The 144,179-nt window shown below is 41.7% G+C and overlaps 1 protein-coding gene and 1 non-coding gene across 2 annotated transcripts; one reads left to right on the forward strand and one right to left on the reverse strand.

Moving 5' to 3' along the window:
• Window positions 1-58,337: 58,337 nt before the first annotated feature.
• On the reverse strand, window positions 58,338-118,185 carry USP46 (ubiquitin specific peptidase 46). Its single transcript, XM_033106315.1, has 9 exons — window positions 117,979-118,185; window positions 94,303-94,383; window positions 90,631-90,844; window positions 88,986-89,215; window positions 76,679-76,755; window positions 68,166-68,249; window positions 65,808-66,005; window positions 62,530-62,608; window positions 58,338-61,709 (listed from the first exon to the last, which is right to left on the reverse strand). The coding sequence occupies exons 1-9, from the start codon at window positions 118,012-118,014 to the stop codon at window positions 61,608-61,610; spliced, it is 1,101 nt and encodes a 366-aa protein (XP_032962206.1). The 5' UTR covers window positions 118,015-118,185; the 3' UTR covers window positions 58,338-61,607.
• A 17,971-nt stretch (window positions 118,186-136,156) lies between these two features.
• LOC117022665 (small nucleolar RNA SNORA26) lies at window positions 136,157-136,282 on the forward strand. The gene has a single exon (XR_004423077.1). It is a non-coding gene; the product is annotated as a small nucleolar RNA SNORA26 (small nucleolar RNA).
• The last annotated feature ends 7,897 nt before the right edge of the window (window positions 136,283-144,179 follow it).

Genomic DNA, 144,179 nt, shown 5'->3' on the forward strand with positions numbered 1-144,179 from the left:
ACATAAATGTCTATGTAACTGGCTGTCAAAAACTAAACTAGGAAAAAATTTTTTTTTTCTCAATACCATGCAGTAATTGGTCTTGAACCAGCCCTTCTGTTGAAAGCAATTATAAAACTGAAAAAGATAAATGAAACAATCAATTTCTTTGACTATAGGAAGTACAGAACTGTGATCCTTGAGTGAAGGGAAGCAAATGAGGTGAGCACCACCATGGGCCCAGCACTTCCTGGACTGTGGCACAGAGGGCAGAACACTAAAGGAGACTGGCCATCTCAGAGGGCTGAGGGACACAGATTAGTATTCCGATACCGAGTAGAGGAGGATTGATGGGGCCCACTGAGCTGCCGAGTATCGCCCCACCCATCGCTATGGCCTTCTTGAAGGAACATGCAAGGCAAGGTATAAAGGCTAGACCTGAAACATTAATGAGCAATACTGGCTCCAGAGCTCCCGGCCTGCCAGGTTAGCCAAGGATTGTTAGGCCTTCACTGAAATTTGACTTCTGCCTTTAACCAATACTCTTCCCTCTCCCAATATAGGTGTTAATCAGTAATAGACATCTTTTACCCTCAAACTCCATCTCAGCATTTGCTTATAGAGAATGCAACCTGCCACACTCGTGAGTTCTAACACGAGTTAAGGGGGAAATAATGCACACACTCAGAAAACAGAGAAGAGAACACTCCTAATCCATATTATGTGGCCAGTATAATCTGATACCAAAATCTGACAAGGATATTATAAGAAAAGTATGGATCAATATCCCTCATAAATATGTATGTAAAAATTCTTACCAAAATATTATAAAATAAATCCAACAATTTATGAAAAGAAATATACATCATGATAAATGGGATTTATACTTAGAATGCAAGATAGAATTAACATCTGAAATCAAAATTAACTTACTACATTAACAAAAGAGTTAAATTATATGACCAGATTAATAAATACAGAAAAAGCTTTTGACAAATTTCAACATGACTGCATGATTAAAAATGCTCAACAAAATATACATAGAAAGGAATATTCTCATTTTGATATAGAGTACTTATGACAAATCTACAGATAACATGATATTTAATATTTAATGTAACATGATATTTAATGGTGAAAGAGTGAATTCTTTCCTGCTAAGATCAGGAATTTAAAAAGGATGCCTAATTTCATTACCTCTAGTCAACATCATTTTAGAAGTTCAAGCCAGTGCAATAAGGCAACAAAAGGAAATAAAGGACAAAAAGTCTGGAAAGAAAGAAACTATCTTTACAGACAACAAAATCCTAATACATATATTGAAAATGTTAAAGCAATTACGGTTATAGGATCCAAGGTCAATATACTAAAATCAAATGTGTTTATTTGTAATCGCAACAAAAAACTGGAAAATGCATTCAAAAACAATACTACTTATAATAATAAAAAATACTAAAATACTTGAGAATAAATGTAATGAAAACATACACACTATCTCTATACTGAAAACTGAGAATTTAAAGACTGAAGTAACTGAAGAGGAATCCTAGATGCGTTGATTGGAAGAGTTGATATTATTAAAATCTTATTTCTGTCCAACTTGAAATCTATCCAGATTGAAAGCAATCCCAATCAGAATCCCAACAGGCTTTTTTTGTAGAATTTAATAAGATAATTCTAAAATTTATATATAAATTCTAAGACAGAATAGCCAGAGTAATCTTGCAAAGAAGATAATAGTTTGAGGGCTTACTCTACTTAATTTCATGACGTGTCAAGCTATAAAAACTAAAACAGTATGGTACTATGAAAGGCTAGACACATAGATCGGTAATGATCAATCGGTACAGAGTTTCCAGAAATAGAAATATATAGCAATTGATTTCAACTACGTTGTCAAGGAAATTCAGTGAGGAAATAATAACAGGTGGTGTTATAACAACTAGATACCAGATTGGTGGAGGGGATATCTGAACTTTAAATTCATACCATATAGAAAAATTAACTTCAAATGCATAATGCATTCAAACCTATGCATACAAGCAAGGCATCCAAAACTTCTGAAAAAAATAAGTAAAGTTTTCACAACCTTAGAATACGAAAAGATTACATAAACAGGATACCAAAAACACAAACCATAACAGAAAAAAAATTGATAAATTAGAGACTTTCATCGAAACAAAAATTTTTCTCCTCTTTAAAAGACAACATTAAGAAAATAAAAAAGCAAGTTACACACTGGGAAATTGCTTCCTATCCATGCTCATGGATAGGAAGAATTAATATAGTTAAAATGTACATTCTACCCAAGGCAATATATAGATTCAATGCAATCTCTATCAAAATACCAATGGCAATTTTCACAGAACTAGAACAAATAATCCTAAAATTTATATGGAATCATAAAAAAATCCAAATAGGCATGGCAATCCTGAGAAAGAAGAACAAAGCTGGAGGGATCATGCTACTTGATATCAAATTATACTAGAAAGCCATAATAATCGAAACAGCATAGTACTGGCATAAAAACAGACAAATACATCAATGGAAAAAATTAAAGAGCCCCAAAATAAGTCAATTCATATATGGCTAATTTATCTATGACAAAAGAATCAAGAATTTACATAAACACAGTCTATTCAAGGAGATCCAAGATGGTGGAGTAGATAAACACTGCTTTCATCCTTCCATAAACATATTAAAAATACAACTAAATTATACAACAATCAACCTGAAGAACCATCTGAAGTCTAGCCAAACAGAATTCCTGTAACTAAAAATATAAAGAAGCCACGTCGAAACTGATAGGAGGGGTGAAAACTCAGAACCAGCCCGAGACCTCCCTGCGTCGGTTGAGAATCAGGATGGCTAACTCAGCCATGGAGGTTTCCCCTGGAGGAGCAAGGGACCCCTGCCCCCACATCAGGCTCCCTAGCCTGGATTACTGGTGCCGGGAAAAGGAACTCTCACAGCATCTGGCTGTGAAAAACAGTGAGGATTCCAACCATTCGGATGGGACCGAAGGCTGCAGGAAATCCAGACATTCACTCAAATGACCGTCGCACTGAGGCACTTGCTCACAGGCACTCACCTTGGACTCCAGTGGAGGGACAGTGACTTGGGGGGCTTCGGAGGCAGACGCGGGTTAGGCTGAGGAGTGTACCTTCAGGAGGAGAACTGGAGAACACTTGGCATTTTCCCAGAGAGGAGTCCCCCTCCCACGCATAGGACGCCATCTTTTCTATGTTGAGCCCGCCCCACAGGCCAAATCTGAATCAGATTGGCTTGGTGAGCTTCATTGCTCCACCCTGTTGACTCAGCTGGAACCCCGCCCTACCCAATTCACACACCAGCTGGAGGCACTTTAGCCCCTCACTCATTGCATTCTTTCTTGGAAAACTATCAGAGTCCACAGGCCCCAGGTGGGTGGCGACTTGCCTTGGTGAGTTGTGAGACTTGCTGAGTCGCTCCAGGCTCAGCATTGGCACCAAACCAGAGTCTATATTAAACTGGTGACCTCAATTCTTTCCACTCTAGTGACTTCCTGAGACCCTGCCTCACCCAACTCACATGCCCCATGAGGCTTTATCAGTAGCTGAACCATAAGGGAGATGTCAGGTGGCAGCAGGTTTCCAAGTGTCCAGGCTTTAGGTGGAGTTATCCCAGGCCTGGTATTGGTACCATCTGTCCTCAGTTCACAGTGTGGCCTCTCCCATGTGCCTCTAAGTTTAGCACAGACAGCAAAAACCAGCTCCTACCCCGTAGCCTGTGGCCAGTCACAGGCAGTGGCTGACCTGGGCTTGTACCAGATCCTCTCCCAAGAGGCCCCAGAACCAATATACTTGGTGGTTGGCTTCAGACCATAGCAGAACACCCCCCCAACTAGCCCCACAAGTGGCACACGCAAAGGATGTTTTCAAAAGGCACCAGAGTCTGCTGGGGCAAATCTCATTCAGTGGGGTAAGACTCCCACGCAGCAGCCCATAAGCTGTGGGCATGGCCAAACCCCATAGTCAGTCAGCCTGAGGATCAATCACAACTACTGACAAGCCAATAACATCAAGGCTCAACTATAACAGAAGGGCACACACAAGGGACACTCCTGGAGCACCCGGCTCAGGTGACCAGGGAGACTGTGCCACTGAGCCCCACAGGACATCCACTACATAAGACCACCCAGCCAAGACTGGGAGACATAAAAGATCTATCTAATACATAGAAACAAACATAGAGAGGCAGCCAAAATGAGGAAAGAAAGAAATACATCAAATGAAAAACAGAAGGAAAATTCAGAACAAGAACTAAACAAAATGAAGGCAAGCAACCTACAGAGACAGAGCTCAAAACAATTGTTACAAGGATGCTCAAGGAACTTAGTGATAACTTCAACAAAGAGATAGCAAGTATAAAAAGGGACATAGAAACCATAGAAAAGAACCAATCGGAAGTGAGGAATACAATAACTGAAATGAAGAATGCACTAGAAGGAATCACGAGCAGACTAGATAAAGCAGAGGATCAAATCAATGATTTGGAAAAGGTAGCAGAAAACACCCAATCAAAACATCAAAAAGGAAAAAGAATTTTTTTAAAATGAGGATAGTTTAAGAGACCTCTGGGACAACATCAAGTGTAACAACATTCACATCACAGGGGTACCAGAAGGAGAAGAGAGAAACAAGAGATTGAGAACCTATTTGAAGAAATAATGACTGTAAACTTTCCTACCCTGGCAAAGGAAATAGACATACAAGTCCAGGAAGCACAGAGTCACAAACAAGACGAACCTAAATAGGCCCACACCAAGACACATTATAATTAGAATTGCAAAGTTTAAAGACAAAGAGAGAATCCTAAAAGCAGCAAGAGAAAGGCAGCTAGTAGTTTAAAAGGGAGCTCCCATAAGACTTTCAGCTGATTTCTCAACAGAAACTTTGCAGGCCAGAAAGGAGTGCAGAAAATACTCAACGTGATAAAAGGCAAGGACATACAACCAAGACTACAAAGGTCAGACAATTAAGTTGCAAACTCATTCTAGAAAAAGTGCTACATACCTCATTGCTGAATATCACTATGGTTACCTTCAAAGTACTCCCCTTGGGAAGCTATGACCATCGTCAGGGCCTAGTCCACCCTTCAAAGCAATTTTGGAACTCTTTTTCTAGAATGGCCATCAGAGCTGTTGTCATATTACCCTTGACGTCCTGAATGTAATCAGAATGTCTTCTTTTCAATATTTCCTTTATCTTCATGTAAAGAAAGAAGTCATTGGAGGCCAGATCAGGTGAGTAGGGAGGGTGTTCCAATACAGTTATTTGTTTACTGGCTAAAAACTCCCAGACAGTGCCGTGTGAGCTGGTGTATTGTCATGATGCAAGAGCCATGAATTGCTGGCCAAAAGCTCAGGTCGTCTAACTTTTTCACGCAGTATTTTCAGCACTTCCAAATAGTAAACTTGGTTAACTGTTTGTCCAGCTGTTACAAATTCATAGTGAATATTCCTTCTGATATCAAAAAAGATTAACAACATCATTGCAACAAGTTCGCAAACTTAATTGTCAGACCTTGTAGGTACACACTGAAGAGAATAGAAAACATACATCCACACAAAAACTTTTACTAATATTCATAGCAGCATTATTCATAATAGCTAAAAAGTGGAAACAACCCAAATGTTCCTCGATTGATTCATGGATAAATAAAATATGGTATACCCATATAATGTACTATTATTTGGCCATAAAAAAAAATGAAAGGTGGGTGAACATTTCATTCATCAATGCTACAGTGTGGATGAACCTTGAAAACGTGCTAATTGATAGAAGCCAGATACAAAAGGTCACATATTGTAAGATTCCATTTCTATGAAATGTTCAGCATAGGCAAGTCCTTATAAACAGAAAGTAGATTGGTGCTTTCCAGAGACTGGGGAGAATAGGGAGTCACTGCTAATAGGTAAGAGGCCACTTTTTAGGGTGATGCAAGTGTTCCAGAATTAGTGGTGATAACTATGTGACATTGTAAATATACTAAAAACCACTGAATTATACATTTTAAATGAACTTTATCTTATGTGGATTATCTCTCAAAAAAAGATGGGCTTTTTAGCAGTATAGAAATATAATTGGTACAAATTCCCAGAATTCCTCAGACATTATCAAATCTGAGTTTTCATTATCTCTATCTGAAAAGCCATTGCTGACATAACCTATTTTGGGGTATAGAAAATATTGTCATTTTTTGCATAGAAATTATGATTCCTCTCAATGTCTGTTCTAAAGAGACTAACCATGTTCTCCTTTCACCCACCTACAAGGGAGAATGGGGCCTGGCGTTACTCATATGAACTCTGCCACAGCAAGAGGTTAATTTATTTTTGAGCTTTGACAAACCAAATCTGGAGTCTAGTCTCCTTAATGAAGAGTGTTTCTCTAACACTTGTGTTTTTACTTTGGTGATTTTGGCATTTGCTTGTGGAATTAAATCACCAATTCAGCTACCAGACAGTTTTTAAAGGATGTTCTGTTGCAGCGCTGGCCATTAAAATACCAAAATATGTTTGTTTTCCACATTTTCCCATCATTTTAGCCTAGGAAAACCTTCATGTGAAAAGTGAATTTTTATTTTACAGTTTCTATGGAGATTGTTCAAATAATAGGAAGCCCAAGATCAACTGTATTTGAGAAGCAGTATGTGGATGTCTTTTAGTAAAACACAGTGTATTTTTATCTGTAATGTGACCTGAAAAACAAGGAAAGACTCTATGGAGGGTTAGGCTGACTGTTAGAAGATGAGATCTAGTCCTTGATTTTGGGGAGCCACTTAATGGTTTTGGGCCCCAATTCCCCCATCTGTTACATACAGGAACTAAATCAATGGCTTCCAGTGTTTTGTTTTTTTAAGTGGTATATTGAGATTCTCCAGAGAAACAGAACAAATAGGATATAAATATGGAGAGAGAGAGAGAGATTGAGATTCAGATTTATTTTAAGGAATTGGCTCATGCAATTATGGAGGCTGTGAAATCCCAAGATCTTCATTATGCAACCTGGAGATTCAGGTGATCCGATGATATAAGTTCCAGTCTGAAAGCCAGCAGGCTCGAGACCCAATAAGAGCCAATGTTTCCATTCAAGTTTGAAGGTAGGAAAAGACTGATGTCTCAGCTCAAGGCAGTCAGACAGGAAGTGTTCTGTCTTGCTCATGGAGGGTCAGCCTTTTTGTTTTGTATATGCCTTCAACTGATTAGCTAAGACCCACTCACATTTGAGAGAGCAATCTGCTTTACTCAGTCTACTGATTCTAGTGTTAATCATATCCAGGAACACTCTCGCAAACACAATCAGAATAATGTTTGATCAAAGCTCTGGGCACCTCATGGTTCAAGCAAGTTGACACACAAATTAACCATCACAGCTAGGTAACCCTTTCTTCAAATATTATCTCATGCAAAAGTCAAATATGTGACACAACTGAAGGAAATGCTGCACCTATTAAACATTTATTGTAGGAAAAGCCTTACACCGCCTCCTTATCCTTGCAGCAATCCCAAGAGCAGATGCAGAATAAGAGGCAGGCCAGCCACTCGCCCCAGTGCTAATCTCTAAGGGAGCTCTCGAGGCCTGAAACATCATAGAATATAGGAAAAGCAGAGACTGCTGGTTTTCTGTCAGTATACATTTTCCTGTCTCCCACAGTGATTCTTTTAGCTGAGCATAATGTCACTCTGAACAAAGACTATATACATACTCTAGGTATTCTTGTGTCTGGGTGTAGCTAAGTGCTGGCCAAAAAGATAAAAATAAAGTGATGCATGCTACACTAGGTCCTGCCCTTAAAAGGAATGGACACACCTACTCCCACCTCTTTTCCATACCTGATGGTGAGTTATCTTGGACCACATATATGAGAACAATACCACCCAGTCGGTGGATCAACAAAAGGCAGGGAGTCTAGGCTCCCAATGATCACGCAGAGAAAAGCTGCTGTACCTGCACAGCGTTCGTTGTGTGTGAGAAACAAAGTACTATTTCATGAATAGCCATTGCTATTTTGTGTTTCTGTTACATGGAGTTGAATTGATATCCTAACAGAAAGTATGAATCTATCAGCATTTTCCTCAGGAAAAATACTATGTTATGTTTAGAAGGAATACTTGAAGTAGAGAAGTGAGGTCCCTAACACAGAGCGTGCTTAATGGAGACACTTCATACCTGCGAGGCAGGAACATCGGGTCAGCGCTAGACTGCTTGGTTCAAAAGAGAAAAGGTTGATAATGACCGTTAGTCCTCTACCCTTCCCCACACAGCATGGGGCTCAGTTTCTTCTCCAGATAAATTTAAACAGATATTTTTAAAATATCAATATGAAAAGGAGCTACAGTACGAGCATACCCAAAGTGACAGTGAACCCATCCAATCCTATCTTGAGGGGCAGCTCTAAGGATTCTGTTAGAGCTCCTCCTAAAAATCACTAGAGGATATGGTTCCTAAATCCCCTTCGGACATTGTCATTCTGTAGTATATCCTCCCTGAATAACAGCATCTAAGACCCACAGTAATTGTTCAACTATAAGAAGCAGTTACATCATCTCATCTGAGCAACATAGAAACACATGGGGAAGTTTTCTATACTGACTGTCTCCTCCTATAGTCTTAACCCATTCGAATCAGGCTGGCATTCTACCATTCCTATGTATCTTCTCTTTGAAAACTACCAATGGCTTCCACCTTGGAAAAGTTGATGGGCAGTTATTAGCTCTCATCTTACCGTCTCTCTCAACAGAATTCAACGGGATCATCTGTCCTCTTTGAAACACTTCCTAAATTTGACTTCTGTACCCTCCTGACTGTGCTCGTATCTCACTAGTTGATTATTTTCAATGTCTTTGATGGTTTCCACTTATTGCCCCAAATTCTGAGGGCTGACATGTCTCTCAAGCCTTGGTCCTCAGATGTCTTTTCTATTTTCAGTATCTAAGTGATTTCATTCAGTCTTGTGGATTTAAATGTCATCTATATACAATGACTCAAATGGGTGCCTCCAGTACCAATTTGCACTTCAGACTCACGTATGCAACTTACATGTCACTTTTTTTACATATCCCTTTGAGATCTTCACCTTGATGTCTAATAGGAATCTCAGCCAGTGCTGCGTGTTGATGTTTTTCACCAAATTTGGGTCATTTTTTGTTAATGTTGTAGCCACCCTGACCTCATGATTATTCCTCAAATAAGCCAAGCTCTTTCATTGTGTTTTGAAGTTCTCTTTGGTGTAAATGTCACCTCTTCAAGGAAATCATCCCTGGTAGCCCTGACACTCTTTAACCTTTTGTTCTACACTATTTTTTCATAAGATTTTTCACCATTTAACATTATATATTTATTTGTTTGTTTGTTTTCTTTTGTCTTCCTCACTAGAACTCAAGCCCCATATGAGAAAGGACTCTAGCTTATTCATCATTGTGTCATCTATAACAAAGCCTGGCAAGTGTAAGTATTCAGTAAATATCTGTGGTCTATTGATTAATACCTCAGAGCAAACCAGTTCTCTTAGTGATCTAGTACATGGTTTCCTTCTAAATTAGGTATCTGAGGAGATAAATTCCTTTGTGCTCCAGAATTGTGAGGGACTTTTCATGGTGAAACATGGCATTGTAAATACTGATGGGTTTTTTGTCTGTGGTCTTTAAAAGTTTTTTGTGCTCCTGTAAAAAAAAAATTGCCAATGAAATCTAGGAAATCTAGGAAAATCTACTCAGAAATTTTTTGAAGTTACTATATTCATACCTGCTTTCACTAATACACTCATGAGTCTCTGAATCTGCAGGCAATCAAATAAAGAGAGAAAATATTTCCAGAAGCTCCTGTATCCATGTCCAGAGGCTGGCTCACTTGTGACTACTATTCTAATGCAGAGACAGACATGATGAAATGGATTTCAAGAATGAATGTGCCACCAGGTGAGAAATGTGGCCACAAATTCCCCTCTTCTCTAGTGAAATAAAGAGAATTTTTGGATAACTGAAACTAGCTCAACTCAATGCAACATTAAAAAAAAAAAAAAAAAAAAAAAAACTTCTTCTTGAGCACTCACTGTATAATGTGAGCCATGAAAAAGGAGGGAAAAATGAATCTCTATCTCATAGTTCCCAACTAGGTTAGCATTGCAGTCAGATGACCCTAGGCTAGCCTAGTTTAAATGGAAAGTACATTAATTTTCAACTCTCCTGAACTTCTCATTATTTTGGATAGAGAATAGACTCTTTCCCCAATATGGTGATATTTTGCTACATTTGAAAACAAGCCTAAATGAAATGCATTTCTTTCCACATTGGCGCAATATATCACAATAGCATTTTTGGAGTTATTATCTTCTACTATCCTCTTTTACTTGCTCTGTGAAAACATGCTAAACCTTTACTGAGGACATGCAAGAAAAACCTACGGAAATTCAGGGCACTCATCTAGCTGTCAACTTCAATAGAGTGTGTTGTCTTAGTCACAGTAATTATGGAACAATAGCTTTCAACAACCCCTATAGAGGAGGTCTCTTGCTTTGACCTTCTTGTTTCTGCCTGTTTCTTCACTGACAAGAAAAACAAATTAGGTTTACAGTTAAGCCAGACCTCTGCTTCATTTAGAAAGGTTACATATCCTAGTCAAACCAAGGGCCTGATGTTTAAATGCAAGCTAAGAAGCCAAAGGGCTTGCCATTCTAGTTTGCATCCTTCCTGTTCTCTCACCCTGCCCCCCAACAATAAACCAAGTGTCATCAAACCCTGAAACCTTGCCCTCTCCCTGAAATTGGTCAGCTCACAGAAGCAAGCACAGGCCTTCTCCTTTCAAATTGTACAATTGCTTATAAACATCCTATGTACAAAATGTCAAACTGAGAAAGCTTCAATATTTATTCCAAACAAACAAAAACAAAAAGAGGGGAAGGAGAGAAAGACAGAAGAAGAAAGAGGAAAAAGAGGAGAATGAGGAGAATGAAGTGCCCATCCCAAATCATCAGCAGAGTGCCCGCCACACACAGATACTTGGTGTGAGGGCACAACCACGGCAGCATTGGTATCCAGGACGTAGAGGAAGCCAGAAGAGCCTGGCATTTGATGGAAATCCCTGGGAGACCTTTGGACTGTCACATAAATGGAATCAGGCGTTCAAATAAATCTCTAGATCTCCAGGAATAGGGAGTTCCTGGCTGACATCTGCAATAGGTTAAATAAATGGAATAATTGAAGAATGAATGAATAAGGGAATGAATAAATAAGTGTAAGAGTTGGAGGTATCAGGTACTGCAAAGCTAGACTGGAGGATTTTAGCATTTTATACACTTCAGTACTCATAGAGTAGTGTAGGAGAATGATGTCTGAGTATTAGATACTCCAAAGTCCAGCAACTAGAAATACCTCCTGATAATACTTCTAGTTACTTTAGACCTAGATTTCTATCTATTATGAGCCTAAAACTTTGAGGTCAACCTTGTCTCCTCTCTTCCTCTCATAACCCACATCCAAGCTGTCAGTAGATCCTAATGAGTCTACCTTCAAGACATACCTGAAATCCATCCACTTCTCACCAGTCTACTGCTACCCCCGTGGTCCAAGCCACCAGTGTCTCTTGCCTGAATTATTGCAGTAGCTTCTTCACTGGTTTCCCTGATCCCATGCTTGCCTCCCTTGGAATTGTTCTCAAGTGTTTAAAAAGTCATTAGTTCATGCCACACCTGCTCAAAACCCTCACTGGTTGTTTCCATACCTTGTGAATAATGCTGCTGTGAGCACAAGAGTGCAGATATCTCTTCGAGGTAATGACTTTGTTTCCTTTGGATATATATCTCGAAGTGCGATTGCTGGTAGTTCTTTTTTTTAATTTCTTGAAGCACGTCCATGCTGTTTTCCATAGTGGCTATACTGGTTGACATTGATGGATGTGTTAATTAACTCGATGGGAGAAATCTTTTCACAATATATACATATATCAAATCATGACTTTGTACATTTTAAATATCTTATCATTTTATTTGCCATTTATACCTCAATAAAGCTAGAGGGGAAAAAAGCCTCTCGCCCGCTTCTCATTTCTCTCAAAGTAAAAGTTACAGTGCTTTGGGGCTTACAAAACCCTAAATGCTTTGCCTTCCCTGCCAACTCCCCACTCACCTTATCTCCTCCTATCTGTCCCTCTGCTCTCTCTGCTTCATCTGCACAGGCTTCCTTGCTTTTCCCACATGCATCATCTCAGGGCACGGCACTAGGCATTCCCTTTATCTGGATCGTTCTTCCCCCAGATACCTACAAGGCTTGCTCCTTCACTTTCTTCAAGACTCTGCTCCACTGCACTTTCTCTGTGAAGCCGTCTCTGGTCACCCTTTACAACTGCGAAGTTGCCCACCATCTCTGGGACATTTCCCCTTTCCTGCTTCATTTTTCTCTACATATGTATCACCATCTGACACAAGATGTATTTCACTTAATGCTTTTATTTAATGTCTGTGTCTGGTTAATAGAGTGAAAGCCCTTTGGAAGCAGGGATTTTTGTCTATTTTATCAGAAGTGTTTCCCTAGCTCCACTAACAATAACTGACCCTGTAGTAGATGCTCAACAAATAAATGAATAAACACATGGGTCATTCTAATTGACTTGAGGTCATTGATCTTTGCAAACCTCAATTTATTTATAACATTCTTAATACCAGCCCTATCCTGGCCACTGACAGTGACAAGTATGTAGTGCCTGGAAAAACAGTTCATCGTCAGAAGCCCTAGAGGCATTGCTAGGGCAACAGAGATTATTTTTTAGCTAATTTGGACTGAACTATTTCCTCTCATCATTCATAAATCTGGCACAGAGATTGGCAGGGAACAAGTTGGCTCAGGCTGCACAGCAGTTAGAAGGGGACCTGTGACAGTCCCCCCTGAGAAGTCCAATGACCCTGTCCGAGAACCAGCTGGACGCTGGCAAAATTCCCAGAATTCTGGGAAGCTCTGCCCCAGCACAGGAAGCACTAATTCTCCTCTTCTGGGCCTGATGACTGGTCGTTCCGCACAGAAAACATTTTCTCCATAAAACAACCACCATTCTGCCAAAACCAGACCAATGTCCCTTTGTTGCTCTGGATATTTATGTTTATCACCTATCCATTGGTTTTGAGATTAAAACCATCATATTTTAGATTGGCTCTGCCTCTGTCCAGAAAACACCATAATTATAAGTAGCCTTTTCATAAAGCTTGCTGTAAGAATGGTCTCTGTGGAGGGACATTGTACAATGGTTAAGCTAACTTGCCTGCCCAGTCTGTGTAATGACATTGGGTGGGCCAACCCAATCCCCAGAGACTCTTCTTTCCTCAACTCACCAAAACAATATAGAAGGATTAGTCAAGAAGGCTTTCTGCCTTGACAAGACAGATTTCACCACCTGTTATGGACTGAATTGTAACCCCTCAAAAGTCATATGTTTTAAGTCCCAACCCCACTATCTCAGAATGTAACTGTATTTGAAAATAGAGTCTTTAAAGAGGTGATTAAGTTAAAAGGTAGCCATTAGGGTAGAGCTCTAATTCAGCTGAATGGTGCCCTTATAAGAAGAGCAAGGGGCAAGTGCACAGAGGGACGACCATGTGACGACACAGTGAGAAGGCGGACATCTGCTAGACAAGGAGAGAGGTCTCAGAGGAAACCCACCCTGCCGGCACCTTAATCTTGGACTTCCAGCCTCTAGAACTGTGAGAAAATAAACTTTTGTTGTTGAAGCCACTCAGTCTGTGATATTTTATTATGGCAGCCCTAGCAAACAAATATACAATCTTACTTCTCATGCTCTATTTCTGTTCCTATCTGCTGTATCATAAATCATGAAATGCTGCAAATTCTAAAGAGGCATGCGCCTTCCAAGGCAAATGAATTTCTTAAGATCAGCCATAAAGTTCTTGTAACTGCCTTTAAAAATTACAGCCCACAGGGCAATTCCTATGACAATGATGAGACAATTTTTAAAATAAACTTCCATGTGGGGTTGGAGTCAATTTCCCAAGATAAAAACCATGAAGACATCCACAAGCCCTCGTACTTCCTCACCTAGCTCTGCGATTCACCACCGTCTCCTGGCTCCAGCCCTGCCCCAGCCCCGGCCTGCCACTACCTTACTGATCCTCCGTATTGCACACTGGATGCTGCCTGTCATCCTCTAGTCACCGTTCAATTTATCTTCTTCAAAAATGAACCAAGGATGACAAAGATGCTCTCCAAATGTGAGAGAAACGGAACATCTTAACAAATATTTAACAGTGAAATATTGGGAGCATAGACATTGAGTTCAAGAAGCAAAAAAGATGCCTAATAATAATATTACTATTATTTAACACGGTTCCGGTTTTTATTATCTAACATGGTTAAACTATCACCCCTAGATAGAATCCGTTGCCCTGTCCTCTAGGCCCCCACAGGCAGTTCTCCATGCTCCACAGAGACCTCGAAAGCCTCACATTGAAGAGGAAAAAATCTAGGTCTTCAAATTTCTACTTGGATGAGGCACCCACTCATCAGCGATACCCACTGGGAACTTCATGTGAGGGAGAAATAAACTTTGAATGTTTGAGCTGTTGTACATTCTTGAGTTTGTTTGTTACACATTCTAGAATTACCTTACCAAATATACCGGTCTTAATCATTAGGAAACCATGGTTCCTATAGCACTGCCTGCTGTATAGCAGGAATTTGTGCCCTCGGAATCCTGAATTCTACTGGGAAATAGAGCCTGGTGTTTAAACAGAGAAGGGTCATTATTAACAGGCAGGAGACGCACTCCAGAACCTTTCAGAGGAGCATAGCTGTCTCCTTACTGGAACATGAGAACACTACTAGGAAGAAGAAAAATGTAAGAAAATGTATTCTTTCCCAATTTCAGTTCTCAGATTTCACGAATCAATCATCCAGATCCAGAATTACCTGAAGTTATTTCATTCAGAGACGATAGAAACCAGGGCATCTGAGGACAAGGAGAGCAGTTACACCCTATGATTTATCTCGTTGCACAATCTCTGACAGCTAGTTAAGGAGAACAGAAGATTGAGACTGCATAGGTGGGTAAGGGAAAATCTTAGGTTTGCACTAAAGGACTAAATAAAAAGGCTGACCAAGTCATGTGGCCTCGGAGCTGACACTGTCCCAGGGTGTGAGGCTGCTTGACTAAATAAAAAGGCTGACCAAGTCATGTGGCCTCGGAGCTGACACTGTCCCAGGGTGTGAGGCCTGAAGCAGCAACGGTCACTGGAAAAGTGTGCTGGGATAGATGCCCAAGATTACTTTCCAAATACCTCCCACTCCACTCCATTTCTCCTTGTTTCCCCAAAAATTCATCTTAATGGAAGAGTCCTAAAGTACTACATTTGCACAAGATATGTGTGTTGTTACATATCACCATGAAACAATTCCTTCTTTCTCAAGGTCCTTTTTGATTAAAGAAGGAAAATTATACCAGCTCTCCCCTACCCCATCTTTTACTCTCAATTAAAGAGAAAAGTAAGACTAGTCTCCTGTCCAAGTTAGGCAGGTGGGAATCTACAAAATGTCATCTTGGACCACGAAAATGAGCAGTAGACAGGAAAACATCATTGTACGTGGAGCTGGAGGCAGTCTGCACGTGTATATGGGTTAGAAGTCTCAGGACTCACCACGCCCATCAACCCTTCATAAAGGGCTATACTCAGGGTTATTCATTTCATTAAACTTCTGGTCCATGAGCATAAATGGCTATGTTCTATGCCACGTGACACCACCCCCAGGGCCACAGCTGATTAAACCAGAGATGGACATCCAACCCAACAGTAGCCAATTTAGGGTTGACCAGCAGCCTGTGAGATAGCCTGGTGAGAAATCTCTGCCCTACAGAGATGATGGTGATTAAGGCATCAAATTCTCTTTCTCAAGAAGGCAAAATGGAGATGTGGAGAGAGTCCAGTTTTTGGCAGCAAGAAAGAAAAATAAAATTAAAACCACAGAAAAAGCACAGGCAGGATGAAAGGAAAAATATTGAAAAGTCAAGAGAAAGCAGAAATTATGAAATTCAAGTAAGTTGGAGCTATGAGGCAGCGGAAGTCAAAATACATGCCAACTAGAGAATGGAGTAGTCATTTAATGTGTTAGAGATACAGACAGAAAGGACATGTGTCCCATAACAGTTGACCACTTGATGATCAACACATTCCAGTGTCTGGGAAGGGGGAAAACAGGAGATGGGATAGACAACAAGATAGCTGTTTCTAGAACAGTGTGGGGACTAAATGACCTCCATATGCCATAATTCATTCTGGGCCTTGTGACGCTCTGCTGTCCTGTGGTTCTTATTCTTCTCTGAAAGTTGTGTGGCTTTCCCTCAATTCCAAAGAAGCCTGTCAACAACCTTGAAATTTCTGTTTTCCTTATTTCCATGTATATGCTAGCAATATGTGCCTTACTTGAAGTAACACAGGTACTTGCTTTCTACTGAGGTGTGTGTGTGTGTGTGTGTGTGTGTGTGTACAGTGTGTGTGTATGTATTTGTATAGGGTGTTGTGTAAAATATGTAGAGGGCATCATGGCAGTGATAAGTTTGGGATGACAGGGAGATAACAGGGAAGAAAAGTCTGGCTAGGAGTAACAGAAATGGACAAACTCAATGGGGCTTCTGCATACCTTAGTCTGCTGTGGCTTCCTGTGTCACTCAGATTCCCTTCCTTTTAAATAATCACATATAGAGAAAAGGGTATGTGTCCCTTCTAGTTACTGATCAATCGTTGTTTTGATTCAGAAAGTCAGCTCACCTTCTTCTAACGAACTGCTTTATGGACTGTTTTGGTCAGGACTCTTGGTAGAATGAGACAGAAGCCCAGTTTGGGCTAATCTCTAAAGTCAGCTTCTCCTGGCTTGTCATGAACCTTCTCTCAGGCCTGCTATCTCCAGCTTAGAGGGAGCACTGTAATCAGAAGGGGCTCTGAACTCTTGTTTGCCTCAAACGTTAGTCCCTTGCTGCAGTAGTTGTTAGGAGACACACACACACACACACAACACCCCGCTGTGTCTGCTGCCTGAGCTATTGGCCTCTGCTGACCAGCAGCCCACTGCAGACCTGTGACTCCCCTCCAGCCCAGTAGGAGGCAGTATTGCCCCTCTTTGCCTGCTCCGCATTGGCTTTTCCACAGGCTCTGATTCCAGGCTTCTGTTTCAGCAGGAATAGAATTGAAAAAAAAAAAAAAATTATCTTTGGAAAACTTTATCACACCTCAAATGTCAAGACACTCCAAGATTAATCTAGATTTTCCTCCTCCTTTTACAAGGCCTCAAATTTTAAAACAGAATCATAAAATACTGAAACCAGAAGGAGCCTTACTTAGGGGATTACATCACTTCCAGCTCTCCGGTTTGGAGATGATCAAAATACCTCTGAATGAGGTATTGATTATCAGCTTCTGGAAGGCAGGACTAAACTTTTAATAGGAAAACAACTTATAAAAAATACAAATAACCATTATAAGAAACACTGTACCAATGATTTAGACAAGCACTGTGCAATAGAAATGCAATATGATCCACAAATATAAAAGTCTTAAATGGTTACTAGAAAAATTTTAAAAGATAAAAAGAAGCAGGTAAAATTTATTTTAATAATACTTTGATATTTAACCCATATATCAAAAATATTTGACCATGTAATTGATTAAAAAATTATGAATGAGATGTTTCACATTCTTTTTCTGTACTAATTCCAATATCTGGTGTGTATTTTACTCTTAGAGCACATCTCAGTTCCAACTAGCCAGATTTCAAGGACCATAATAATCACATCATTATTCTTCTTAAATAGTGAGCTAAAGTGGACAGAGCACGGTCAGTGCCTTTAAGGAGAACAGAAGGTTGGGAGTTTGATGGAAGTTTGATGGAAGAGGCTGCCCTGCTCTCTCCCAGAGGGACCTCACATTCCATGACCTGGGAGGGTTTCATAAGACATTAGCAAGCCTGCTGAGAACAAACGGATGTTTTTTCCCCAGTGCTGTAAACAACATGGCAATTTTCACATACCCACCCTTCTTTGTTATAGGAGATAGTGGGAGAAGCAGGCTGTAATCACAGTGTGTTAACTGAGGGCAAAGAGAGCACACCAGGCAGATGGCTCCTTCTGCCTGTAACAGCGGCCAAAAACAGCAATATAACTTGCAGGATTCATAGTCACTTTTAAATGGTCAGGAAAAGATAGCAGTTTCAAACTCAGCATCAAAGTGGAGGGCAGTCAAGGCCAACGTAGCCTCAGCAAGGAGTGCATTGAGAGCGCCCCAAGCCCCTCCTTTCCAGTAAAGACAGAGGCCCACCAGTGTACCTTTTGTTCTAAAAATAATGATTGACATTCACTGACCACTTAATTTATGCCCCACTGGTTCCCTATAGTAATTCATTTGATGCCTTTTCTAGTAATAGTAATTCCAACCCTGTTCTGGGTGCTTTACTTACTGTATCAGTTTCCTAGGGTTGCTGTAATAAAGTACCACAGTCTGGGTGGATGACACAACAGAGATTTATTCTCTCACAGTTCTGGAGGCTAGAAGTCTGTGATCAAAGTTTTGGCAGGGTTGGTCCCTTCGAAGGGTTTTGAGAGAGAATCTGTTCCATGCCTCTCCCTTGGCTTCTGGCAGTTTGCTGGCCATCTTTGGCATTCCTTAGCTTGTAGACGCATTAGCCCAATCTCGGCCTTCATCTACAGGTAGTGTTCTCACTATGTATGTCTATGTCCAAACTACTTATTTTTAAAAAGACACCAGTCATATTAGAATACAGCCCACCCTAATGACCTCATCTTAATTAATTACATCTGCAATGACCCTATTTCCAAATAACATTCTAAGGTACTGGGGGTTAGGACTGCAACATACCTTATTTGGAGGACATAGTCCAACTCATAACACATACATTAATTCATGTAGTCTTCTCAACAGCACTCTGAGAGGAGTTCTTTGATAATTTATCCCAGGTTTACCAAGGAGGATGCCTGGCACAGAGAGAGGAAATGACTTGCCAAGGTCATATGGCTGGCAAGTGGTGGAGCCACCCTGACTGGCCAGCTCCAGAAACTGAAGGGCAAGTCTATACAACCTTATGAGACAAGTATTATTATTACTATACTGAACTTACACCTGAGGAAACAGAAGCACACCTGGGGCTACACAGCTAGTCATTTACAGAGCTGAAATTTGAACCCACTGCTATCTGATACCAGGATCCAAGATAGTTAACCACTAAGCTAGACAACTTCTCTAAAATAAAATAATTCTTCCCAGAATTCAGGAAAGGCTAGGAAAATTTTAATTTTCCAGCTAAATTTTTAAGTCTATTTTGCCACGTGGATTCCTTGTATCTTCCTATCAAGCGAAGTGGGAGTATCTATGTACTAAAGGCACTTAAATGTGTAGGGGGTTTACCTTAAAAAATAAGGTAAACTAAAAAATAAATTATACTAATTTTTTTTAATGTTGAAGTGATTAAAACAATGAGTTACCACTGCACACCTATTAGAATGGCCAAAATCTAGAACACTAAGACCAAATGCTGGCAAATATATGGCGTAATCATTCATTACTTATGGGAATGCAAAATGGTACAGACACTTTGGAATATGATTTGGCAGTTTCTTATAAAATTAAATACACTCTTACCATACAATCCAGCAATCATGCTCCTTGGTTCTTACCCAAAAAAGTTGAAAACTTATGTCCATACCAAAACCTGCACACAGATGTTCATAGCAGCTTTATTCATAATTGCCAAAACTTGAAAGCAACCAAGATGTCCCTCAGGAGGTGATGGATAAACAAACTGTGGCACATCCAGACAATGGAATATTATTTAACACAAAAATGAAATGAGCTAGGGAGTCATTAAAGACATGGAAGAAATTTAAAGGCATGCCCTAAGTGAAAAAAGCCAATCTAAAAAGGCTACATATTGTATGATTCCAACTATATAACATTCTGGAAAAGACACAACTATGGAGACAATAAAAGGATCAGTGATTGCCAGAGGTTGTGGGGGTTGGGGTGGGTGGGAGGATGAAGAGGCAGAGCACAAAGGATTTTTATGGCGATGAAGCTACTCTGCACGATATTATAATGGTGGATACGTGTCTTTCTACATTTGTCCAAACCCACAGAATGTGCAATTATGGACTTAGGATGACTGTGATGTGTCCATGTAGGCTCATTGATTCTAACAAATGCTCCCCTCTGGTGGGGGGTGTTGATAATGGAGGAGGCTGGGCATGTGTGTGAGGGGAGGGGGCACATGGGAAATCTCTGCTCCTTCCACTCGCTTTTGCTACGAACTTAAAGCTGCTGTAAAAAGTAAAATCTATTTTTAAAAATCAATTCATTTCAATTTTTTAAAAATGAGATAGCCTTTAAAAATGACATAGCCTTTAGAATACCCTTGGGGTTTAACATAATAAGCTATTTATAAAATCATCTCGGTGACTTGTTTCTGATGCCTGCCCATCCATCCTCTTCGTGACATAGGGCCAAATTTTTCTATGGGCACTGACATCTTGGTTGCTTCTAAATGTTGGCAATTACTGCATTGTAGGGTAAAAAGTGAGATGTAGGCAGAAGTCTTGGAATCCAGAAGTTGTAACAGTGTGAGATGAATGGGTCATTAGAAATCAAAGAGGACCATTTATTGGGGGTGATTCTTATCATAAACTTTAGTTTCTTCAGAGCATTTACATCACCCTCTGAAATTATCATGTTTATTAGTTTGCTTACATATTCTCCATCTCCTCCTATTGGCTTGTAGGCTTCATGAGAGCAGAACCGTAATCTGTCTTGTTCACAACTACTCTATCTCCAGTGCCTAAAATAGTTTCCAGCATGTGGTAAATGCTCAACAGTTATTTGTTGAATACATGAATAAATAAAAGAGAAGGAGGAAGGTGACTTTTGGCTGCATATCTTTCCTGGTGCTTAGGATTCATTCTTTTTGGAAATCTTTCTGGAAATTACCTAAGAAAGCTTTTTTGATACAAACAAAAGGGTCATTGAGAAAGAAACCGCTATCTGGGGTTTAGTAGAAAATTTTCTCTTAAAATGTAAAGTGACAACCCGATGTCAGTGAGGCTCTACGTCAGGTGTCTCCAGTATTCTTTAGGCTTTCACAGCACTCTTTTCAAAATCCTTCTGTCCAGCACCCCGTTTCAAAATCATACCTATGTATCAGGATTTTGTCATGGTGGCACCTCTCTTCCAGATACCAACATCTGGATGAGTTATCAATTATTGAGGAAAATATTCCCTCAGAGTTTATTCCGGCTTAAAATAAGCTCCTAAACCCTTTGAATCTCCAATATGATAAGAGTGTCTTTTATATACTAATGAGATGACTGATGGCTGGGATTCTGGGATGAATGAGATTCTGGATGGGGCTGGTTGCCCATCCATCCAGAGGATTGGAAATTTCCAGAGGATTGGAAATTTCAGACGCCCCTGGTCTCATTTCCCCCGTTCACTTCCTACCCCATACCCTGGCCTCTGGGGAAAGGAGTGGGGCTGGAGGTTCAGTTCAATCAATCATGCCTACTTAGTGAAACCTGGGTAAAAACCCTGAACAATGGGGTGGAGAAAGCTTCTGAGTTGGTGAACACAACAAGGTGCTAGGAGGGTGGTATGCCCAGAGGGAGCATGGGAGCTCTGCACACCACCATCACCCCATAACTTTCTCTGTGCACCTCTTCCCTTTGGCTCTTCCTGAGCTGGATTCTTTACAATAAACTGATAAAGTGTTTCCTGGGTTCTGGGGGCCATTCTAGCAAATTACCAAACCTGAGGAGGGTGTCATGGGAATCTCTGATTTATAGGCAATCGCCTATAAATACAGAAATACAGAATATAAATACATTCAGAAATACAGAAGGCCTAGGACTTGTAACTGGCACCTGAAATGGGGGCAGTCTTGTGGGACTGACCTGTGGAGTCTGCACCAACTCCACGTAGTATCAGAATTGAATTGAGGGGCAGTCGGTTAGCTCAGTTGGTAGAGCGCGGTACTCTTAACAACAAGGTTGCCAGTTCGATCCCCACATGGGCCACTGTGAGCTGCGCCTTCCGCAAGTAGATTGAAACAATTACTTGACTTGGACTTGGTGGGTCCTAGAAAAACACACTTAAAATAAATTTAAAAAAATTAAAAATGGTAAGAATATAGAATATTCACTTTGAGTCTTTAAAAAAAAAAGAATTAAATTGAGTTATTAAACACCCAGTTGGTATCCAGAGAATCAGAAAACAGGCTGTAGGTGTGGAAAACCCACATACATTTGGTGTCAGAAGTGTTGTGAGTAACAGCTCAACAATAAACATTTATCATCTCATAGTTTCTGTGAGTAAGGAATTTGGGAGCAGCTTACCTGGATGGTTCTGGATTGTAGACTTTCCGTGAGGTTGTAATCAAGATGACAACCCAGGCTGCAGGCACCTGAAGGCTTGACTGGGCCTGAAAAATTTGCTTCCAAAATGGGTCACTCACATGGCTGCTAAGCTGGTACTGGCTGTTGGCAAGAGGCCTCAGTTCCTCGCTACTTGGGCCTCTCCAGGGGCTCAGGATATGATGGCTTCTCCCAAAGCAAGCGCCCCAAGAAAGTAAGATCAAAGTTAGAATGTGTTTTATGTCTTTGCCTCATGAGTCACACACCCTGTGGTTTCCACAATGTCCTGTTGGTAACCCAGATCAGTCCCAGTGACCGCAGAAGGGAACTACCACACAAGGACGTGCATAACAGGAGGCGAGTGTCTTTGGCATCTTCTCGGAGGCTCAAACAGAGTGTTCAAATATATTTTTCAAATAAATGAATGAATGATTTAATCAACCCTACGTCCTCTAAACTCAGTCCATCTGGAGCTAGTATTCAGCATGAGAGTTTAGGCTTCTGGCAACATGAAACTTTTTATTGGCTTTGGTGTTTTCGCTCTGGAGGAACTCAGACAAATGGTGTTTTCATTGTGCCTCAAGTCTTAAAATGGGAGTTGTAAAATCACCATGAAATTAAATAATGTTAGAGCCATGCAGCATGTCCATTACTAGTACTCTCCCACAGGGCCAGCCTCTGGCAAAATTGTGATGCTTTTCTACCCGAATTGTGCAAATTTCCACAACCGTCCCCCCCACACACCGTCACCTAACATCTGCAGTATTCAGTTCAATGGCCAGACATGTATTTCTCACATACCTTGAGAAAGTACCAGTTGGAGATAATAATACTGTATAAATGCACATTTTAGTAAATTCAATAAGGCCCATTTTTCCTCTAGCTTTGAAACACATCACTGAATCTCAGTTGAACAACCAATGAAATTGTTGGCTTACAACTAGGGGGCGAGGTGTATGAAAATCCTTAACAGGGACATTTGTTGTGGAGAGATAATTGAGCATCTTAAACTGACCGGGGACCAGCAGGTTCCCACACTTCTTCTCAAGCTCACCTGGAGAACACACAAATTGAGTGGAAGGATAGACAAAGTTTACTTATTTGTTCATCTAACAACTATTTTCTGCGCCAGGCCTTGTCCTGGGTAACAATCTACCCTTACGTCAGGTCTTCGCTCAAATAGCATTTCAATATCACCTAGCCTGGCCACTATATTTAAAATTGCAGTTTACATCGCAGCCTTCCCATATCCCTAACTCTGCTCTATGTTTTCTTGTTTCATAGCACGTCACCTACTAACATACTATTCTTTGCTTCTTTATTGCTTTTCATTTGTGTCCTCCTCCTCCTCTCCCACTGCATACAGAAGTTCAGCTCCACCATGATACACATCTGACTCTGTTTTGCTGGTTAATGAATTGAATGGGTGCTGGGGTACAAGAGTGAATAAAACAGACAAAACTCTATCTTCAACAAATCTCTCTCTCTCTCTCTCTCTCTCTCTCTCTCTCTCTCTCTCTCTCTCTCTCCCCCCCTCGCCATCCATGCATACAGTTGCCATTCACTGGGTTAAATCCAGCCATCATGTTATTAGGACACTGTCCTGAAATTCCAGTTGTTTCCTGAGATGCCCCAGGTAATCTGTGGCTTCTTTCCAGAGCAGCCCAAGTGCCTTTGCTGCAAAACTTAGATTCCCCAGGTCACTCCGGATTCTAATTTCACACTTGTTCTTATGAAAATAAAGTTTGCCCCTCCAAGTTAATATTCTAGAGCCCCAGTCATGCTTCTAAACTCTCTACATGGCAGTACCTCAGGGCTTAGGAAGAAATCCTGTTTGTTTTCACTCCCAAATCATTCAAAACAGGATTCCAAAGTTACACACTTTGGTCAATAAAGACTGTGAAAAAGACAATGCTCGTAACTTCCAAAAGCCACATTAAAAGCAAGACCATCCCAATGACAGTTTAATAAAAAAACAGGACATGCCAAAAAGAAGCATATAGAGAATGACAATTCGAATTAAACAAGGAGGCAGGAGAGGCCAGATTAAAGATTCTTAGTGAACACAATAAAAAAAAAATGTTTAAAGGTGGGTTTAATTAAAGTGCAGGAAAGCAGTAACTGGCTTAAGTAAAACCAACAAGCATTTAACACGATAATTACATTAGTGTACATACAGACAAGATACACATTAGACATGAGGAAGCATTTTTTCCAGGTAGAAAACAAAATGTGAACAAAGAGCATTTATAATGTTGAGATCAACTGGGCAAAAGACTTGGAAAATAAAGAGAGAATGTGAGTAGAAGGGGGAAGTTGCTGAAACCAGCAACTAAGAGCTGTCTGAGGAATTTAAAGGAGTGTTGAGTGGGAGGGTAAGATCAGAGAAGGCCACACAAAAAAACCCTTTGTGGCTTTTGTGTCTATTGCTGAAGAAAGACAGGCCAGTAGTGTTTACAATAGCGAAGCTCTGTGTCCACCGACAGATGAATGGATAAAGAAAATGTGATATATATAGATATATATATAGAGATAGATAGATAGATATGAATATTATTTAGCCATAAAAATATCTTGCAATTTGTGACAACGTGGATGGATTTTGAGGGCATTATGCTAAGTGAAATAAGTCAGACAGAGAAGACAAATACTATATTATCTCACGTATACGTGAAATCTAAAAAAAAAATTTTTTTTTAAGCTAATAGATACAGAGAACACATTGGTGATTGCCAGAGGCAGGGGTTGAGGGGGTGGGTGAAATGGGTGAAGGAGTCAAAAGGTACAAACTTCCAGTTATAAAATAAATAAGTCCTGGGGATGTAATGTACAGTATGGCAACTCTAGTTAATAACACTGTATTTGAAAGTTGCTAAGAGAGTAAATGTTAAAAGTTCTCAACAAGAAAAAATATTCTGTATGCATGGTGATGGATGTTAACTACACTTATTGTAGTGATCATTTTTCAATATATACAAATATTGAATCATTTGGTTGTACACCTGAAACTAATATAATGTTGTATGTCAATTATACCTCAATTTTTAAAAATTAAAAAAAGAAAAAACATCAGTAGTATTTATTCCTGCAAAATAGGTACAGAATGGGTAAACCTGATCTAGAACTAAGCTGTTTAATAAGATAACCATTAGCCGAATGTGCTGTTTAGAATGAAATTAAATTTAATCAAAATTAAAATTCAGTTTCTTAGACACACTAGTCACATTTTAAGTTCTCAATAGCCACAGATGACATAGCAGACAGAGCAGATACTGAACGTTGTCATCATTCCAGAAAGTTCTATAAGGCAGCACTGCTATAGAGCTTGACAGGTGGAAAAGCAATTACTGCTTAATATCTAGACCAGTTCAACCTGCTATTCTCTTAATCCCCTAAAGAAAGGCAACTCACAGTGTTATAGCTGGCATGGATCTTGGCCTCCTAGGTCAAAATTCTTACTGTTTCTGATGCTTTCTTTTCCTTCCTTCCTTCCTTCCTTCCTTCCTTCCTTCCTTCCTTCCTTCCTTCCTTCCTCCCTCCCTCCCTTTCTTCCTTCCTTCCTTCCTTTCCTTCTCTCTCTCTCTCTCTCCCTCCCTCCTTTCCTCCTTCCTTCCTTCTTTCTTTCTTTCGTTTTAATGAGGCTCAGATAGGTTACTTTAAGCCATTTATTGAACATATATTTATAAAGGTACCAAAGACACTAAAGTGAATAAAACATAATCCAAAACCCCAGGTGCTCACATTTTTGTCAGAGGGACAGACACAAAAGAAACTAATTATATCAAGATGGCAAATATTATAACAGAGATATGTATAAGCATTGTAGCAGATTGGATTTTTCAGAAATTACCATGGCAGTATTTTCAGGTCCACATGCTTTTCTAGAATATTCTACTCACCATCAGGTGGAAACTATTTCCCTTCCCCTTCAACTTGGGTGGGATCAATGATGCTATGTGACTTCTGAGGCTAGATCAGATGAAGGATACAGTTTCCTCCTGGTGTGCTCTCCCCACTCCCACCCTCCATCTCTTGGTGTGCACCTTTGGAGCCCTGAACCACCTTGTTAAAAGCCCAGCTACCTTGAAGTTGCAGTGGTAGAGAAACCATGTGGGGAAACAACAGAGACATATAGAGAAATGCCCGAGGAGCTCCAGCTATCCAGCCCCCAGATGTTTGGCCCTTCCCAGCAACATCCACCAGCCAAGTGAGTGAACAAGTCATCAGATGATCCCAGCCCAGTCTTCAAGTCTTCCAGCTGATGCAGACACCAGCCCTCCCTGCTGTGCCATGTTCAAATTCCAGAGCCACAGAATTCATGAACATAACAAATGGTTATTTTTGCCACTAAATTTTGGAATAGAGTATTACACAGACACAGTAACTGGAACAGCCACTCAGGGAACATAAAATTCTTCACCCTACTTAGGGAAGTTAAATAAGGTGCAAGTCAGCACTGGACATCTGTCACAGCTCCCCTTCAATTACCTATGCTGCCAGCCCCACCATCCCCACTTAATTGTTCAAGGAGAGGAGAGAAGGTTTTGGGAGTAGGAGGTGTTGATAGTTAATAGTCTAACTGGGTGACAGGGAGAGTAAGAGGGTACATGCAACCCTCTGTGAATTTCTATTTTTAATTTGCATATAGTTACTACGCCACATGATATAGCTAATTACAATTTTAAAGTATGCCTAATATTCATGCTCTTATTTTTTTCCTGCTCCAGATAAAAAGGGAAACATAGACTTTTTTTAAAAAAGTATATTGGCCAATACATTTGCATGGAGTATTACAAGAAATCTCCTGTGATTCCTCCTTTACCCCTGCCACTACCTTGACCTGGCTATATTCTTGTCCTTTGGATCTCAGCTTAAAGGTAACCTCTTCTGTGAAGGTTTCCATAATCCCTTCCAGTACATTAATTCTACTGCCATGCATCATGATATATACACTGCCTATGTACCTGTCTGTTTCCTAGAGGGTAAGATCTATGACTTACTCATTAAATGCCTAGAGCCTGGCAGAATGCTGAGCATATGATAGATAATTCTTGAATAAATGAATCTGGTCCAACTGTTTGTAATACCTGAATATCATTTTATCATCTTTGCTTTACTTGGTGAGAACAAGGCACTCACCACCCCAAAAAACAGCTTGTTCCAGGTTTAGAGAGTTCTAGATATCAGAAAAGTAACTCTTGCTTGAAATGGGCTCACATTTGCCTTTATGTAATTTCCACCTATTGTCCCCAGTTTTGCTTTCCTGAGCTACAAAAAATAAGCCCAATATCTGTTCAATCAATTACTCCCTGAGTGTTTAGAATCATAGTCTCCCTATCTAGACTGGGAAGGCAAATCATGTCCTCATTAGTCTTTAGATCAAGATACTTATCAAAATATATGAAGTGTGTATTATATTTTCCTAGTGACTAATGTTTATAGGGATCCAGTAGATTTCAGACACACAAGAAGTAAGACATGAGTGATCCAAGATGGTGAAGTAGATAAACACTGTGCCTGCATATTTGGTGAACACATTAAAATTATAACTAAATTGGACAACAATCAACCTGGCGAACCATCTGAAGTCTAGCCAAACAGAAGTCCTATAATTAAAAATATAAAGAAGAAACCATGTTGAGACTAATAGGAGCGTTGGAGATGCTGAACAGGGCCCAAACCTCCCTGTCGTGGTTGAGAATCAGGAGGGATATCTTGGCCTTGGAGGTCCCCCCTGGAGGAGTGAGGGACCCCAGCCCCTCACACCAGGTTCCCCAGCCCAGAGTACTGGTGCCAGAAACAGGAGTCCCCACAACACCTGGCTGTGAAAAACAGTGGGGATTCTGACCATTTAGGTAGGACAGAAGGCTGCAGGAAACCCAGACATCCTCGTAAACAGCCAACGCACAGACTCACTCATTCCCAGGCACTCACCTTGGATTCCAGTGGAGAGATGGTGACTCAGGGGCCCTTGGACACATATGGGTGGGTGCAAATTGAGGTGTGTGGCTGCAGGGGAAGAACTGAAGGGCAGTCAGCATTTTCCCAGTGAGGGGTACTTCTCCCATGCAGCTGGAAGGTGGGCGCCATCTTTTCTGTGTTGAGCCCACCCTCTCATGGCCAAATCTGAATCCGACTGGCCTGGTGAACTCTGCTGCTCTGCCCTGCTGACTCAACTAGGATCCCACCCCAACCAACTCACACACCACCTGGACGCACTTCCTCATGCAAGCAGCCAGCTCCACTGGCAAATTCTTCACCCACTCTTTCTTGGAAAACTCCACATGCCCTAAGTGGGTGGCGATTGGCCTCAGTGTGATCTGAGACTTATGCTGAATCATTCCAGGCTCAGCACTGGCACCAAACCAGAGTCTACATCAACTGGGTGACCACAACTCTTCCCACTCTAGTGACTCCCTGAAACTCTGCCTGACCCAACTCATGTACCCCATGAGGCTTTATCAGTGGCTGAACCTTAAGAGAGCCAGCAGGTAGTAGCAGGCCTCCAGGTTTCATGGCTTCTTGAGGACTTACCCTAGGCCTGGTTCTGGTAGCAGCTATGCTTGGTTCTCAGTGTGGCCTCTCCCACCTGCCTCCAGGTTTAGCACAGGCAGCGAACAAGTATGGACCACTTTGTAGTTCCTAACAGGTAGCCCCCAGCCAGTCACAGGCAGTGGCTAATATTGGCCTGCACTGGAGCCTTTCCAAAGAAGCAACATACTTAAAGGTTGGTTTCAGACCATAGCAGAGCACCACCCAATTAGCCCCACAAGTGGCATGCACAAAGGATGGTCTCGACAGGCTCCAGAGCCCACTAGGGTAAATGCCACTCAGTGGGGTAAGCCTCCCGCACGGTAGCCCATAAGCTGTGGATGTGGCTAAATCCCACAGCCAGTCAGTCTGAGGGTCAGTCCCACCCACTGAAGTATCAATAGCAATCAAGGCTCAACTACAACAGGATAGTACACACAACCCATACAAGAGACACGGCTGGAATTCCTGCCTCAGGTGATCAGAAAGACTGTGCCACTGGACCCCACAGGACACCTACAACGTAAGACCACCCAGCCAAGACTGGGAGACATAGCAGACCTACCTAATACACAGAAATAAACACAAAGAGGCAGCCCAAATGAGGAAACTAAGAACTGAACAAAATGGAGGCAAGCAACCTACCAGAATATAGAGGTCAAAACAATAGTTATAAGGATACTCAAAGGAACTTAGTGAGAACCTCATCAAAGAGATTGCAAGCATAAAAAGAGACATAGAAACCATAGAAAACAACCAGTCAGAAGTGAAGAATGCAATAACTGAAATGAAGAATGCATTAATAGGAATCACCAGTAGACTAGATGAATCAAATGATCAAATTAGCAATTTGAAGAAAAAGTAGCAGAAAACACCCAATCGGAAAAGCAAGAAGGAAAAAGAATCCAAAAAATGAGAATAGTTTAAGAGACCTCTGAGACAACATCAAGTATAACAATATTTGCATCATAGGGGTACCAGAAGGAGAGAGAAAGAGCAAGAGATTGAGAATCTATTTGAAGAAATAATGACTGAAAACTTTCCTAACCTGGTGAAGGAAATAGACACATAAATCCAGGAAGCTCAGAGTCCCAAACAGGATGAACCCAAACAGGCCCACACCAAGACACATTATAATTAGAATGGCAAAGGTTAAAGACAAAGAGAGAATCCTAAAAGCAGCAAGAGAAAGGCAAGCAGTAACATATAAGGGAGCTCCCATAAGACTGTCAACTGATTTCTCAACAGAAACTTTGCAGGCCAGAAAAGGGATTGGCAGGAAATATTCAACCTGATGAAAATTAAGGACATACAACCAAGACTACTCTACCTAGCAAGGCGATCATGTAAAATCGAAGGAGAGATAAAGAGCTTCTCAGACAAGAAAAAGCTAAAGGAATTCATCATCACCAAACCAGCATTACAAAGAATGTCAGAGAGACTTCTTCAAGACTGAAAAAATAAATAAATAAAAATAATGAACAATAAAATGGCAATAGCTACATATATATCAACAGTTACTTTCAATGTAAATGGATTAAATGCTCCAATCCAAAGACATAGGAGGGTGAATGGATAAGAAAACAAAACCCATATCCTGCCTTCAAGAGACTCACTTCACACTGAAAGACACATAGAAGAAAGTAAAGGAATATAAAAAGATATTTCATGAAAATGGAAACAAAATTTAAAAAAACAGAGAAAAGGCTAGTGTAGCAATACTTATACCAAACAAAATAGACTTTAAAACAAAGGCTTTAAGAAGAGACAATGGAGGACCCAGTAATACCACTTCAGTGTATTTATCTGAAGAAACCCAAACACTACTTCGAGGGACATGTGCATCCATATGTTCATTGCAGCACTGTTTACAATGGCCAAGATGTGGAGGCAGCCTGGGTGTGCATTAATGGAAGAATGATAAAGAGGAGGTGGTACATATATATGATAGAATACTGCTCGGCCATGGAAGGGAATGGGTTCTTGCCATCTGCAGCGACATGTGTGGACCTTGAGGATGTTGTGCTGAGTGAAGTATGTCAGACAGAGAAAGATAGATGCAATGTGATTTCACGTATATGTGAATTCTAAAGAACAAAATAAAGAAACACAAAGAAACAGACTCATAGATACAGAGAACATTTTGATGGTTGCCAGATGGGAGGGGGGTTGGCAGTGTGGATGAAAGAAGGGGAAGGAATTAAGAAGTACAAATTGGTTGTTACAAAGCAGTCATGGGGATGTAAGATATAGCATATGGGATATAGTCAATAATATTGTAATAACTACCGTGTTTCCTCAAAAATAAGACCTAGTCAGACCATCAGCTCTAATACGTCTTTTGGAGCAAAAATTAATATAAGACCCAGTATTATATTATTTTATATTATATTATTATATTATATTAAAGACCCAGGCTTATATTATAGTAAAATAAGACTGGGTCTTATATTCATTTTTGCTCCAAAAGATGCATTAGAGCTGATGGTCCAGCTAGGTCTTATTTTTGGGGAAACATGGTATGGTGTCAGATGGGTATTAGGTTTGTTGGGGTTGATAGATGGGCAGGTTTGGGGGCCAAAATGAAAAAGGTGAAGGGATTACAAAGTACAAATTGGTAGTTACAAAATAGTCACAGGGATATAAAGCATAGGGAATACCATCAATAATATGGTAATAACTATGCATAGCGCCAGGTGGGTACTAGACAAGTCAGGGGCATCACTATTTAAATTGTATAAATGTCTAACCACTACGCTGTGCACCTGATATTAATATAAAATAACATTGAATGTCAATTGTAATTGATAAATTTAAAAAGGGGGGGGAAGGGAAGGGAAAGAAGAAGTCCAAATTTCCAAGTATAAAACAAATAAGTCATGGGGATGTAATGTACAGCATGGGGAATATAGTTAATAACATTGTGATGGCATAGTACAGTATCAGATGGTTGCTGGATTCATCATGGTGATCACTTCTTTAGGTATATAAATGTTGAATTACTATGGTGTACACCTGAAACTAATATTGTATGTTAGCTGTATTTTTAATAAAAACCTTTTAAAAAATGAAGACATTTCTCAAGGCCAAGAATTGCATGTTATTTTTCTTTATATCCACGGTCCAGCATTCAATAGATGTTTAAATTAAACTACTTTGGCTATTAGTTTTCTTTTATCCTATAAATGTGAAAAGATAAGCACGACTCCAAAAAGATCACTCTTCCTCATTCTTAACCCCTGCCCTTTGGTAAAGAGTTCATTGGTCCTTCATGTACTTCCACGCTTCGTACAAACATATTTCAAAGTGCTGATCACAAGGTATTCTAGTGAAGTTTCTGTAGGTACCTATTTCCACCACTAGATGAACCTCTTGAGGAGGGCAGGGTCTTATTTGTCATTGTATCACAACACCTAGCTCAGTGCCTGGCATATAATAGATATTCAATATATGTTGCAAATAGGAGCAATATAATATCTAAACTAAAAATAACTTGTCTGTACAAAGGATTCTGTCATATTCATTTTTAATAAAGGGATAAAGTTCTGCTTTGCTGTGCTGTTTTGGGACTAGATAAGATGACTGTATTTATATTGCACTGTTCAGATATTTTGGGGACATCACAAGGGAATCCTCCCATGCTTTCAGAATAAAAGGTGTATGCTTTATGCTTCCACGTAGTCAATTTGCAGAGCACAGGGTATGCCCTGGGTTGAGTTCAATCGCATGACTGCTTCATTGAGGGCACTTCAAAGTTCCAAAACAGGATCCTAGAGAGCGAATAACCCTTCCTCCTTCACCAGTTTTCTTCACAAAAATTTTTTTTATTTTTAAAAAAATTAAACCCCATCGTCACTTTCATCTTCTTTAGCAACCTAACGGATTGGTGGCTTTGATGTCGAAAGCCATAACAGAATTATCCCAAGAGGTGTCTTCATCAGCCGTTATGAGAATGGAAATGTGTGTGCTAGGTACGGGAGTGACACACATATCATGGTGACTTCAGTTCAAATAGAGCCAAGGTTATGGAATTTTGCTGAGATCCCCCCCGAGGACAGACACTAAATCTACAGAAGTGAAGTCCAGATGAAGATTCCATGGCAACCGTAACTAGGGGAATATGGGTATAGGAAGTGAGAAGAAAGTTGAGAGCAACTGCTTGGCTTTTATCTTGTGGATATTGCGAAGCGTTGAACCGTCAATTTTCCTTTTGGAGTTGGCTGTGGAGAGAGCGAGCCTGCCCTTAGCAAGTGTGAGTTCACATTTTAGGCACAGCCTCTTTACTGACACCATTTTATGTCTCTAGAAGTCATACATTAGTTTAGGGGAAAAGTGAGAAATAATAGAAACTCTACGTGCACAGGGCTTGTTGACCGGCGGGACATCAGACTAGATATGATTAATTCTTCGTATGATTGCACTAAATACCATTAATTCTTTTCTCTAGGGCTGATTGATTTTGCCAAAGAGGACTCCTCTGAGTCCCTGCTAGGATGGAGAGAGATATAAAACTTCTTCCCCTGTCTGCATGTGTTTTCAGAACCCAGTGGGGAAAGGGAACTAGGAAAGAGGGTACTCACTGTTCAGTTGGTGTCCTCTGTGATTTCACCTTTGGTTGTCCCTTTACTAGATACTGGTGATGGAGGTGGGGCAGTGGGCTGAGGTAAACATTGCTTTCAACTTCCCAGGGTTAACTGCAAGTCCTCCTAGGGACATCAGCAAGGGGTGGGCGCCTGGAAGTGACTGCACGAGCAGGAACATAACACCAAGTGGCCATGTGGCCTGGGGAGCGCTCAGCTGAATGTTCTGTACTGGAACTAAGCTGTTATTCTTCAGCTTACCTGTGGTTCCTTGGACCATATTGATCTAGTCGTTTCCTATAGGACTTAAAGGATCCATCATTGCCAGTTCCAGAAAAGGGCTATACCTGTGTCTGCCATTTAGGTTCTAAGCCACCCCCAATCACTAGGGACTCCACAGTCTTTGAAACCACTGTTGAGAGAGGATTGGGTACTCTCCAGGACAGCCCTCCAGGTGACCCCCAAGCAGATTCAAACCCAGGAAGTTTTGGGGAGCTCATGGGAGCTCATGGGAGCCTGCCCATTTTGTGCTAGGCACTATTTTACATACTAGGGATAAAAACAGAGGAAAACATAGGGAAAGGAAAAACCCGTGCCCTCATGCAGTTGACAGTTTAGTGGAAGTGAAATGGAGCTTACATTTAAAGGCAGCAAGAGCCGTTTTAGGAAAAACCTACCCACTCTTTCTAATTTGGTAAGAAAAAGAAATACAAGTGACGCATTTAGGGTTCTAAATCTTAAGAAACACTCAAAAACAGTGAACACAATGGCCACACAAGAGCAGAATAGCAGGTTAGTGGGTCAGCAATGAGTCGGCCACGTTCCCTCACCTGCAGTGAGGTCTGCACTGCATGTCCCTGCTCCATCCAGTGAGCAGCTGGTGACCGAACATCCTAAGTTTTCATGTGTTTTCCTTATTGGACACAGAAGCACATGTAAAGTGCTGAGCACAAGGCTTGGAGGCTAAGTACTAATACACAGTCCTCCTTTCTACCCCTTACTGTGCACGGCTGACCACGTCCCCATACGTTCCCAGAAACAACCCTTGTGTCTGAAACTTTGTTCCCTCAAGCACATGGATTTACCCTCTAGATAAAATTTCTAATGCAATCTTGGCCAAAAACGTTGGGGAAATGGAGGTGTCCTTTCACTCTTTAGGAAATTAAAGCCTTCTTTTGTTATCTTACTGCAGACTACAGGTTTAGGCAGGAGTGGTAATGGAGATTTGTTGATTTGGGGTCATCCAGTGTCACCTTACTTCCACTAACAGGCTCTGTTCTTTATTTCTTTTCTTATACCAAGAGGTTCAGATGCACACTGCCCCTCAACTTCTCCCTACACTGTCACACAACCAAAGCTCAAGGGATCAAGCATGTGACCTCAGCCAAGCAGCTCATTCAAACTCCCCACCCACAGTGGTTGGTCTGAGGTACCAACACATGTTCTAATCAGAGCCAGGGAAACACAATGACACCATGTGTGGGAATGCTAGGATAGAAGCAAATGCTCTTTCCTGATGACCTTGAACCTCAGACATTGGAAGATCTAGGGCTATAGCCATCTTTGAACCAAGGAGTCACTGAATAAAGAGCTGAACTTGAGGGAATACAGTTGAAAGAGTGAGAGCTAAAAGGAGGGACAAAGGATATAAAAGGAAAGAGGGAAGAGAGATCTTGGTGACAGTATTTGAACTCTGGCTCCAACTATGCTTGTAGCTGGAGATACGGCCCTAGCCTTTTCAATTACATGAAGAAAGAATTCTCCCATTTCTACGTAAGCCAGTTTGCATTACACTTATTGTCAACTGCAAAGAAAGAAGGCTAACGATAAGCTGTGGAGCAACCAGCACAGAGTAAAGGGGAAAGGATGCCTCGCTGATGTGACTGGAAGGAAAACAGGCCCAGAACTGGCAGACTTGATGGGAGAGACATGCAAGCAACTGCGGGGATTGGGAATGCTGAGAGCTCGGAAAGAAGACAGCACCGTGTGCCGTGTAATAGTGTAACTATGCTTATACATTTGAGAAGGACATGTGATCTGAGTGATTGCAATTAGAATAACAAACTGCCTCGTTTTAGGGTAGATTTCTGAGGTCTCTCAGAATTCAGACAGGAAGTGATTCTGATAGGTTTCTAATATGGATTCATTAAAAGATCACTGGATCGAGGGAAGGAACCCAGTCCCTGTATTCTAAACCCCAGGAATTCTTTTTAAACTGAAGTACAAAGTAAACCACTGTCTTAGCTCCAGCTGCCAGAACAAAACACCAGAGACTGGTGGCTTAAACAGTTTCTTTCTGAGAGTTCTACAGGCTAGGAAGTCTGAGATCAGGGTGTGTCATGCAGGGTGTCACGCAGGGTCTCTGGTCCTGTTCCCTACATAAGAACGCAGTACATGGTAAAGCTAAAAAGGAACACCCACAGAGCCACGGATAGGGGAGTCATACCACTATAGTCTCGCTGGCGGCTGAGTTAGAGACACAGGAAGCACACGATCCGCAACCTGCCGTCCTCTTCTCTCTGCCAACCAACCTCACATGCTAACTGCAATCCGTTCTTGCTAGCACAGCCACCATCTTCTTGCTAGCCCCCATTTGCTGCTAGCATAGCCATGGCACTTATACTAGTGGCCAGTGGCTCACTGGTTACAGCTGACAGCCAACTAGCCACAGCTGATGGCCATCCAATCACAGTTGATGGCCATTTACTACCTGAGCCAGCACCTTTCCACGTGAGGCTCAGAACCTGGAAACTGCACTCCTGGCTCTGTTCCCACACTCCACCCATACAGGGTCTCGCCTCACAATCTATGCGACAAGCGTCTTCCGCAAGGGGCCCTGTGCGGTGAATGCAATATCCTAGACACAGCCAGGGTTTCTCAGGGCACCACCAGTCCTTCTGGGCACAGCCAGACTTCCTGGGCTTCTTAGGGTACCACCAGTCTCCCCGGATACAGCCAGGGTTTCTCAAGGCACTGCCACTCTCTCTGGGCACAGCCAGACCTCCTGGACTCAGCCAGGGCTCTCAGGGCACTGCCACTCTCTCTGGGCCTCTCAGGGTACCGTGCCAGAACAACAGCGACTCACAGTCAAGGTGCTTACATATTCTTGATGGTGGCCAATCAAGACACAAAAGCAAACATCCGCCAGTTCCACTACATAGTGGTATGTTCCCAAACAAACAGTCAAGCGGTCCATTAAATTAGGGATAGAAGGCAATTCCCCATAGTTCCATAGTCATTCGCCAGGGCTGTCCTGGGGGTGAGGGATGACCTTGACCTCACCCTCAGCTCCCAAGGAGGACTCAGCAAGCGTTTCCTCCTGGGACTACAAGTCCTGCATCCGGGCTGCCTCAGCAAGCACTTTCCAGCCCACACAGCCGCAAGGACCTTTGCTTTCTCAGGCCTATGCTGGTTGGGGAACCGTCCACATCTTCCCACCCCTCCACGGGGGTCCAGCTTTCCGGCAGCTGCTCCTCCTGGTCTTCCTGAGACTGAGTGTTCATACGCACAAACTGCTCCACTGCCCTTTGGGGAGCTTTGGCTGACACCATACCCTGCTCACTGCGCCATGTGTCATGCAGGGTGTCACTGGTCCCACTCCCCACATAAGAACGCAGAACATGGTGAGGCCAAAAAGGAACACCCACGGAGCCATAGATAGGGGAGTCATACCACTATAGTCTTGCTGGCGGCTGGGTTAGAGACACAGGAAGCAGGAGCCACACTGTCTGCAAACTGGTGTCCACTTCTCTCTGCCAACCAACCTCACTCGCTAACTGCAATCCGCTCTTGCTAGCTTAGCCACCATCTTCTTGCTAGCCCCCATTTGCTGCTAGCATAGCCACGGCAGTTCTATTAGTGGCCAGTGGCTCACTGGTTACAGCTGATGGCCATCCAATCGCAGTTGATAGCCATTTACTACCTGAGCCAGCATCTTTCCATCTGAGGCCGAAAGCCTGGAAACTGCACTCCTGGCTCTGTCCCCACAGGGTGCCAGCAGTGGGGGTTCTGGCCAGGACCCGCTTCCTGGCTTGCAGATCGCTGCATGCTTGCTGTGTCCTCACTTGGCAATGAGAGAGGAAGCTCTGGTACCTCTTCTTCTTCTTCTTAGGACACTAATCCCAATATGAGGGCCCCGCCCTCATGACCTCATTTGATCCTAATTACCTCCCAAAGGCTCTAGTTCCTAAGATGAGCCCGTCAAGCATTAAGGCTTCAACATATGCATTTGGAGGTGGGGGCCTCAGGGCACATGAACATTCCATCCATAACAATCATTGCAAAGCCACAGACATTCAGAGGACACCTGACATGTTGCAGCTATTTGAGCTTCATGCTCTAACAACCCCTTCTGCTGTGGTGATTTTGATAGCTGAGATTCCTGACCCTCATTTCTGGCCTAGCACCCAAACCAATGTGCCCCTGATCTTGTGGAGTAGGCAGGTTTTATTGTATGCTTTCCTTTAATTCCAAGTTTGGGACTTGTTTCTTAAATATATATGCTGCCCTTGGCTGCTGAGATCACGGTGACCTTCTAAAGGGGCTAAACCAAGAGAGTAATCTTCATTCATATGAAAGACCCCTGCTGCCAAAGCTTAACTTAAACCACATTCCACAAATCCCGCACCCCCAGGAGAAACCTCTGTTCTAAGGAGATGATTGCACATTTTGGCTTTTAAGTAGAGCTCAAGCTCCTGTAAATTTTGTCAGGGATTCTCCATGGGATAATGAGATTTGGGAATAGGATTAATACCAGAGAATGTATCCCCAAAGTTTCAAAGAATTACTATTCTTTAAATCCTGTTTTTCATTTCGTTAGAAAATGAAGTTAAAGGGATGGCAAATTACTTGTTGGCTTGTTTGCTAATTAGAACAATATGGAACAAGAATTCCATCTTTGGACTCCTTGAACAAAGCATTCTCTACCCACTGATGTACCTTTACATTCCAGGGTGTGATTACTATCTGGTTTCAGCAAAAAGTGAAATAAAAGAGAAGAAAACTAGGCAAATAGTCTCATCTTCTCTACTAGGGCACACTAACTTTTGCAACAAATAAGCCCAATCTTAGTGACTTAAGATGAGACAATTTTACGTCTTGCTCACGCAAAGCTCTGTTGACTGTTAAGCAGGCAGTGGCTATCTTCTGAACCTTCGGCTGTCACTTGACCCTCTGCACCGGGCCAACAGCGAAGGCAGAAAGGGGGAACAAGGAGAAGCATGCATGAAGATTGAGGGGGAATCCCTACGAATTACAAGGGAGGCTGAGAAATGTAGTCCTCTGTCGCCAGGAAGAGGAGAGCATGGGTTTAGTGAGTCTCTAGCTGGTCTCTGCCACCTCTGCTTTGCCCGTCACTCTGTCAGCACACAGGCTTCTCATCCCTCCTCTCCCACCTCCTACCGTACCCCTGCAGTGTGCCCAGGGGAGAACTCACATCAGACAGAATCTTGTGCCCTTCTTTGGTCCCAGCGAATGCTACTGTGAATGCTCAGATAGCTATCATGAACCCCAAAGCCAGAAAACACACCACTGTTCCACTGACAGCCATAATGACAATGCTGAGACTCCACAGAGCAATTCACTCATGCCACAAAGCTTCACTGAGCAACTATTGTGTAGCAGGCACTGTACCCAGCTCTGGGGAATACAGGGGTGGATGAGGTAGAGGCTGTCCCTTCCTCATGGAACTTGAAGTCTAGTGGGAGAGGCAGGGAGTAAACAAGAAATCACGGAACAGATATATAATTATAGAGTTGTGGGGACAGAGCCCTAGAGAGCAGTTTCCAGGCTCTCGGCCTCACATGGAAAGGTGCTGGCTCAGGTAATAAATGGCCTTCAACTGTGATTGGATGGCCATCAGCTGTGGCTAGTTGGCCATCAGCTGTAACCAGTGAGCCATTGGCCATAAATATAACTGCTGTGGCTACACTAACAAAAAATGGGGGCTAGCAAGAAGATGGTGGCTGAGCCTGCAAGCGTGGATTGCAGTTAGCACGGCGGAGTGCAGGTTGTGGATTGCAGAGTAGTGGACGGGCAGGTTGCAGATCGTGTGGCTCCTGCTTCCCGTGTCTCCAAACCAGCCACCAGCGAGACTATAGTTGTATGACTCCCCTATCTATGGCTCTTTGGGTGTTCCTTTTTGGCCTCACCATGTCCTGTGTTCTTATGTGGGGAGCGGGACCAGAGACCCTGCAGGCCGCCCCGCATGACAGGAGTCATATGCAAAAGGGGGAGGAAATATATAGTCTTATGAGAGCCTATAACAGGGAGATGACACCTCACCTGGGAAGTTTCACTGAGGAAGTAGCATTTGGTGTGCAGATGCTCACTAAAGGGAAGAGGTATGAGGAGGAGGAGGAAACTGCCTGGCAAAAACCCTGGAGAAATTAAGAAACTGAATATATGCAAAGACCTGAGAAGCCCAGTGTGGCTAATGCATAGTGAGCAAGGAGGAATGGGACCCCAGGGAAAACTGAGAATGTTACTGATTTTCCCACAGTCACACAGCCAGAACTTTGGGGACCTGACTATATCCTGAGCTAGATTATGCAGAGCCTTGTAGGTTTAAGTGATTCATTTCATGGACATTTATTGAGCACCTACTGTGTGCCATGCACTGTTTTGGGCATTGACATAGAGAAGAAACAAAGTCTCTCCTCTCAAGGAGTCTGACCTTCGTCCTGGAGAGCCTTGGCCTCGTGGAAGGATTTTAGGTAGGAGATAACATAATCAATCAGACTTGTATTGTTAAAGACGGGTTTGCTGCCACGTGGTGAATGGGTATGCAGACACCAACGGGGCGGCCGCTGCAGCATGGGAGCGACTGGCAGCTCGGACTAGAGAGTGACAGAGGAGATAGAAAGAAGTGGATAAACACAAGAGCTATTTAGAAGGTAACGTTTATAATGCTTAGTGATTAATTGGATGTCAGATAGCTTCCAGGTCCCTGACGATACACAGTGCGTCTGTATCATCTAAGAATGAAGAGTTGTGCAATGTGGTTTAAATATTTGGATTCCTTAAAAACATGGATATTGGTGTGGGACAGGGTAGTTAACCAGAACTTGCCCTTTTCCCAACTATGTTTAGTTTAGGATAAATACAAGGTGCGGGTATGAGAAGGGGGTGTTATTCGCACTGGCAGAAGCAGAACGTCTAGGTTCTGCTGAAAAAATTTTCAGAATTTCTTTTATCATGAGGGTTCTATTAGTTTCCCAGGGTGGCCATCACAAATTATCACAAATGTGGCAGCTTCAAAAATGTATTCTCTCTCAGTTACAGAAGTCTGAAATCAAGGTGTTGGCAGAGTTCTTTCTAGAAGCTCTGAGAGAGAATTCATTCCCCACGCCCTCCACCTAGTTTCCGGTGGTTGCCGGCAACCATGGTATTTCCTGTCTTGCAGACACATCACTCCAATCTCTACCTTGGTCTTCACTGGCTTTCCCCGTGTCTGTCTCTCTTTTTATGTCTCTTATATGCATCAGTCATTGGACCTAGAGCCCACCCTACATGCAGGATGATTACATCTCGAGATCCTTAACTTAATTGTATCTCTAAGACTCAAATAAATTCACACTCACAGATACCAGTGGATTAGGACTTAGACATATCCTTTTGGGAGACACAATTTAACCCACTACAAAGGAATAACCACCTATAGTAATAAATATGATTGAAGGAAAAAGACTTATTAGAGATTTCTGGGTTTTAAGAATGTACATAGAAACCACTAGTTTTCTCTTTGTTGCTAAACATTAATTACTATAGTCTGTTTTTTCTACTCCAAATACCATAGAGGAGAGCTGAGGTTTCAGTAGTAACATCCCACAGTTTATGTATAAACAGAGGAAACAAAGGATTTGTTTCATTGTGCATGTCCTTGGAGATGTATACAAATTCTTTCAAGCTAGGACTAATTGTTTAGTTTAAAGGTTAATAATTTATTTGCCAGAATCAGAAAATAACCAGAGATTAAAGAACAGCTGTGGATGTATTCATTTTATACCCCATCACACGAATGAGAGCTGGAAATGTACCAGGAGGAAAAGCCAATAAATGAATTGAAAATCCTAGCTATGTACATCAGACTTAAGCTGATCATTTTCAATCTAAACTCCACTGCAAAGAATAACAGTAACAGCTTAAAATATTGAGCGTTTACTTTCTGCTTGCCAACCATTGTTCAAAGCCCTCTGTGTGTATTATTTCACGTGATGCTATGTCAATTATCACCACTACATAGCAGAAGAGAATATTGAGGCAACAAGAAGTTAAGTAACTTGCTCAAGGTCACAAAGCCATGAGGAAGTAGAGAGGTCAGGATTTGAACTCAGGCAGACATCAGAGCACAATTAATCAGTACGTAATTTCTAAAGTCTTCTTCATTTCAAAACTGTATCTATGGCGGTTATTTTTCTGCTAAAGGCAAAAATGTTGGGTAAAATTTTGCTAGACTCCCCCAGGCACCCACACCTCTATTTGGCTTTCATCTTTCTGCCTTCCAAAAGGATCATTTGACTGCATGTCAAGTCTCCAAACAATGACAGGTGTAAGAATGTTTGGAGGCAGGCAGTCTCTATTCGCATATCTAGCCAGTCTGTAAGGGACTCCAGGCATTGGGCAAACTCACATAAAAGACACCCTCCAAGATTATACCTAAGAAAATCCAGATTGTGGATTTTGTAAGAAAAAAAAAAGGATGAGAAGAAATTTATAGATTAAGAGAGACTTAAAGGACATACCAATTTTTTTAATGATCAAAACTAAACAAACTACAGTGTCCAAGAATGCACACTGAGTAATAGAACTATTTTTAAAACCATAAGAGAATGATAGCAATAAAAGTCAGCAGAGTGGTTACTTCTGAGGGTGGGGTGGTTAAAATGGGGCACATGGGAGGCTTCTGGGGAGTCTCACAAAGTTCTGCTTCTTGTCTTGGGTGGTGGTGACAAGCTGTTTGGCTCCCACTATCTCATTAAACCATTCATTGGCTTTGTGTGGTGCTCTGTATCTGTTTTATTTTACCTTAAACATATTCACTTTTAAGTTAAGAATAATTTGAGCACATCATTTACAAATACAGAGTTAAACACCGAGAGAAATTGCTAGAAAAGGCAAGGGGAATTACTTCTGGGGGGTTGCATGGCTTATGGGTGATGAACTCATATATTTCACAGTAAATCTCTTGATGCTGAGTTTTTCTGATTAAAAACAATTTTTTAAAGTAAAATAAAATAAAGGTAGCAAAAACTTCCTTGCGGTCAAGAGGATTAATGATGAATAGAGAGCGCCAAGCCCAGTGCCTCGCTCGTCATAGGCACTTCCCCAGAGGCTGCAATGAGATTTCTTCTCCCACACCAAACTTCCAGATGGACGAACGTGTCCGTGGATTCCCAGCACTGCCTGGCACATAGTATGCACTCCAAAAACAGCTACTTATTAGATGAGTAAGTGAATAGAGGCGATTTGAATACCGGATTCAAAGTATTTTCGTACTTCTTTTTATTTTTGTGTATTTTGCAAAAAAATTTTAAATTAAATTTATTGGGGTGACAATGGTTAGTAAAATTACATAGTTTCAGGTGTACAATTCTGTAATACATCATCTATATATCACATGGTGTGTTCCCCACCGAGTCAGTTCTCTTTCCATCACCATATATTTGACCCCCTTTACTTTCAACATAATACTTCCTAACAAATCTTTGCTAGTTCTGGCTACGAACCAGCTAGGAAATGTCGCATCGTATTAAGACATTTGCAATTAGTGCTCGGGAGGTATTGAAGTGGGGTCTAAGACATTTAAAAATATAGCCCCTCTGCCCCCAGAAGTAGTTGGAAAGAAAAACAAATATTAAAGTCTAAATTGCAAATCTAACATGTATACTAAAATTTTTAAAGCTGACTTTCACTCTGTATCACCACCACCCCCCACCCCCAAACGTGGCTTGATTTACTGACTTTGTTTCCAAAGAATAAAGTGTGGAATGGGAAAAATAATGCTACAGCGGCAAAGGCTGCAGGTAGCACCTTAACCAGGGGAACAAGATTGACATCCACAGTGCTAGGTTCTGTTGATGGCATGTACCCGCTGACTGGTTGCAATGAGAAGGCACTTCTCCCCTGTGGAGTTCTTTCAAAAAAGAATAAGCCGGATTTAATCATGAGAAAAGCATCAAACAAACAAATTGAAGGACATTGTATAAAATATCTGACCAGTACCCCTCAAAACTATCCAGATCATGAAAACCATGGTCATTAATTTGATTGTGATAATCATTTCACAGGGTATATACATATTAAATCATCACATTGTACATTTTAACAAATAAAAGTTTTTTGGATGAAAACAAATCGTGAAAAACCAGAAAAGAATGCAAAACTGCCCCAGACCAGAGTAGACTATGGAGACATGAGAACTAAATGTGATGTAGCATCCTGGACTGGGTCCTGGGACAGGCAGAGAACAGTAATGGAAAAACTGGGGAAATCTGAATCGAATCTGGAGATTAGTTAATAACAAGGTACCGTGGGGGTAAAGGGGAAGGTGAGGGGATTATAAAACAATCAGTAACCACAGGATGGCCACGGGGTTTTGAAAATTAATCTCGGGAACGTAATTTAGTGGTTAACAGAGGGTAAGGGGGTTGGGGGGTGGGAGATGAGGGTAAGGGGCATCAAATATATGGTGATGGAAGGAGAACTGACTCTGGGTGGTGAACACACAATGTAATTTATAGATGATGTGATACAGAATTGTACACCTGAAATCTATGTAATTTTAATAACAATTGTCACCCCAATAAATTAAAACAAAAAACAAAACAAAACAAAAATAACAAGGTACCAATCTCAGTTTCTCACAAGGGGGAAAGGGATGAGGACGTACACGGAAACTGGCTATAACATTTTTGCAACTTTTCTGTAAATCTAAATTATTCTAAAATTAAAAGGTTATTTTTAATGCTGATTTTTAGATTCTCTTATTGCAAACATCCTTTAAAAACTAACAAAAACAAGACCTAACTTGTCACATGTTGTACTTCAGAATGTGCCAAGTACCAGTTATGGCTTATCTGACTTTTGAGTAATCCAGCATTAAAGGAATCAAGCAAAAAAAACCCTCAAAACGCAATAGCCTTAGAGAGGTAGCAATGCTTTTTAACGAGTCATCTTGCAGTCATCAAGGAAATGGCAATCCTTTACTCTATCGCTCCTCCTGGAATGAGCAGACCAACCAATTACAAGTAGAACTACAATGGAATACTATTCAGGTGTAAAAAAGAATGAAATCTCACCATCTGCAATAACATGGGTGGACCTAGAGGGTATTGTGCTGAGTGGAGTGAGTCAGACAGAGAAAGACAAGTGCAATGTGATTTCATCCGTGTGTGCAATCTAAGGAACAAAATAAACAAAAGCAAAACAGACTTATAGATACAGAGAACAAACTGATGGTTGCCAGAGGGGAGTGGTGGGGGAATGGGTAAAAACGGTGAAGGGGATTAAGAGGTACGGACTTCCAGTTATAAAATAGTCACAAGGACATAGTGCACAGCATAGGGAACATAGTCAGTAATACCATAACTGTACAGTGATAGATGGTTATTAGACTTCTCGTGGTGATCCCTTTGGTAGGTATATAAATGTTGAATAACTATGTTGTACACGTGAAACTAATATAATATTGTACAACAACTACACTTTAAGAATACAAATAAGAAGGGGGAGGAGGAGGAGGAGGAGAAGAAGAAGAAGAACAGCAACAACAAAAAGTGGGAAAGAGCTTTCCGGGAGAAGATTTGACTTGCTCACAGAAGGGGAAACGCCCAGTGTGGCTGGAGCACAGTGAGAGCGGCTGGAGAAGCTGGAGAGCAGCAGGGACCAGACTTGTACGGCTTTGCTGGCATGCTACGGAGCAGGTAATTCACTGAGAGCCACTGGCAGGTGATAAACCCAGCAGAAGCACTCTATGACTTCCGTGGTTAAAAGGTGTCTCTAGCCCCTGATGTGATGCTGTGAAAAGGACCGTCACTTACTCGTGAGGAAACCTCAGATAAACCCAAACAGGTGTGTTCTACAAGAGACTGGCCTGTACGCTTCAAAAATCTTAATGTTACATAAGAAAAAGAAAGTCTGAGAGATTTAAAACGGCTAAAGACATGACAACTAAAGATCTGTTGGTGATTGGATCCTGGAAGGAAAAAAATTTTATAAAGGACATTTTGGGGACAATTGGTGAAATTCAAATATGGAATGTATATTAAATAATAGTATTGAATCAATGTCACGTTTCCCGAATTTGATCATTGTACTGTGGTTATTTGTGAGAGAATGTCCTTGCTCTTAGAGGGTACAGACTGAAGTGAAAGGCCGTGCTGTCTCCAGCAAACTCCCCTATGGATCAGCAAAAGTCACAACAATAGAAGTAATGATACATTCATATACAAAGAGAAATAAAGCAGATATGGCAAAATATTACAATCAGTGAATCTAGGTATACAGGTGCTTAATATTCTGTTCTTGCAACTTTTCTCTACATTTGCAGGTTTTCAAAATGAAAAGGTAAAGAAATCCGTCAGGATGTTGTGCTGTGCATGAACGGAGTAGAGGGAGCAATAAAGAAGGTTGGTCCGGGCAAGACAGAAAGATGTCTTGGACCAGGCAGGTGTCAGTGAACATAAAGAGATGCCTGTGTGGTTGATATATGTCTTCGAGGTGAAGGAATGGGCCTGGGGAATGAAAGGAAGGAAGTATTATATTTACACTTGTCACTGTCACAAGTTTCCTTCTGATTGATCTATTAATATTTTCAACATATTACAAAAATCATTAAAATCACCATAAGAATAAGTGTAATAAGTGTTATCATTAATGTAATTATTACAAACTACATACTTATAACTTGTATCCATTGATATCATAAATTCTCATGGATGAACTGTAACCACATGCCAGAGTCTGTGCCTCATTAGATGTGGGGTGAGACCCCAGAAACTACGCTGTTGAAAGCTTCTCACTTGTTCCGATCCATAGTCAGTTTGGAGAACCCTGCTCTGAAAATCATCTGGGTTTGGATTCTAGTCTCTGCGCCTGCTGAATTTTGTGTTTCTCACTGTTTCAGAGTGAACCCACCCTCAGGCGAGCTTGGGTTTATTAGTCACTGTCCCAGGGATTATCTGACAGACAAACAAGATTATTCAAGAGAATTTAAGGTCAAAGCAGGGGGCCATCATTTTCATTAAGAACACTGAAATGGCAGCTTCTTAGGTGCTCTTTCCAAGTCCTACCCTTTCAGATTTCTAAATTTTATCTCAAGAATAGCAGAATAAGAATACATTTTGTGGCATTTACAATTTAAATCATGTGACTTTGGCAGCAATTACAAAACAACCCCAAATGAAGGAAAAACATTTCAGCGAGACAAGTTTCACAACTGAACCCCTTGGAAATTGTAGACCTGGGTGAAAAGGTAACAATGGAAAAACACACATTATCAACTTTCAAGCCTCTCTTGGCTCCAGGATACTTGAAAGAATTCCCAACACCAGATGAGGATAGACATCAAGTCCATTCCATTGTCTTCTGGAAATCTTAAAATGATGTCTCCAGTTATTATTCTTCGATGATGGATCTAGGGTCTATGTACATTAAACAAATGTGAAACAGAAAACTATCTTCTGGTATTCATAAAACCAAGTAGTTCTGAAGTTCAGTGTCAGCTCTTGTCTGAAAGATTTAATGAATCCCTCGAATTTCCCTCAAGTACTTTCCCTGAACTAATTCAACACTTGCATATAGATATGGCTAAACCTTTTGATCCTACTAGTGTAAATCTTTCCTGCCTGAGGGGTAAAGTTTCAAGTTTAAAAACACTGTTTGCACAAAGATGTATGTACAAAGGTACTCATTGCAACGTTGTTTATAATAGTCAAAAAAGGACCTAAATGTTCTTTAAGTTATAGTATATCCATATTATGGAATTATATGGATTTTTTGAAAAATGAAGTAGTTCTGGTTATAGAAAGATCTTCAAGACTGTTAAGTTGGGGGAAATAACAAGTTGCAGAATAATATTTAATAAAATTTTTAAAAAATCAAAACTACATATGTACATGTTTACATATCTATGTGCATATACCGTGTTTCCCTGAAAATCAGACCTAGCCAGACAATCAGCTCTAATGCGTCTTTTGGAGCAAAAATTAATATGACTCGGTCTTATATATATTATATTATATTATATTACACCCGGTCTTACAGTAAAATAGTACCGGGTCTTATATTAATTTTTGCTCCAAAAGACACATTAGAGCTGACTGGCTAGGTGTTATTTTCGGGGCAACACCGTAGGTGTGTTGATGCAAGAAAAGGTCTGGAGGGGCCATCTATGAACTTTCACTAATGATTTCCTTTGGGGAAGGAAATGGAGCTGGGAGAAAACAAAGGAGAACTTTCAGTGTTTACTCTATTTAACTGGATAATTTTGGATTTTTAACTATAATCATGATTTGGGCATCACTTCTATAATTAAAAAATATATGTAAGTCAAACGTACTCAAAACAATGCCAAAAAAGCACTGTGAAGATTCTTCCTTTTCTGTGTTTTCCTAATTGTAGACAATAAACATTTACTACTTTTTTCCCCTCAAAATAATAGTGTTTTTAAAAAGAAAAGATAAACACCGTTGTCTGGAGCAGGGAAAGCAAAGGTGTTTCTGAATTAAAGAGCCTAGTAGGAAATCCCTAAAAGGCTCAGGAAAGGAGTCGCCAAATTGCTACAAATTTGGAACAGTTGGTTTGCCGGGCCAGTCTTTAGTGGATGGACAGGAAATGAGAAACTTTCACCGTGGGCCTCACTGCGGGTCCCTTTAGGCCCCTTTAGGCCCCTTTAGGCTCAGGCGAGACTGCAGTGTGTGAGTCTGGGCATCTGCCAGCACAGATTGCCCCTCGCTGAGAAGGCCTGCAACCAGCAAGCCAAGTGCAGAAGCAGCACTTGTGGGAAAACTCTGACTTAATTAGGCACGAGCAACATGAACAGCTCCAGGGGGCAAAATTTCACCCAAAGCTGCTTATAAGAGAAGTTTGTTCAAAGCGCAAGACTGACCACGTGATGACCTCAGCTCTTTCTGCCAAAACAGCATCCACTATGACCCAGACCGCACCTGTGGACTGTTGCCCTAAAGGAAAAGAAGATACAAAACGCTAACTTGAGAACCAGGCCATAGCAGAGACAGGAACACACGAGCTGGTGTTACACACGAGCTGGTGTTAGAGAGGCGGGCAGACCTTCAAAGAATGAAAGAATTCAGCTAATTGGTGTTAGCATAGTCTCACTTCTTCTTTAAAATTAATCCAGGCAACTTCACTTACTTCTATTTTAAGCACGTGATGAAGTGGAAGATTTGACTGGTACCGTTGTGCTCACTAGTCCAGACCTATTAATGAATTAATAATTAAATAACAGCAAATACTTTCTTGAATGCTTACATCCCAGCATCAAATGTATTAAATGCACTGAACATTGTGGCAGGAGCTGTGTTATGTGCCTGACATACTTCATCTCGTTTGATCCTCACAGCAGCTCTTAGACATGGGTACTGTTATTATTATGCCCATTTTATAGATGAGGAAACAGACACTGACCAAGAATACACTGTTGGTAAGCAGCAGAGCCTCTATCCTAACTTATGTTAATTTGATTTCAAAGTCTGTGCTCTTAACTGCTGTGTTATTTGGGGGAAAGATCTAGTCTTCAGATGACCAACAGCTGGGTTCTAAACCACCACATCACTTTTACCTGGAATTCAAACCAGGTAGCTTGGGAAGTACCCAAACAAAGAGCTGCGAGGAGACTCAGAAAGCTTTGCAAGGTCCAGCCTCAGTTTTCTCATCTCTAGATGGAAATAGTAATAATAGACCCTATCTCACAAGTTTGTTGGGACAACTCAAGGAAGGTAACTCATGTAAAGTGCTGAGCTTAGTATCCGTCACACAGCAACTGCTCAAAAAATATGTGACAAAAATAATGAATACATGCAAAAGAGTACCGATAAACCTATGCTGGATTAGTTTACCGGTATTGCCAGCAAACACTTCCCAGCAGGCAGGGTCTGAGTTATAAGACACTGAACAGGGAAGTCTTGATGCAAGGACTGAAGAAGCCGTAAGAATTAAATCGACCTACCTGACAACTTTACTTGGTATTGAAACTCACCCTCTGTACATCAGGGGAGGAAGCTGAGAGGGAGATGGGAATACCGGGACCCAGGCAGACAGGCTGGCTACTTGACCCTCCTTCCCATTCTCCTACCAACAGTGCTAACTTAGTGAAATTGAGTTAAAATGAGCTCAAAGCTCATTTGGAAAGTTACTAAGAGAGCAGATCTTAGAAGTGCTACTTTTAAGGAGGCCAGAGGTGGTAGATGAGGGTAAACAGAATCAAATATATGGGGATGGAAGAACAAACTCTGGGTGGTGAACATACAATCTGATATATAGATGATGGATTATAGAATTGTACACCTGAAACTTATGTAATTTTACTAACAATTGTCACCCCAATAAACTCAGTAAAGCTGGGAACAATATTAGCGGAATGCCATCTTTAAAGGGGAAAGAAAATCATGAAAGGGCAGCGTTAAAGACTCAAAGATGCTTAGGTAAGGAAACAAAGAAGCCTTACCTTTTTAAACTCCAGGTTGGTGGTTTTCAAACTGTGTTCCATGGAACCCTGCTTAAGGAGTTCCACAAATGTTTTATCAAGATTTCAGTTTTTAAGTATAAGTTGGTTTAGTAATCAACAGACATACTCAAGTATGTTATAAATCAAATTTAAACTGATTGGAGACCCTCCCCCACTGAGGCAATGGCCAGTCACCTTATTTTTATGAAGATCTCAAAAATAAAAGTTCCCCCACTATTTTTCTTTCTTGAAAAGGATCCTGGATATTGCAAGACAGCTATTTAAAAAACGGAAACAAAACAAAAAAAAACATGATTTGCAACCATGTATCTTACTGATCTGGGATTTTCTTAATCCTATGTGAGCAAAACAAAATTTAAATATAAACTGGGAAATGAGACCAATAAAAGAGTGCCACTGTCACCAACAGTACTTGATTTCAAAATTTCATTCATCAAGTAGCCTTATTGTTTTCATTAACTTATAAAAAGAATGTATATTACTAAAATGCCATATAAAATACTATATACATACACAGTAAGGGTCTACATAAGATTTTATTTTTCCAAGTTTGTGCTACTAAATGAAAAGTATGAAAACCTCAGCCCTAGATCATTTGGACAATGGGGTGGGGAGGGTGAGGTTCTAAACATAAGACCCTCTGGTCTCTGCTCTACCCGACTGCTAAGACCTCCCGTTTCTCTTTCCCTGCTCAGATCCCTGCAGCTCTGAGGTCTTGTCTGCAGGTACCAGGTAGATAGAGATGGAGATCAGGAAGCAAAATGGAGTTGGCATCCCTTTCCTGCTGCAAGGGCCCAGCACACAGAATCAAAACCCTGCCTCAATGCTGGGCAACGTCCACCAGTCCCTCCTTCTTTACTTTAGGTAATACTGACTTGGAAAGCAACGTAGGCAAGTCTTGCTAAGATCTCAGGGTTTCCATTTCCTTCTCAACTTGGGAAAGTTTGCAGTTATCCAGGAACTTCATTCCTTCTCTGGCATTCTTTGATTTAATCCATTATCAGTAGAATCTGTTAACGGCATGCCATGAGGGAAAATACCAACGGGAAAGGGTAGAGACAAACAGAAACATTGAGCTTGGCCCTATCTCTTTGGGAAAATTCCAGAAGTAAGGGGTAGATGGAAAGTGAAAGCTGAGAAATCATGTGACAGCTGAGCTGCAGAAGCTTTCACCTTTGCATGTGCATACGTAAAACCATATTCTGAAATCTGTATCAGTTATAAAGGACCACTATTTTCATTATAATTTTCCAAATAAATGTGGTCACCCTTAAACACTTCAGTTTGATATTTCACAGTATTTAGCCATTATACAAATCAAGTCCATTTTAATCATAAAATGTCTGTATTGCAAAAGTGTTTTCCACATTTATGTGGAAACATTTCAAGTTAGAGGAATGACAAAATAAATGAATAATCCCTTAGCAATGGTTGTTAATCTGAATTGTACTAACACCTCATATATTTATCCTTTATGGGTTTCGAGATCCTGAAACGTTAGAGGTTTGTTAGTTCAGTAACTTTCCAATACTATCGGAAAATTCTATCAGTCTGAAACAAGATTGGTCATAGTTAACTGTTGAAGCTAAGTTGTGTGTTCACAGAGATTTAGTATTCTCTATTGTACTTTTGTACATGTTTAAAATTTCCCATGCTAGTTTTTTTAAATAAAATATATCAGCCTTCCCTGAAATCTATTTTTAAAATAGATTCTTTCAGGCAGTTTCATCTAAATCTTAGTGTGACAAAAGTCACGTACCAACCAGCCATGCCTAAGAACCACGCATCATGTCTCCCTGTTCCCTTCAGCTATCCTTTGCAATTTTTCTTTATTGAATGTTCTTCTCACACTTCCATCATTCCTTTACTCATAACTCCTGTTCTCATATGTCATTATAGACCCTCTGCCCCAAACTTCACTCCCCCATATATCCAAATGGAGAAGAGAAAAATCGTGAGCCTAATGTAATTACAGTTCTACTACGTATCCTATAGTTTGGGGTCAGCAGACATGATTACAAATAAATGCCTCTAGTAAAAATGTAAAACTGTTCCAAAATGCAAAACATTTTTTCAGAAATTTGAAAGCAATCAATGACTCCCTACCCCATATCACTTTTGAGGAGGTCTTACAGTCTTTGTGCACAAAATCAATAGCTTGCAAAGAATTTTAATCAAAACATGAATAGCAGAAACAAAACAGTGTATTGGTTCTTAGGTAGGACTGGATTAAAATGATGTTTTGTCACCTCAGCTGGCTTGCTGTTGGGCACTCACCCTATAGCTCCGAAAAAAAGAAAAGTGGCTCTTAGATCTTTGATTTAAACCCTTATATCAATTTCTCAAAGATATTATTTTTCATTCCTTCCTTCTTCTTCTTTCTTCCTTTCCTGCTTTGTAACTAACAAGTAGAATAGGAACAGGAATTAATTTGCCTCTGCTCCTCTGAGGTTCCTCCACTCTAGTCCCTGCCTGATGTCATGTGTTTGTTTTCACTCAAAGACCTTTTCTAGGCAGGAAGCCTCCGGGGTAAACAGAGCACTCTGACTTCAAGGTCATTTTCTTCTCTCCTTTGACTCTGGGATCCTTTGTTCCATTGCTCCATCTTACAGAAAGGTGAGATCCTGTTTAACTTAAGCCTTGGTTGGATAATTGTTTTCAGGATTTGGATTTGATTTTAAGAAAAAAATCCATGGACAAATAATGTATATATATAAAAAAACAAAAAACAGCAAGATGTCCAACGCTTGAGAAAAATCCAGGGGTATTTTGAGGCCGTTCCCACTAGAGGGCACTAGACCATGCACTGTATCCTCAAATCACACACCTCGTGACCTCTGCCTTCTCCACCGTTCATTGCCCCCGACCCAACCCCAAACTTGTGGTTCTAAAAAGATCTTTGGCATACATAACAAGATCCAGACAGAACTGGGACCTTCTCTGTTGGAGAAAATTGGAATTCCTGAAATAGACTTTGCACCTTCCCTACAGATGGAGTTCAAGTCCCATCTTACTGGTTTCAGATCCTGCCTCAGACAGGGTTGTGACACCTCAGTGAACTCAAGGGCTCTAGAGACATGCACCTGAGCCTGAGAGATTCTAAGGGAAGGTGTGAAGGGGCCAGAAATCCGTAACAATGAACAAAGCTTGTCAGTCCTACCATATCCTGCTCATAATCACATGATATACCTATCGTGCTTTACAGCAATTTCTACACATCACAACCCTTCTCAAATTTCATTTTACAGGTTAGGAAAAACTGAGGTCTGGATTTATCCAAAGTTACTTGTAAGAAGCGTCCCTTGGCATCCAGCCCACCACCACCATTCCCCTCTGGGCAGCAGTTACTGTAGATCAGTTAATTGGGACACATAATGACAACGCTGAATGTGTGTGGCTCTTTGTCCTTCCAGTCACCAGAACAGCAGATTCAGGCTGACCCCAGGAAGTGGCTTATCTCAGTCTATCTAGCACACTCCTCTGTCAGTCTCTGGCCAGACCACCAGGAACACAACTGTGGTTGAACAAATCATGTTTAACACTCACAGCAGTGAGAAACCACACACTGTAGGGAAGCATGGGGCGTCTCAGTAGAAGGGTGTTAGAACGAATTTATAGGACTGGGGCTTTGGTTTGTAATTTTGGGGAGGGTTCCAGGAAAAGGAGTTCACTCTGGATTGGGAGCTGTCAAGAAGTGGGGATAATTCTTTGATCATGTAGCTTAATAAATCTCCTCTAGGACAGATGAGGGCAGAGTTAACACTCATTGGTAAAGAAGCAGCAGTGATTCAGATTTGGTAGGAGACAGTTGTACGGCATTTTGTGGTTTGCCGTGGACTGTGTTTTTGGCTGTGCTTAAGTAGGTGTATGAAGAGGTCATGTTTTTTGTCTCACTTCATCACAGTCACAGCAAACCTGGTCTGAGGTTGGAGTTCTGGGAGATTGTTTATGTCCAACCAGAAAACACCATGGCCCAGCTATGAGCCCCAAGCCATGTCCCAAGAACCTCGAAAACACAGCTGTCTCCAGCTAGTTCCTAGCTGTCAGGGACTGCTTTTCTTTTCCACACCTGTCTTTAGTCTTGTCTTTCATGCTGGGAAGATGGTGTGAGGAAATGAAACAGTATAGCACAGTATCCCAGAACTTCTCCATTATTGAAGTAACACTAGCTAGCTCTTCTATGCTTTCCATTGTTTTGGCAGTTGTGTGTCTGTCTCCCTTGAGGACTGTGGAGATTCCCTTAGCCCTACACCCCTCATTAGCATCCTAACCCCAACATCATGCCCAAATTCTGACTTAGATGACAGGCCTCTAACTTCATCAAACCAGGAAGCGAGTCAGGACTTGCACTCAGATCTCAGGACTTCGATCCTTTGCTTTCCCCACACGCTGTGACGATGGCACCAGCTAGTGAGCAGCCCATACCAGAACCTGGACTTGTGATTCCAAGTCTAGCAGGGCTTTTTCACGCTACTATTGAATTGAGTCTAAAATTCTCCTATCAGAGATCAAGGTTAGGGCAATAACAAAGAGCACAGGATCTGTAAGTAGTGTTATCAGCCAACTAAAGGCACTTGTGAGGTTCACTGGGGTCCCATCTAACCCTGCAGGGCAAGTGCACAGATTGGAATAGGTGCTGCAGTGAAACCAAGCAGTTAGAAGGATCTTGGCCTTATTCCCCTCCTCTTACTCCTGAGATCCACACCTGCTCTTTCTATATTCTGGACAAATTCTGATCTAAGGGCAGATTCTGCAGTGAGGTTGTTCTTTATAAACCTTCATACACTCGTTAGATGACATAGTTTAAAGGCCAGGTCTATCAATGAACATCCAGGAAGAAGGTTCCTTTCCATTCGACCACCTTCACACCAACTTCTGCTGAAAACTTGTAAGTCCAAGGGGCATATATGACAGACTTAGGTTAGCAATTCATACTTCTTTTGTTCTCTGGGCTTTGGGGTAGCAGAGATGAAAAAATATGCAGAAGTAACTTTTCAAAGTGTTTTCAAACAATTTATCCTGGGGCTGGGGGTGCGAGGGAGCCCAAAAGAATGAGTCTCTTCTTCACATAGGTTTTGTAAGCCATTAAAAAGATTTTTCTATCCTTTAGCATGGCAAACCGAGCAATTCTCAACCTGGAGACGAGCTACTGAGTGAAAATACTTCGCTTGCTGCAGAAGGTATGAAGGCTCACTCTTAAATTTTTCTTGTGCTTATTTTCAGTTGTCTCACCACAGAATGTTCTGTCAGTCAAGGTCAATTAAGAGAGACTCTGAAATACAAATACAGTTGAGTTGGATCACTGGAGAAGGAATTGGTTAAATATAGACATGCTGGCTTCAACAGAAATTATTTTACTTCCAGCCAATTCAAATCTAAGTCGCAATATTCTTCTGAAAGCCTCATACTACAATGAGTTAAGAATAAAATAGGATTTCAACCCCTAACACAAGCGCCCAATCTTCCCATGAAGAGTTTCTGTGGAATTCCACATGGCCTTAATAACCTGTATAGCTCACTCTAGGGAGGGGAACAAGTGAAAGATGCAACTGTGTAACTTACAAGATGAATATAATACCCCCAAGGTCGTTAATACTTTATTATGAATCATCATGTGGGAAATGAGCACAAAATTAGGAATCATTACAAAATCTAATGTTGTTTCTGACTCTAGTGTCTCATAACCAAAATGAAGTCAGTTTTCATTTGTTTGTAAGCTCCTAATGTGCTTTTGTTCAAAGCGCTGTTAAAACATAAAGGAACCTATAAAAGGGAACACTGGTTGATAAGCCAAAAAAATTATTAGTCAAATAGCTTAAAAACTTATGCCCTGGTTGGCTCTAATTATTTAGCAATAGTGTAAAGAGATTGTTTAGATATTTGAGTCATAAAATCCACTGTTAAGACTTTCAATATTCTGGTTCTTTTAACATGAGAATTAAGAGGCAAGATGCTCAGGTCCACTGCTGCACTATAACGAATTTATATATTGTTTTTAAAATTGTGTCATCCCTAGGAGCTGAAAGGCAAACTAGGGCAACACGGAGAGCAGACAGGGATGTCACTGTGATGTCTAATTACCTGCTAATTTTTTATTTCTTTATTTTTTTGGTCACTGATGTCTAATTACCTGCTTTTTTTTTTTTTTTTTTTTTTGTCACTGATATTCTCATTTTGCTATTCCCCAGGTACAGGTTTCTGGATTAATTCCATTGATCTTTTCACTTAAAAAAATGGTAAATTATCTCCAGAACATTGACTTTATCAACCCTGACAGTAATATCGCCTTTATATATTACAACAACCAGAATGTTCTTTACATTTCCACTGCTTTGCAAACAACTGGGGCTCCAAGAAGTAGATCCAAGAGAAAAAGGGACTGGTCTGCTTTATCTAACAGTACCCATCTGAAGCAGTGCCCATCTCCTAAGACCCAGGCCAAATACCAAACTATGCTAACCTGTGATGAATTACCCCCACACATTTTATTTCCATAATTTAAATTTTTTCCCTGGATTTTTTTTTTTCTGAAGCAAGTAACTAGAATAAGGTTTTATCTGCTTCAACTTTTATTCTCCAACTCCAATCACAATGCCTAGCATATAACAGGTGCTACATAATCGCTTAATTAAAAATCTGTCCGCCTGAGGCATCTGTACGACAAGTGGTTTGTCTTTAGTATTATTCCCATGATCAAAACTTTGCCTCAGGAAAAAAAATGACTTAGCAAATACATTTATCTTCGTGAAAATGTAAGGCAAGGGAAATGGAAGGTTTCATCATCTGTTAAAGGTGTTTTTTAAGTATTCAATGAACAGAAACGGAAGGAAATCTGGAGAAACGGGGCACACTTCTCATTCCCCAGAAATTGTGTCATGCTGGTGGTGACAGACCTCTTCTATAAACCCCATTTGCCAGATGAACAAAAGAAGGCCTAGAATAACATTTCTTGAAGTCTTTCCCTCCTACAGAATTGATGGCAGATACAGCTGACTTTCCCAACAAGCCTGTTCCAGCTCAGTCAGGACCAACTGAATTGCCTCAAAAGACGACGGATGGAAACTGGGAAACTTCACGGCACATAACCCTGCTCTTGGTCTGTGGGTTTTTATTCCCATAATTGGATCTAGGCCAATGCACTTAGATGACAACCTCCTGCCCACTCACGGTTGGGGAAGAGTCACTTGAAGTGACTGGTTGGGGAACAACGCTTCAGGCATGTTCACAGTAAGCTTGAGTCTTATCCCTGGAGGCCACACTCTGAGACCACAGGACAAGGACCTCGACCTGCCCGCCCCCCACCCCCACAGGCTAATGTAGGCAGTGATGTGCACCCAGGTGGGGGGGGCCCACAGCTCAGAAACTGCCAAGAAGCTCCCATTCCTACTCTTTCCTAGAAACCAGAGGCTGATGGGATCACAGAGCTGGAAGCCACTTTCTTATTTTGGGAACAGATCTTTTATTTTATAGGCAAAGTCCCAGCTAAACAATTCACTGTGATATCTAATTACCTGCTAATTTTTATTTTTATTTTTTATTTTTTTGATCACTGATATTCTCAATTTGCTATTCTCCAGGTAAACAGGTTTCTGGATTAATTCCATTGATCTTTTCACTTAAAAAAAATGGTAAATTATCTCCAGAACATTGAATTTATCAACCCTGACAGGAGTGCTGCCTTTACATATTACAATGACCAGAATGTTCTTTACATTTCCACTGCTTTGCAATTAAATCTGGAAGGATTACCTGGACATGAGACTTACCAATGGCTCACAATTTCTAAAAAGGATTTTAAGTCCATGCGTGTAACATTACCTGGATATAATTCTCTAAGAGAATTCCTATTTTATTCATTTGCCAACAATTTTGGAGGGAGGGGTGTTAAAGTGATTGAAATTTCACAAGATTGACATTATTGCTTAAAGTGCTTGAATTGGTTACATTAAAAAAATTAAGGTACAGGTTATTTTAAAGAAAAACTAAATTTCTGGAGTTTTTTTTTTTTTTTTTTAAAGCAACAGAATCATATGAATGCCACACACATACAGTAACTATTTTGGTTACACAGAAAGGGAAGCCAAAAATAAATTAATGTAATACTGGAAAACAGAGATTTAATTAGGCAGAAAAGTGGGGAATAATTTCCCCTGACCATGCCATTTACATGAGTGAATCACAACAGTGCTAATAAATGCCTTGACCGTATGACAGCAAACAAGGGCAAAACATTTAGTGCACAATGTTTTAATACACATGAATATACAACGTGGAGCAAAACGTGAAGTCTAAAGATAAAATCCATCTGTAATAAAGCCACACTCCAATATCTAAAATATGTCTCATGCCCGTTAGGACATAGTCCACTATCAGGCAGGCCCATGAGATTAAGGGCATCCCTGGAAATAAATGCGTAGGGGCCATTTCTGTCATTTCCCCCCCCCCACTTCATCTGAAATACAAAATATCCCAGGCTATAACACCAAATACGACTGGCTTCCTATTCAAACCAACAGCCTCTAGAGTTGTTCCTTGGCTCTCTCCAAACCAGGCCACTTCGTACTGCCTTGGAATGGAAAATGTATCAACATATGAGGACTGACATCAGCATTTTACCAAAATTGACCTTTAAACAAATGACTTTTTAGCATACTGTACCATAATCTAGATGCTAAACTAGTAAGTAACCAATAAAGCAAATGTTTTTTTCTCTTTAAGTGTAAAACACTGTAACTTATTTTAAATCACCCAGCAGTTAAAAGAAATACCACAGGCCTACTCACTCCTGCCAGAAAATGACACACAAAAACACTGGCCATTTGAGGGCGTATTGTTGAGTCTTTGTGCTATTATTGACCTCAGAATGGTCTCACATATCCCATACCAATCTCTGCTTTATGTGATGAATGAGGGATAAAAAATTTAAAATGTTTGCATGCTGTCTTTACATAAACAGAGATGACTGGGGGGAAATGTAGCTTCCCAGTGTTTGTTTCATTAACGGAAGAGGAAGAGGGAAGAAATTACCAGATAGCTCTAATGCTTAAAAAACTGATGGAGTGTTGGTAGGTAAATGCATTTTGGTCTTTTTCCTATCTTCTTTTCCTGTGTCACACAACCATTTATGTCTTTGCATTATCTTCCATACTTTTTTTTTTTTAATTCTAAAAATCTATACCTGAATACTGAATTTTCACTGATCCTTTCTATTAGAAGGAATTATTTCAGTTAAGTCACTGGAAAAAAACTCTTTACACATTAAAAGAAAAAAAAGTACTGAATCTATGACGTGGCATGTAGATATTACTTCTATAGGCTTCCAAATGAAACATCTTTTTTCTAATAAATTAGCTTCAAGAGTCATTTCAAAGATAATTTTAATAGTTTTGCTTAGAATCAGTTCCAAATATATTAGATATCAACCATCATTTTTTTTTTTAAACTTTGCAACCTGCAGTCAAATATATGGGTTATAATATGGTACAAATAGTTCCCTACATCAATCAATTGGAAAGCATCTCTCCTGAAAAACAGAATAAAAACTCACCTTCCCGGTAAGTGATTACTGCATATGTTTCATGGAGGAAAAACAGACAAAATATTTATAAATATGAATTTGCCTCTAAATAAGGCAAGATATATTTTTGTCACTCGTATAAAACAATAATGTGAAGATCACCCTGTTTTCATCTTCTCCAGTGAAAAGTAAAACATTTCACTTCAAGCATGAACAGATGAAGTGTCGGCATGCTTATTTAAGTTCTGAGCAATAAACAGTTCAAGATATTTTAAAGATAAGAAATCCAGTTTTCATCTAGATAAAGTGCTATGCTCTTAATTGTTGTAAAATGGCCACTAACATTTTCAATTTCAATTTTAGTTCACATTATGCCAAACGTTTGCATGTTCGTTCGCTGATTTATTAGGTAACAAAATATTATGTTCACAGTATATTATAGTGTATGGAAGTCAACTGACTTCCCAAAGGAAGGTCTATGACTCATAGTATTTGTAGGAAACCAAAAATGAACTCAACAGCAAAACACCACATAGACCCTTTTAATAAAAGGTGCCAATACTCAAATGACCTAATAAATACATATATAACAAAAGTGAAAAAAGTAAAAGTAACTATGGTGAGATGAGGTTCTTCCAAAAAACTGTCTCGTCAAGCATTCTAGGAGTCAGAGTCAAAGAAATGCCGCCATTTTGTTCCTTCCTTCACACACCCACTGACACGTCCTTTGACTGACCTTCATACCCAGCTAACTCCACTATTCCCTCTAGGGAAGGTTCCATGTTAGCCCTAGGACTTGCCAGTGCCTCAGTAAACAGACTAAAATGTTAAAAAGTGAACGGCTGTACAATGCTGCTGATGGTAAAGGTGCAGTGCCTTCGTTCTTCTGGATAGAGAATGACGTTGGTACTGACTGGCTAAGGAGAGCTGTGCCGGACGCAGTCCCCATGGTGTCCCAGCCCTGCGGCCACAGACTGTGAAACACCAGCAGGTCTGGAAACACACCTAGGAAAGCTTAGCAGTGCCAGATAAAGGATAGGTAAAGTCACAGGACCTTACAGAAGAAAGTGTCACTAAAAACAAACAACAAAGAGCTATTTTCCTGAAACTTGGTTTTGGTAGAAAGATAAGCAAAGTAACGTTTCACTGTCCACAGATGCTCCCTCCTCTTGTCTTTGCCTGCCCTGAGCTCCTTACCTTCCTTGCCCCGGGAATTCTAATGGTTAGGCGAGCACAGCCCAGGGCAGACGCTGGCCACCACGAACAGCTCTTCAACCCTGTTCCACCTGGAGGATGATTTTAGTATCGAGGTTACTCACTTAAACATTTTCACTTGCACAAACTTAAAGCTATAGTTGCAGCCCTAAAAAGTGAACATCTACCCAATTCTTCTGTCAGGTAAGAGGCAGAGAAGCTAAACATGGGTAGCAATGCTTCCAGGGACAAGTTAAAGGAATGCTCTGAAAGGAGACCCTGGAAGCCATTTAGGAAGTTTAGCAAAGACCCAAAATAGACTGCAGACATTCATAGGAAATGTCATTCTAATTCAGCCAGACATAGCCAGTGGCACAGCTGACACAATCCTAAAGTTAGCAACTGTTATTCATATAAATCTTACTACAATCTGATTGCAGTTAACTCTACCTCAGACTAAAATAAAACCACGAATAGTGCTGCATGTAAAAAACAGAGAGAGAGAAAGAGAGAGAGAGAGAGTCGAACACAGCCAGACCATTGAGACTTGGAGTAATACCATTGGTGAGCCACTGAGGAAGAAGAAAGTCTGCAGAGAAACCAAGTAATAGTGCTTTGAACATTTTCCCCCACTCAAATTAGTCCCACAGTTCTTTAAGTTATTCTCTTGACTGATAGAATAAAATATATCCAGATTCTGAATTTTTTGATATATCTGACGTCAGACCATAGAATTCTTCAATAGCTTGGGCATCTATTTTCTGCAATAAAAGAGAAAAAAAAAACAATATAGTTGTTTAATATGATTACTAGAAGAAAAACTAATGGAATGCACACACAAAAAAATGTAAGAAACACTGTTGGCTATAAAATCACAATTGGGAACTTTCAATAGCAAGTGGATAAACCCACAGACTTGGCAGACGAACACGATTACATAAATTGCAAATCTTTGGGGAAGAAAGCCACCCTTTAATCTATCAGCAGCCATATGTGAGCACTCTTGGAAGAAGCCAGGATTTCTGTCTTTCAAGTGGTAAACTGGAGAGTCTGGGGAATAACCTTGATTCTTTCATAGTTCATTTCCTTTAGTGGAATTCTCTCCGGCTAGTATTCCTTTAAAATAAAATCAATATATGGAATACTTTGGTGTAATATAAAGACTCCTAGGTCCAACAGGCTGAATAGATATATTTAAATCATAATCAATACAAGAAAAATTTAGTATAATGAGAGACTGTTAGTAGAACTTTGAAGTTTATTATGTGGTCTGTACCAGAGAGGGCCTGAGTCATGTTAGGAAAAAGTTACATATAAATATGAATTTATGGTGGCATAACGACCCCTTGTCTATGGCTGATGAGTTAACTTAGCAAAAACACAGTATTAATGAGTTCATGATCATACCCCTTCTCCCTTTTCATAAAGAATGGGGAGCAGATTTACTTTTGAGAAAAATATAAGTTGTTTTCAAGTCACATTATGGAAAAACAGGCCTATTTTCGAAAATGTTCACACATCTACGTCCCCTCAAATGCCATCGGCGCCCTCCCCGTATTGTAGAACATGCTGCGTACGAACCTCTACGATGTCGTCATCAAACAAAAGCCAGAAGCCATGACTTTTCACAATGGTAATGTAATGCCCACGATTAGGACCACTAGAAGAGAAGAGACAAAGTCAGCCCGTTAGCATTCACTTCTCTATACAACTCTAGGAAGCTCTTTATAAGCGGTGATTCCCTAGGAAAAGCTGTGTCATCAGGACAGAGGACTTGGCCCAGGTCCTGTCCATGCCCACGTTCTTGTGACACAGTTTATGGAGGCGCCCCAGTGCCAGTGTGCTGGGCACGGGGGAAGGAATGCAGACAGGAACGAAACATCTGTTTTCTAAGGACTCACAATCCACTGGGGGAAAACAGACATTTAAATTCAACAAATATTAGTACATAATCACTGTATACCTACTATGTGCCAGACCCTATTCTGGCTGTCAGGGGAAAAAGCAGTGAGCAAAACCAAGTCCCACTTCCTTGGGGAGGGGGTTGAATCTGCAATAAACAAACTGAAATATAAGCATATTTCCAGGGATGATGAGTGCCATGAAGAAGAGAGCAGAGTCATGGGATAGTGACTGGCAGAGGGAAGGTACTATTCGAGGTAAGTGGTGAGAGGAGTCCTCTCTGATAACACGAGACTGAAGCAGAAGGAAATTTCCCTGAAGGAAAGGGGGGTGGGGTGGGGCAAGACACGTGACTACATGATGGAAGTTAGTTTCAGGAATAGGGACTAGCAAGTGCAAAGATCCGGGAGAGGAGGTGGGTACAGTTCTTTCTGCATTTGCGAAACAGGAAGGAGGCCAGGGCAGCGTGAGCCAGGGGAGGAGGCCAGAGAAGTGGGGAGTGACGTATCATGGTTAAGATTGCAGATGTTGCTGTGAAAGAGCACCGAAGACACTGGGAAATTTTGAGGAGTGACATGATGTGATTCAAGTTTTAGAAAGATGTTAACAAATGACAATGCATAACAATAGCAACCACTAAATTAAAAACATGTGTACTACACAATATGGAAAAAAGTAGAAAGAACAACTAAACAGCGGTTAGCATGTAGTGAGATATGCACAACTGAGAGGAATTTAACCATAAATCTGCAATTTTGTGTTTTCCTTGTACCATTAAAGCTGAAAAGCTGAATTTCCTTTTGTTTGCTTTTTTAAAAATACACGATGACCCACGTGACCTGTTCCTGCCTGTCTCCAACCTCCTCCAGCCACTCTTTCCCTCTCCCTCTGAGCTCCAGCCTACTCTGGTCTCTTCTGTTTTCACACACATCCCCCCTCACATGTTGGGCCTTTGCACTTGCTGTAACCACCTGAAATGATCCTCCCTGGATCTGCATGCTTGGCCCATTTTAACCCTTTGGCCTCAGCTCAAATGTCACCTTGGCAGATCGATCTCTGCCGATCACGTTCCCTGAAGAGGCACCTCCCATTGCTCTCTCCTTGTCCTGTTCATTCCTCACACCATGAATCAAAATCATAAATTAGTTTGCAGTGGTTTGGGTTTGCTGGCGGCAGGCTGCTGTGTGTACTGTTACCTTTCTCACTAGATTCTCAGCTTCATGAAGGCAGAGTCCCTGTGTGTCTTATTCACTGCCGTCCCTTTAGATCCTGTCACAGAACCCAGGAAACAAGGGCTCAAAAAATATTTGCAGTAGAAATCAATGAATGAGGCTGTGGACCCGCTGCAACTGTGGGCCAGGAGATGCCGGCATGGAGAAAGAAGGGCTCAGCTCCCTAACTTCACAGCTTTCCAGGGCCCCCAGCCAGATCTCTGTGCAAAGGCCCGCTCTGCTCCATGTATCAGAACAATCATACCTCTAGCGGGGAGGAATTTAAAGAATCCTTGTTAGCAGCATGCATGCCTTGGCACCAACTCATCCTTACTGCCAGGGCTGCTCTGACTTGTGCCCCCATTAAGGAAGCGCACTGTTCCAGAACCCAATCCCCCACTTGTCCCTCAGCCCCATACATGGGTGTCTGCCCTGTCCTCACCAGCGCTCCCAAGGATTAGAGTGGCACCCACAGAGATGCGTACTGGAAACCCACACATACCCTACAATCTGCACATTTCTGTTTCCCCTTCACCGGTCCACACCACCTGCTTCGGCCACAAGGAACCCCAGGTCGCAGGCTCTGTCCCTGCCAAGACTGCCTCCTCTGAACCTCTGCTGGGGTCCCACCAGTATTCATGGCTAGCTTCCAGATCACTGGACCCTTGTGTGCTTTACAAGAATAACTGTTAGAACTGTTCTTCGGAGAAAACACAAAGCTGGCTTATAACGGGCCGATAACTATAACTTACTGGGAAGGTAAGAAAATATCCAGTGACTTAAAGTTAACATGCACAGGACAAAACACAGGGTGCTTCAGATGTGAGGTACATTTTCTGATACCATCCACCCCAGTACAGGGTTAAAAATACATCAATCCATTCCTCTACGTAGAACTGTGCACCCTTTTGGTGATGCTCCTTTCACCACCATCCAATCCAGGCCAACAGGGAGGAAAAGACGCCTGCTGTGTGGCATCTCAGTCTAACACCTGCACGGTTCGGGGCAAGGCCGTGCCTGCTCCAGGAAGAGAACATAAACCCAACACAGCTGAGCAAAGCGTAACCAAATGTGAATTCTCAATAGACTTTTCCATGCTTAGACATTTTTCAAATTACGGAATAAAAAGTATTTGCTCAAAGGACTTTCAGCAAAACACTTTGCTCTACCGTATCTAAGGACCTTCTCTCTGTTTCCTGGTTATCTATTTCTTATAGAATGTTGGGCAAAGACTGAAAACTGCATAAAGAATATTTTTAAGAGTACATTTTCAATCATTCGAAATACCAAAACAATTAGATCTACTATGTACTTCCAATCTTTATTCATACATCTTGAAACACTTTCGAGATCCTATTACATATATAACTTGGCTTTTGAAAAATTAAAATATCATAAGCTTTTATTTCTCCATGCTATTTCTTTTTTTTTTTTCCCTCTCCCAGCTATTTCAAACTCCTCCTAACCATCATTTATATCCAATGGAGATTTATTATTTCCTTTGTGAAAGAACATTTAGATTATCATTATATTATAATGCATTTTAGTTTATTATTTTATTTATGTAGGCATGTTTCGATTTATGTTGAGATAATACATAAACATGAGCTTGGAAGACAGTCCAAGAAGTGCCATTATTCCTAAGTCTCACAGTAATAATGTGAGGAAGGGCGTGGCTGGCTCTGTTTCCGCACAGGAACGGCCCTCAGGCTTCTCACACGCACCCCAGGGCTGCGTGGTCCTTACCTGCCACAGTGAACCACCACAGCCACCAGGTCGTACATGCGGTCCAGGTTCACAGCGTCGCTAGAGGTGTTGAAGAGCCGGAGTTCCAGCGGGAAGACCACCCGGTAAGACAGCTTGGTGTACCTGTGGAGCTGTTCCATGTACTTGAACCGCTTTAGGTGCAGGGCCAAAATCATGGGCAGCTTTTTTACTCTCATCCTAAGAAACCATGAAATAGAAAATCAGTTGTACCTAACACCTGTTAGGGGACTATAATTCACTGTTGCCTGTGCAAATGGAGAGCAGAAAGGGTCTAACCAACTTCAGACCAGCAAATGACCAAACCACTCACAAGAATATAAGTATGCTTACTCATGTAGAGCGGCCTTATCCAACCTGCATCCTCCGCTAAGTGGAGCAGAGTCAGCAAGAGAAAAACGTAACAGTGGGTCTCTGGTCAAAGGAGACAATCCCAGATTTTGGTACCAATAAAAATATAATGTGCAATTGCTCTCTGTCACTGCCCTCTGCCTCCCCGGGGGGAACAATATTTGGACAATCACCCCTGCACATCCCACCCTGAGAAAATGGAGAGGAGGGGTGACAGCGTTTGAAAAAAGGAAGTTGGGGAGTGGCCAAGCAGAAGGGAGCGGTCTGCACTTCAGGTTCTGAGGACCGCTGGGGATATTCAGACACTGCCCCGCTGCTGGCATCAGGAAACCGAGCACACTAGGTTCCTTCTCACTCCTTACTCTGTGCTCTTGGGCAAATCATTTCCCTTCTCTGGCTCTCAGTTTCCTCATTCGCAAAATGCAAGGGTGGGCTTAGGGCTTCCTTTCCCAAACTGGGCTCATGAGAGCACTGGTCAGGGTAATAGATGTAGGGTTTCTGCGACCAAGTTTGGACACTGCTACTTTCTATTTTGAAGCTCCTCCCTGTTGAAGCTCCTCCCATATTGAAGGTTTGGAGAAACCCGCAGTAAAGGAACTCCTCTCTTTTGTGTGAAACAGCATTCTGCAAACTTACAGAAACACAGACAGCTTTTTTCAATAAATGACCATTAGTATTCCTTGGTAAGAAGTCACAAAGACAACAGTGTAATGTAGTTAACTTGGTTAAAATAGCGGAGATTCCGGTCACGTTCCAGGGCCCCTGTTCTGTGAATATCCCGAATTAATGCAAATGATGCTCGGCCTGTGCACGTTTTCAATGCATATTATTTGAAAAGGGCAAATTTTAAGAGATTATTATTCAGGAATCTAATGAGGTAAAAACCCTGTTCATAAAGATAAGCAAAAAAAATCAATAGAAACATATGAACTATGGAAAACCCTAATTTTATAGGAACACATGGTATTTTAATGCATAACCTCCAGAGCTGAACAGAAACACCTTCATGCCACTAAGAGGACCTGGGCTACCCTTAGGCTGGCTTAGAATATACGGATGGAAACAGTGGTCTCCTGACCACTAATGGGAGATAACTACCTACCACCTCTACTCCAGCTGCCAGAATGCCTAACCTTTTGCAAGTTCTGATGCAGCAAAGACAGGTGTTCATATCTGGGGGAGAAGGGCTGGGAGGCTGGGCATAGAAATTATTTCAATCTCAGCTCTAGACCTCTGAGGGTTTGGATGGCAGTAATAAGCATCTGAGTTACCTTGAATATTCCACAAGCATGAACAGGGTAAATTTAACTCACAGTAAGGCTTCACAGGATAATTAAAATGTCAAGTCTCTTGGCTTCTGGGGGAAAATAACAGGGAATCACTGGTTATCTCAGATGGTCCAAGAGCTGTAACTGGCTGGTTGGTGCTACTAAAAGGATGGGCAACATTGGGTCCTACATCAATTCAGAATGTGGTAACTTTCTTATCACCTGTCCATATAACTGATGCGTCATTGATTTCATGATTCCTTATTAAATAATTATTTAAATCTCTTATATCTTCTAAATAAAAAGTTCCAATATTTAGGCAATACTAACAATGTTATTGTGTGACTACCATGTGTTACATACTATGCTAAGTCCTTTCTATAATTTGCCTTTAACCCCAAAAGTATAGTGATTATATTTGCTCACCACTTGTTTACCCAGCATTGTATCTGGCACATAGTAGTAGCACTCAATAAATATTTGTTGAATGAATGAATGAATGAATGAATGGACAAATGAGCAAACAATCAGAATAATGGACAACTCTCGACGGTCAGCATTCTTAGCCTGGTTTTTACTAGTAAGGAAGCTAACTGACTTCTCCAAAGCTACTTGGCTGTGAGCCCATGGAACTGGGATTCAAAATCAGACTTGTCGGGTTCCACAGTCTGGTTCCTTCTCACGATACAAAGCCACCCCTTGAGCGAAATCCTTTACACACCTTTTCTGGGCCTCCTGTTTGCTGCAGCATGTTTCACAATAATATTTCTGTTCACTACACAGTGTTTCTGTGTTGCTGAAGTCTCTGCAGAGAAAAATATTTACAACTTAATAAGAAGTCCAAACCGTATTTGGTAAGCCATGTTTTAAACCCTCTATTACCTGCAGGCTGACTTTTAAGTAAATGTGGCTAAAGAAGTAATGAGAAAAGATCCTACTTATGAGTAGGTGCTATGCCATTAGAGCATGTCTACTGGACTGGGTTATGATTTCACCGTTGAGATATTTTCAAGTATAGCTTTATTTAATGGGACACACACATAGATGTTTCCAAATGATTCAGAAAAAGCTCAGGGCCTGTAAATTGGAGATACAAATTTTAATAGAATAATACTAACTAGAGTAAAAGCCCACCTTAAAGTTGAATCCAAAAAAGTCAATCACATAAAATGGAAGGTGACATAATTGTGGTTAATGAAAAAGAGTATGTCTCAGGTGGTCTATATTTTTCAAAAGCTCGTAAGTAAAGATAATGAAATTTAAACCGTACATGACTCTTCTTATATTGACTAAGAAAGTCCTAAATAATCAGGAGATGACCGCTTTCTACCAACCCTCTGCTCCCCACCTTCCCACACCCCAGATAATAAGAACGTAACCCTACCTCCTTTTGAGAACAAATGTCATTGTGATGTTATATGTGTATTCCCCTTATCATGAGGTTTTATTGTACTACTTATAGTTTTCATTTTTTAAATGTCATGGCTTTTCATTCTCTTCTGGTCATCGAGATTCTATTTAACATTCCTGTGGTACTGTTTCAAAGGCTGAAAAAGGCATCCAGAATATAATAATACCCTAGAATATAATAATACCTTGAAAAAGTCTGTGACATCTCTGTATTCATAGGGAGTGTCCCAGCACTAGAATGATCACATTTTATTAAATCGAAAATGTTATTTATTATTTACATGGTGTGAAAGACTTAACTACTTAAACAGAGCTTATCAAAGCATAGATTGTTCATTCATTAAATCCCCGAATGTTTACTGACAGTACTCTAGAGCAGGTGCTGGGGATTCAGAGAGCACCTGCCCTCACACAGCTCACAGTCTACCAGAGACACATGCAAGTGAACCACTGACGACAATTAGTGTTCATGCAGGTTAAACATAAATCATTTCACACGATTGATTCCCTTACCTAAAAGCCTCCAGCAGTTCCTCAGTGTACTTAGGAATAAAACCCAAATTCCTCGCCATCGCAGACAGGCCAGCCATCCTCAAACTCCTGATGGCTCTTCTGACCTCTTCTGCCCTCACCCCCACCTCCTTCAGTATGCTCCAGCCACACAGGCCAGCCTTCTCCTGTAGGTCAAGTGCCAGCTCTCCCTGCCTTGGGGCATTTGCAGGTGCTGTTTTCTCTATACTGACAGCTCCTTTCCAGATGCTTCCATGCTGGCTTCACTCATTCAGAGATCAGTGCAAACCTCACCTCTAGTGAGAAGACTTCCCTGTCCACTCTCTCCAAATCCACCCAGCCCCACCCCATTGCTGTCTTGTTTTCTTCTGAGCACGTATCACTATCTGATACCACCCTCCTATTCATTTATTATTTGCCTCCCCTCTGTGTGGGCAGTGACCCCGTCTGTGTCAATCACGGCTACAGCACGAGCACTGAGAACATGCCCAACGCACCAGCACACTCAGTCATATGTTAGCTGAATGAAGACAGAAGCATGTATATAAAGTCCAGGGAAAGGAGAAATGAACTTGAACTGGGGTAATTCAGGACGTTTCCCCTAAGGATGATACCTGACTTAGGTTCTCAAAAAGGGAAAGTGTGCCAGTGGATAAGAGTCAAGGGTTGCAGACAGAGGGAATGTCTCAGCACAGAGGCATGGAGGTAAGGCACCCAGTACATTTCTTAGAAGCTGGCGTGAACCCAATGCAGTCCCACCAACTGGCCCCAGCAAGGAAGAGGCATAATCAAACAGAGCTTTTAAGAAACACCATTACTAGTAGCACTGTAGAGGAAGAACTGGGAGGGGGTCAAAAGGCAAGGAAACAATTTGTAGGCAATTAAACTCAACCCTCAGATTTCAAGTGCTTGGTGCATAATACAGACTCAACTTAGCTGAATACGGGCTGACTCTTCAGTGGAGTAACTGATATGAAATTTTTTCTTGGCCTACATAGGATTTATTGAGGTGGAATGAGGTGAGAGCCAGAAAATGGGGTAGGAAGTATTGAGGTGGAATGAGGGGGAGCCAGGAAGTATGGGTAATGGTGGAGACTCACACCCTTGGAACGTCTACCACAGATAAAGCTCTTTATTCAGCCAAAGACTCAGAATAACCAAGGCAAGCAGAGCAATGAAGAAGGGATTAAACACTGTCTCCTCACTCTTATTTCTCAAAGACAGTTTTCTGAAGTATTTGTAGACCCAGGTATGTAAAAATATAGCAGAAGTTGGTATCTAATTTAAAGACCCGATTTATAAATATCTCCCCCATCCTGCCCACCCCCACCTTGCTGGAAACTCATTGCCACGAGACAGAAGGTAATGCTTTCAGGGTGTCTCCGAGTTGAGAATTAGAAGATGAGGCTAAGTGAGGAAAAGGGGACAACCCTAGCAGGAAACTCTGAGGCAGATCAGGTCTTTCAGTTGCTGCTGTACAGTCGTTGGAACAAAAAGGTTGAAGAAACTTCTGAGGCAACAAAGGTTGAGAAAGATAAAGGGGAAGGAGAGAGTAGAGACATCTTACCAACAGGATAAGTTATAGAGGACAGGTTAGAGAGAAAGTGCAAAACTTTTTGTGTATTTCTTTAAAAAGAGTCATAGTGGCAACAAAGCACTATTTAAAAATACACTTTGGGAATAAACCTAATATGAAATGCACACGTTTATAAAGAAAGAAAACTATAAAATCTTATGGAAATGTGTACAAAAAAACTTGAAAAAATGAAGAAAGACTATGTCCATCAGAAGGTTATATATTATCAAGACAGCTATCATGCCCAAGTTCATGTCTGTATTTGATACTTTTTAAAAAAATTAAAATTTTAACTTTTCCAAAAGTTCAAAAATTGATTTAAAAAAATAATTCTCAAGCAACGCTTCCCGATAATTTTCATGTCATGACCCACAGAAAAAACGATACTATACAGGGGGAACCGGGGGAAACCAATACGGCAGTTCTTATGGTTCTGCACAGCCTCCAAGAAGCTGAGGGGATCAACAGACACCTGTAACCTATTTTCCAGGGCACGCCAGTTGGGAAGAATCTTTGTTCTATAATCTACTGCAGTGGTTCTCCTGGCTGTTCACCTGCAGAGTTTTAAAAACAACCTCAATCTCCATCCCCGGTCCCCACCACCGCCACCACCACCGTCCATTACATCAGAATCGCTCCAGGCAGAACCCAGTTTTGTTCTTAAAGCTTCCCAGATTGTTCCAGCGTGCTGCCAGGGCTGAGAGCCACTATTCCCAACACTCTGCAAACGTGAATATATAATACATGTAAGTCTCCTGGAGATCTTGTCAAAGTGCAGATTCTGATTCATTCATTTTGGGGAGAGACCTGAGGTACTACAGTTCTAATGCAATCCCAGGTGATGTCAGTGGTGCTAGTCCATGGGCCCCTGTCTGAATGGCAAATATCTAGAGCAGTGCTTCTCAAACACTGGTGTCCAAATCACCCAGAAAATTAATTAAACAAAGAGGCCCAGGCTCACTGAAGTTGACTATGGCCTGGGTTTTGATTTTTACCAACCTCCCCAAGTGTTGTGACACACTCCAAAGTATGAGAACCAATGACCAGAATATTAAAGAAGATTAAAAAAAGAAATCTCTGAGAAAGAAGTATGTGTCAAATATTAGAAAATACCACATAACCACCACCAAAACGTCAGAAAAACAAAATAGAGAAACTAATAGATAAGTGTGTGGCAATGAAGTATGGTGGGATGTATATGAACTTAGTATGTAAAAGTAGTTTCTCAAAATAAGTAGAAAGGTAATTAAAAAAAACAAAAAAACACAAGATTAATTTTTAAAATAAGAGTTTTGGGAGAATTAAAGAGCTACTTTCCTCCTGATTCCTAGCTAACCTCCCCAGCACCGGGAGAATTTAAATGAGAGGAAGACAGAGGAAGAGGAACGTGGTTTCCGAATACAGAGCACTTTGAGGAGAAAGGTTTAAGTTTCTGTGAAGGAGACACAGGGAGGGACGAAGGCTCGGAAATGGCAGACAAAAATACCAAAAAGGCCACAAAGGATAATTAAGATAGACTTCACGTATTTTAAATTTTTGCCCCAAGCCATCCCTGAACTTTTAAAAAAAGAAAAAAAAAAAAGCTTTTCTCAGTACCCTCCCATGATATAGATAGCTCACTTTGCCTAAGATACAGGACAGAGATTTGAAATATCAGAATCATAGCTCAGTGACAACATGGATTTAATGGCTTCTCTAGACCTGTATCCTGCATTTTTCAGGACAACAGTTCACTGAACACATTGTAATAGATCACTGAAACCATTCTGGAAGGAGGTAGCAGAAATCTTATATTTAAATCCCACAATTTTAGCTTTATGTTTTTAACTTTTTCATCATCAAATGAAAGATGAAAATATCACAGCAGAAAAGATATGAAGATATGATGTTAAGGAAGAAAATTCATAATTCTAATTTTAAAAACAAACCCGCTAGAATGCAGACAAAATTAAACTACGAAAGGGCCCAAAAAAGATCATAACCATTCCTTCTCTTTTGTCTCAGAAGAGGCTGATGGATCAGCTGACGTCATTTATTCCCTGGGCCTTTCTCCTGTATGTCCTTTTGGAAGAGGTTGGGAAGCTGCCACCTCCATCACAGAACTCTCGATGATGAATGGCAACACCTGGCAGACTTCCCTTTATGTGGGAGAGGTGAGATCTTAGGTGTGTGAGGTGTGATCAAAAAATATGGTGAATATTTAAATTTTAAAAAATATATTACAATAAAAGACACATTGCCATTAATACCCCTCAAAATACTCCCTCTCGCTTTGAACACACGTATCCCATCATTCTTGCCACTTTCTGAAGCAGTTCTACAAGTCCTCTTTTGTGAGTCTTTTTCCTCCATCATAACAACACTCTTTGTGTCACACATCACTTCTGGAATGGCAATTTTTGTCAAAAACATTAGTTTGTCCTCATCCACCTTATTCACCGGATCTGGCACCGTGCGTACAACGTCTGGCTCTTCCCCAAAGTCAAAATGACCATGAAAGGTAAACGTTTTGAATTGATTCTGAACATCGAGGCAGCCACTACAGCGCAACTAAAGACACTCATGATGGGGGCGGCCGGTTAGCTCAGTTAGTTAAAGAGTGCAGTGCTCTTAACAAACAACAAGGTTTCCGGTTCAATCCCCACATGGGCCACTGTGAGCTGCACCCTCCACAACTAGACTGAAACAACTACTTGACTTGGAGCTGATGGGTCCCAGAAAAACACACTTAAATAAATTTTAAAAGTTTAAAAAAGAAAAAAAAGACACTCATGAAAGCGGACTTCCAGAACTGCTTCAGAAAGTGGCAAGAACGATGGGATAAGCATGTTCGAAACGAGGGAGAGTATTTTGAGGGGGGTCAATGGCAATGTGTCTTTTACTGTAATATATTTTTTTTATTTAAACATTCACCGTATTTTTAGATTACACCTTTGTACAGGAAGGCAGGTACAGAGAAGACAGAGTCAACGTCTAGGTGAAGGATGGTGTAAAACGGGGCAGGCCCTTCAGGAATATGAGCCTGGACAGGCCAATCACATGACAATCTCATGTTGCTTAAAAGGTATTCCAAGGCTATTTCGTACTCACCCATCCCAGCTTTAACATCTCCAAATGTTAGCCTGCCTTCATCACGTATGCATGGCCAATATATACATTTCTCCAGGAAAAAAATGAAAACATAAACCTGGGTTACATTTCTTTATAACAAGGGTCCCCCAAAGGTTGAAATTTTAACTAACCAGTTAGCCCTTTACCTGGTCAGTCTCAAAGCTACAGCCACTGGCATCTGCTCTTCTGAATAGCCGAGAAATTTCTTAGAAGGGAAGGGAAGCAGTCAAGCTCCCTAACTCCCACTTCTCCCTAAACCCTCTTCTCAAAGAAGGGGAATGGGCAAGTAAAACCTTTCCTCCCACTCCCTTATCTGTGACTAACATTGGCACAACCTTAACCGTTTCTACTCCCTGTGATCATAAAACTTTGGGGAAATAAAAAAATAGTTTCTTTTCACTAGAAGATTAGGGACCCATACTATTAGGTTGGTGCAAAAGTAATTGCGGTTTTTGCAATTATTTTTAACCTTTTAAACCGCAAGTACTTTTGCACCAACCTAATGTAAACAGAGCCATTCAGAAGAAAAAGAGCCCATCCTTGGCCTACGAAACAAAGAGAAAACAAACTTGTCCCAGACACCTGGACCTAAGGCTTTTGGAGACAAGAGCTGAAATGCCAAACCAACAGGAAGTGCTGAGGTAACTATCAAAGTAGCGAGTGTTGGGGAAAGACGGGGGGGCGAGCTAGAGTCCAGGGAAATGGGGTAGCAATCAGCCCCCGGCTCACACAATACATTACTCCCAGATGAACCAAGAAGTGCTTCTATGTTGGAGTTGGTGGCTTTGCCCTGAAAACTGACTTTCTAGCAGTCAACCACCACAGCAAGTCCCTTCAATCTATTGCTTCTAAAAGTTCCAGGTAATCTGCCCTCCTGAGAGGTCAATTCTGTCACCCGATTCTTACTGACAAAAATCAACACCGCTTTGCCATAAACTGTCTCTGAACTGCGATACCCTAAGCAATGGGGAGGCCTACCTGACCACTCGGTCTACACTGGCACCCCCACTACCAGGCACTCTCTAGACTTTTTAATTCCCTTCAAAGCACCAATCAGCGTCTGTGGATTCCACCAGAATGTAAGTGTATCTGACGCTCACTCTATCTCCAGCATCTAGAACAAGGCCAGGTTAATTATATGCACTCACAACCTCTTGTTGAAAAGAGGAGAGAGAAGAAAGGAGTGAAGAAAGGGAAAAGGGAACCGTGTCTTTATATCAACTTCAACTTCAAGCATATTTTCTTTCTCTTTTAATTTTATTGGGGAATATTGCGGAACAGTGTGTTTCTCCAGGGCCCATCAGCTCCAAGTCGCTGTCCTTCAATCTAGTTGTGGAGGGCGCAGCTCAGCTCCAAGTCCAGTCACCGTTTTCAATTTTAGTTGCAGGGGCGCAGCCCACCATCCCATGCGGGAATGGCAACTTTGTTGTTGAGAGTTCGCCCTCTAACCAACTGAGCCATCTGGCTGCCCCTCGAACAAATTTTCAATATACAATATCTATAGTTATCCTGGGCATGTATTGTTCTTACACTCCAGGCTTCTTACCTCCACTCAACCCTAATGAGGAGGAATTTTTCCTATGAATGATCTCCATACAGTGCTGACAGATGGAGGATGAGGCAATTCCCTCATTGGTGCTCAGCTCAAACTGCATTTTTAAAATGACAGACTAGATAGCTTAGAAAAAGAAAGTAATGGCAGGCATCTACAGCATTTATTAACTTGTATGATTGTGTGTGTGTGTGTGTGTGTGTGTGTGAGAGAGAGAGAGAGAGCGAGCAAGAGAGGCATGAAAGTCTCTTTAATACATCTGTATTAAAGATTAAAAACTTATTTTTAAACTTAATGACTAATGGCTTCCACTTGATCCTCTTCTCAGCAAGACTCTTCTCCAGACCATACACACTTATTTTTACTCTCTCAGAAAATAAGAAATAGAAAATAGGATTTCGAGGTACAAATACAGTGAATGTTTAAACAACAAAAAAATTTATTACAGTACAAGACGCATTGCCATTAATCCCCCTCAAAATATTCCCCTTTGCTTCCAACACACGTATCCCATCGTTCTTGCCACTTTCTGAAGCAGTTCTGGAAGTCCTCTTTCGTGAGTGTCTTTACTTCATCCTCCATCATGACAACGTTCTGTGTCACACATCACTTCTGGTACATAGCAATTTCTGTCAAATAAAAACATTACGGTGTGTCCTCATCCACCTTATTCACCAGATCTGGCACCATGAGACTTCTGGCTTTTCCCCAAAGTCAAAATGACCATGAAAGGAAAACTTTTTGAATCAATTCTGGATATCTAGGCAGCCACTACAGTACAACTACTAAAGAAACTCATGAAAGAGGACTTCCAGAACTGCTTCAGAAAGTGGCAAGAATGATGGGATAAGTGTGTTCAAAGCGAGGGGGAGTATTTTGAGGGTTATTAATGGCAATGTGTCTTTTATGGTAATAAATTTTTTTATTTAAACATTCGCCGTATTTTTTGATCAAACCAAGTACACTGGTTTAACAGAAAGGAAGATTATCTCCTGAAGAAATACAGGATATCTTTCCCCACTTATTTACTAGCCCAATCAAAAGCTCAGACCACAGTCAGAGTTCGTGAAGTTACCTTAGACAGTGGGTAATAGATGTATTCTGCTCCACATCGACAGAAAGGTCAAGAAAATCTTCATCTTTGCTACTAACCTGAAGCAAAAAAGAAAAAATATGTAAAGCACAAAATAAACATAGTACCTGGCGAACACTTAAAGTAACCAAAAACAATAACTGCAGTAAAAGTCGTGTGTGGCTTTGTATACTCACTGGCAATCAGAGTTACCCTGAAAACAACCCAATCTACAGAAAATCCCAAATTGCCTTGAAATCAACCCCTCCCTCCTGAGCCTTGTCATTCAAACTGCATAAGGCGTGAGGTGCCTAACAGGCTATAGAGGCTGGAGAGTCACACTAGTTACACACGTAACTGTCCTCTGGTCCAAGAAGCTGTCATCATTTACAGAACTCTGTGCTGCCTGTAATAACACTCGGACCTGGGGCTGGCCTGGAGCCGTGGCTCACACAGCCCACCAGACTATGGACTACTCCTAGCCACGCTGGTTCACTGGCCCTGGCTATTTCTCAGCCCTCCACAGCTCTCCCCACACCAATTCTGGGTCTCCGACGTATTGAAACTCACCCTGTAAGGGTTTCCATTCCAGCCGTTTCCCAGCAAGCCTATCATTGTACTGACTTAAAGTGGGAGGGATAAACCATTCCAGCAACAACCTTGAAGTGCTCAGTCAATTGGCAGCAAAATGAAAATAACACTCCTTTAAGTGTGACAATTACCCTATGAACCAATACTCCCCTGCTAAGAAATCATCTAAAGAAATATTCAGATATGAAATTATCTAAATAAGATAATTTCTTTAGATAAGAAATGATCTAAAGAAATATTCAGCTATAAAACTTACACTTTTATAAGTACACACCAGAATGTTGCGACAGATTGCCCATCTCCATCCTATCCCTGCCCCTTATAAAATGTAGGACTTAAGGACACTTAGCCTCTCTGTACCTCAGTTTCCTCATCTGTAAAGTGAGGGCAGTCGGAGTTTCTATTTTATAAGGTTGTTTTAAAGATGATACAAGATAATACAGGACAAGTGCTTTAAGAAGTACGCACTAAACAAATCAGGGAGGGGTAGAATATTTTAAATGGCATAAAATGGTCAAAAAGTTGGGAACAGTTTACTATACAGTGGTATCATATTAAATGAAAAAATAGGCTATACAATTACATATAAATTAATTCCTGTTTTGTATTAAAAAAGGCCTATATATATTTATACACACTCACCCTTATCACTATCATCCTACTTTAATTTTTTTTTAAGGCACTTATCACTGCTATGGTAGAATGCATGAAAGTCCCCAAATCTTTACCACTGGCTATATTAGCTTCTTTGACACGACTTTACAGATCCTCTCATTAAGAGGTATGTTTCCCCACTCTGAGTTGGGCCAAGTGACTCGCTTTTGGCAGTGGAATGTTATAAAACAAGTTATAGGCAGGAGCTTGAACGAGCACTTATGAAATTACTCTCTTGCCCTCTGTCATCACCATGAGAAGAACCGGCTCAGTCTAGCCCACTGTCCCAGGAAGATTTCGAGAGACCTATGGAGCAGAGTTATTCTCAGTGAAGTGCCCAGCCAAGCCCTAGAGCCAACCCCCAGCAAGCCTACAGACAGACATCCAAGTGAGCCAGCTGAAATTCAAACACAAGTTCAGCCAAGTCCAGCCTAGATCAGGTGACCTTCAGCCAACCCATAGTTGCATGAATTATAATAATAAATCATAGCTGATTTAAGTCTCAGAGTTTTGGGATGGTTTGTAACAAAGCAACAGATAACCAATACAAACTATAGGAGGTCCTCGAATAATGTGGTTTCGTTCAACATCATTTCATTATAACACTGATGAGATACTGTAGGAACTTAACTCTTGTTCATATCAATTAGCCTATGGTAAAACTGGTTTCGTTATACATTGTTTTCCTGAAAGCCAGAGCCTATTGATGGTAACTGAGAACTTACTGTACTTAACATTATAAATATTTTATTTTCATTTATTTATTGTCTGTTTCCCGCTTAACTACAATGAGAGTTCAAAAGACTGGATTCAGTAATGACTAAAATCCTGCCATTCTAACTCTCGTCTAGAAAACTATAAACTCAGATAACTATAAACTAAAAGCAGCCACCTGAAGGCCTTGGAGAGTAAACACAAACAGGCAGATGGAGAGTCCATACTTGGAGGAGAAGAGCTGCACGAAATAAGTTCATGTTTTCACAGCCTTTAGCTGGAGATCGGTGGGGGTGGAAAATGCAGTCTTTCTGGTAGGAGCCAGAAAACTGAATCTGGGAAACCATGTCCACTGGAAAGAAGGGAAAGAGTAAGAGGACATCCTTAATTCTGTCTGTCTGCCCACATCTTTGGCTGACCCTGAGACACACATGCCCAGAGTACACACACAGTAACTTGGCTAGAGACAAAAGGCCTGACCCAAGATTCAAGCTGTTGCCTAAGCAAGAGTCTGTAGTTTGAGTCCAACCAAGACGACTGCCTGCTAAAATGACAGAAACGCAGTACTCACTAAAGAAAAATAACAGAACCCAGAGTCTCCCACACTTAATGTTCTCAATAACCTAGATATGATCTGAACTTACAACACATGAAGAACCGACAGAATGAAAGATATTTTCAAAATAAAACACCTGAGACCATTCCTGGGGTGCCCCAGATGTTGGAGAATCAGCAAACAAGGATTTTAAAGAAGCTATTATAATTATCTTCAGTAAAGTGAAATACATTTACAATGAACAACAACAAAAAAGAAATCTCAGCAGAGAAATAGAAACAATATTAAAAAAAGAATCAAATGGAAATTCCAAAACTGAAAAAATAATACACTGGATGGACTTAACATCAAACTGGGAAAGACAGAGGAAGAGTAAGTGGACTTGAAGACAGATCAACAGAAATTATCCGATGAGAATAAAGAAAAGATTGAAATGAAAGTTAACAGCTACTCGGAGACCTGTTAAATAACATTATTCATGTAATTAAGAGTTCCAGAAGGGGAGGAGAGAGAATAGGGCAGAAAAACAATATGAAAAATAATGGCTGAATATTTCCTAAATGTGGTGAAGGACATACATTTATAGATTTCAAGACACTCAATAAAAACCAACTAGGATAAATACAATGAAGGCCAGCCACGGCCAATCATAGTCAAATTGCTGAAAGCCAAAGTTAAAAAGCAAATCTTAAAAACATCTAGAAGAAAGTGACACATTACAAGATAATGACTGTTAGAAGCTGACCTCTCATCAGAAATTACGGTGGTCCTTGGTATCTCCCCAAGAAATCTGAAAACATTTATCTGTAAAGATGTATGTGCTCCAATGTTCACTGCAGCTTTATTTACGGTGGCCAAGCCGTGGAAACCGTAACAAAGTGTCCTTCAATAGATGATTGGATAAAAAAGACGTGGTGTATACACACAATGGAATACTATTCTGCCGTAAGGAAAGATGAAATACTGCCATTTGTGACAACATGAATGGATCTTGAGATTATTATGCTGAGCGAAATAAGTCAGACAGAAGTCAAGAAGCATATGATTTCACTGATCTAGGGTATATAAAACTGAAAAAGAAAATAAGACGACAAACAAATGAAACAAAAACTCATAGACACAGACAATAGTTTAGTGGTTACCAGAGGGTAAGGGGGGTGAGGGGTGGGAGATGAGGGTAAAGGGGATCCACTATATGGTGATGGAAGGAGAACTGACTCTGGGTGGTGAACACACAATGTGCTATATAGCAGATGTGCTACAGAATTGTACACCTGAAATCTATGTAACTTTATTAACAACTGTCACCCCAATAAATTTTAATTTTAAAAAATTAATTTAAAAAAATTATGGAGGCCAGAAGACAATGGAGTAACACCTTTAATGTGATAAAAGCAAAAACTACCAATGCAGAATTCTTATATCCCATAAGTATATCCTTCTAGAAAATGAAGAGAATGCATTAACAGAACTGAATTACAAAAAAAGGATAAAGGAAGTTCTTCAAGCAAAAGTGAAATGATACCAGATAGAAATCCAAATCCTCAAGAAAGACTGAAAAGCATCAAGAATGGTATTTATAACATTGCTCTGTGGGGTTTATAATATATGTAAATGTGATTATAGCTATAACATAAAGGACAAGGTAGGGTGGAGGGGCAGAAGTAATATGCACCTAGACAGTTATAAGCTCTCTATGTTTCATGTGAAATAGTATTATTAACTGCAAGTACACTGAAAAGTGAAGATTGTAATCTCTAGAACCACTAAAAAAACAACAGATATATTCGAATAATATCTTTCTTAAAAAGGCAGAGAAGGAGGAGCAGAGGAACAAAAAGCAGAGGGGAAAATAAATAAAAAACAAATAATAAAATGGGAGCCCCAAACCCAACCATATCAATAATTACATTAAACATTAATGGAATAAACATTTCAAGTAAAAGACAGAAACTGGGGGCCAGCCCGGTGGCTCAGGCGGTTGGAGCTCCGTGCTCCTAACGCCAAAGACTGTCAGTTCGATTCCCACAAGGGCCAGTGGGCTCTCAACCACAAGGCTGCCAGTTCAATTCCTCAACTCCCGCAAGGGATGGTGGGCTGCGCCCCCTGCAACTAGCAACGGCAACTGGACCTGGAGCTGAGCTGCGCCCTCCACAACTAAGACTGAAAGGACAACAACTTGACTTGGAAAAGGTCCTGGAAGTACACACTGTTCCCCAATAAAGGCCTGGGGAAAAAAAAAAAGACAGAAACTGCAGAATGGATGTGTTTAAAAAAGCAAGACCAGCTATATGTTGTCCACAAGTGCTGAACTTTAAATACTATAAAGACACAGATAAGTTGAAAATAAATGGGTGGAAAAGTTATACTATGCAATGAGTCAACATAAGTATGTGGTGGGCTATAATTAATATCAGATAAAACAGGTTTTAGACAAAATTATTGTGAGAAATAAAAAAGGATATTTCCTAATAATTGGGTCAATTTACTAGAAAAACAAAAAATATGGAAGGCCTTCCTAACAATGTCTCAAAAATACATAAAGCTGGAACACAATTCACCATTAAAAAGGAATGAACTTATATGCTATAACACAAATGAACCCCAAAAATGGTATGTAAGTAAAAGAAATCAGACACAATATTGCATGATTCTATTTATATGAAATGTCCAGAAAAGGCAAATATCTACTAAAGGCAGAAAGTAACTTAGTGGTGGCCAGGGGCTTGCAACAGAGATTAACTGTCAGATACAAGGGCTCTTATTAGTGTGATGGAAATGTTTTAAAACGGGACTATGATGATCACTGTACAACTCAGTAAATTAATTTTTAAAAATCACTAATGCATGAATTTTATAGGATATAAATTATATCTTAACAAAGTTGCTTTTAAAGTAAAAAAAAAAAAATGCATGAAGCAAAAACCGGCAGAATTAGAGGGAGAAATAAGACAATCCCACAATAATAGATATTTTAACACCCCTTTTTCAGCAACTGATAGAAAAACTGGGGGGAGGGCAATCAAGAAAAACATCAAAGATCTGAATAACTCTTTATCAACCACAATGACCTACTGACAATTGTAGAATACTACACACAACAACTGCAAAATATACATTCTTTTCAACTTAGTGGTTTTCAGCAAGGGAAACAGTCTTCCAGGGGACATCTGGCAATACTTGGAGACACTTTTGTTGTCACATCTTGAGAGGTAGTACTGTCTAGCAGGTAGAAGCCAGAGATGCTGCTAAACAACCTAAAATGCACTGGACAGCACCCCACAACAAATAATTATCTGATCCTAAGTGTTAATAGCTCCAATGTTGAGAGACTGTTTTCAAGTATATTTACCAGGATAGACAATGTGTTAGGATACAAAACATGTCACAATAAATTTAAAAGGACTGAAATCATACAGAATATATTTCCTAACCACAACAGAATTAAATTCTAAATCAATAACATTAAGATATCTAGGAAAATAAATATTTGAAAATTAAGCAGCATACTTCTAAGTAATGCATGGATCAAAGAAAAAATCACAAGAAAAAATTTTAAAGTATTTTGAAGTTAATAAGAACACATTATCAAAATTTGTGGGCTGCAGCTAAAGCAGTGCTTAAGGGAAAATTTATAGCTTAAATGTGTATATTAATAAACAATAGAGCAGGAACAATTTTTCTGTTTATTCTAACTGCTCTATCCCTAGGATATAAAGTAACTTTCAGCATGTTAGGTACCCATTAAATATTTAGTAAATGAATGAATAAATAACAGAATAAAAGACTGAACAAGTAGAAAAATATCTAAATGCCAGACACGTCTGGGTGGCAGAATTATGACTGGTTTCGTTTTTATACATTCCTGTGTCTGTTTTTTCTAAATTATCCACAGGTATTATATTTTTTAATTAGCAAAACTTTTTTTAAAACCTAAATGGCCTTTCTGGTTGGGGGAGGATGATAGCCAAGAGAAATGATACATAATTTAAATACCAAGGATCAGGTTCCATTAAAGCTCTTGTAACTTGAAGGAGCAAAAACAAAGAAACATTGTCTCCTAATCGAGGCAAATCTTCCTCTGCTTAGCTGTTTCAAGGAGAGGAGGAAAGGGTACAACTATAATTAACTGAATAAAGTTACTGTAACTTTCTCAATTCCCAATGCAAACTGTTCCAGAATTAAGAGTGTGAAAAAGCATGCTCAGGTGGATCAACCTTGCTGGAGATATCAAAACATGGCACTAAACGCTTCTATTTGGACTTTTTCTCTCTCCCTGCCCCAGACTGACTTAGTCAAAAGCAATGAGTGATTAAGCAATTTTATTTTTTCCTTTCTCTTTTCCCAAAAAGCTGCCAGAAAATAAAACCATTTTCTTCCCACACACAAGAATCTCATTCTGGTCTAAGTGAAAATACAGCTTGTCTCCAAGGAAACATATATATCACTAAGGCTCCAATACTCTCAGCAAATATGGGCTACATCTTCTTCTCCTTTATTCTCTCCCAATTCTGGGCATAGAGTTCCCTGAAAACTCTAGTTGAAGAAGGGTACGAGACCCTACTAACTCTTCTTAAAGTAATAATTACAAATCAATTAATAGAACAAATTAATTTATAGGCATACATATAAATCATGAATTTGCTAAGTTCTTGAGTCGTTAAAATCATATTCAAATGTGCTTCTAAATCCAGAGGCTCGAAAAGGTGACCAGGCAGGAGCTCCAAGCCGTTCAGCCAGAAACTGAAAATGTGCTGGCTTAGAGTGGTGCCCAAATGGTGGGGTTAGGTCAAGTGGCAACTGCAGCCCACCTGAATGCCAGGGACACAGAACCTCAGCTGAGTGTGCGGTCACACCTGGCCACGCCACCCATCCCCACTCCTCTTCGTGAAGGGCTCAGGAACTCTATTAGATCAACTTTAACCTCTGCAAACAAAGGAAGAAGGAGCCACTGGTACTTAATAAAACAGTTCTTTAGACAACCTTTGGCTCCAGTAACAGGGAGAAATGTGTCTTAAAGCTACTGAGAAGAACTGAAAACCACTGGTTTGCAGAGCAAAAACTGTTTAAATGGAAAGGGGGAAAATTAACAACAAAATTATGCTCCAACTGGCTCCGCAAATCTTACGAACTAAACAAAAAACCACCAAGGGAGCGCTGAGGCTACTCTGTAAAATCCCCACACCTCAATTCTGAAGTGCCTTGCTCAAGGTTATCTGAGAGTCAGCACTGAATTACCCCCCTTAAAATAGTCTCTCCAGGTCTACTGCAGAAAACTGTTTGTCTCCATAAATCCCCCAGCTGACATTTACACTGCAATCACAAGCAACATTTATAACGGGTGAGACCCAGGAAAAAAATATATATTGTTTTCTGAAAGCATGAAGGCTGGTACAAGGCGTTTTCCACAACTGGAAGAACTGGAAGCCCCTATAATGGCAAGGCTCCCCTCCTCACCCCCCCACCCCCCCCAAGGGCTAATTTGCTGCTCAGGATCTGGTGCAGCTTAATCTCAAAGTGAGATTTCATGAATGTGGGTCTTGGCAGTTCTGACTGAAGCACCGGCTAGCGGCTGCCTGTCCTGGGCAGAGGACGTTCCGCAAAGGGCCGTGTTCCTCATCCCGTGAAAGAAAACTTGAATGCTAGGTTCAAGTTCTTTTATACTAAGTCCTCAACATTTTACAGTAACGACGACGACAAAAAAGCCTGCAAGTTAGGTATTTTCTTAGAAAGTGAAGAGGGCTTTCTAACAATTGGAGCTTTCTAAAAATGGAATGCATCTCTTCAGGAGATTGAGTTCCCAGTCTCTGGACAGGGTCCAGCAGATGCTGGTGACCAACTGGCTACGAAGTCCTAGAAGGGACTCGGGCATGGGTAGAGAAAGGATTAGATAACTCCTAGGATCCTGTTCAGTTAAAGTATCTAAGAAAATGGAAGTGATTATCCACGTTACTCCAAGGACAAAAACACTCTTGTCTCAAATCATCTAGTAATCATTTCAGGGAGAATAAATGTAGGTTTTTCAGATTGCCCCATCTTCCAGAAAGACATATACCCAGCACTCATTCACTTCCACAAACCAAGTATAAAATGGTTGGAATCCCATTACCACAAATTCTACGGTACCATCCAAATTTTTTGGAGAAATCTTTGGGCTCTGGCTTCTCATTTACAGTAACCCTGCAGGAAATAACAGGCTAGGTAATAGCTTTTTCAATACAAATATTTGAGATGCAATACGTGCATTTGTTAGGATCAATTGACCTGTTCATAGACAAAAATGAAACTACAAATATGATTGAGCCTCTCATCTGAGCCTTCTTGAAAATCCACACACATTACTGCAAGATGGATTTAGTAACGTGTTTATTTTAAACATAACCAAAAGGATTAGACCACCTACACAGTCTGCTACAGGTTTCTTCACTACAAACGTAGAAATGTGGTGCACGGTTGTTCTGGTTCCTGTACCATAAGCTCAGAGTACTCTGTACTTCTTCTCAGCATTTTGCAATCGTAATTACTTACCTAATTATTCATTTTGTTATTAATGTCTGTCTTCCATCCTGAAAGTTCCAGAAAGGCATGGCTCTCACTGTATCCTCAGTGCCTGCACCTTTACATAGCAGATGGTGGGGGGGACACATTCATTGAATAAAAGAATATTCACCTACACAGACACTACATTACCCAAAGTGAAGACATCTAAGAGTAGGGGCATTGAAAGGATGTGGAGGAATGAGAATGCTCAATACACTGAGTGTGTAAATTGGCGCTACCACTTGGAGAAATTGGTATTTTCTGTGAGGTTAATGATAAGCACACCACATAACCTAACAAATCTACTTCCGTGTATCTATCCTAAAGGAACTGGATTTGTACACGTTAGATTGTAAGTATCAGAATGCTCGTAGCAGCACTCTTCATAGTTGCCCCAAACTGGAAACAACCAAATATCCATCTAAAGTAAACTGGATTAGTGTGTTGTGGTATGTTCGTGCAATGGAATACTATACAGTAATGAAAATAAATGAACTAAAGCATCATGGAACCATACAAATTAATTTCACAACAGATATTGAGCAAAAAAAAAAAAAAAAAAAAAAGGGACACGAAAGAATACATCTTGTATGATTCCATTCATATAAAGATAAAAAACAAGCCAGTCTGAGCTTTATGTTTTAGGGATGCAAAGATCGGTGGCCAGTTCTAACAAGATTTCAAAAAACAGATATATCAAAACTTATATAAACTCTCCCAAAGAAAAGAAAGAAATTGGAGGCCACGACTATATTTTTGGCTGGGGAATAATATAAAGGAGGGAAAGAGAAAAAGCAGAGAATCCAGTAGGAAGTTACTATAGTAGTTTAGTTGAGACTGCCAGTCAAGAGCTGATGGGTGGCCTGACCTAGGATGGGAACAGTGGGGACAAGAGAAAGAGAGGATTAGGAAGACACAACAGATGGGACTGGGTAATAGGACAGATAGAGGAGGTACGGTGAGGGTGGCGCCAAGGAATATTCCCTTATTAGAAGACAGAAGTAAAAAAAGACTGCCAATAATAATATTTACAACATAGCCCTAATTTTGGGGGTTAAAGTACATAGAGTTATTCTAAAAATAAATTATCAAAAAGAATGAAACCCTGCAATGAATTAAAACACATGAAACGTTGAGATTCATGAGTTTATCACAAAGCAACACAAAAGAAGGAAGAGATAAAGTATTCTAAAGGTTGTAGCATTCTTGGGAAAGTGGTAAAAAATGAACTAAGTCAAGGATGGCTATTGTAGTCTCTAGAGCAAACTGTAAAAGAATTTGAAACTAATAGATGCAAAAAAGAAACGGAACAAAACGTGTCATTGATCCAAAAGAAGGCACGAGAGAAAAATAAATATAAAATAGGTGGGTTAAATAAAAACAAAGAGTAGGATGATGAAAACATACTGCCATTTACTACACATATTCAACACCACCACAGATGTTTCCAGAATGTGGAAAATTCTACAGGACAAACAACCTGATTTCTTCAACAAATAAACTTCAAGGAAAAAAAAGGGGGGGAAAGATAACCTATAGATTAAGACACAAACTGCAAGGTCTGGACTACGTTTGGATCCTGATGTGAATTAAGTAACTGCTAAAAAATATATGAAATGATCAGAGCAACCTGAACACTGAATGAATAATGATTTAAAGGGATTATTTTTAGGTGCGATAACGGTACCATACTTAAAAAAAAGATGTCTCACCCTTTAGAGATATGTAACAAAGTAATGAAGAAACTACAAATGAAATGACACCTTGTATCTGAGATTTGCTTAAAAACAGACCAGTTTGGTGAGCAGGGGAGAGGGCATGGAACAAATGATGGGCCAGTGTGTTAAAAATCACTGATCTCAAGTACTACATACGTGGGGTTTATTAGACCAGTCTCTCTACTTTTGTATTCATTTGAATTTAACTGGAATATAAAATACAACGGGACAGAGGAGAAAGGAGGAAGGAAAAATCTCTAAATAGATATGTTTAGAGAAAGTTTTGGCAGGATATACGTCCAAATGTTCAAGTGGTTATCTCTGGATTAATGGGATCACCATTTTTAGACAATATTACAAATTTATCTCTGGATGGGGAGATTCCTGGTAACTTTTAGTCTCTTTTTGCTTAGCCATGTTTTCTAATTGTGTCTACAATGAACAAATCATAATGTCGATTCCAAAACTGTTTAAAAGGACAAAAGAAACACTGTCAAAAAAACAGCCTCCCACTTACATCCAAATTTCTTAATCATTTCTGGGTCACACAGTCCCTTGGCAGAATCTGATGAAAGCTACTCTCTCCCCAGAAAAAAAAGAAAAAGCACAATCCTATAGAATTTTTTATACACTGTCAAGAAATTCTGAGACCCCTGATGAACCCAGAGATTTTCTATGTTGTTAGCAGTTACAATAAGTAGTAATAGCTGACGTTTATTGCATACCTCCTATGTGCTATGCTTTGTTTTAAGTATTTTGCAAGTGCTAACTCATTTAATCCCCCCATCCCAGCCACCCTATGAGACAGGCACTCTCATCATCCTGAATTTACAGTGAGTGAGGACAGAGAGGCTGAATAATTTGTACAGGGCCCCACAGCTACTGGGTGGCTGAGCCAGCCTACGAACTCGGCAGCCCAGCTTGAGAGCTGGGCTTTTTAATTACCACGATACAGCCATGCATAGCGTTAAATCAAATATATCAAGCAAACATGACATCCTGAATCATGCTCTGGAGAGCATGTCTTCAAATTAACTAACACGAAGTGCGGACCACGTGCCAGACTCACCCAAATAGGTAAGAAAGCACACCCAGCCCACACCAGTGATGTAACTAACACCCAACTAACTGCTAGAGAATCAGGAATGGAGCCTGTCTTCTGACTTCAAGTTGACCATACCACACAGCTGATTTCCTAAGGGAGAGGTCTGCTAAGTCACACATGGCCTCCTCGTGACCAAAATCTTTTCAAGATAACTGGTGGGGGGTCCAGTTCAATTGTTCAATTTGTGGACCCTAAAATATGCTCAGGACGCCAAGCAATCCAGTTTTTGAAATGTGCTCTCACCCCAATTTAGCCAGCTGAGCCATCTTGGATGGAGATACGCTTCCAAAACTTGGCACCTCGGGTTCATATACGTAAGTAGAACTGCCTGCACATACTAAAGACAACTGCTAGGTGCTGTAATACCACACTGTTCTCTCACACGACACGGCCTATAGAAATATCCACAAGCAAATTACATGTAATGCTTACAGTTTCACAGTTCAAGCATCGAGTTTCATTGGTGAGCGTTCCCTGAAAAATCTCATGGACCCAAGTGAGTTCTGGTTTATTATTCTCTGCAGGCTCGTTCATGTTGCCATTTTTTAATTTCCCATTTTGTTTCTCTTGTTTCTTCTCTTCCTGCAGGATGTCCGCAATAGTGTTTAGCAAATAATTTAAAAATTCGTGAGCATCCTGCTGCATGTAGTTATCAAAGAGATCTGGAAAGGAGAAGATTGTTATTTCAATCTTTGGTTCTTGAAAAGCAAACAAAAATGCTTCGTATTACATGCCCCACTTCAGTTTTTATATTCAAGGAGTGTACAGGTATGGAATATATTCATCTCTATTTTGCAACTTTAATGGGTAAGTTGAATTTTTGCTCATTTCCATTTTTAAACACCCAACAAGATGTGAATTTCCTGAATCTCCCGAAAGTCATCATGTAAATAAAGTTACCAAATTTTTAGTCTACAAAAAGAATAGCCGAAATTACTTGATAAGTTCCCCAATAAAGTATCAATATTTAATATGATGTGAACATCAATGATCAATTATTCATTTTGTAATTTATCCAGAGCAACTGGGGTCTCTTCCCAAAGATCATATTAAACCCTGGACCAGCCTGGAAGCAGCTTAAATGAAACAGGTAAGGGAGACGAGGGAAGTGTGTGTAAGAATGTATCTATCTGATAGTGTTCTGAAACCAAATACAAATGTTTCCAGAAGCCTTTTGCTGTTCCCCCGCCATAAGGACAAACAATCTAGAGATGAATGCAGCTGCGAAACTTCATTATTAATCATGTTCACAACGAGACTGGGGAGTGCTCTGCTTCTTCCTCAGATTATTTCTATTCTGCTATGTATAAACTACAACAACTTTAAAAGACAGCAATCAAATTAAATGAGGCTTCATAACACAAACATCTGATTTAACTGCGCAACTCTGTTGGAGTAAGGCCGAAATCGAGGATAAACATAAGCTGCCATATCAAATATTTCTATAGTCATAAAAATTACCAATGTAAAACTTCTGGAATGACCTAGTCTCTACTACCACTCCACCCCCAACCCCCACCCAGGAAAAAGAAAAAGCAGAAAAACATTAGATGACAGTGGAATATTTTTATCATATAAAGGTATCAATTTAATATCTGCCAATTGTCATAGGCAATTAAAATCAGAAATATTATTTTTAAAACAGCAGGGGCTCTGAGTAGATAATATGCATTTACTTTAATCACTTATGACAAGTTTATAAGATAGTACTAGTTTATTTAATTATTGCATCAACCTATTTATTTCTATCAGTGTCCTGCTTAGAAGGCCGCTTTGGGCAATTTTTCCTCTTACAATGATCCTACCCAGAAAAAAATGCCTTCTAAATGTGGGGCAAATAAAAAGACCATTCCAAAATGGGTTGACAAATAGGAATTTTTTATCCAGTTTTATTTGATGTACACTGGGTGGGAAAGGAGAAATCTTTCCTTAACAAAATTATATTTGAGTAGTTGGCCATACTATTTTCCTCTTCCAAAAAAAAAAAAAAAAACACAACATGATTCATTCTGAGGATACACAGAACTGTCAATTCTTATTTCAGACCCTTAAACACATTAATCTTCACATTACTCACCATTCTCTTTTCTCAGCCTTGAAATGAACTTCTTTGGTGGGATCACGCCAACCTTCTTCTTCTGCGTGGCAATGCTGTGGAAAAGGTCTGCCAGGCATGTCAACAAGTTTTCCTTCTTTTTTTGCTGGGCCTTGTATGCCAGCACATTCTCACGAAACGGCCGGCAGAAATACAAGGCCTGAAGCACGGAGTTACAGTAGCATGTGTTCCCAAACTGCCAAAGGACAACAGGGATGGTTCGAATCATGGTCTGGGGACATGGTCTGGGGACGAACGGGCGGGGAGATGGAGGAGGCCTCCCCCCTCCATGAACCGGCCTGGTGTTCCCTGTCTCAGAATCCTTCCTGCTCGCTGTGTCAGAAAATGAGTAAACCACTCTAATCACCAGTGACGAGCTGAGCAAGAGGGAAATGAATACGAGTTTACCTAAGCCTGGTGCCTCTCCGGCCCGTTAGTATCTCTAAAACGATAATAAGCACTCAACCTGGTAAAAAATATACTGAGACCTTCTGGTGCTTAAATGGCACAGAGAAAATGGTAGTGAGAAGGAAAAAAATCGACATAATGTAGAGACACAGAAGAGCAGCTGGCTAAATAAAAGATACCACATTGCAACACATCAAAACTCCTATGACAAGAAAAACAAAAATCCAAATCAAAAAGAGATCCAGGAACTAGGAACCACTAGCTCAGCTGAAACAGCTGTAACTGAATGGGGACTTACTGTAGTTTTTCTCTTTCTAGATTCCAGCGGCCCTGCCCACTGGCTTCAGACCACATTTCCCCGCTTACTCCATAAAAATGGAGGCAAAGAGCCGCCTCCTCCAGTCATCCCACCGTCTTCCTCTCGCGTGACTCCTAAGTTTCCCTCCATCTTCTTTCTGCCACGATGGCAACACAATACCACTCAGGTCCTGGCCTCTTACAGCCAGGTTAGGGCTTGCACAGTAATATTCTGTGCCTCTCAAGAACCGCAGATGCCCAGGTGATGACGCAAGAGGAACCAAGTCATCAGCTCACTGATGTTTACTGACTGTAAAACCAGCTGAGACTATTACTTTAGAATTTTTCCTACACAGTACAATGAAAAGGAAAAAAAAATTAAGGCAATAACAAGATTAACATCATCGATTAAAAATGCTGTGTGAGATTAAAATAGAACATGAACATCTTCTCGGGATTGGTTGTTGGCTTGTGTGTCGTATACCCAAAAGCCAGACAGATGCTGCACCGTACTTAACATGCCATTTCTACGTATGCTAAGATAGAACATTTCCTATTTTTACATATTTTAATCGACTTGGACACAGTTATGTAATAGGAGACAAACCTGTTTTTAAAGATAAACTGGAACATCCATGAATTATCACTCAAAGTGAACATAAATAAAGCTATTAATAAATTTAGATCTTCATAAACTAGTAGGTAGCCTTAATTCTTCCCCCTCCACCATAGCCTGCACTTCTCTTTTCCCTAGCCACGGCAGAATTCTCACAACTTGACTATCTTCATCGAGTTTCAGCAGAGGCCTGCACACAACAGCTAAAAAAAATTGTATGAAAATTAGAATTCAGTATTTCATCAACACAATGCCCTATATTCCAGTATTTCAGCCTTCCTTCTTCCATCCTTTGCTCTTTTACTCAGTGTCTTGCCTTTACCCAGACACCCTTCGACAGCACTTGGTCCTGATCCAATGGACAACTCCAGGGAAAGAAAAAGGACTAACATTCACTGAGTGTCCACAACGCACCTCAGCCTCATGTCAAGGATTTCACCTGGAGTTCTGATTGGTCCTTCACTATAACCCAAGAGGTAGAAACCATTATGATCTCCAATTTACAGACGGGGAAAAGGAGGTTACGAGAGGTCAAGTGATCTGCCCAAGATCACACAGCTAGGGAACAGCATAGGCAGAACTCAGACTTAGGTCTGTATTACTTTGAAGCCAATATTCTTTCCATTATATCACAGGCAGCATTCACTCGCAGAGAATATTTCCAGCTTCCCCAGTGGAAATCACTACCTATCACACCTGGGCACTGACAAACTATGTTCACAGAGCAATTGTTCCAGAAAATCAGGTGCTTATGAGTTAACACTTGGTGCCACTTAAAACCTCCACTCCACAAAGAAAGGTTCGGGTAAGAGAGAAAGCACACGAGGGCAGTGAGTGATACTGCCTCACTACTCGGTCATAATCAACTTATCAAGGAAGCAGGGTAAGCCGGGCCATATACGAGGGAGCCATTGCTGAGCACAGGTAAAATGAGGCCAAGGAATTTTGAGACAAACTGGTCCCAGCTTTTCCCCCACGCCCCACCCCTGCTTCAGGTACCACCCCCAAGTTATACTGTTGAACAGTTACTGGTGATAAGCTGGTGACCCTTTTAAAACTCTGGTTGTACTGATGCATATCGAAACAAAGACTGCCAGAGAAGTTCATCCAGAGGATAAAGAGAGAACATATACGAGGTGTGATCAAAATATACGGTTAATGTTTAAATTTAAAATATGTATTACAATAAAAGACACATTGCCATTAATCCCCCTCAAAATATTGTCCCTTGCTTCGAACTTCTCTCATCGCTCTTGCCACTTTCTGAAGCAGTTCTGGAAGTCCTCTTTTCTGAGTGTCTTTAGTTGCGCTGTCGTGGCTGCCTTAATGTCCCGAATCATTTCGACTTTGAGGAAGAGCCAGAAGTTGCACAGTGACAGATCCAGTGAATACGGTGGATGAGGACACACCATAATGTTTTTATTTGACAGAAATTGCCATGCCAGAAGTTATGTGTGACACAGAGCCCTTCCGTTGTGATCAACAAACACAGTGAATACTGCTGCTGAGTGCCATCCAACAGAAAGGCAAGGATCTTCAATACGGGAAGCGGTGCGTTGAACCTTAGTAAATGGTGTGTGACAAGTTTCAACTTGTTTGGTACAGTCAGTTGGGTGAGAGCTATGGTTGAGAGAAGATGTGTTTTAAAGTGTGCTGTAAATCATCCTCTATTATGACAACGCTCCATGTCACACATGGCTTCTGGTATATGGCAATTTCTGTCAAATAAAAACATTACAGTGTGTACTCATCCACCTTATTCACCGGATGTAGCACAGTGCAACTTCTGGCTCTTCCCCAAAGTCAAACTGATTCAGGACATCGAGGCAGCCATGGCAACGCAACTAAAGACACTCATGAAAGAGGACTTCCAGAGCTGCTTTCAGGAAGTGGCAAGAAAGATGGAATAAGTGTGTTCAAAGCAAGGGGGAATATTTTGAGGGGGATTAATGGCAATGTGTCTTTTACTGTAATTTTTTTTTTATTATTTAAACATTCATCGCATTGTTTGATCACACCTTGTAAAAGCAGATTTGGTTGCAAAGGCTTATGAAATCATTGCAAGTTATGTGTGCAAAGGAAATCCCTTAAAAGACGGGGGGAAGAAAGGGGATGAAAATCTGACCCAATAATGCAGTAATTCAACGCTTTTTTCTGAGACAGCTCATACTTTCAAAAACTGGACTAAATTTCCCGGACCCCAATATCTGCCACTTCTAGTAATCAAAGAGCATGAATAATTATCTAAAAATTGGTAATGATGAAAATGGCAGAGGAGTTGTGTCAAGTACGCTAAAACATTTGATAAAAAGAATACATTCTTAAATACTTACGTTGACCAATCCGAAGTAGTGTTCATTGATTGGAAACTGCTCTGGACCAATGTCTTTTTCCAGAGCAGAGGCATTGGTGCCCTAAAAGAGAAAAATAATAAAAGCTCTTTTGCATGTAAAATAGACAAGAAAGTAAAATGATACCTGAGAGGCCACTTGAGACAAGCATGTCCCCTAGTCGCTCGGTGTTTGGTGATGTTCTTGCTGAAAGAAAAGGTGTCAGAAGTAAACCAGCCATAAATCCTCTCCTCATCCAACTTAATCATCCCCTCGAACCTGTCTTACCTGGCTTTAGTTATCTTCCACTGGGAAAAGTGGTTTGAAATAGGCAAATGAACAGACTATCATTAAAAGCTTCTGAATAAAACATTCTAAGTTCAGATAGTGGCAGCAGCTTTTATAATATTTGGTGGTGTGAATCATATCCTCCCTTTCAAAGTAAATTTCTTCATTCTCACAAAGATTTGCCACACACCCACTATGTGCCAGGCACTACTCTAGGCTCTGACAATAGAAGAATGGACAAAACAGACATGGGTGCCTGCTGTTACGGAGTTCATATTTTACTGGATGCAGACAGCCTACACAAAATCAAGTACACTGAACAGAAGGTGATAAGTGCAGCAGAGAAAAATAAAGTAGGAAATGAGTGTGTGGACTCCTGGAGCAGGGGGGGAAGGGGAGACATGGTGGTGAGGGGGTGGGAGGTAGAAGGTGGACACAGCTGCAGTTTTAGATACGGTGGTCAGTGAAGGCCTTACTGAGAAGGTGAAATGTCCAAGGAATATTGTGAATAATGGAAAAATGCAATTTAAAACCTAACAATTCCCAAATACATCACATTGTTAAGCCATGTGAACCCAAGTTTAACACTCCAGCACGAGGATAAGTAAGTTACCGGGTACTCCCACAGTGTGCCACAGACTGTGCTATTTAGTCTCACAGCAATCCTGTGAGGTAAGTACTATTATAATCCCCATCTGACAGACAGAAATGTAAGGCTCAGAAGGGTTGAGAATGTGGCCGAGGACCAGTCAGTAAGAGCAGAGCTTGGACTTGAACCCAGGAGTCAGACTTGGGAGCCCGTGATCTTAACCAAATGCTATGTAGAGCAATCATATCAAACAAAACCATTTACTGAGCCCCAGTAAGGGCCAAATGGTCACCGGCAATACCACCTTGATTGTCACTCCTCCCCAAGGCCTGGATGAGTCTGCTGGGATGAGGAAAACTGACCAAAGTTCAGTCCAACAAGGTAAGTAGTTTGGGGGGCGGGTAGGATCAGGCTCCTCATGAACTGTGGCTCTATCCTGCAGCCTTCTCATGTTCTCAGGCTATCACGGAAGACACACAGCTCGCAGAATCTCAAAAGATTTGGGAGATAGATATTTTAAAAAGAGAGACTGTTAATCTGCTGCTGCTACTTACTTTAGAATCATATAATTAGCATCTCCTGTCACAGCAAGAAATGGCCAGAAAGTGGGCTAAGAACCAGTCAAAATGGTCATGTGTCAATAAGCAATATTAAATGCAAAAAACCCCACTTCTAAGCAAAGAGAACACAGCAGAAATGGCACATTCCATCTCATCATAATATCCTGTTTTCACTTGTTTCCTAGGTACACATACTGTTGTACTAATCGAAATTCCTTTGCTGTCATCTGAGACTTTGAATTCAGTGCTCATCTGTGTGTACAACAGTTTCGCTACCTTTTCGTGTGTGTGCGCGCGCGTGGTTTTCACTGCCTTCACAATAATGCAATCCCATATACAAGGCAGAACTTAAATAACACATCATATTATAGCTGGATTTTATGATATAGACAAAAATCACTAAAATTTTCGATAAAGCTACATTTTAATCATAAATCAATGTAAATAATCCATATTAAATACATCCATAGCCATCTTTTAAGCAACATTAGACTATACGGCTTAGACCCCAGAAGGAATGTCAAATATAAAAGTACAGCACATGAAGACAAATCTCATTAAATCTTTACAAGGTAGCCATATACTCAAATTAATCCATGAGTTTTGCTATTCGGGAATTCTTGGATTGAGTCTGCTGTTTTCTACCTACCTTAGTATTTCCCTATTGGAGGGGGAGTTGGGATAATGACTCTTACTAAGGACAGTGACCCAGAGGTCAGTATTTAAGAGAAACACCTTGTCAGAACGTCTGCCGTTCAGTGGCCTCGCCTCTGCTCTGCACACAGCCCCTCCTCTCTCCTCCCTGGGCTGACCCCCCTTCACAGAAGACTTACCTTTACAACCCCATCTGCTGCCAACATCCTGAGTGATTCTGACACCCGTGTGGAGGAGTCTCCCCCACCCTGTTCTCTCAACAAGCTGCTGTCCTTTTTCCCAACTGTCTCTTGTTCCACTCCACTCCAGCTACCCACTCCCAGAGACATACCCTGGACGCAGTGACCCCCTACAACCTACCCAGGCTTAGCTTTGCCTGCTGGCTTCCTAAAGCATCCCCTCACGGCTACGCGTACATCTCACCAAGACCTCTTACTCCTCGACTTTCCGATTCTGCTGACAGTCCACAGATCCGGACTTCAAGTGCTCTTATAAACAGCCCTCACCCTATCCTGTGGTCACACCACCTGGCAAAAAAGCAACCCAGTAAGAACCAAATTATCCACCTTCTCTGAACATACACCTGGACAGATAGGCAATGCTGGGGGAAGGCACAGAACCAAGCTCACCAGATTCCCTAGAATCCAGCACATTCAAGGGGTCCTCAACGTGTTCCACTTGCAACAGTGTTTCTCTATTTCACTCATTCTCCAGGCCACAATGACTATTTCCAACTTGCCCCAAGCTCCTCAAAACTTCAGCATCCCTTTTGCCCCTCTCACTGGCCTTCCACTCAACAGAAAAAAAAAAAAAATTAAACCAGCAGAAAGGAACTCCCTTCATTTTGCACTCCCAAACCTTCAAACCTATGTGCTCCCCTGTTCATGACGGAGATCTCTCTCTCTCTCTCTCTCTCTCTCTCTCTCGGCCAAGGCCAATCTCGCCACCACTATTAAGTCCTTCCCATAGGAATTTAACACGCTTAAGTGTCTGTCCTATTCAATATACATGCATACATACTTTCCTATACAACTCCACTAGTTACCACCCTCTTTCCACTTCCCCTTCATTGCTAAACTTTTTTAAACTGTCTGTTGTGAAATATTTATAAATGAGTCACGTGATTTCTAATATTTGTTTCAAATAATCCAATGCTGAAGTGGGGAGATGTGGGGGTAGGGATAAAATTGTGCTGTAGCTGAGTGGTGGGTGTGGGACTCAATATACTGTCCTGCTTCTACTTTTACACGTGTGTATAGGCAGAGTAATGGTCTCCCAAAGACGTCCATGTCCTAATCCCCAGAACTTGGGAACACAGTCCCCCCGCAAAGGGAAATTTTGGTTGTAGATGGACTCCATTTGCTAATCAGCTGACCTTGAATCCAAGGGGATTGTCCTGGATTACCAATGTAATGACAAGCATCCTTAAAAGTGGGGCACAGAAGAAGCAGAACAATCGATCCGAGTGATACTACATGTGATTAGCTTTGCTAACTTTGATGATGGAGGAAGGGGGCCAGGAATCAAGGGACACAGGAAGCCTCTAGAAGCTTAAAAAGTAAGAAAACAGAGTCTCCAGGAAAAACACAGGCCTGCACCGCCTTCGTGTTAGCTTCTCGGCACCCATTTCTGACCTCCAGAAGAGTAAGATAACACATTTGTATTAGTTAAGCCACTGAGTCAATGGGAATTTGTTACAGCAGCAATAGGAAACTAACACAATATGTTTGAAGTTTTCCATACTATTAAGACTTGTCTCTACTTTCTTACCTCCCTCTAAACAGCCCCTTCTGGATTCTACCTCACTTCATCCCCAGGAGCTCCAAACATTGCCAACTGCAAGGGGCACGTTTATGTCCTGGCTTTCTCAGAGTGCTGTCCAAGGACCACCCCCGCCCCCCGCCTGCCTCTCTGTAGGGTCCAGACAACAACCATTCACAGCTTCAATCAACAGCTACATGGCCATTTCCAACTCTATCTTCATCCCAGAAACCTCACTTCTGAGCTCCTTCAAACTGAATGAATACTGGCATTTCCGCTTGCTTGCCCAACAGGCCATCAAGATCAGTCTACTCAGAACTAGAGCTTGCACTTTTCCTTCCCCCTAAATCCAATCATTTTCTGGTGTTTCCCCACGGAGTAAATGACAACGCCACCCACCTCCTGGCTAGAACCCTCTGGGTCCTACCTCGCTCGCCCCTCTGCACTCTGCACCCATTCACTGATTCACTCCTTGTGTTTCTCAAGTCCATTCACTTCTCTTTAATGTTCCACCACCAGCATCTCTCATCTGAATTACAACAGCCTCCTATTCACCTCTAACCTCAATGTGAACGCAGCAGCAAAAGAGCTCTTTCCAAGTACAAACCTGCTTTAAATCCTCCAGGGACTTCCACTGCTGTTTCCCAAGTCACCGCTTGCCCCTCACTGGCTTCTACACTTGGCCTGTCACAATGGCCCGCTCCTCAAATACCTCAAGTTCCATCCTACCCATCACCTGATGGCTCTCCCTGCTTCCTCACCTACCTTCACCCTTCTCCAGGGATTCTTCACTGACCACTCCTGGATTCACACAGTCCCTCTGACAAACAGAATAATGGCCCTTCGAAGATGTTCACACCCTAAACCTCGGAACCTGGGACTACGATCCCTTATATGGCAAAAGGGACTTCGCAGATACGATTAATTTAAAGATCTAGAGATGAGGAGATTGTCCTGGATTATCTGGGTGCGCCTGGTGTACTCATAAGGGTACTCATGAGAGGGAGCCAAGAGATGCACTGACAGAAGCAGAGTTCACAGAGAGAGACAGACAGAAAGATGTGCACTTGCCATGCTGTTGGTCTTGAAGATGGAAGAAGGCGCCATAAGCCCAACACTGCAGGCAGCCTTTAGAAACTGGGAAAGTCAAGGAAACATTCTCTCCTAGAGCCTCTGGAAGGTGTGCAGCCTTGCTGACGTCTCGGTTTTAGGATGTCTGACCTTCAGAGTGCTACGAAAATAAATGTGTGTCATTTTAAGCTACAAAGTTTGTGGTAAATTTTTAAAGCTGCAACAGGAAAGTACTACACCTCCACACACACAACCTCCACTCTCCGCTCGTAGCATCCTGGGTGTCTCACTCACAGTACTTATCCCTATTGTTATTTATGTAATTATAGGATCCGTCCTATCCCTTATGTACCTCAAGGGAGCAAAGACTGTGTCTGGCCTGCATGCTCCGTGGCCAGCACATAGTAGGCCCACAGTACCTGCTGGCTGGCTGCCTGGCTGGATGAATGGATGGAGGGATGGACGGGTGGATGGATGAACGGATGGATGGACAGATAGATGGACAGATGGATGGACGGATGGCCGACCGGACGGACGGATGGATGGGTGGACAGACGGACGGATGGACGGGTGGACAGACGGAAGGACAGATGGATGGATGGGTGGAGGATGAATGAGGACGGTTAGGGATGCCTGAGTAGCTTCTGTGTGCATAATAATTTGGACACAGATGTGTGAGCTCTCCGTCTACTGCTCAATGAGGCCTAAGTAGAACCCTCCACCACTCCCCCATTCTCCCCTCCCCTTTTGTAGACACACACCCTAGGAATTGCTTCCCATGGATACAGAATGTCACTGATATTGACATTTGGAACCGAACTTTTGTTTCACATGCTAGTATTTTCCATTGGTACCATGAATTTTTGTACATCTTTAACAGATTTGGGGATTCAATATGTTAAATGTAAATCTCTGCATGATAAAAGGACACAGACATGACGAAGAATGTTTTGCAAGATGATGATGATGACTGTTTAAAGACCAATTAAGCAGATTTCAATCAAAATTCAAAACGAGCATATCCTTCATCCCTGCAATGCTACTTTAAGCAATGTACTCTACCAATAAACTCATATAGATAAAAATATATATATATACAGACGCTGTGACAAAGACCCAAATAATGTAAGCATGTATTAAACAAAATAGACATTTATTTCTCTTTTATGTAACTGTTCAAGAGGAAGCAGTGCCGGCCTGATCTGAGAACTCTGCAGTGTTGAGGACTTGGGCTCCTTTCATCTTATTGCTCCGTCGTCTTCTACCGTCAGCTTCTATCTCCGGGACCAAGATGGCCACTCCAGCTCTTACCATCAACCTCTGCTGGGGGAGCAGACAAGAAGGGAGATACTGCTCCTCCCCTTTCACCGATGTCCCTGCCTGCACCTTTCACTTCAGCTCATGATTTCACTGGCCAGAATCTAATCTAGCCACTAGGCCACACTGAGCTGCAAGGGAGCATGGCAACCGGGGTCTTCACCTGAGCTGCCATGACCAGCTAAAATTAGAAATGGAAAATGGATATTGACGGAACATCCAGCTGTCGATGTCACAGATGGTCCTCACAGCAAGGTTTGTAACAGAAAAAAGTTAGAAATAACTTGAACTGGTTACATGACTGTGGTAATCCATACGATGGAATGCCATGTAGCTATTAAAAAAGTTAAGACTCCTCTACAGGTATGGCTGTGAAAGTTTGTCCAAAAGAGAATTGAAAGCACTGTGTACAGGATAAGACTGGAAATGTGTTCATTCCACCTACAGACCCCGAGCACTGCTTTGGGCCCAGCGAGGTGAACACAGCACACCAGGTGCATGTAACACCTACATTTTCATGGAAACCCCTTTCAGAATCCTGGAGAAATTATTACCACCAGTCCCAGGTCTGGGAGTGGGGCTGGGAGATGAGGAGGTCACCACGGGGCTTTCGTTTTCTATTGTCAACTGAATTTTTCGCTATGAGCATATATTACTTTTGTAATAAAAAACTTAAAACTTAGCAAACTAATATCCTGCAGACCAGTTACCTAAGGCCCACGGCACACACCTCAGAACTGCATGGGCCATTTTTTTTTCCTCCTCAGTGTGAATTTGCCTTTGATTTCAGTCACTTCTACTCTTGTCCTTAGTTTCCTGCCTGAGAGGTCAGGTTGCTGATATGAAGCCTGTCTACTGCTCAGGGTGGCAGAGAGAATCAAGCAAAACTGAGAATGTTATCAGCACCATGTAAACGGTAACACGCATTACACACCCAAAACCTGCTCTTCTGCTAGCACCCAGCACAGGACCACAAAAGGCAAACGGGGAGGCATTGACAAGAATTGTTCCATGACCAGAAGCTGAACAAAAAACGTATCTGTGGCGGTAAATCACAGGGTTTGGAGGTCTAAGAAACACAAAATTCCTATTTCCATCAGTGAAACAATCTGGTAACCTTTGAAAAACAATGCACCACACTTTATTAAAAATAGAATCTAGGCTGGGACAAGTTCCAACAAGAAGACTGTAATGCTGGCTCTTCAAAGCACTTCTGAAAGCAATTCTGTGACTGCCAAGGGGTACTGCAAAAACACAAAACAAACAACAACAACAACTTGGGAAGGATGAATCATAAATGCATGAGAGGAGTTTAGAAAAGGCATTTCTTTTTAAAGCAATTTTAAAAACAATTTACGAGAAAAACATGTTAGAATTTTTTCCTTGGAGGCAAGGGGAAAAGAAAAAAAAAAAGACAGATCGTTGCCCCGAGGGAGAATACAATCGGAACAATGACACTGCAAGGTCTATAGAAAACGAGAACCTTACCATAATATGGAGAGCCCAAACCAAACCAAGAGACTAGGAAGGGTCCTTGGCAATCAGCTAGACCATTTCACAGACGGAAAAAACCAAGGCTCAGAGAAGTAAACGTACTTGCCCAAGATCACCCAAGGTAGCCCATTTTTCTGCCCACTTATCCTAAGACAGTCAGCCTCCCTTTCAAGTTGGCACAAAGTAGAGAAGGGATGTAAGAAAGGTCAGAAAGAACATGGAAGGATTTCTAACACACAGAGACGATGTCATTAATTTATAATTAATTAATTAATTATGAATTAAAATATACGTCAGGAGAGGTGAATATTGTTGCTAAAACTACATTTTTTTAGGTCTATGTTCCAAAACCTATTTTACTTATCAAGTATGTTTTCAAAGTACAAAAGTATATAAAGGACTAGTTTTCAAAAGGACTGGCATTCTGACTTCTGACGACAAAAGGTCATCCGCTTTACAGAGACAGTGAAGCAAAAATGAACTGATGCATCCCAAGACCTCAGGACGAGTCAGGAGCCACTTGCCACTTGCCAGAATTCAAGAATGGTGACAAGGAATTATGGACACTAGTTCCCCAGACGTAATTAATAATAATAATAATAAACATATAAATAGCACTTGGTGTATTCAGTCACTGCTCTAAGACTTGATGTGTACTTTACTCATGTTCATCCTCAGAATAACCCTGTGAGGGGGATGCCATTATTGTCCCCATTTTAAACATAAGAAAATTGAGACACAGAAAGGGCAAGTAACTTTATCCAAGTTCACACAGCTAATAAGGAGTGGAATTGGGTCTGAACTCACACCCTCTGCCTCCAGAGTGTGTGCTCCCAACCACTACACCACACTGATTCTCGTGGAACAAGAGGCCCCTGGAAACCACAGAATTGCAGGAATTGAAGAACTGAAGAAATCAAAGGGGTCACAATGGTACAGGCGAACCCCTACCTCTGAGGCACCCCTCAAAATACTCTAGAATGAGAAACATACATGTCCTTTTCTGTAAAATTTCCACAGAATACTGCAGCCTGTTTAAAGGTAACGTAAAATTGAGGTTGGATGGAAGTCAGGCGAAACAAAAGATATTGTCAAGGGGAAAAGTGATTTTTTTCCAAAGTGGTTTCAAGAACTGTGACTCTTTGTCTAGCCAAACAGAAAAAGGAAATAACATGAAGTTTAAAAAAACAGAAAGAGAAATCAGCATCCTAAAGTAGAAATGACTTCTAAGGAGTAAACCACTGGACACCTAATAATGGAATAAGGTGCAATCTTACTGCCCTGACTTCTAAATATTTTGATACTGACGATAATCTAATAAAACTATGGAACAGAGAGAAAAATAACCTACCAGAAGTAATCAGAACAAAATGTCTTAGTATGTTAATATAGCTTATTAACTATTTATCCTAAGTCTTTACTTCAGTCTTAGGATTATTGGGGGAGAGGAGAATTGGCATGAATTATATATCAGGAAAAAAATACCATTATTTTTTTATCCAAAGAAAGCTGCAAATTATCTGTGGTGCCTCTAAAAGACAGAAATGCAGATCACAATTCTTTTTTTTTTTATTAGTTTCAGGTGTACAAAACAACACAGTGATTAGACATTTATATACCTCACAAAGTGATAGCCCCAATAAGTCTACCATCTGACACTATACACAGTTATTAAAATATTATTGACTATATTCCCTATGGTGTACGATATACCCCCGTGACTATTTTTTAAATTATAGTTGACATTCAATATTATTTTATATTAGTTTCAGGTGTACAGCATAGTGGTTAGGCATTTATATAATTTATGGAGTGATTCTGATGATAAGTCTAGTGCCCATCTGACATTATAGTTTTTAAAATATTGACTATATTCCCCATACTGTACTTTACATCCCCATGACTATTTTGTAACTACTAATTTGTACTTCCAATTTGTACTTCCTAATTCCGTCATCTTTCTCACCCATCCCCCCATCCCCTCCCACCGAGCAATCATCAGTTTGTTCTTTGTATCTATGAGTCTATTTCTGTTTTGTCCGTCCGTTTATTCTGTTCTTTAGATTCCATATAAGTGAGATCATATGGTATTTGTCTTTCTCAGTCTGACTTATTTCGCTTAGCCTAATACCCTCTAGGCCCATCTGTGTTGTTGCAAACGGTAAGATTTCATTTTTTATGGCAGAGTAATATTCCAATTATATCTACATACCACTTTTTTTAAAAAAATAAATTTTATTGGGGAATATTGGGGAACAGTGTGTTTCTCCAGGGCCCATCAGCTCCAAATCGTTGTCCTTCAATCTAGTTGTAGAGGGCGCAGCTCACTGGTCCATGTGGGAACCGAACCAGCAACCCCGTTGTTCAGAGCTCGCGCTCCAACCAACTGAGCCATCCGGCCGCCCCGGTGTACCACAATTTCTTTATCCAATCTTCTATTGATGGGCATTTCCGTTGTTTCCACATGTTGGCTATTGTGACTCGTGCTGCAGTGAACACAGGGGTGCATATATCTTTTCAATGAATGTTTTGGATTTCTTTGGATAACTATCCAGTAGTGGAATTGCTGGGCCATAAAATTAAAATTCTGAGCCTTTTGGCTCAGAACTAGTATGGCCAGTTCTCTGGCCCCTCACAGCAGGCTCCCTCTGCCCCCTTCTTCTCTGGCTTGTTCCTCCTCACCATTTGGCTTCAATGTCACTTCCAATGTCACTTCCCAAAGCTGTCTTCCCTGACCCTTCCCTCTCACAGAATCCTACCGGGAGCTTCAGAGCACTTATCACAATTTGCAATAACATAATTCTTCGTAATTTAACATCTATCTTCCACTGGACCACAGGTTGGCAAATGACCATGGGCCAAATCTGGCCCACCAACTGTTTCTGTAAATATTGACTGGAACACAGCCACGATCGTTCACTTACTTACTCTAGCTACTTTCACAACACAATAGCAGAAGAGAGTAGTTGCAACAAAGACATTCTGGTCCACAAAGCCTACACTATTTACCATCTAGCCATTTACCGAAAAGCTTGCCAATCCCTGCACTAGACCATAAGCTCTATGAGGACAGGGATTCCCTCCGATTGGCTTGCCAGGACCTAGCAGCAGAGCCTCTGGCAGATAAAAGGCACTTAAAAATGTTGCTGATTGAATAAACTAGGGATACGGGGGAAGGATAAGTAGTATGTGCCACTCGTTCAAGAGAACGTCACATCCATATACTCATTTAATCTTGTCCACTAACCCAAGGCCAACTACACTTAGTATCCACATTCTACGCATGAAGAAATGGAGGGAACGTGCCCATGCTCACTCAGTCCTTAAAACCAGAGCCGGGACTGAAATCAAGGCCATTCTGTTCCAAAATCTGCGCTCCTGACCACAAGTCAGGGAGGATGATCTTTTCATTCATAGTTTTAATAATTCCTTAGCTGCAGATGTAGGGACTGGGCCGAGAGCCAGGACTGTTTCTGAGCATGTCCTCATGGGCTGCTGGCTGGCACACGTTCCCTAACCACCACGCACGCCATACTCAGAGTGGCTACAGGTGCCCATCCTGCTTAGATAGCAGACAAGTCACCCAGTCCCACTGACCAACACTGAGCAAAACGCTTCCTTCAGTTAAGTTACCAATAGGGCGAACTCACTATTCCCCATCTCAGAGGTGAGAGTTAAGTAAGGTCAAGTAAGTTGCCAAGGTGAAATGTTAGTATGAAGCAGAGGTCAGTTGAGAGCCACAATCTTGATAGCATTACAGTACAACCCAAGTCCTGCCTTACGGTGCCCATCGGCCCCCCCCGTTTCTCTCCAGGCTTTCACCAGGAGCCAGTCATCCACAAGAAGGCAGTTAAAGGGCATTTTCGTTCTGCACCATGATAGCGTGCCATTTCCATGCCTTGTATGCTATTGGGTAGGGAGAAATAACTCTAAAAAGACCGCAACACAACTTCACTTAATAATCGTGACATAGAAGCAAAAACATCTGCAACTGAAGAAAGATGACCGTGGGATACTAAGTGATCCCAAGTCATCAAAGGAAGGGACAGTAAAGAGCAGCTAGACTCTGGTTTATAAAACAACTCTCCACGTGCCTAGAGACAGCATAACAAAGTCCTAATGCAAAGATAAAATTTCAACTCAAAAGCAGAAGAAAAAATACTGGGCCTGTGTCTGTCTTTCAGCGGAAGGTGGAGGAGGAGGAAATATTCACCACCGGTCACAGAACTAAGTGAGCTAGAGGCAAGAACCTCATTGCCAATCCAATGCTCTACAAAGCCACCATGGTGCCTCCTGGATTATGGGTCTTTTAAGCTCCTATTTTATCCAGAAGTACCCTTCCCATCGCTCCCTGGAAAAGCAGCATGGGTGGCATGGGATCATGGCAAAGCCCCAGGTCAAAGAGACCAACTCTGCAAATCTGACCAAGAGGTTCATTTCCAGCATTTCCCCCTCTCTCTAGTTTAAACTCCACGTCTTCATCACTGAAAACCCAGGATACCCAGGCCCCTGCCTCACTGCGTGGGAGACCTGCCTGACTGTGTGTGTGGCTTCTCTGTGCTTGGGAACCAAGCGCTCTGCATCAGTATTCCACCATCAGAGATCTCTTACTCTAATGGAACAAAAACATCCTGTAATGCACTGATTGTGAAATATCAAATATAAAATTCTGTGCTCTCTGCACCCATCCCCAAACGGCATGGCAATGAGAGAAAAGAGATAGAGCAAGTTCTTTACAGCAGCAATATTACTCAAAGTGCTAACACTCCGCTATGAGCGAAGTTCATAAACGGAAAACATGTATAATGAATAAGTAGAGTAATTTTGTATCTGTCAAGTTTAGTAATAAAAAATTGGGGTTTGTGTTTTATGTATGTTTGGGGGTTTTATTTCACTTTGCTAATAATGCTCTTTTATTGTATTTTACAAAAATATCAGTCTACAACAGATTGAAAATAAAAATAAAACAGGTCTTTCCCTACAGACTTTGAAAATAATTGCCAACAGCAAAGCAGTTAAGTGAAATAGAGCTTGTTTTGTTAAACATGTGAGTAGCTGCTCAAATTCACTCCTGGTAAGAGAAATGCGGACTAAAAATACACTAAGACACCATTTCTCTCCCCTGACTGGCAAAGATCAAAAGGTTTTTGGATCGCACACTGTTTTGGCAAGGCTATAGGCAACAAGAGCTGCACATACGACTGGTGGAGGGCAATTTCACAAAACCCATCAAAATTAAAATGCAAATCCATTTCTAGGAAGTCAGTTGACAGATATACTCCCACATATGCAAAATTATGTACAAAGTTGTTCCCTGCAGGCTTGTTTGTAAAAACCAAAGACTGGAAAACTATCATTGTAGCCATAAAAAAAGAATAAGGAAGCTCTTCCCAAACTCCAAGATACAAAAAGCATGGGGCAGATCAGGACACATGAATAGATGCTATAAGTACTACCTGTGTTTTTTAAAAACTAGGAGAGAAATAGAAACATATTTGCTTGTATATGTATAAGACACCTCTGAATGGAAGCAGGAGACACAGCCAATATTGATTGATACCAAAGATAAGAATTGAGTGGTAGGTAGATTTTCAACATATATTCTTGTGTACAATTTGAAAATTTCTACCATGTGAACTCATATTACCTTTTCAAAAATTTTATTTAAAAATTTAAACAAATAATAAAGAAAAGAAACTGAGCTTAGCCACTTTGTGTATTTCTCAGTTTGAAACACCTGTGTATAGCGAATAAAACAAAAGGGTATGTTATATGCTTACTGAATGACTAAAAAGCTTTTCTACATGATGTGCCCTTATGATCAGGAAGAGAAAAACACTGTATCCTGACTGAGGATTACAAAAGCTTTGGCACACACCATCAGCGTTGCGTCTTCCAAGACAGCTGTCGGAAATCACAGCTTCTTCCTCCTTTTGTGTGCTCCATGCACTGCTCTTCCTTGGTCTTGTCACTCCCTGGAAGCCACAGCTAGATTACAATGTGCTTGCTCCTCTCCTCCTCAGCACTGCTCACCAGCAGAAATGGTTCTTCACATCTTATGGACCCAGAGAAGCCTAAGCCACTTGCCCAATGTCCCGAAAGCTACAAAGTGTCAGGGTCAGGATTGGAACTCAGGACCCCAGGTCCCTAGTTCAGGGCTCTTTCCACTACATCATTTGGACTCCTTTGCTGGTGGGACAAAGAGGAGCTCTGGGAGAAAACAGTAATAAAATGACCAGGCACTGGGTTGAGCACTAGACATAAATGTTTCCATTTAAGGCCGACAACACGTAAGTTCTCTCATCACGCACATGTTATGGATGAGAAGCAGAGTCCCCGAGAAGGTACATAATGGTGAGCCCTCACACCCAACAACAGCAGCTCGGAAACTCCAACCAGATCTCATCCACATGCCAACCTGCCTCCCAGGAAGCTCACCAGCCCATAATCCACAAGCCAGTGTAACAGTTGTCCTCTGATACCCAGTTACTTGAACCACCATAAAGAACCTCTTATCTGAGAACAATGTCTCCTGAACTCTGGACCATGCATCTGGAGGGAGGTGAGATAATCTTAGGTGGCACGAGTATGAATGTTTTTAACTTGATCAAGTATGGGTTTGATATGTATTAGAAAAACATAAGTAGCTCATCAAACCCATTATTTCCGATGTCTCCGCACAGAATGAAGCCAAATTATTAGAAAGTGAACAGAGTTAAGGAAAAGTACTCAATAAATAAGTTCAGGTGGTTCACAGATATAATGAAAACCAGGAAGAACAACAAACTGGCATTTGGGAATTGCTGGTCTAAGGAACTGGATCCATTCGATGGCTTTTCTCTAGAGGAAGAGATGCTTGGCGATAATGGGTGCGCCACCACCACCACCTCAGCATACAGTACGCGCTAGTTCTGAATGACACTTTTGTTTTGCTTTGTATTTTTATCTGCCCTCCTCTCTCCACACCACACTGCCTCTCTCAGATGGATGAGGCAGGACCCCAGTTACCAAAGCACCCTGAATGAAAACTTGCATTTAAACGGCAGTGTCTTGTGGTGGCTTCACCCTGGGTTGACCACAGGCCTAGTTTGCCCTGAATAGCTCCCATCACACCTATAGCTGATCGATGAATACCAAGTAACTATTTTGAGTACCCCTCCCCCTCACTTTCAGAAGCGTCTGACTTAGGGAATACATCAGAGGGCCTCCCTACTATCCTATCACCTGCTCCCGTGCAGAGCTGACTGGGAGAGAGCTATGGGCCCCTCTCTAGCCCTGTTCCTCCCCATACTACAGAAACGGTGAGAAGGGACCCCCCCACCTTCCCAGCACCCACAGTCAGAACCACACCATCTAGTGAATTTTGCCTCTACTCTCGCACAACCTCCTTTCCCTCACCCCACTCCTCCCAGAATATCCACTAAATGTAGATGGCAGGTCGAAATGAAAGCAGAATTCTATTAGATCCCGCAATACCAATGAGGCCATCACCGCTCACAAAATGCTTCAGTAGGCAGGATCTTCTTTGATTCTCCCAAAAAAGCTGGGAGGAAGTTCATCACCTGCCTTTCTGTGTTGTAAAGAGATGAGGAAACAGGCTCTGAGATTTATCAAGCTCTGACATTCCAAATCTTGAACTCCTCCACTCTAGAGCTGTATGGAAGAAAGATGTTTTCTTTTTTTTCTGCCCCTAGGGTTGTGCTGCTCGAAGTGTCCTCCCCAAACCAGGCGCATCTGGTCACCAGAGAGATCGCGAGGAATGCACAATCTCGGCCCCATTCCAGACTGACGAAATCAGAATCTGCATTTTAATAAGATCCCCAGGTAATTCCTGTGGACAATAAAATTTGAGGAGCACTGCTTTACTACAAGGCAATTCTTCCACTCTACCATGCTACACCTCTTCATGCATTTACCCAGTAATTATCTATTGAGCATCTGCCACACGGAGGCCAGGCACTGTGCTGAATGCTGGGAGATCATCAGTGAATAAGATCACCACAGCTCCGCCCTCGCGAAGTTGCCAGTCTAACAGTGAGTTCTCAACCTTGGATGCTCGTCAGAATAAGCTCTGGCAATTGAAAAAAAAAAAAAAAATTGCAGGTGCCTAAAACCCACCGCAGACCTATGTATGGTCAGAACCTGAGACTGGGGCCCTGGAAGCTTCCTATCAAAAAAAAGCTCCAAATTCAAAAATATGGCGATGGAAAGAGAACTGACTCTGGGTGGTGAATACACAATGTGATATATACATGATGTACTACAGAATTGTACACCTGAAACCTATGTAACTTCACTAACAATTGTCACCCCAATAAACTTTAATTGAAAAAAATAAAATAAAAAGCTCCAACCGATGTAACCACTTTGGGGAACAATTTGACAATACCTAATAAAGCCGCAGATGGGCAAATCCTAAGAGCAGCATTTCCACTTTCAGAACTATATCCTGGAGAAATGAAGGCACGCATATATGCAGAGAAGACAGAAACAGGAACATTCACTGCAGCACTGTTTCCAGAGAGAGTGTTTTTTGGCAACTATCCAATTGTCCCTAAATAAGGAAATGAATAAGCAAACCATAGTTAAGTGAAAGAATACTGTTACAGAGCAGTTAGAATGAATGCACTTGGGTACATTACATATATTAAATTATATTCTTTTTTTCCTTATTTTTTTGGGTATTAATGTTTTGTGATTTGTTTTTAAATTTCTTTTAAAAACTTCTTAGGTGACGTGATACATAGCCAGGGTTGGGAATCCCTGTTCTAGGAGCATAAAGTAATAAAAACCTGGCTATTTAATATCAACAAATACATCTACAGAATGGCAATGATCCATATAGCTCTTGAAGTTAAATTACCACCTTAAAATTTTTACAAAGATTTTAAAAAACTTTCACAGGGCAGATAATTTCTATAAGCAATATTTTTTTAGGAGGCCAAGCTTATTACCAAAGGAAATCAATATTTCTAAAAGCGTAGTTGTCAGCTCACCGGTAACAGAATAAGGAGGGAGTGGGGAGAAGGAAGGATGACTTATTTAAACTGCAGATTCCACGGCCCCACCTCAGGTCCACCTAATCAAAACCTCTGGGGGTAGAACCCCCGAGTCTGAAATTTTAGTAACAGAGTGCACATGTGGGCACAATTCTTTGGTACAGCAAAGAACCACAAAGCACAACATATTTTTAGAGCTATTGTTAATCATATTTTTAAAACCATACATGTCTGTATTCAATAAGATGACATTCATCGTACTCTGAAAATAAAGTGTGGGGAATGTTTTCTAAATATTTGAGATAGGTAATTTCACAAGCACCTTCAAGCAGATCCTGATAAAAGCTGGTTTCCTGCCCCGTGTACCTAACCTGAAGGACAAAGAAATGTATTCTACGAAGAATATCATTTCACATTGTCCTTCTGAAAGAACTTCAATAAGCAACTGGGTAAACAGGAAAACTCCCCAAGTCCAGCCTTGCTGCTGTTCTCACTGGACAAGGCCCCGAACACGATCTGCACCGAAGCCAATTTCAATTCAATTGAAAAATGTGAATTATGAAAAACGTGATTTGAACTGAGAGGCCTGGCCAGCACAGTAATATGTCCCGAATTTACTCTCAATACTCAAGATATCTTCTCGTCTATAGTCTTTTCTCTACAAGGATTCACTTGTTGCACCGTGTTATCATTCCCTCAACTTGTCTCTTCCAATCCAGTCCTACCTTTCTTGACTTTGTGTGTGTGTGTGTGTTTTGTTTCCCTGATTTCCCCCTTTATTGTCCTTTTCCCTATTTCCACACAAAACCAAACTGCAATCCTAATGTATAAACTCAGGAAAACTGCTCCAAAGACTCCTGGATTAAAAACAACCCAGCACAATAAACATAAAAAGATGTTCAGCTTCACTAGTAAACAGGAAAGTGCAAATTTTAAACCAGGAAGATACCATTTCACACCCATCAAACTAGCAAAATGTCAGGTCTAACAACGTCGGTGTCTGCAAGGCTGTGGAGCAACTGGAACTCCCAAACGCTGCTGGCTGGCTTGCAAATTGGCACAAGTGCTTTGGAGAGCAATCTGGCAACATATTAGAGTCAATGATGCCCATGTCCTTTGACCCAGAAATTTCCCTTTTAGGTATACACCACAGAGAAACGTTAAACATGACAGGGAGACAAGTTCAAAACTGTGCATCGCTCTAAAATGGCACACACAGAAAACGAAACCCAAGTGCTTATCAACAATAAAATGAATGAATATATTCTAGCAATTCTGTGCTGGCATGTTATACAGCAGCAGTTAAAACAACTTGGAATTACATGTACCTTAATGGATAAATCTCAAAATCGTAACTTAAACAAAAGCAAACTGAGGAGTTAATTTGTAATATATTTCTTCACAGGGTGGTGGATGCACTCTATTATTCTCCATATTTTTCTGTATGCCTGAAATTTACCATCACCCAGAAAGAGAGTCCCAAGTCGAAGCTACTTTAAAGCATTTGACAGTTCTGAAAGTGACATCAGAACTTGATGGGTAGGAGGAAGGTGGAAAGTGAAGCTTTAGGAACCAGTAGGGTTACCAATACACAAACACTCTTTAAAGCTATCCATAAGCAAATAATTACTCTCAGAATTATTGTAAAATTCCATGCGGAGGACTTATGACATCCCCCAAATTCTACGCAGTGATCCCAGAACAGAAACATTGCAAAATGCCTTGCGTGCTGGGGGTGGTTCCTGATACAGAATTTATTAGCCTCGAGAAAGTTTTTCGGGTTCATTTTTGGGTGGCCTTTTCTCTGAAAAGATCAGCAAGGCCTTTCAAACCCTTAGACTAGCATTTGGTTTCACCACAACTGAAGGTTTATTGTAAGAAGTTGCATTAAAATATTTAGGCCAGAAGAGTTCACTAGTCTTTTACAATTCTTCAAGTCAATTTGCTTTGGACTGGCTCCATGGGTAGGTTAGAGATAAAAAGCACCAACAGACACCTTTCTGATGATAACCACAGAATTAAACATCATAAATCCTCAACCCATTCAAACTAACTAGACAGACCAAGCTGGGGGTTAAAAAAGAGACACGAACAAGAGAATTTTCTCTTAATTGCTAAAAGAATCAAAACTGAAAATGACTTTCAATTACAACACAAACATACCAAAGTTCCACATTAGTAAAAAATAAATAGGTTTTATTATATCGGTGAACTGGAACAAATAAAGGTGATATCCAGCAAATGGTATGACAAGCTTGAATTCTAACTAAATATTGCCATTCAACTTTGTTTTCCCTTAGGGTTCCAAGAAAAAACAGAAAAATTTGTAAACCTCATTGTCAGAACCTGACCAAGACACAAATCCTACGTATTAGGCTGAGAGGCTAGAAGAACAGAATTTTTCTTTAAACATTAATCCACCCCACCTGGCAAGTTCTAAAAACTGACAACTATCTGAGTAGACCCTCCCACGACTGTAACACCTTCCAACTGATACATTAAACTAAAGGTACAGTCTCAAATTATCTCTGAGAATGGGAAGCATGAGTAACAGGAAGAGAGGAAGAGGCAAGTTCTCTCTTCTCCCAAATTATGCGACTCACACACTTTTTAATGTTTTTAAAATTTTTTTCTAATGATTCTCAAATATTTGCCTCATGTCAGTGACTGACTTACCAAAATAAACTCTATAAAAATCCTCTTTTTGTTTTTCACTAATTTTACTTTCCCTTCTTATCAAGGTGACTTCCTTGCCGCGTATTTAAAAGAATTCAATCTGGCACTCATGATGGTGCCCAATAATACCCTGGGATTGTTCACTGGATGCTAACCTACTATCTGGTCGTTTGACACTGTTTTAAACAAAGTAGTTAGGTACTCACGTGGTCACTAAACAATTAAAAGATGTAGATTTTTTTATAAAGACTCCTTTTTTTTTATAAAGACTCCAAGAAATCCTACTTACTGAAAAGCTTTTGAAAACAACAAAACAATATGTCAGTTTTACAAGTTGAGGAAAACCAAGATCCCAAGAAATATAATTTGTCCAAAGTCAGCTTTAGACTCGGGCTTCACTGGAGAGACACCCAATGGTACAGATTCCAGTTCTCAGTTACACTGACTATAATCATGTCCTCATATAAAATACAAACTATGGTCAAAAAATATATTAAAGAAATGTCCTTCTGTGTTCATCAGTCTTTCCACTGTGTCGTCTCTGAGATTTTGTTCAACCCTTATCTGTGCAGATACCACACTACAGTAAAAATTTCATCTTTACCAATGTCATGCCCACAAGAAACTGCTGAGTTCCACGCAGATAGGGACTCACCTCCTTTATTTACTTAGCACCTGTCCATAGGATGTGCCAACACGGACACAGCAGGTCCTCAACAAATGGCCATTTACGGGGACAAAAATGTAATCTATCTGACACACAGCATTTCCTATATGGTACATCTTGTAACACTATTAACAAGCTAAATTAAGATTAGATGATTTAGACCAATTTGCATTAGTCCAAGTGACATTTCTAGGGAGCACAGTTGGTTTCTCCTAACAAATGCTTCCTCTTTAGAAAATTCCTCAAACTCTTCAAACAGAAAACTTGCCAAAAAAATGAAAACACAAAAACCTTCAATTTGTAAGGTCATAAAAATACGCAGGAAGCTAAATCCATTGGTCTGGAAAAAATCAGAGGATTATCAACAAGGGACATTTTCTCATGCTTGGTAGCAGCTAGTGCATTTTAAAAATTACAACACACCAGCCAAACAAGCTTTACTATCTGTGAACCAGACATGCTGTGTAGCTAAGCTGACAAGCCCTAAGCAAGTTGATCAAGAATCACTATGGCAGGAATTCACATGGAAGTAAAATTAAAACAAATGGGAGCTAGCATTCAAGTTCCCATGCACAATAAAACTTCAGTGGGGAAGGTGACAAGTGAAGACATGTGAATATTTCCAAGTCCCTATATCTAAAATTGGCACAAGAAGTATGAGGGGAAGAGAAGGTGTTTCTCAATCACATGAAGGATTTGCTATGGAAGTTTTGTTTCTGCTCTGCTGGGTCCTCTCTTGTCTGGTGGACGAAACAAATCCATTTTTCAATGCTAGATCTTGGTTTGCTCAAGTGTTACCTAGAAAGATGATATCGTTTAACACCGTTTCTGGACACATACATCAGCCTGTTTAAAATATGCCAAATGACCTGCTTTAAAAAAATGCAATCACCACTTGCTCTTATAACAACTACTCAAACCAGCTGGGACCAAATGGAGTTAAGAGTGGGAAGGATCAATAAGAGCCCCAGAAAGAAGCTAAACAGTGAGAAGGAACCCACAGACCACCTACCTGAAAACAATTCATCATCGAGTGAAGACTCTAAAGACAGGTCCAATGAAAATTTACATCTGATCAGGTGAAAAGACAGCAGTCTCATCCCCAAGCCTTCCTGTGTGGGAAGTGAGACTGGGAGGGGCGAGGGTGACCTGAGCAGCCTTTCATAAGGGGCGGGATTATGGATTCCCATCCCAGGCTTTGTATACAGTCACTCGGCTTGGTTTGCATAAATGACCATGTGGGTTGTTTATATTAGTGGCTGCTGTCATCAAGTCCAAGAAGGCATACTCCCCATTGTCCTTTGAACAACTGAAGGTGACATAATGATGTTGGAAACAGCTAACACTCAATAAGTACTTGTAACTCATTTAATACAACAGTCCTAGGAGGTAGGAACCATCATCACCCTGTCTTTATAGATAAGACAAAGAACAACTTGTTCAAGGACAAAGAGCTAGTATGTGTTAAAACCAGGACTTGAACCCAGAAAGTCTAACTTGAGAGCCCAAATCTTCATCACTTGCTCAAGACACAATGTCCAAACCAGAAGATAAAACATCTTACTTTTGAATTATTTATTGGTTCCTCACCACACCTAGGTGATGAGCCTAAATTTGGTACCTATTTAAAGATTCTACGAGGTATCAACTTTCCAGACAATACTAGCGCACTCCTCTCACGTCCTCCCTGCCACTTGTCTCCGTGGCTGAGTTTTACTGGGAATAGGTTGCGACATTCTGTCCAGATGTGCCAAAAAGCCCCAGTTGCACCGAGGGTAGGTAGGTAGATAGATAGATAGATAGAGAGAGAGAGAAATAAATAAATTTTTAAAAGCTGGAGGCTGGCTTCCTCTTGGGACGCGCTACTCACTCTCAAGTTTCCAGCCTGCTTCAGTAGAGAGAGGTGTCACCACACACTAGCTTAGGACGGGAACACCACCCAGGGCTGGGACTGCACCTCACTGCCCTGTAAGCCTGAGGCCACTCCAGCAGGCATGAAAGAAGAGTGTTAGAGCTGCTCTGGTTTCACAGGCCCCTCAGGAGCTAGTCTAGCATAGAGGGAAACCTAGAAGGCATCACCTTTCCACTGCACCAGGCAACATTATCTCCACAGGAAGACGGAGCAGGAGACCCAACTGCGTAGAGAAGGACGGGAAAGAGAGGAAATGGATATGCTCCAGGATCCACCCACCACATCTAACTGGTCCTGTGCCAATACCTTGGCAGCTATCACTCTGGGAAGCCCCAGCATTTGTTCTGCTGGCCATGGCAGTGACCACAGCCAACAGTGCTGAAAACTGAAGCCAGCACCAGTGGGTCTCAATTCCACTCCTGAGCGAACACATGGCTCCTTAATGCTTCTCTGCCATGTGTTAATCTTACAACAAAATGTGGGACAGAAGATTTAAAAAGCTCTGTGATGGGGGAAGGGCAGCCAGATCACCTTACCTCCAGGCTTCCTAATCAAGCCTCCTCAGATTCCCTTTAGGGGCCTGTATTATTAGCTACTAGGGAGGTTTTCCCCAAACTAGCATTAAAAGAACACGTGTTCCAGCTGGAGATAAGGGAGCTTTGCTGGGACGAGGGGACCCTGGAGAAGGAAGGCAAAGCAGACACTCTTTCAGCCTGCACAGGAGGGCAATGTCTTACTCCAGGAGGCAAGCTGTGCACCCCAAGGCTCTGACAAGTGGGGGTGCCAGCAGGGTGCACCCTGGGGACTCAAGGGCTGGAAGCTGTTCCTGCAGAAACTGAAAAGCAAGGGAAAGCTGTAAGAGAACCCCAAGTTAAAGTCACCACCCCGCCCTGGAACCAGTCCCCATCAGAGCCCAGTGATATTCCCTTGCTGTGTCTACACCCACCAGCCTACACAGAGCCTACAGCGCATCAGGCCGGATCACCCCGGAGACCTCCTCCACTCCCACAGCCTGTCCCACCACTCTCAGGGCCTTCAAATGTCACTGCCATATAACCTTGTCCCTCTTTCACTGGTGGGGAAACTGAGGCATCTAAGACCTATTACCGTGCTTTCTCAAACCAGGTGAAATTCACTTCCCTAAGCACAATTTTGCACTTTTTTTATAGCTTTATTACATTTCAAATTTCTCCAGATACAGCGATTGCCTTTGGAAAGTGCATTTTAAATACAGTTTAAGGAGTGAACTCAAAATGTGAAGAGGGCGGTCAGAGAGACCCGCAGGGCTTCATCTACCGCAAGGACAGGATGGGTACCCCCCACCCCCCGGCTTATCCCGCAAGCCCTTCCACCGGGACGTCCGGGTTCGGCCTCCCCCTAAGGCGCTTCCACCGCAACCCGAGGGCGGAGGCACCCGGCGCGGCCGGGTACCAGCGGGCGGGTTCCCAGGTCCCAGTGCAGAGAGCGGGGCAGGGGGGCTCGGGGCCCCTCCCCCGGGGGCTCTAGGGGCTGCGGCCGGCGCGCCCAGCCCGGGGCGGGGAACTTCGAGCGACGCGGCGCAGACCCTGCCGCCCCTCGCCCCCACCCCCACCCCGGCGCCAGGCGAGTGTGCGGCTCGGGTTTCCCTTTCTTTGCCTCGCCGCGCCTCGGGCGCGACCCCCGAGGCGGCAACGGCGGCGGCGGCCACTCACCATATTACAGATGGAGGCGATGTTTCGGACAGTCATTAGTCTAAAGGTTGCAGCGATCCCGCACCGCCATCTTTATAAGGTGAAAACAGGACTGTCCATGGTGGAGCGCCCGCAGGGAGGCCGGGCGGCGGCGGGGAGGCGGCGGGGAGGCGGCCTGGGGTCCGGCTTTCAGTTTGGCTGGGAGAGGGAGGCTGGGAGGGAGGAGGCGGAGGCGGGGAGGGCGGGGAAGGCGGGGAGGGCGGGCGGGAGAGCGGAGGGCGGGGAGTGGCGGAGTGGGGGAGCCTGGGCCGCGGCCGCGGGCGCGAGGAGGAGGGGCCGCCTGAGCGCGCCGCGTGCGGCCCGCGCCCCGCGCTGCCTCCGTGCGCCCGGCCTCCCGCCGGCCCGGCACCTGGCCCCGGGCCTCTACGCCCTCTTCCAGCCGCCCGCGCCCCGGGCCACCGGGCTCGGCCTTTTTCTTTTCCTTTTTATATTCTGCTTCACTATCTTTGGACTGAAATGCCGGCCCAGGCCCTCGCCTGCGCGGCTGCGGCAACCTCACCGCGCGGGTCCCCGGGGCAGACCCAGATGCCGCGGCGGCAGCGGCGGCGGCGGCCTCCTCCGGGCCCGTGGCGCCGGCGGGAACCAGGGACAGCGCTGGGCGTTGGGCACCGCCTGGCGGAAGGGGCCGCGCCTCGGGCCGACAGCAGGCTGGGGAGGCGGGAGCCCGGGCCCAAGGCACGGACGCCGCGGAGAGGGCCGGTGCCACACGGGGTAGTTTTCTGGCTTCACTTTTTCTTTCCTGCCTCCGGTCTCGCAGCAGCCCCAGGTCTTTATATTTTGGCGGGTGGAGAAAGCAAAGGGTAGGGGTGACTAAGGCCAACTTTTAGTTTCTCCCTGGGGTTACAGCCAGATGGCACCGGCGAGGACCAGAATGGGGTCAGAACAGGCGAGTGTGAGAAAGCCCTTGCCAGCCGTGGGCCGGCTGCCTGGTAAAGGGCGCCGCGAGGGGAGAAGAATCTGGGTCTTGGGCGGAGGCCAGAGCGACGCGCTCAGGCAGTTTGTGACATTAACAGGTACAAAGGACAAGTCCGGGTTCTGGGCAAGGAGTAGGGACTGTCCGAGGAGCGATTTGAATCCGGAAAGAACCAACCTTGAACGCATCTTAAAGAAAAAACTACCTCTCTCCTGGGCACTCAACCTCTAGGTTTTGAGAAGACTGCTCTGCTGGCTCAGACACATTTCCTGCATAAAAGGTCGTGGCTCCTAGCTCAACTAGCGAATCTACACCACTTAGCAGATACGTTCATGCGAAGTGGAAAGGAGCCCGTTTCCAAATGTGTGAAACAATTCTACATACAAGGTTGCAATTCAGTGCTTTCAACCGAAAAGTTGTACAAGTGAAACGCATGGTAATTCTTAAACCAATATATGTAATGACATTTGAAGAAATTAATATAACTGAAGACAGCTTTCATCTAACCAAGCCAAGGGTACCATACTGGGAAAAGATTCCACATCCTATTCTCCATTATCTATTTAGTGTTACACACGAAGATTTGAGAACCATTGATTGCTAATATCCCTAGGACTAGGGTGAAAACAAAATAACTACTGACTCAAGTTTTGTGGGGTCATGTTAGCTGTGTATATTTCAATGGGTTTAAGGAATAAACTCCTGCATATGTTAAGTCATTCTACCTACATCTTATTTCCAAACAAATCCTGATGATGATAATCAGTAACTTTGAGTTCTTACCATTGTCAGTCATGATGTTCTTTACATTCATGATCTTCAGTTACCGTCAGGACTATCAGGTGATAGATGCTATTATCCTCATCGCCTTTTGCAGATCAGTAAAATAAGACCTAGAGGATCAAATCTGCCTCCTGTTGCCAAATGTTACAAATGTAGCTGGTGTGCTAAGCAGGCTGGGAGAGGAGAAGGGAGCAAAATACCCAAACTATGGCCAGTTGGATAACAGACCTAGAAAGGTTTAAAGACTTAAGGAAAATGGCCAAACAAGTTCAGGAGAACCTTCAGGGCCCAAACTCAGGACTCGGGACTCAATTTCACAGACATTCCACCATAAAGGCATTAATCCAAAGCCTTAAAATGATAATGGAAATTTTATACCGTCATAGAGTTCAGCATTCTGCCGGCATTGACACAATGGATTGCAAAGTCCACGGGACAGAAAACCCCACTGACATAATGAAAATTGAACATCATCTGATGACTGAGTGCTATATGAACAAGTTAAAAGAGTCTTTTGCGTGCCTTTTAACAGTGTGTAGCCTAAAAGTGAAGTGTTCAATGTAGACAAACATCCAGATTGAAACTCAAGCAGTGAATTACATACACAACAAATCAATTGAACACAGCAGATCTTCTCAGGCTCATGAATAATTAAATACATGTTTACACTACTAGATTGGTATTCACAGGTCTAAATTGAAAAAGGCATCAGTTGAAGAAGAATTGTAACTTCGGCTTCACTCAGTAAGGAAACACTTGCAAATGATAAGAGGTAAAATGATGAAAATGTTGACAAGCTAATGAAAGAACTTTGAGGCAAAGCATTTCATGTATAGGGACTAGCTTGTATGAAGGTATAGAGATAGAACTGGGAAAAGTAGGCAAATGGAAGGATGGGAGGCTAGCACTAAACAGCTTGAATGAATCTGAGGGAGGCAGTCACTCCAGGTAGTATGCCTCTTGCTACACAAAGTGTGGTCCGTGAAGCAGCAGCACTGGCGTCACCTGGGAGCCTGTGAGAAGTGCAGATTCTCAGATTGCATCCCAGACCTACTAAATGAGACTGCATATGAAGTGTGAAGAGCAATGCTCCAGCCAACCACTTGTGGTGGTGGTGGTCTCTGTTTTTGCCTGCCCAGGTCCAGATTCTACTTTGGGGAACTCCTCTCCCATTCCCAGAACCTAAGGTTCAGGTGTGGCTAAGTCACCTCCTGGCTCCAGAGTAAGGCACGTGATCCAGGCCTGGCCAATGTGGCCTGATTGCCCAGCCACAGTAATTGCTTCAGCAAGGAGAATGTAATATAAACTGAGCCAATGAGGATCAGCCCTGGGTTTTTTGGAGAGGAGGTACTCCCCTTCCTGAGTTTGTTGAGCTGATAGGATAAAATCTAGAGCTGCCATCTTTCCACTGCCTGAGAATGAAACCAGTGTAGAAAAAAAATGAAGCTGAGGAATGGAAAAGAGACCCTAACCACATCATTTATCCACTAGCTGCTAGATCTATATCCTGGACTCTAGCAACTCAAGTCAGTAAAGTCTTTGTTTTCTTTGGCCCATTCAAATTGAGTGTCTGTCACACACAACTGAAAGAATCCTAATAACCAGTGTCTCCCTGTCCCCCCAAATGCATTAGGCTCATTCCAAATTCATGATGTTTTCTTTTCCTCTCTTCTCTACTCACTAAACTGATCTTTGGAAGTCTTCCTCCTATAGTTTTGCCTCCTCCGTGAGGCCATCCCAGATTGCTCTCCCACACCACAACCACGAAAGAACTCCCATATTCAGATGGTTCCATACTCTCCCTTCTATTGTTACCAGTTTCCTGTCTGTCTCCCTCCTGCTTCCCCTCTTTGCTTAGCCTTCCGATGACTGGAGGCCACTCAGCCTTCCGATGACTGGAGACAAGATGAGATGCCCTTGTTATATGTTCTTATAGCACCATCCATCTTTCCTTCAAAGACCTTATATTTATAAATATGTTTATGCCATGTAGCACACAGCATGGAGGCAGTAGAGTGGGTGGTTGAAAAATGAACCCTGGATCCAGGCTGCCTGAACTAGCTGTATCACCTGGAGCAAGGTTTTTTAACCTCTCTAGCCACAATTTATCTACAAAATGAAGACAATAAGAGTACCCCTCAGAGTGTGATTGCATAAGTTTATGTAAAATACTAAAAATATACCTGGCATATATGAACCACTATAAGTGATAGCTGCTATAATTATTGTGCATGTGACTATTTGGTTAATGTTTATTTCCCAACCCTCATCAGACATGAAGAGACAGGCCTGGTTTTACTCATTTTACATCTAAAGAAAGACACAGCGCCTTGTCCATAGGAGGAGCCAAGAATTCAGATATTAAGTATCTGAACAATTGCCTTTCCAAGTGGCCTGGAAGCTCCTGGAGGAAAAGAACCTTGTCATGTGAATTTTTAAAAATCTCCTCTGGTCTCAGGCACTGAGACTGGCACATTCATTCCTTTCCTTTTTTCCTTATTGTCATATAGGTTATTGCAGCTCACTTGATATGCAAATGCTAGTAAACATTTCGCTGTTTGAGGGAAAAACATTTTGCTGGCTGTAGACTTGAGTTTGAAACCAAACTGGTATCTGTGGATTATATTTCAATTTTATGAGGAACTTTGTGACAGCCTTTTTCCTTTTTCATCATGCATCGAACAAATACTTACTAAAGACATACTTTGTGCTAGACGCTCTGTGTGGCACTGGTGATCCCAAGATAAAAGAAGGCAGTCGCAGCACTTGCACTGCTCGAGTTCATTGGTGGTGCTCCTTGGCATTGTTTATGAATGTCCTTGCTCCATTTTGCCTGCAATTAGTATGAAATAAGGATAAGCTAACTTTGGTATGAGCATCAATTTAGAGTTCCTACAACAGAGAAGCTGCATCTAAAATCATGAGTGTATTTATGGGTTGTTAAGATTCCCTGAGCCTTTGGAACAATTGGCTTATTATGAGTGCCAATTAAAATGCTGTGGAAGGATTATTAAGCTCGGTTGGAACATGATTAGATTTTATTTGCTCATACATTTTGATTAACTGAAAGAAGAGATTAGTCTAGCTGGCCACCATATGGGGAAATAGGGTTTGAAGGAAAGCAAAAGCACTCTAGGTGAGGTCAGTTAGAAATCTGTGGTGAGAATCCCAGAGTTGTCAGTAGCCTGGGAATGGCAATGGGGAGCAGGGGGGAAGGGGAGCAAGAAGTGGACAAATTGAAGATTTGTTTTTGGAGGCAGTCAGCTGAATTTGGTGATTGACTGGGATTAGCAACAAGTGTGAGTCAAAGATGAGTCCCAAGATTCTGACTAGAATATAAAGGAATGTCATTTTTTATGATAGGGAATGCTGAAGGAGAAGGTTCAAATATAGGTGGTTAGGAAGAAGTGAGTTTGGTTTCAGAGGTGTTGAGTTTGCAATAACCATGAAACACCTGAATAGTTATATCAAGCACTGGTCTAGGCTCAGAAGAAATGTCTGGACTGGAGATAAATCTAAGAGTAATTAATTAATGTATAGAAGATAATGGAGGACATGCAGTTATGGATGCAATTGCCTAGTGAGAGTATATAGAATGAGGATAGACAAGGGCATAGTCAGAAAGAACTCCACCATGCAAGGATCAGGTGGCAGACAAGGAGCCAAAGAAAACTAATACAGAGCTTCTAAAGTGTAGAAGCAAGGAAACATGCAACATCACAAAGCCAAAGAGTATTTCAAGATGGAGGGAAGAGTCAAATGTATTCTATCTGACAGCTAAGAGATCAAGGAAGGTAAATACTACTAGTAGCAACAGATTCTTGAATAAGGCTTTAAAATGAATCCTTCTGACAACCCTATGAGGAAGGCAGTAGTATTATAATCCCCATTTTAGAGACGAGAAAGTTGAGGCTCAGAAAGTTTAAGTAATTTGCCCCAATTTATGTATTATCTCACCAGAGCCTATTACTCAAGAGGCCTTGGAATTCTCTCAAAGACACTTTGCATGGAATGGTTAGGATAGAATACAGACTGGAATGGGTTGTTAAGTGAAAGGGAGGTGAGAAAAAAGACTAAAGATGCTTGGCTTTTGAAGGGAAAGAGAGAGAGGGTAGTAGACAACTGAGCTCAAAAATACCTTCAGTGAGTGGCTCTCTGCCTGGTTTGCAAGGACCTCCTTAATTTGGCTCTGCTGCACCTGTTCCAACCTTTCAGTCAAGCAAGTACATCCTCTCACTTCCTGCTTCCAGGCCTGCAGGCTCATGACTCCCCTAACACTCAGCTGATTATTCTTTTTTCTATTTCAAGTCTACTTGTTCCTCAAAACTCAGTTCAAAGCTCACTTCCAAAGGAAGTTTTCTCAGCTTTATTTAGCTTGGTAAGTTTTTACCAAAGGTCACTTTTTATATTTCTGTAGAACCCTAAAGTGCCTGGCCGAATGCTGGGCATGCACACTGGAGCTCTCAGATACTTACCAGCAGGTAATTATTTTACCTGAAGCACTTGGCACACTTGATAAGAACCATTTCACTCACCATCCTGCTTTCCTGGTGGTTTTCTCTTTCCTCCAAGTTCTGGTCTGAATTATATAGAACTGACAGCCCATGTGGGTATGAGGAGGGTGGAGTTTAGAAGGTAAGTGTGTGGCAAAGAAGTTGAAGCAACTGAGCTTCCCTAGAAATAAGATTTTCTAGAAAGATTTGGTCATAAACTAAGGAAAGATATCAAACAGAAGCTTAAGGGACGCAAGGAAATCAATGGAAGTTTCAATCATTTTATATGTCCCTTTTACCACGATTTTTATGTGGGGAGACTCTGAGTATGTTTGTCATCCAAAAGTGAGGGGCTAATGAACCTAGAAGTGAGGCTTGATGGAGTACCCTTATTAGAAGGGTAGGGGGGCAAATCAAGGGCCCAAGAGGTTTGCAAAGGAGGAAGTACATCCATTAGGTTGAGGAAATTAACATGAGATGGCCTCCATCTTCTCAGTGGATGGGAATAGAAGCTCCATCACTCCCAATGGGTTTTGACTGCTTTATTCACTGCCATATCCTTCAGAATAGTAAGGCACATAGTAGGTGCTCAATAAATAGAGTAAGTCCTCACCATTGTCAATAGGTTCCATGACTTTCAAGTGAAACAAGGTATAACAAAACCAATTGTACCTCAGGTTAATTGATATAAACAAGAGGTAAGTTCCTACAGTATCTTATCAATGTTATAATAAAGGACATTGAAAGGACGTTACTGGCGGACTTGCTGTATTTGTTGAATGAGGTGTGATTGAAAGAGGATAAAACTCTCTAGGGTAAGTGAGTAGTTGTTCTAATGGCCTGATCAGATTTAGAACAGGCTTTCTTTAGGGGCATTTAGATTTCTTCCATGTCCATAAACACAATAAAGGAAAGTTTGTATCTTCTCACCGTTATACCCTCGTAGTAAACGCTCCCAGCTCTCAGCACATGTGGGATTACTTCCATAGCTTTAAAAACCTCTCTACTACCACTGCCACCTGGTGGGAGGGCAAGGATTCATAAGTGGCCCCTGCAATGAGACTTCCCTCAGCACCTATAATTCTCCTCTTTGGTCTGGCCCTTCTAGAAAGCTGGCAACCATATTGTCCATTGAAAACAAGATAAGATTATCCTGAACACTCTCACTGTACAGCTTTGTCACAATCAGGGGTTAGGGTTCTACTCTTCCATTTCTTCTCAGAAAATAGGGTCAGATGGCCAAATTAAGAGTGACACTGACAAGGTCCCATGGGCAGCATGCTCCTAGTAGTGATGGCTGTGGTGTTATGTACGTTGTAAAATGCTTGTCATCACTTATTGTCACCAATGGCCAAAGAGAGGTACGCTGTAAGGAATTGACCGGCTCAGAATACTATACTCAGTTGATAAGCCTTTCAGGAACCACATGAACTAGGCTCAGTATTATATTTATGAGATTCAGTGGTGTTGCTCGGAAAAGCTGTAATTTTTGTTGCTGTATAGTATTCCATTGATTGTATGAAGATGTCATAATTTGTTTACGAATTCAGCACTGACAGATATTTGGGTTGTTTCTAGCTTGAGGCTATTACCAAAAATGCTTCTGTGAATGTTTTTGTATCTGTCCTTTGGTAAACACATGCACACATTTCTGTTGGGTACATACTTAGACATAAGCTGCTGGGTCATAGGGTATGCATATGTTCAACTTGGGGAGACAATGGCAAACAGGTTTTTAAAGTGCCCATACTAACTCCCACTCCCACTAGCTGAGCATCACATTTCCAGTTGCTCTACCTCTCCCCTTAGTATTATCAGGCTTTTTAACTTTAGCCATTATATATTTATATGGTGTATTTCATTGTGGTGTTAAAATAGTGTATTTCAATAAACAACTAATTGTGTTTCCTTTGGTAGCAGAACAGAGAGAATCATACACGACTTCATAATGCTCATTAAATTATTTTGGGTAATGGGTCCACATCATCCCATTTCCTTTTAGACCCCTCTCGATGAGCAGTCCATGTTCCAACTAACACAAAAACAACAGCACAGACATGTGACTGGTCTAGCAAATAGAAGTTTTCATCTAATATCTCCTCGAAACAAAACAAGATAGAGAAATGAATAGCCAATGACTATAAGCAATGACAGAAAAACAACCAACTTTTTAAAAAATGAAGTATAAGCTGTAAAATAATTAACTATTACAGTTAGATTCATCTAATTCAACCAACTTGGAGCCAAAAGAGGTTAAATGATTAAGACCCATACCATCTGTAGTCAGAGCCAGAAATAGAATTCTAGTCCGTATGTGCTTAGCCTTTCATAGGATACCCAGACTTTTATTCAATGTACTTTCTTAAGTCTAAAATTTCTCTTTAAACTCGATTTAATTTCCCAAAGTTCCGATTAATTTTGTAAGTGCACTTAGTTAATTTAACCATGAAAGATCCCTGTGTCCATATGTTGTAATTACATAGCCATGCTTTCTCTCTCTCACTAATTAGAATACAACTTGACACTGAAATCCAATCCCAACAGAACATGCTATCTGGCTATCATTCTTTGGAAAGACAAAAGCAGTCCGTCTATAGTCTTACTACCTTCTTTTCCAGAAAGTCAAGGCTTAGAGTTTTATAATGCAATCCATGTAAATACTCAGCTCTGTTTTTCTCCAAGAACTCTAGAGGGGCTAGCTCCACAATGGGGGGGATAGCTTTCTTATAGGACGATGTCACCTCTGGCCCACAATTAATAGAGCATGGACTCTGAGTTATGGCTCTGCACTGATCCATATACATTCATCCAGAGCTTCTAGGTGACAAATGGCACCCAACTGCAAATGTCTAACCTCGGGGTACTGACCAAAAAAAATATAGTTAATTTATCCCTATAAGGGTTATAGTTTGAGTCTCTGCCAACAGCGTCAGCAAACTAGCCAGAGACTCTTAACTTTCACTCACCTTGGTCTGGAAAATATAAGTTACCTTTTATTTCATTGTGGTATTAATTTAAAGTACTGTATTCCCTACATCAAAAGCTCCAAAACAGTGGCCCACAGACATATTTAGTTTAACCATTGCTGTGCTCGAAATCCATTTGAATTAATGTTAACCTTTGAAATCCAGAGAGCTCACATAAAAATTCAGATTATCAGCTTCTCTTAAAAAACTTCAAAAGCTCCGGCTATTCAGGGTCCACGTTTCTGGTAAAGGCCAGGAGAAGCTGAACGGAGGTGGCCTCCTTCAGTGGGGACGTGTCTTCCTAATTCACCAGTCTCCTGTCCAGGTCTCTTCACTCTTTTATGCTGCCTCTTAGCCCCCATAGGCATTTGAGTTTATAACCATGACCCTAACCAAATAGTCTCAAAGCCAGATTTCTGCTTGGAGACCACAATGCCAGGGTGGTGCCAGCAACTTGAAGAATCCCCAAACAGGCTGCATATAATTCTGGTCCAAGCGCCCTGCCTGTCCTCTGCCATGCCCTTTCTATGGGCTGGATATTGGTGTAACATAGAACGTCACTGGCGTACAGTGTGGCTGCATTCATCCAGAGACATCTGGAACTTTTGTTATGCCCAAGGAACCTGGTTCCCATTCTTTCTTCCCAAGAACTTGGGCAGAAAAATGCTGAGAGGTGTAGTATAGCTTTTTCTAACCTGCAAAAAATTCAATTGACAAGATCTGCAAGTTTGGCTCTTTTTTTAAGAGCATCTATATTTTTTTCCTGTGAGTCAGTGCATTCAAAATGCTATTTAAAATTCAATAAATAAAGGCAAATGAAATGACGATGGTTCATCACTTTTATGGAAAACCAACTAAACAAATGTTTTGCTCAAAATGTCAAGCATTAAAGGACTTTAATAAAATACTGAAAGTCAGTTCCCTAGGGATAAGTAATTCAAAAATAGAATGTATGAGAACAGTACTAATTGGTACTTCAAATACGAATGGCACTCCAGGTCCTAATGGATGCGGAACTGTGTTACCTGATGAGATGACACAGTGATGCAGTGGGAGATCCTGTAACAGCTGTACAGGATCTGAAGCTATGGATATAAACAACACTGGTCCACGGGCATCCACAAGAGATTAGTCCATTACCATGTAGAACTGTGTTGTACAGGATTTACTGTTGCAAGTTTCCCAGAGTTCTAATAACAATGGGTAGTCAGAACCTAGATTGTCTCAACCAAGATCTAGCACTGCAAGGGGTCTCGCACTGCATACCACCACTTAGGCCCCTCTTGAAGGAGCTAATTTATCCACCCTCCCTTCTCTTGAATTATCAGTGGTTAATCTCTTGAGCTTATTTTGGAGGAGGTGCTCAGGTGTGTACATACTTGGTGCTTTGTCCCCAAGCTCCTATGAGGTTCTACCATAAGGGTATTCATTCTATAGTTATTTTAGAAATCCCTACAAGACTTTGTTAGAAATGCAGATTCCAGGGCTTCCAAAGACTGACGCAGTAGGTCATGGTGGACACCAGGAATTTACATGTTAACCATGCCCCAGGAGGTTCCGATATATATGGTTTGTGGTCATACTTTGAGAAATACTATCTCAGGAGGCTAATGCCAACATTTCATGAGTCCATCGCCAGCATCAACTTTAAAAACATTTCTGATGAAATGTAAAACAGAAAAATCCTGAATTCATGATAATATGCAACGTCCCCATCTTTATTGGAGGTTATATTACTCTGAAATTTGATAAAGAATTTACCCTTCCTTCCCAGTATGAACTGTTTTAAGGGGTAACCAAAGAGCGTATGAGGGAAAGGTGTTTCTTATAGAAGCCCAGCTAATAAATGCAGAAGGGATGACTTTTAAATTTAATTATTCACAGCTTGTATTGGCATGAAGAATATAAGGAATCAACATAAATGGAGATAGAAACATTCAGTGAAATAGTGAGAGCCAATTTAATGGAAGCATTAGTTGACACCACCTGAACCCACTGATGAAGCCGAGGAAGATGGGACAACCATGCTATTATGTGCCTTGTGATGTGACACGCCAGGAAGTATGAAGTTTTCTTATCCCCAAATTCAACCTGAATCTCATCAAGCCAGTTTATAAGACATAAAAAAAAAAGTTAAATAAAGATAAACAAGTTAAATGACACTAAGGGAAAGCAAAAAGACAAATCCAAAATCCAGAATGTGGGTCATTTTATGGGACAAATCACCCAATTTCGACAACCAATCAGTGTTCAGGTAAAGGAGGATGATTATTACAAAATAAAAGAGACTTAAAGACATAACCAAATGCTATCTGTGGATCTTGTTTGGATTCTTGTTAAAAGAAACCAATTGTGAAGAGACAGCTTTGAAACAAATGGGAAAATCTGAATATGGACCTGGTGTTAGATAATAATAAAAAACATATTGTTAGGTGTGATAATGGCATATAGTTACGTTTTTAAATGTTTTTATCAATTAGAAGTGCATACTAATTTTTTTACAGGTGAAATGATACAATGTCTGTAATTTCCTTGAAAATGAATGAATAAAAATACAGGTAGGCGGTCAGATGAGATTGGCAAACTATTCCTAATTGCTGAAGCTTGATGCTGGCTATGTGCAGCTTTACAACAGTCTTCTCCTTATTTGGGGGTATGCTTGACATTTTACCTAATAAAAAGTTTTTTTTAAATATACTTTTGCTGTAAGCACTCACCCCTTACAAGTCAGGCTAATAAGTTGAGGTTGTTATTAATCTAGAATTTAACATTCCCTTCCACGGATAACTCCCCTTTGAATGTCCTTGGAAGGAAGGGCATTTGAAAGTCAAAACTCAGTTTTCATATCCTGAAATCCATTTTGTTCTCTCAAAGCCCCAAAAGGCACGGGTGGTTTTTTTCCTCAACCACATTACCTTCTTCTGTGGTAATACTTAATGAGACGCACAGAGTAAATGGAGCTCCATTTGCTGCTCTGGCAGCTTTGACATTAAAAGACCCTTAAAAGCATCACTCATCTATTAAGTGAAAGAAAACTCTCGTCATTAAATGAAAGAAAAACAACTCTTTCTACTCAGCAGTTTTTGGTGTAAAATACATTATTGAGATAACGGAAAGATAATGAAAAATTGTTGAAGCTAAAATGGCTGTACTTTGATGTACTATATTTCTAGAGTAAAAGGATAGCTCTTTAGAATATCTACAACTTACTTTGTTCTCAATCACCTAAAAGAAAATGGCTTCAGATTAAGAATTAAAATTTCCTGAATCCCTGGCGGCCCCAGTGGCTCTGGCGGAAGGCGGCGGGTTCCATTCCCACATGGGCCAGTGAGCTGCGCCCTCTACAGCTAAGACTGGGAACAACAGCTCTCTCTCGAGCTGGGCTGCAGTGAACAGCCAGAGGTCGCTGGGCTGCCATGTGCCTCAGTGAGCAGGCCAGCCAGTAGGCTGGCTGGCAGCCATCGTGAGCAGCTGGCAGCTGCCAGTGAGGTGGACTGCTTCAGGGCACCCCCCCACCTCACTCAGGGCTCATAATACCAGCGTGGGCCAGGGAGCTGCACCCTGCAATTAGACTGAGAAACAATGGCTTAAAAACCAGGATGGGAGGGCCGGAGCAAAAAAAAAAAAAAAAAAAAAAAAAAAAATTTCCTGAATCCAAAAGTACTCTGAGTAATTAATCTGAGTGCATTTGTAAATTTTGAGGTCAATACTGTAAAGATCCATGCAGTAATTTAATTCTTAGAGGCTATTTGGCTTCATTGCCTTTAAAGCTAAATTTGGCTATTTCATTCACTCCAGAGTGGCTAAGTAACAACCATAACACAATTCTGTTGGTCATCATTCCTTTAAATGTCTATCTCCAACCCAGAAGACATCAGCCAGGATGTTAACTTAGGCCCTTTCAGTAATTCCATTAAGTAATATTTCCAACTTTATCTTTAAAAAAGTCTTAGTCAATGACCTACCAGTTGCTTCTATGGCTTTCCTATGAAAATGTTAAGTGCCATTAAAATCAAGATGTAAGGACACAGAGTTTCTCCAATTGTGTTCTGGGAACACCTGCATCAGAATCAACTCTTGTGTTGAAAACATACTCCTAGGCGTCCTCTCAGGTCTACTAAATCAAACTTCCCCGTGATGGGGCCTAAAATTCTGCACCTTTAGCAAGTGTGTCAGGTGGTTCTTCCACACCCTCAAGTTTGACAACCAAGTTTTCAAGAATGTGGGGTTTCTCTCAAGCCTATGAGAAAAACAGAGGATAGAGAAACAAATTAAACAGTATCAAGAGTAAGCAATCAGCCAGCTGACACGGTTTCTTCAAAAAGTCAAAGGCAGGGCCGGCCGGTGGCTCAGGCAGTTAGAGCTCTGTGCTCCTAACTCCGAAGGCTGCCGGTTCGATTCCCACATGGGCCAGTGGGCTCTCAACCACAAGGTTGCTGGTTAGATTCCTCGACTCCCGCAAGGGATGGTGGCCTGCGCCCCCTGCAACTAGCAACAGCAACTGGACCTGGAGCTGAGCTGCGCCCTCCACAACTAAGATTGAAAGGACAACAACTTCACTTGGAAAAAAAGTCCTGGAAATACACACTGTTCCCCAATAAAATCCTGTTCTCTTTCCCCCAATAAAATCTTAAAAAAAAAAAAAAAAAAAAGCAGAAGAAAAATCTAAAAAAAAAAAAAAAAAAAAAAGTCAAAGGCATCTCCAGCAGCAGATGAATGGATAAACAAAATTCAGTATATCCAGTTAATGAAATATTATTCAGCCATAAAAAGGAATGAAGTCCCCAGCACTGCATGCTTGTTGGGCCTTGACAATGGTATGCTAAGTTTAAAAGCCAGACACAAAAGCCCACATCCTGTGTAATTCTATTTACACAAAATGTCCAGAATAGGCAAATCTATAGAGACAGAAAATAGATTAGAGGTTGCCGGAGGATGTGGGGAGAGGGAATGGGGAGTGACCATCAATGGGTCAGAGTAAAAAAGCACTGGGCTCCAAGTTCCTCGGTCATTTTTTAAAAAGAGAAAAGCTATTCAAATTCTTTCCTCAAAAGCCACTTTAATTCTAAGAGGATGAAATTATTGTTAACTGCATATTTAGTTGACACATACTCTAAGCAACTAATTAATTTCACATCAAAATAAATTTGTACTTTGATGTACAAATTTGCACTTTGGTGTTGTGTTGGAGTGAGCATTTTATCATGGAGGACTTCCTATGGAGGTACATTGTTTCAGAACCTAATTTTACACTTGTAATCTTATAATCTTATATATAAAACACAATGCAGAATCTTTGACCAGGGAATTAATCCAAATTACCAAATCTTTCTTATGGGAGCAGTGACTTATGTTTTCAGTGACTAATTTCAATATTACAGTAGAGTGTGGCCTATCTGCTTCATAATCAGAATCTAATTTTCTTCTAAAATGTCACCTGGCCTGACTGATAACCCTCTTGCCACATGATAATTAGGACATGGAAAAAACTTTCTTTGTTTTAATGGAGCTTAAGCATGCTGAACCACGTTGACTAGGAAATACTCTGGACATCAAAAATCTTGGACACATGAAAGTTTGAGAGATTATAAACATTCTTTTTAGGTTATTCATACCGAGGAGGTTGGTCTGCAGTACACTATGAAAATCCATGGAGGAAATTTCTTTCAGGAAGATCTGTATTTCTTTTGAGTGTCTGACTTATTTCAATTTTCATATCTTTACATTGATGCCCAGGCAACTCAGAGAAAAAATTTGACCTTCCAGCAAGTGTACAGAGCCTAATGGACTATATTTTGGGTTTTAGCCCCAGACTTTATTTTCCCTGCATCCAATTTCCTCACTCGGTTTTTAAAATCTCATTGTAATATACTCTTGTAAACTACATTCAAATCCTTTTTGGACTAAAATAGGGTATAAACAATATATAAATAATGAATGAACAAACAATAAATTACAAATAATCACAAATAAACAAATACAAGTTGTTCTCAAGTTTTTGGTTAACTCCGTTTCACTTTTAACAGAATTCCCTCTTGCTTTGTACATGATGTCTAGCTTCATTCTGATTTTATCAACAATGAACGAGCTGGGTTTTACCACACAAATGGTATGAAGGAGGACAGGACAAGAATGGAGGTTTATTATTAGGACTTTCTTATATTGGAAAAAAAAGTGAATTAAAAGTAAATCTGAGGAAAATATTGGGATTAATGTGTTTCTACGCAAGACAGTAAAATAGAGTACCATATGATGTATATTTCATCCCATGGAACATGGAGGAAAACAGTGTTAGTCTGTTCCCAGAACACTTCCCATTAGGTTTTTTTTTGTCCGGGGGTTAAGAGGCTGCTCAGAGAATGCAGGCGATTGGCCATGGTGATGTTTTGAGTTTGCGGATCTTGGGGAACCTTTCCACAAGTTGACCTGTCATTTCTGGGTCTCTAAAATGAAATCTTATTTTATATAGGGGAGATTCCTGGGGTTCAGAACCAAAGCTTCTCCACTACCCCCACACCCCCCGTTTGACTGAGACCTGCCTAATTCTGGTAACTGGATCCATCTCCTAGTGACCTATTAGTTCTGCCTGCTCTGACCAAGCTCTTCCTACAGCCAGGATCATGTTGTTGAATCTCAGCTTGGCGACCCAGGTCTGCTTTCTACTACATATTTGGAAGACTCTGAGATAGAAAAAGTGAAGAGACAGCAAACTAGTGTTCCCTCTGCCACCTTAACCGATTTTACCATGATCTTATGAATATCTGCGAAATAGTGGCTGGCTGCTAGAATTTATTGATAAATTTTATTTCATTTCTTCCGCCCACAAAAATCATCTTAATCACATCCTAAACCACATCCTACATCAGGTCCTATCATCCCTGTTAATAAACATTTCCATGTTTTTAGCATAAAACACAAACTCTAGCCGGGCCTCTGGCATGGTGTGGTCCCAAGCTACCTTCTTCTCGGCCACTCAGCTCCTGCATCATTCAGTTCCATTTCTACTTCTGGGTCCTTAAACAGGTCAAGCACTTTCCAGTTCTGTCCCAGGGCTCCACCAAAAGCTGTTCTTTGTGCTGGCAGACCACCACCACCACCAGAGAAGCCTATCATGATCAACCAATGAAACATAGGCCATTGTTTCTCTTCCTGCCCCACCCCCCACACCTGGTGAGAGGTAGTGTAGTACAGTGTAGTGTAGTTCTGAGGGGCTAGATCTTCAGACTATTTGGGTTCAAATCCTGGATCCACCACTTACCGTTTCCCCGAAAATAAGACCTAGCCAGACAATCAGCTCTAATGCATCTTTTGAGCAAAAATTAATATAAGACCTGGTATTATGTATTATATATTATATTTATTGTACTTATATTACATTATATTATATTAAAGACCTGGTCTTATAGTAAAGTAAGACCGGGTCTTATATTAATTTTTGCTCCAAAAGACGCTTTAGAGCTGATTGTCCGGCTAGGTCTTATTTTCGGGGAAACACAGTACTTGCTCCTTGTTCTGTGACATTGGCAAGTTACTCAACATATCTCAGTTTCCCCACCTGTAATATGGAAATGATAAAAGATATTTTGCGGATTATACTTGTTAACAGATGGTAAACTCTTAGAACCATAAATAGAATTCTCGTTTAAGTATACACTCCAATTTTATTCCACTTATTTGTTTTCCAAGTTTGAGTCTGTCACCGAGGAAAGGCTTATAGTGGTCCACCCCTCGCTAATTACAGTCTACTTATCGACACTGTAAACGAATGAATAGAGAGCATGAGGAAAAGAGGCTGGTCCTCCCAGGTTTAGGAGGAGCCATTGGGTAAGCTTGTTGGAAGAGACGTGGTCCTGGCTTCTCCTTAAGCTTAAGGTTTATCAGGACGGACTCTAAAACACATACTGGACTAGTGTAGTTGCAGAAAAGGGAATCTCTGGGTCATGGCCCAGCCATGGGGTAACGGCTAAAACCTCCCCAGTAGAGTCCCGAGGAAGGCACGTTGGCCGGAAAGAACCAGATTCACGAGAGCCAAGGCCTGAGGAGGTACCAAAACTCCCAGAGGTTCCCAAGAGGATGCTCCGCGCAGGCTTGGCTCGTCCTCCCGCCTCGGAAAGAGCCGGAAGGCGCTGGGCGGGCGGAGGACCAAGGGCACCAATGGCTGGGCTCGCCCCGCCCGGTCCGGAGCCTTCCCGGGGATTGGCTGCCCGCCCCCCCGCCCTTTGCCGCGCCCCGCGCCGCCTTCCTCATCTCCGCGCTGCACCGACTCACCGGCCTCAGTCGCGTGGAGTTGGGCGGTGAGTGTGGGTCCGGTCCCCAGCACCTTGCGGCGGGGAGGACACCTGGCGGGCCACGGGCGGGGTTGGGGCTGGGCTCGCCCCGCGTCCCCTCGAGCTTTGCCCGCCCGGAGCTCCGCTGCTCCCGGCGGCCAGAACCGAGGGGTAGAGCAGCCCTCGGCGGCCCGGAGGGGCGGGCAGCTGTGCCCGTCCCGGGGCCGGGCGAGGCACAGGCACCGCGCGGAGCAGCCTGGAGGGTTCCCCGGGGCAGGCCTGGCGGGATAACAACTTTGCGCTTTGCTTCCGCAGGGCGCGGCCTCAGCCACTTTTTCCGGGCGGCTCCGCCTGCGGGGTCGAGAGCCCTTCCCGGACCGACCTGGGGCCTGGGGAGTTTGTCTCCAGCGTCTGCGGGGCTGCAGCGCTCAGAGTGCTAAGCGCAGGTATGTCCCCGTCCTTGTATGAAGTGAAATGGCCTAGGTCCTAGCAAGTGGCCAATGGCGACTCCGTGGCGCGTGTTTGGTACAAAGCCCAGAATCCAGCTCCAATTAACATAAAGGAAGTTGACGGTCACGGGCACCACCCGACAGACAGCTGCTTCTAGTGGGTTTTCGGACTTGTTAAAGAAATCCACGGGATACGAGGAAGCAATAGTGTAGGAAATCCTAGAGAACCCTGTTAAAAAAAAAAAAAAAACCCAGATCGCCCTTTCTTGTGCCCTTTTAAGGCTGACCCAGTGTCTTAAGAGGCTAACACAGAAGGGTAAAGTAAGTCAGTCTCCATAAAACCCAGAGAAGAGATTGTAAAACTCTTCTTTGGATCCTGTCTGGAGTCACAGCTGAACCTGAAGAAAATTTCCTTTCAGTTTAAGAGCCTTTGTGATATTTTTAATAGTTAATAGCAAAGTGATAAATTTAACAGCTTTGAAATAGACCTTCAGGCATGCTTTATAAACTCTGGGGATAGCGTTTTCAGATGAAATAAGGGAATTTGGATACTTTGGTTAACTTTGAAGGTGGAAAACATCCAGATGATGGGACACGTATACACACAGCCTTTTCTGGACATGCTTTCAGACAAACTGAAAAGAATGTACCTCAAAGTTTTTGTTTTTTATTTCTATCTATATAAAAGGTCATTTAAAAACTTTTTTATAGGTTGAAAACTACAGGTACAAGCCATTGAAACGAATGCTGTGGTGCTGGTATTTTCACTGAGGTATATACCAACTATCACTTTACAGTTTACAATACACAAGTGCCTCTAAAGAAGTCAAATATTCTTATATAACTTGTAGCAACCATGTGCTCTCATAGGAGTTAGAGCAGTAGCACAGTGCTGGTGGTGAAAGGGCAGTGTAGCAGTTGCTTTATTTTCATTTAATTCTCACAATTCAATGAAGTTGATATTATTCTCATTTTATATGTGAACCAACAGTTTAGGTAGTGACTGAAGAAGCCTCATTTGTAACGTTTTGGCTATGTGATATCTGGAAAGTCACTTATCTCTTGAGATTTAGTGTCCTGGTATAAGAGTAGAAATATTTAAACAGATTAGGCCAGCTTTCAGGGAAAAGACCACAGTAGAGCTATTAAGAACATAAGCTCTTCACAGCATTTAATTACAGAGAACCTACAGAAGTTCTCCAAAACTTGGTACAAAGGGAGTGTATGTCGGTTAGCATAGCATGTTGGGTGCTTTTTATGAATGTAGCATAATGAGCTGTAAGAAGGGATATAAAGGACACAGTGGTGCTAGATTATTAGACTATGTAAGTGCTGGAGGTGATGAGGAAAGTTTTCATATGGGAAGAAAAGTGACTGCAGCAAGACGAACAGAGCCCAGCGAGTGCTAGAAGTTCTTCCTGTTCCCCAATTCTGAATGTCTACAAATACCTCATTTTTCAGAAGTCTTAAATAAAGGCATTTAGCATTCACCTTGCAGTTGTTATTCAAAAGTTACCCTTGGGTGTCCTACTTGCCTCTACCCTTTCGGATACCTTTTTTCTTTTCTCTTGGAGGTCCGAGAGTGTACTTGTCAGTATTTTGACAACTGGACCGCAGGGCAGGACAAATGGTCTCCCTCGGGGAGCTCTGCTAGAACTCTTTTTGCACATTTTCTTTGTAATCGCCTAAAATGGCATCACCCCAGCCGCCTCAGAAGGGGACACCTGCAGACTGACCGATCATATGGAATTCATTGTCACAGATTATTGACAATCTTTGAGGCTAGTCTCCAAAACACAGTCAGAGACAAGTACCCTCTTTGAGCCAAATAGCTGGGGGTTCCCTCTGTCAGACACTCCTGAACTTCTCATCCAACATTTGGCTTTTCTAATCTAAGATTTCTGTTTCTGGCCCTTTGCCTTGGTTGGGCAGATTTTACTGCTCCCGTATCTACTTGGCCCCAATCTCGCCTCCCTGTTGGGGAATTCTGGCCATTAAACGGGAGCCTAAATTATAACACCATCCTTCAGTTAGACTTATTCTTCAAACACCTTGGCAAATGGCCTGAGATCCCTTATTCAGATGTTCTTTTATTTACGAGACTCCGAAGACCTCTTTTGTAAATGTGGACTTAGTCCCTCGCCCTCCTATTCAATAGGCTAACTCTTCCACTCCCTCAGGATCCTCTTATATATATCCAACCCCACCCTCATACCCAGGACCCACTCCTCTGCCTCCAGGACCATCTCCTCTTGGCCCCCCTGCTGCCAAAGTTTGTCCATTATTCGAGGCTGCAGGAGAATTTGGACCTATTATCCCAATTAATAAACTGAAATATTCCAACATATTACTCTGGCTTGTGATCTTATGTGGAGGAATGTTATAATATTAGACTTTATCTGATACTGAGCGGGAGAGTCCTAAACGAGGCCAGGAAATAATGCGAATGACCTACATTTATCAGATACAACCATTCTTCCCATAGATCCTGGATGGGATTACAACAATGCTGAAAAATGGGAAAGAGCACTACTTACTTTGTGTTAAAGTGGGTCTCCAGGCTGGCCAGCAGAAGGCCATAAGTTATTCTAAGGTATCAGCCATCTGCCAAGGCCTGACAGAGAACCTGACTGCTTTCCTAGAGAGGTTCAGGGAAGCCCTCAATAAACACTAATTTAGATCTCGACTCTTCTGAGGGCCAAATAATCCTTAAAGATAAAAGATGAATTTCTAACCCAATCCGCTCCAGATACGAGGTGGAAGCTTCACAAGGTTATTCAAGAACCAGGGCATACTCTAGATGAGGTGCTCACCACTGCCCATACGGTCTTCTAGAATTGAAACCAGGAAACCAAAGCCAAAGTTCAGAAGGAAAGAAGGAAGGATGCTAGATATGCCCCAAAGCTAGTGGCCCTTCATGGCCAGCCGCTGTCCAAGAGCGCCTCGCTCCCCACAGTAAAGGACAGCATCTGTTGTGTACCTGGACACTGGGCCAAAGAAGGTCCCAACAGAGAGGCCCCCTATGCTTGCTACAAATGCAAGCATCTGGGGCACTGGGTCAGGACTGTCCTCCAACATGCAGGTGATTGTTCAGGACTGATAAATCCCCCTCCAGTCGGCCTCAACAAAGGAGATCTCTTACTGGACTGGAGCCAAGGGTGCAAATGGATGTGGCAGGAAGGACAATTCACTGTGTTTCCCCGAAAATAAGACCTAACTGGACCATCAGCTCTAATGCATCTTTGGAGCAAAAAGTAATGTAAGACCCGGTCTTAGTTTACTATAATAGAGACCGGGTATTATATTAATTTTTGCTCCAAAAGACGTATTAGAGCTGATGGTCTGGCTAGGTCTTATTTTCAGGGAAACACGGTCAATTGTCATTAGATACAGGGGCCACCTATTCTGTCCTAACTTCCTTCTCCCGACCCTTCTCCCAATCTTGTACTGTCCTGGGAGTTACAGGCAAGCCAACCTCGGAAGTTTTTCACTCCCCCATTATGTTGTCTGTGGGATGGATATTCATTTACCCACAATTGTTAGGCCAGAATGTCCAGTCCTCTATTGGGCAGGGATGTTTTGCATAGGCTAGGAACCTAGTTCATTCTTGGAGGGACACCACTGGTCACGACTTCTCTCCAACGATTATACTACCGATGGATTCTAGCCCATTCCCAGTCAGGTTTGGGAGGCTCACACCACTTATGCAGTTTGGGACCAGGGGTACCCCTGGAGGAGCAAATCGGCTACCCCAGTTTTCATTAGCCTCAAAGATACTTCTCATTTCCCTAATCGAAAGCAATATCCTCAAGCCAGAAGCCAAGCTAGGTCTACAACCTACAATTTTTGAAGTACTACAAAGTTGAAGGTCTACAACATGGGCTTCTGGTCCCCACCAGTTCTTGTAATACCCCAATCCTACCAGTAAAGGGAAAAGATGGAACCTATCACCTCGTTCAAAACCTAAGAATAGTAAACAATGTGGAGAGCAGGATGTAAGCTGACAAGGTCGTACAGTTGCAAGGTCTGATCCAAGGGACGCCTCGCCTCAGCATCCTCCCCCAGAAAGAACAAGATAACACAGTCACAGCCGCAGACATACAAGCTTGCAAATACACATAACAGAAAGTTCTAATACTTGCTTGAAAAGACAATTGTTCTAAGAGTATAAAACCATGTGAAAAATAAAAACTGCGCCACTGCTCTGCCATCGGTGGACAGTGGACCTCCTGATCCCAACTTGCCTGTCTTGGTGTTTTTCTTAATCTCTCACCCTTTCTCTTCAGGCCTAGCCCTCCTGTCTGCGCTGGATGCGACAAGTGGTGCCTGAACAGGGACATGAGTACGGGAAGAAGAACCGGGTAAGTGAGGAGACTCCCCGCGAAGTTATAGGTAGATGAGGGGAGCAAGCTAAGCTCAATCGGGAGAAAAATACGGGACAGCACGGGTTCAAAGAAGGGGACCTTTTTGCACAAATGCTAAAGGTTATGCTTACGGCTCGCGACTGTAGTGTTCTCTCAGGCCAGGAAATGGAATTCCTGTCTTTTATACAAGAGACATGCCCTTGGTTCCCTGAAGAGGGCACAGTCAATCCCGCGACATGGGAGAGAGTTGGGCAGCAGCTCCGTGACCGCTTCACGGCTGAAGGCCACTCTAAGGTTTCCATCCCCGCCTTTGCGCTTTGGAACTTAGTAAAGGAGTCACTTAACCCCTCACCAGAGGTTTCGAGATTACCGCCCCCCTCATCACAGGGAGGGCTCTCTCAGGTCTTACCCAATGCAGTGGAGGGGTATGAAGCACTGAAGCGCTCTGGCGCTCCCTCGGTGCTGCCAGTACAAGATAAACAGTTACCACCCCCCATTACGGGAAAGAACTTGATGAGGAACAAAAATATTATGACTCTTCCGAAACCTCCAGCGCCCAGGACTCTGATACGGACGATGAGTCTTCCCCTTTGGCCGACCTCCTTGCGGCTTTGCTAAGCTCTCTTGTGGAGCGCTGCCACAGGGGCCCCCTTCAACCCCGAGCTGCTGCCCCAGACCTCGGACAAAAATGTCCCCTTGTGCCTGCTCCCTGCCTCCTCTAGGCCCTATCCCTATATGCTTTGCTTTGCAAAGGGGTGTTCTCCAGGCCAGGGAAAGGGAACGACACTTCCGGCTTTCAATTGTACCCTGTGACAAAATGCACAGTCAACGGACAACAAGTTAGAGAACATGTAATTATTCCTTTTAAGATGCTTAAAGACCTCAAAATGGCTTGTGCCACCAATGGGTGTATGGCCCCCTTTACCATTGCCTTGCTAGAGGGTTTACAAACTGATGGCCTAACACCCAATGATTGAAAGACTATAGCTAAGGCTTGCGTTAATGGGGGTACTATCTGTTATGGAAGAGTGAGTGGACCGAATTGTGCAAATAACAAGCACAGAGAAATCAGGCTCATCAAGTGCCTGTTACCTATGACATGCTGGTAGGAAAGGTCAATTTAGCCCCCTGGGCCAGCAGCTGAGTTATCCCCTACAAGCTTATCAACAAATGAACGTAGCGGGAACTAAAGTCTGGCGCAGCCTGCCCACCTTGGGTACAAAAGGGAAAAAATTAACGTAAGATGAGTTGTATCAAGACTTTGTGTCCTGCCTATTTACAGGCTGTCTCGCGCATAGTCACGGACGCTGAAGCGGGTCGAATTCTCACAAAACAGCTTGCCTGTGAAAATGCCAATGGCCCCTGTCAGGCTGTATTAAGACCGTATAGAAAAAAGGGCACTTTGTCTGATTTTATTCGGCTATGCTCGGATACTGACACTGCCCACATTCAGGGCGCCGCTCTGGCAGCAGCCTCTTCCTAATCTATGGACAGGTTGGCCCAAGCCCAAGAAAACAACAGATAGACAGACAAATGTTACACGTGTGGAAAACCCGGCCACTGCGAGAGAATGCCCTCAAAAGGGTCAATCCCACTCACCCCCGACATCTGTCCCTAGGGTAGAACAGGGGGCCCATTAGTGCGCCCCCGGGATATGCCCACGGTGCCGTCGTGGGCGACTGGTCCAATGAGTGTTAGTCACAACATGATGCTTTCAGGAACCCAATTCAGGGAAATGGACGATGGTGCCGACCCTGGCGCTGTCAAATAAATGGGGGCCTTGACAACACCACCACCAGTAATTCTCAAAAACCCAGCCGATCCACAGTCCAACAGCTATGCAGGGCCACGCCTGGGATTGCAGGATTGGACCTCAGTCCCGCCTCCCGATATAAACCCCCGAGGTGGGACCACAAGCGATTCCCACTGGGATATGGGAGCCTATTCCCCCAGGGACCGTGGGGTTAATCTTGGGGAGAAGCAGCTTCACTATGAAAGGATTTCACATACTTCCCAGCGTTATAGATAAAGATTATAAGGGAGAAATCAAGGTCATGGCCCATACTGTCAGAAATATTGTCCAGGTGCTGTCCATCGACAGAATCACACAATTGGTTTTAGTTCCCACTATCAAAGCAGGGCAAGTACTCTCATCAAAGGCTCAAGGCGCTCAAGGCTTTGGCTCTTCTGATGTATATTGGATACAACAAATCCAGAAAAAAGACCCAAATTAACCCTATGGATAGAAGGAAAACAATTCTCGGGTCTCCTAGATACGGGAGCTGATGTTTCCGTTATTGCCCGCCAACACTGGCCCCACGTCCTGGCCCACCACTCATACTACGACAGAACTGCAGGGGCTAGGACAGGCCCCTGACAAAGTTCAAAGATCCTTAACTGGACAGACCCAGACAGACAACAGGGAACCTTTTGTCCCTATGTCCTCCCGGGACTACCTGTCAACCTCTGGGGACGTGATGTGTGTACAGATGCATGTTACGGTGTACAGTCCAAATACTCAGGTCTCCCATATGATGTTCAATCAGGGATTCCTACCCTCACAGGGGCTAGGAAAAAACCATCAGGGAATAACAGCCACCATACAAGTAAAGCCAAAAAATGACAAATTAGGATTAGGATATCCAAATTTAGCATAGGGGCCTTGGTAACTCCTGCTACCCCAACTGGGCTTACCATAGAAAAAAATCACTTAAAAATCTGACACCCCTGTGTGGATAGACCAATGGTCCCTAACTCAGGAGAAACTCCACGCGGCACGACAGCTAGTTGCTGAACAACTTGCTGCTGGTCATGTTGAGCGCTCCAATAGCCCTTGAAACACTCCAATATTTGTAATAATAAAAAAAGAATTCAGGTAAATGGAGGTTGTTACAAGACCTCCGCAAGGTTAATCAGACAATAGAGGTTATGGGAGCCACCCAGCCCGGCCTTCCCACACCCAGTGTTATACCATGGGACTTCTGCTTATTCGTTATTGACCTTAAAGACTGTTTCTTTACAATCCCCTTGGATCCTCAGGGGAAAAAACGCTTTGCCTTTAGCGTACCGGCCCTTAACTTCCAAAAACCCATAAAATGGTACCAATAGAAGGTCCTCCCTCAGGGGATGGCCAACAGTCCTACTCTGTGCCAGAACTTTGTTGCCTTAGCTATTGATCCTATTAAAAAATGCTTCCCCGATGCATATATTATTCATTATATAGATGATATTCTAATTGCCCATAAAAATTAAGAGACCCTACAAAAGGTATTTTCAGAACTGAGCGCCTCCTTAACAACCCATGGGCTTCACATAACCCCCAAAAAGGTACAACAGGCTGCTCCACTCTCCTATCTCGGGACAACTATTCTTCAAAGAACAATATGGCCACAAAAAATCCAAATCCAAATCGATTCCCTGCGGTCACTAAATAATTTCCAAAAGTTATTAGGGGACATCAGTTGGCTACGTCCACATTTAGGCATAACTACGGGTCAACTACAGCCTCTCTTCAGTACTCTAAAAGGAGACCCCTCGACAGTTGTCCCCCAGTGCCCGCCAAGCTCTTCAACTAGTTAACAAAGCCATTCAACAAACCCAGGTTTTTCGGATCGACCCTTCCATGCCGATCAAGATTATTTGCCCCACCAAGCCACAACCTACAGGCCTCCTATGGCAAGATCAGGGGCCAGTCGAGTGGCTCCACCTGCCCAATACGGGCCCCAAAGTACTCCTTCCCTATTATGACCTCCTTGGCACCCTGATTCACAGAAGCCAAAAACGACCGCGACAGCTTTTAGGCAATGACCCCCAGGCTATAATTGTACCCTGTACCCAAAAACAACAACATTGGCTATTCCAATACTCAGATACCTGGCAGCTGGTACTTGCCCAGTTCCCGGCAAACATTGATTGCCACACTTGCCC

The sequence above is a fragment of the Rhinolophus ferrumequinum genome, chromosome 5, assembly GCF_004115265.2.
Source record: "Rhinolophus ferrumequinum isolate MPI-CBG mRhiFer1 chromosome 5, mRhiFer1_v1.p, whole genome shotgun sequence".
NCBI classification, from domain to species: domain Eukaryota; kingdom Metazoa; phylum Chordata; class Mammalia; order Chiroptera; family Rhinolophidae; genus Rhinolophus; species Rhinolophus ferrumequinum.

Bases quoted from the DNA above. Each gene is read 5' to 3' on its own strand.
- USP46 (XM_033106315.1), bottom strand. From the start codon at position 118,014: ATGACTGTCCGAAACATCGCCTCCATCTGTAATATG. The intron at 76,756-88,985 runs GTAAGCATTACA...TTTTTGCTTCAG, and splicing joins GATGCTTGAACTGTGAAACT to GTTAGTAGCAAAGATGAAGA. The intron at 61,710-62,529 runs GTTCGTACGCAG...CTTTTATTGCAG, and splicing joins TTGATGACGACATCGTAGAG to AAAATAGATGCCCAAGCTAT.